Genomic DNA, 141,429 nt, shown 5'->3' with positions numbered 1-141,429 from the left:
ACTTAGAGTATTTTCATGTATTTTCTAAAGAAAGTTTACAGTCTATTTAAAGTGTATGGCCTGTGCCAGGAAAAGAAAAAAGGAGAGGGGGGTGCATGGCTAAATGGCTATATACTAAATAAATACTATAGAATATGCATCTAGGAGCTACATTTATGCCTTGCAGAGCTATGCCATCTTTCCAGTTCTATGTTATGGGAGCTGTAATCTCAAGCAGGCACAAAATAAGTGAGCCAAACTAATTTAAATGTGGACTACAGTACAATCATTATAGATTTCTTGACCTGAAACTAACCTTAATACTGTGCCACTGTGAAGGACATGATCTTGGCCCTCTATAAGCATCTAAACAAATACCATTTGATCACAGCTTTGCTTTAAAGTGGCAAGTTAAGAGACTTACCTGTTTCAGTAAAGGAATAATGTAAAGGAATGCAAGATAGTAGCAAGGAGACTGTTAGAATAACCTGCAGCGTAACAGGCAGTCAACATGAATGTCAACCCTCACTAAGACTGTCACGAAAATTCAGTTTTCAAACAGGACACCAGAATACGCACATACTATCTACTTGCATACTTCACCTCTAACTTCAGAAGGAAATATCCAGTTTGGCACTGGACACCAAAATAGGGTATTGGCCACTCATAAAATCCTGCTGACCCCAGCAGTATAACACATTATTAAGCCAGTTCCTCAGCCTAATGGAGTAATTTTTGTAAAGTTGCTTGTTAAAAATATTGGGACCATATTTCTCTAGTAATTGCATGAAGAAACTCTTACTGTTGTTTAGACTGTTTCCCCTAGTAAGGGGAAACTTATCAACACAGTCAATTTAGAGGAGCAACGAGATCAGAGTTTGTGGCACTTTTACATTTCTGCCTTATTAATCACTACAATACAGACAAAATATCCCTTCCTAGGATTGACAAGTCAAGATCTATTGGGTGAAGGGGGGGGGGAGAGCAAGCTGAGGTTGCTCTCCTGAATTTCTGCAGTAAAAGCCCTTTGAAGGATCTTGCTTTTGATAGAACATTCTAAAAAACTAAAAATAAAAGTAATTTTGCGGCCTCACTGCATATAAATGTATACACTGATATTGCTGGAAGATACATTTTTACTTAACCTCTGAATATGAGAGCCATGCCAGTAGGCAGACTTCTCAAATGTCTTCCATTTCATGGTACACTTTTATGGTGGGAAGTTATTGACATCAGAAAGGAAGAATAATGAAACTAAGGTCACGGAGTTATTTACACTGGCGGGTGGATCCCACAGCATTCCTGTATGATTCGATTGTTTTGATGACCCTCTTTTTGGGATTCTGTCACACATTACGTCTGATATTTGGATCTTGGTAAGTTGAAAGGGACACTGAGAGGTTGGTTTAGTTACTGTTACCACAAGGTTAAAAAAGCCTGTCCCTGTTCGAGCCTATGGTACAATTCCCAGTGACTTCAGGAAGCTTCCAAATTCCCTGCCCCAAGGTGCTAACAAGCCAGAAAGAAGAAGGAGCCATGTAGATACCAAGATGAGCAAGGAACACACAGAGAACACACAAGGAACACCTAGAGAAAAATGTAATTGAATTATTGATGGGGGGGAGGGAGGAGAAGGAATAGTCATGAGTATGAAAGTAACTTTAAAAGGCAAGCTTTATTTTTAATTTTGCTGTTGAAAAAGAATTTGGGAATTATTGTCTTGAAGTCTTTCATTTAGAATTGGGAACTGATGGTCCACTGCTGAATAAACCAACAAAAGAAATAGAGCACAAAAAGCTGTGTTTAGATCATAAGCAGAAATCTCATAAACGTCCCAGTCCTGAGATGAGCCTTTCCTCTGTTTTCAGATCATTCTGTAAAGCTGTTAACCTTCACAGATACTGTAGCCCAGTCTGGACAGCAGGAATTAAAAACACAGGTCACAGTGACTGGAAAAAAAGGACTAGTGACACATTAGCAACAAGGACATGTAAGTATGGCTGTGAATAACATGGGTCTGATCCTAGTGCAGAAGCTAAGGGCTTCATTACATTTAATTACTTCCGGCTTTAAATCAAAGCCTGCTTCAAAATGAGGGTGGCTGCTATTAAACTAAATTACTTTCCCCTCAAGCTCATATGGGAAAGTACAGTACCGAAGGAAGAGAGCTTCTAGTAAAAGCAGTATGGTAAAGGTGCTGCTGCCAATCTGGAGATGGTTTGTGACTGGGAGCAGCTCATAAATGAAGTTTTATATGGTATCTGTACTTAATACTTTATGAGAGAGAAACCTTTTTATTTGGCTTGGTTCCTTTCTGCCTGTTTCTTTTTGCTGCTCATTGTACCACTCTGAACTGCTATATAATGACCTTTCCTAAAGCAGAAGTTACACATCAGCACACTGATTCTTTTTCCTGAGGGTTTTTCCCCCTTGCAGCATGGATACAGGGAATGACAGTACAATGTACAGCAACACAAGACTTCCCAGAGATACGGTGTACTCTGAGATGTGGGCAGCTTGGATGACCATAAGTCTGAGCATAGATTTCAAACATAAACACATTAAAGTGGCAGAACAAACCCTCTCCCACAAAGGTCACAACACTTATATCCTGGACCTGCCTGGATGACAGGCCCAATTCGTACTGATTAAAAAAGCAGCAAGAAGCAAACACCAGCAACAGCTCTTGATAAAATAATCTGCTGTGGGATATACCATATTCCCAGTGAACAAGCTGAAATGAAAATGAGGGATGGTTACTCAAATCAAACCAAATATGAATTGAATGAGGGTCTACCCAAATCTTCTGACAGATTTTCTTAATCCCTGTTGTGTTTCTGGCTCTCACTTGTATTCAGCATCTGCTCTCTATCCTTGATCACCATCCGAATATTTGCGCTTCATGCACTTAATTTCATTCTATTTCATTTTACAGCCTGCATGGTTCAGTTGTTCATTCTTTGATTTGCCCTTACATTTACTCAGCTTCTCATCTTTTTTGGTTTTTTTTCCATCTCCTGCTTTATTGTCTCTTTCTCCCTCTTTTTTGCCTCAGCCTGTACAGCCCTAAATTTTCCTTCCCTATTTCCCTGTTGCCTTCCTGTCACCATTTGTTTTCTATCACCCTGCATTTCTGCTGGCTGATGTTGGAAATATTTCAGGAATTTCTAATTCACAGTGTCATGAGAACTGTTATCTTTGCATTTTCACTAGTGAAAGTGCTCTCGAATGGTGAGGACGATGATGGAGCAAGCCTGGGACAGAGAGGCTTCAGATGGACTCTTCCTTGAGCCCACTTGCCTCCGGAGTGGTATGCTCCAGTGTGGAATGTGTGAGAGGAAGCTGGGTCCATGGGGAGAGTGCGGGCTGGGGGCAGGGAATGTGTATTGAGAAAACTCAAATTCCACACAACAGAAATGACTACAGGAGAAACTGAGATGTAAGAGAGAAGCAGGATGAGGGAGCAGCTGGAGGGAGGAGGGAAACAGGAAAAAAAATACTCCCACCACCACCACACCCTAGCCTTCAAGTGTTTCTTCCATGCAGGTGCAGATGAGCAGCAGTACCAGCCCTTGGTAATAATCACTTGCTCTGAGCAGTAAAAAGCAGAAAGCCTCAGAGCTCAATCTATCCATTATTTCTTTCCCTGAGCAGGGTTAGGGGTCACCTTTAAAATAACAACTGCAAATGAAAGGCAATTACAGGGAATAAAAAATGATCAGTGACCAAAAGAGCCAGCCAACACATGGACTGCTGGTAGCTTGTCACTGTAGTATGACAATATGCCAACCCAAAGTCACCACAGAAAGAGAAAATAAATAAATGGGTAAAGTGACTGTATTCCAGTATCTAGAAATGTCTCAGGAAAAGACCATCAAAGGTTAAACCACCTACTTCGTTACTGCTTCTGCTGCTCCTGCTATTGTTATTTGTATTCTGGTATCACCAAGAGGCTTCAATCAAGACTGAGGATATCATGTTAGGCACAAGATAAATATGCACAGGAAGAGAAAGTTCCTGTTATAAAAACTTAAAGCTTAATGGATGAGCAAGAAGTTGAGGAAAAACAGAGATAAAGAGAAGTGAAATGACTCAAACTGAGTCACAGCAGGTCAGTCAGAGCTCTTACCCTATGTTTTATACTTGCAATAGGAAATTTTATGGGAAGAAACTGAAAATATTGTGTACAGTTATTGTTTGTTAGAATATGTTTATGTTTAGAAATGTAAGAATTTCAGAGGCTCTTACATCCACAGTGATGGAAGCCTCCTCTGTATATGCAGACAAAAGTTCATGTTTGCTGTTTGCTAGGTTGGTCCTTCACATGCTCACATACTGTCTTGCCATGCTAAATGTACATGATATTCATCATTACAGATCATGTGTAGAAGGTGATGAGATCAGGGTATGGTCATGTGTTTTAAAATCTTCAGAAACATTTTACTCAAGTGCCACAACCTGCTAATGTAAGATAGTACAGAGATGTCCCTAACTGCTAATTGCAGACTAGAGACATACCAGGGTGGTTGGATGGCCAAGCCCAAGGAGTGGTGGTGACTGGAGTTAAATTTAGTTGGAGGTCAGCCACAATTGGTGATCCTGAGGGCTCAGTACTGGGGCCAGTTATGTTTAATATCTATCAGTGATCTGGACAGGGGGCCAAGTGCACTCTCAGTAAGTTTGCAGATAACACCAAGTTGATTCAGTGTTGATTTGCTGGAGGGCAGGAAGCTCTGCAGAGGGGTCAGGACAGGCCGAATCGATGGGCCAAGGCCATTTGCGTGAGGTTCAGCAAGGCTGGGTCCTGCACTTGGGTCACAACAACCCCACAAAATGCTCCAGGTTTGGGGAAGAGTGGCTGGAAAGCTGCTCAGTGGAAAAGGACCTGGGGATGACGATTGATGGAGCTGAACATGAGCCAGCTTGTGCCTGGGCAGCCAAGAAGGCCAATAGCATCTTGGCCTGTATCAGCAATAGTGTCGCCAGCAGAGGCCAGGGCAGTGATCATCCCCTGCACTGGGCACTGGTGAGACTGCAGCTAAAATCCTGCGTTCAGTTCTGGGTCCCTCACTACAAGAGGAATATTGAGGCGCTGGAGCGGGTCCAGAGCAGAGCAAATGAAGATGGTGAAGTATCTGGAGAACAAGTGTGATGAGGAACAACTAAGGGAACTGGAGGGGTTTAGTCTGGAAAACAGAAGGCTCAGGTGGGACTTTATTGCTCTCCACAACTACCTGAAAGGAGATTGTAGTGAGGTGGGGGTCAGTCACTTCTCCCAAGTAACAAGCAATGGGACAAGAGGAAATGGCCTCAAGTTGTGCCAGGGAAGGTTGAGACTGGATATTAGGAGAAATTTCTTCACCAAGAGGGCTGTCAAGCACTGGAACAAGCTGCCCAGGGAAGTGGTTGAGTCACTATCACTGGAGGCATTTAAAAGATGTGCAGACATGGCACTTACGGGCATGGTTTAGTGGTGGGCTTGTCAGTGCTGGGTTAACATTTGGACTCGATGATCTTAAAGCACTTTTCCAACCTAAACTATTCTCTGATTTTACAGAAGTGCTTATCACCACCATCTACATTTTTCAGAACTTTAAGAACTCCAGACCTTAAAAAAATTGCAGAATCATTCCAGTGCTAGTCCAGTAACTACAGCTACTCAACAGGACTTCAGGATGGATGCATTGTGGCTGGTAACATTTCAAGACACTCACAAGATAATTAACCATAAGGTTTGTTCACACTGGGTCCACAGGACACAGTGGTGCCCATGTTCGAGAGAGACAAACTTGGTTAGTAACACCTGAAAAATATAGGGGAAAAGATGCCTCAACCATTGAAGCAATCACTAGACCGATTAGAGCTTCAGGCAGAAGACCTGTGACTATGGCAGAGAACCCATTAGTCTTCGTCCTCATGATTTCCCCCAAAATTCTATTAACTAGTTAGAAGTGACTGAGAGTTACTGGAGCACTGATTGACTCCTGCCTTCAAAGCACAAACAAAAGTAGCATGTTTACCCAAAGCTGTTGAACAGTTAAAGATGGCCAATTGGAAATGAAACAAGAAGCCACAAAGCCCTGTTAGGGGGAATGAGAAGAGTTTTCTGAAACTGTGGCAGAAACAAGCAAGGGGAGGAATTTCCACTGAGTGTGCCTTTCAGAATGATGCATTCCTGAGCACCTATTCCAAAATTATTTGGGCCCAATCTATAAAGATCCAAACCCAGTAACACCTAGCAGCAATCAGCTGAGAAAACAATTAGGACAAGACAGAGTAGGTTAATCATTGCAGCCTATTTAAAGCACTGATAAAACAGAGGTGGTCCTTTATTCTCAGCAGTCTTCAGGCACGTCACCATAAAATCCCTTAAAGAGAATGATCAAATTCAAGGTACCTAATAAAACTCTTCTCAGGTTCTGTTCCAAATATTTTAACTTCATTTATAATCATTAAGCACTGGTAGCCTCAGGACACAAGAAAAGGAGGGGGAAAGTCAGGAAAGTAGTCAGATATGAATCAAAATATGCCTGACTGCAGAAATACTTTATCATTAGTTTCTAAGCTTTTGAAAAAATTAACCAACTTTGTTGAAAATACCAGAATGGAACTCCTATTTCAGATGGTGTTCAAAATACAGCAAAGCTAAAAGCAGATGTGGACACACCAGACAAATGGAAATTTACAGATTAGTATCTGTGGTTTATTGTGGATCACAAACTGAATACAAGTCAGCCTGTCACGCTGTTGCCAAAAGAAAAAACCTAAACACAACAGTGCATAACCAGCAGCAGAAGCAAGAAGACACTTCTACAAGGTCCAGTTACAGGCTGAAGATAATGAAGAGAAAATAACGAGGCTGATCAGTGATTCTGAAAGCATGATCGCAGAAAGATGCAACGAAGTAGAGGTATACAGCCCAGTGAAAACACTCCCAATGATGGGAGGTGGGAAGGTCAGGAATGGTAGCAACCTCTGAACATCCAAAAGGGTATACAAAAAGGACTGGAAGAGTCTGTCCTCCTGAAGTGAAATCCATGTTGAGCATTAGGAAAAATCCTTCTAATGTTCCTGTTGGGAATGACTGAGGTAGACTACATCACCCCTTTGGGCAAGGAGATAGATTGGATGTTTGTTCAGCACAATGATTTATGTTTTTCATTCCAATTGGTCATTTACCTGGTATGTGTTATATAGAACTCCCTTCTCTGAGCAGGGAAACAACACTTGGTTTCTGGTAATGCTCATATTCAAATCCCCCAGTTGCCAGACATTCAAATTAGAGAATGGGTTTGGAAAATAAAAAAGGGAAATTATCGACCTGCCTTGAATGGTAATCTAAAAACCAGCAAAGGACAGATTGCATTTGGGGGTGTCCTCAAATCACTTCCCACATTGAGAAATCACAGTCATAATTTTCTGTGTAACTGACATAGTTTTGCGATAGCAAAGCCATCTTCATTTTAGCTCAGGTATTATGTCTTTTCATGTTGTCTGGTGTAAAATTACTCCTCAATTTTCCTTTGGAGAAAAGAGAGGAAGGGCTCTCCCTACAAGGCTTTTGGGCAAAAGAATGAAAAAGAGGTTGACAAGAGTTTTAAACCTGATTATCCCTCCTGTTAGGGTCAAAACATTATCTTCCTTGTTCAACAAGTCAATCTGTTTGACTTCTGTAACAAAGATAGAGTCAGACCTGTGCATATTGTATTTCAGAAAAGTTATTTTTTAAAAAGACATCTGTTTGGAAGTGTTAAGGTTCTGCTGAAAAACCTCACACAGATGTGGGCAGCATGCCATATTCTGAACAACAATAGACTCTGCAAACATCCTCTCAAGACATCCTTAAATAAAATTCCCAAAGAAGAATGAAATCAAAGGGTTTTAAACCAAAATTTTGTTTTGCGAGGCTGCACACGGTACCATACCTGTCCAGCTGCATGGAAGACCGAGTCAGGTGCCACCTCCTGGCAGTGCCATGTCTTGCACTATTGCTTTTAGTTGTATTGGCATAGTTCCACACTCCACTATGCCATGTCTAGTGATCATACACATTAGATAAAGGAGAAGAAAAAGGGGGTGAAACACCACAGAACTCAAAGCATTACGTTTTTCTCATTTCTTCCTTTTTTTTTTTTTTTTTGCCATTACAGTACCCTGTATGTGCTGAAGATTTGCCAGGATTCTCCACCCAAACTTCAGGCTCTCAATTCTCCCATATATTTCAATACTCTCTTTGGGATTCTCATCCCATTGTTTCTTTCAGATTTCATTTTCTTCTCCCTTTTTCTCTTCAGATTTCTTTACTTTCCCCCTATTTTTCACAGTCCCTCTCACCACTGCAGGAAAGGAAAAAAAAAAAAAAAAAGGAATGAAATGAACTGCATTTTAACAATCAGAATAACAGTGAAACAATGCTCTTGAGATCCCATCTGTTGCCAACACATCTCCCAAGACAGCAAATGATGGGCATTCCTGGCTAAATAAAGAGAATTTCCCACACCCATTAAAGATCTACACAGCAAAGACTGTTGCTTAAGTATTTACTTTTTATGGCATACAAGAAAACTACCTGGAATTGTAAATACCAATGACATATTGTTCACATCTCTACCAAACATGTGGTCAGTGGCCATATGGATAACTTCTGGGTGTGAAATGTCCTTTCTCTTTTTTACAGTGCTGCAATATCCTTGTGCCAGAAGCTTTTTTAGAAGTTTAATTGCATAATTCTGCCTCCAGTGGGTAAAATTAAATTCTATTTACAAACAGAACCAACATCTCTTCCTACCCCAAACATCTACTAAAGCAAACTATAACTCAGTTCCTACACCCTACCCAATAAAGAATTGTGGAGCTTTTATTATTATTAATTCAAACATTCTTGGATCAAGACTTCACATTTCTTTACCTGAAACAGCAACATTTAGGCACACCATTTACATCCTCCATCTAATTCACAAAAAAGATCAATGATTTAGAATATGACTGCCTTGGATTTCTAGGATGGACTTATTAAAAATAGCAACATTGGCATAACATTTCTCAAAGTTATATAGTTTACTAAGGACTTAAATGGAAACACAGTGAAGCTACAGCAGAGCATGTCCAAAGCGCCATTTCTCATTAACTTGCTAATGAACTTCTCCATTAAAAAGGAAAAGTGACAGACTTTTTAAGAGATATTGTGCCAGTGCTTAAGAATTTTCAGGGGAGTTGCCTTGACATCCCTACTGTTTCAGCTTTAGGTCTGCACTCCAGAGAAATGCAGTTTCCATATGGTTAAGCAAATGTTTCTCACCAGCATATCTTCAAACCCAAGTTATTTTGTATCTCCTTTTTCATTAGAGTCATATCCCAGATGGTGCTTCACAACAATAGGTGTTACTGTGAAAATACTGAGGCTTCAGAAATGTAAAACCATGACAGAAAATCTGAGACAAAGATGGAAAGAAACTGGTGTAAATTACTATCACTTTATTTGCATCAGTGCTGAAGAGCTTTTTGAAAATAGGTGAAAATCCATGATCCAGAGAAACAAAATGAGGAAAAGACAAATATGGAAATGTGTAAGAATAGATAACAGGCCTCTATTAGTGGAACAGAGGGAAAAAGGGAGAAAAAGATTTCCAATGTTGGGGTTTTTTTGAAGCAGCTTGTGAGTTGAGTGGGGAGCTATTTGAGTTGTTCCAGGATGTGGGCAATATGGTTATGCTCTCTTGCATATAAACGAGAGAAGCTAGACAGTGCTGTTCTGCACAAGCTAGAATTTGAAAGAGAGGAAGCATGAAAAGACATATAGAAAGAAACTGCATTAGTAAAGGTGGGAAGACAAAACCAACTGCAGATGAGATTATGGCTAAAGCAAATCTGAGCACTAGCATATATGCTTGGTGTGGTAGAGGTATGATAGATGGTGAGAGGAGGAATTCATTCAGAGTTCAAACAGAAGGCCAAATTCCTAGCTATTGAAAGTAATCAGAATATCTGAGCAGAAGAGGAATGCATCTTTTATGGAATAATATTGAGGAAATTGCTCTACTTTTGAGAGATATTTAACTGAAGACATTAGTGAAAAGATATTTATTGAAGGCTCTGAACAGATTTACTGGTGAACCTGATTAGGACAAAACCAGTGTCACTAAAGCAATGACAATCTAAGGCACAGTTCATAGACAAGGGTCACATCTTTTATTATATGTAACTGATACACTCCACACAAATACAACACAGTCCATGTTTTGGAATAAGAATAAAGATAAGATGTCTGAGAGACAGAAGATAGTGGAAAAGACAGAGGCCTACGCAGTATAAAGGTATATATGTTAGCAGAGAGCATTATCATCGCCTACTGAAGAGAAAGTGGAGACTACTGTCTGGATGATGTACATAAAACCTTGAAAGAAGGAGGACAGATGAAACATTTCAGAAGGATGAATTTGAAAGCAGAATATATGAACTATCATTATCTTCCATACAAGAAAACCCTTAAATGGAAATTCTAGAAGATAAAAGGAAGACTGGTGCCAAACTATAATGTATCTTTCCAGCCTGAGTACAGATATCTCTGGAAGCTCAGGATTTGATCCTTATATCCAGAAAATGTTTTTTCCAACATTCTCTACACTATCACTGTCACACTATCAGAGATAGGTTATTGCTAATCTGATCATCTGCTGCTGTGATAAACTACTTTGGAGATACATCAGGAAGTAATATAAAACCCAGTTCCTGCTTACACACGATACGCTGGGTTTACTAATTCACTACTCAGCAAGTGTGCAGTTGTATTGCAAAAACTGCTTGTGTCTCTTCCATGTATTTAAATAACTATAGCCAGAAGTAAAAAGTCTGAGTTTCCTCAAGAAAAAGAGGAAACAGGAAAGGCATGTCAGGAGGAAATGGTCACACCTATTTAGCAATGCCTGACGGATAAAATGGTGTGAACACATTTGTAAATGGGCTAAAATGCCTGAAGGATTTCACATTGTGGTTACATTTATGCTTCCTTGTCCATTATGACAAACTAACAGTCTCACAGATTTCTAAAATACTGCCATAAAGAGGCAGGAAGCCCATATACAGCAGGTATAGCTTCATACTCCTTCACAGTCAGAATTTGTTAAATCACTTTTGTCTGTTCCATTTCTCATTCCATGTCCCATTTCACATATTCATCTTGTGGTCTGCTCCTTTACCTGGCCTTGACTGTGGAATGGATTTGTACCTTGCTATACGTGCAAATACTCAGTCCCTTATGCAAATCAAGGACAACGGATATTTTCCTTCTGTTTGTTGGGTGGGGAGAGCAGGAATAGATTCTATAAGCAATTCTGAAGGATTATAAATAGTGCCTGCTTCTGTTCTGTGTAACAGAACTCAAGTCAGCAAGAACCAGTTAGCCTTATGCCTTCCATCTTTCTTTTCACTGTGAGATAAACCCACAATCAATTTGCTACCTGAAAAAAGGACATAAAGAGCACAATTCTCTCCCAGATGATGAGGGATGAATTCATAGCCTTTACTCTTTAGCAACAGCCATTGTTAATACTACCTCAATTATGCTTGATGATGATGAAAATATAATTAACATAGAGATCCATTACTTTTTATTGATGTTAAGTGTATGTTGATTATAAATGGGACAGGATGTATTTACTTGAGCTTCATTCTTCGAGGAAGGTTGTGAAATCAGAGTCCAGTCCTGCACTGAGAATAAAACCTGCACCTTTTATAATTGTAATTGTATCCAGATGTTCCTCTGTAACATAGATGCAGGTGGTGAAAGCAGTAAACTGGTATGGAGCAGATGTGCTCTAAGCACAGGTGGGACATGCTCCCAGTGCTACAGTGAATTTTGCACTCACTGATGTAACAAAAGAAGAGTCCAGAAGATATAAAAGTGTTATAAAAAAAGTGATATAGAAATGTAAGAAAACTGTTTCAATTTTGGTGACACACCTTGCCACCCAGACTAGAAACTGCAACAATCCAAAGAGAGCAGGTAACTGACAAAAAGCTATGAGCAACAGAGCATGCTCTGGTACAGAAATCCTGGAGGGTGTAGAACTTCATACTTTGTGGGATGTGTGTAATGTGCATCAGCTGCAGAGACTGTTTCATGCCACCACATAAATAATCACTACTACCATGTTTTGACTGTATATTAATTACCTAACTGACGCTTGAGAATTATGCTCTTCTATACTGTTGTAGTGCGGTAGACAAGGGAAGATAGATTTGACTTTGTCAGCAAGCTGAGCCAACCAGCCTGATTCCTATTAACTTTTCAGACTGCATCTAAATAAATCTAACACGTCTTCACTGTCACGTAGAACACACTGTTCCTGAAATTTTACACAAATGCTGAACACCACCTGTACTTCTGTGTCATTATGTAACACATGCTCACAGAATATGTGCATCAGTTAGCCTCTATCTATGCCAGGTGTCAGACCAATTTATATCACTCTAAAAAAGGGTAATCCATGCCCCAAAAGTATGGACACTGAAAGAGAGACAATTGAATACTGAGAAAGGAGATGCACTGGGAAACTGGGCATAATCACCTCGACAGCATTCCTATGGACTACTCATTGGTATGTTTTCTATAGGCATACAAGCAAGGGAAAGTATTAAAGAGGGTGACAACGGGAAGGAACGAGACAGTGTGGTGTATGTTTGTGGAGTACCTGCCAAGTATACAAGGCAGCATCATAATATATTCAACAGATTATGTTGTAAGAGATCTAGATATTAGAGACAGAATTTGTCCTCTGGATAAAGAAAGCTTAGGCTGTGAGTGACTGCAAAAATGAAATCTGAGATCAAAAGTAGGAACTATTTGAGGGATGCCCTGACTTACCTGAAAGATGAGAAAGAAGCCCCACAGACACACTGAGTGTATTGGAATGATGCAAGACTATGGGTGTCAGAAACAGGGGGAAGAAAACATCATGTGGTAAACTAGCATGGTATACCTTGGCTTGCAAAATACCTTAAATAAACTGCAATAATTTGGTCACCAATGCACAGATTTATGTTGGGTTAGTTTTCATTATGTTCAAGTCATTATTTATACTAGATGTTCAGGGAAACAACCCAAAATAGGTGCTTTATAGACAGATAATAAAGAGCCTGGCTTCTATTCCAGGGAGCTTGCAGTCTAGACAAAAACATTTCTGCTATTCCTAATCATACCAAGCTGAATCTGGCTGCTCACATTTGGAACCCAGATGAGAATAAGATCTCTGAGGCATGCCCCATGACTACTTCCCCTCTGTGAGTTGAGTAATCAAGTTATAAAGCATACCATGATGAGCTTGGCAATTAAACATTCTCTAATTCACCTAAAGAGATTGCTGTGGTAACAAGTTCTATACCAGCTCTATTGTTTGTCCCATTTCTCCTACCCTTCTTCTTTATTTAGGAATAGTCATTCTTTATCTTCTCTTTAACCATACAAGGTGGTTATCCTGATAGCAGCAGACATACGTAGTCTAAGAATACTACTATATAAGGAAAATGCTATGGCTATGACAGGTCTGGATCACCCTTATGATGAGCAAAAGCAGATTTCATGGAATCAAAGTTCTTACACGTTTCCATAATAAGTCAACTTATCATGTTGAGAGAGAGGAATAAACATCATAGTCCAAAAGCACTGGTCGTAAAACTTCTCCTACCAGCAGAAGTCAGCCTCACAAGAAAGGTCTATGCCAATGTGAACAGTTTGGTTTATAATTTACAAAAGCCGCTATAGGGCAAAACTGACAGCAGTAGTAACTTAGCTGTTTCTTCTCTTTCATACTTTTAAAGGAAGGACAAATAAGAAAACAATTTGGAGTAAAAAAATCCAAACAAGGAAAAGGCAATAATTGCTCTGCTTTGAAAGCTGTGGATGGGCAGAACTATGGAGAGATAAGTATTATGAACAAAGGGACAAGAGCAAATGACCATTTCATGAAAGACTCCCACCTGTTCCAAGCATCAACAAATTCATCCTCCGAAAAAAATCAGTTCCTGAAGAAGGTAAGCACATTTTCTGCATGTATTATAGTCTGGATATGATAGGTCACACAACACTAAAGAAAACAGATACTCAAGATGTGGTTTACTCATGTAATAGCCGGCAAACTTGTCATAGGAGTGAGTAAGCAACAGCACAGCAGAGTTGCAAGAATGCAGGCACCACTGCTGCACCATAAAAATCAAGGGTGGCCAAATCTCAAATTATTCTGTTAACTTGAGCTGACTACAAAATTTGCAAAGTTACTGAAATTTTAGCCCAGAAAATCAGTTTCGAGTAGCATATGTACCTAGGTCCTAACCATGTGAAAAACTACAGCTAGTAACTAGTCTTGTTTTGGTATTTTCACCTAAAAGGCAGCCACAGAAGGCAGAAGTACACAAAAATCTTAGGATTAAAGTGGCTTAATAAAGATATAAAGAGTTCCAATACAGGTAGATTTCACTTGGAACAATTAATTGTTACAGTACAAAACATGAGACAGTTTGCAAGATATTTATTTTTAAACTTTATCACAAGTACCCTCCAAATCCTTTTTTTTTTTTCCCTAACTGAAGCAAAAACCAAGTGGTGTAGATCTGTTTTCCTACTCTCAATAGGATCTAAGCACTAAAAATAATTCACCTATTCCACTGATTTTTCGAGACTGAGCTTCAGCTCAGTGTGAATGTGAACATACACAATACGAGAGAAACTGATAGAACAATGATAACGTGACTTGATTCGCATGCTGGTGCCAAAAGAAAATTACAGCATTTCTTACCCTTATTACTGCATTGACATTGACTGCCTGCCTAAAATAAGCACTAAAAGTAGAACACATACATACATGCTGAGTCTGTTCTTTCTATACAGATAGAAAAAAAGTTATCTAAAGGATATGAGTCTTGCAGAAATTTTATGAGCTTGAGTACTGCCTCATTTCACATCTGTATTCCAGAATGATTTTGGTCAGGTTTACACCAAGGCTTCAGGTACTGCCTTCTATGGACAATGATACCTTTGCATCATTGCACCTGTTGTGAATTCTGCTTTTATTGATTGGGTTAAGGGATTGGTTTTAACACTCAGTTGGCTCCATGCCAACAATATCCAATGAAATCTTCGGGAAATGTAGGGAAGACACTAAGAAAGACTGTGGTGAAAGTGGAGAATACCTAAAGGGATGCTGTTTGGATGGATGCACTTCCTCCAGTTGTTCCACCTCTGGCTCTTAGTGTTGTCACCTCATCTTACTATTGATCTTTCACATGGGCTTTTTTTGGTTACAGCTGCTGTCCCACCCATAAAAGGTACATTAATAGATGGAAATGCCAAATCCCCACTTTCTTCTGACTGATGTGCATCTCGCAGAATATAAATAGCTGGAGTTTTAAGCTCTGTGTTCTGGATTATACATGGTTGAGGGAGTGAGGGGGAAACCACCCTAAAATTAATGTTTAGTTTTTATATATAGAAGAATCTAGGGAAACAATTAAATAGTCTTTGTCGTGGTGTGTAAGAGCTGATACCCATTGTGCCATATGCATTTACTACTGAGTAAAGGTCACAGTGTCAAGTAACACCACATTACCACATTCGTCAATATTGTAATTATGGCTGACATAGAGGGCAATATTTGTCAGTATATCTTTAAGCAATTTACACCAGCGATACGTTTGGTCAAAAGTGAATTAGCATCAGTTCTGAGGAGTCCTTAGAGTAACTTTTGAAATAATAACCTTTTCTCACAGGTAATTACTTTATTTCAAACTGAAATGTAATAAAGATTTAAGCTTCTGTCAGGAGAACCCAGATACTAAAGTAGTCAGATGATTAATAATCAAATTCTATCCTTACTACAACATACATGGGGTTTCAATTTAAAGAAGTGAATGTTTTCAAATTAACCCTATTATGCCATTTGGTGCTTGTACCATTTGATGCAACTATGATTTTCATAAAAGAAAAGATCATGATGATACTAAGACTCTCAATGCTATTGTGCCTTAGAGAGATGTCAGTGGACATCAAACTGGCTTTCTAGTCAGTCAGAAATGCCTCTTCTCGCCTTACCAAAAGACTGGGCCTTCCCCAGGGATCTTTTCCTGGTAGTGCCCCCAAAGATGTTAGCTGCTCATCTTCCCCTCCCTCATGTCCTTTTGTGGGGCATGAACTGCAGATTATCGGTCTCCCCTCCTACCATCAGCTGCCCTTTTGTGAGCAGCACATTATCCCACCCTGAGCTTTTGGTAGGAATAGTGATACACAGTGTCAGGAGAACTGGGGAAAGAGAGGACAGAATCCCCTTCCCACTTCCAATTGTCTGAGCATGGCAGCCATGAGAGGTTGGGCAGAGATAGCAGAGACACAATGAGGTTTCACTTTGCTGAGCAGGACCAAACAGGTGCTGGACAATGCATGGCACCTGGCTGGGTACAAGTATCACAGAATCAGCACTTAGGAACTATTTTTTCTTTGGTTCCTACTGGTCCATTTCAGCCATTATTTCTGTGCTAACAGCCAAAAGACAGTGCTAAAAATGTGCTGCTCAAGGAAACAATTTACAGGAAGGTAGCACTCTCATGGAACACAAAGCTAAGTAGAAGAGATGCCAAGTTGAAATGTTGTATTTCTAGTGTATTTACATTGCCATTGTCTGTGTTTTCAAGCAGTATAATGAAGTTTGTGCATTTTATGAGAGTAAGAATTCATCACAGTATCTCTCCCAAATTAGTAAATGTTTTTATTTACTTTGAAAATAAAAACAGTGGTGTACTTTATTCAGTAGTTTAAAGCATTTTATATCACAATGTTAAGGAAAGGAAGAGTTTTCTTGAAGAGCCCTGCTTGAAAGAGGCTCTCTCCTATGCTATGCAATTCTCAGAGCACAATAAACTCTTCAGCAATACCTTCTAAGCACTTTCTATTTCTTCCTCTCAGTATTTCCTGTACCAGTATTTCTTTTAACTGGGCCTTCTTCAGGAGCTCCCCTTTTACTGTGACAGAACTGATTGTACATTAGTTGGTTTCTTCCTAATAAATGCCACCTATCCTGATAGACAATCTCAGCTCCTCTTATCTCCCTGTATTTTACCACATGCAATACCAACTAACTCCCCTACTGTTCACTGGCAAAGCTGACAAGCCACTGCTTCGGGGCAGAGATCTACAATACCACTTTCCTCCAGAGAAAAAGAAAAAAAAAAAAGGTACAACAAAATCTCTTGCAAACACTTCACAAATAATCTCTCATTCACACCCGTCTTTTATTAAACCACAAAATCTAACATAGTCAAACTGATTTCTACACCACAGCCCTCGTTCTGGACAAGTCTCAAGTTGTCCTTTCCCCTTCCTTACCAATACTTTTGACAGAAAAGTAACAATTTCTCTGTAGCTTTAATCAGAAGTTGCTGATCTCCCCCCCTGCCCCCGTTTGTTGTTTTTTTTTTTTTTTTTGAAGTAAATAAAAGCAAGAGCTGTCACAGCTTTCTAATGCTGCTGTAATTCAAAATACTCTCCACCTATCATCCATCTCATGTCTTACAACACCAAGCACTAAATGTGGTGGTGGTTTTTCTCCTCGTTTGTTGTTTGTTATGTAGCTAAACACAGGATTTCATAAAAGATCCATTTTACTGATCTTTCCATCTAAATAGGGCATCTAAAAATCTATGTCAAAGGTAAACCCCAGTTCCAGAGTGCACATTAACCTTGTAGACACATGCTTACACACACATGTTAGGGTGCTTCTGTTAAACAAGATCCTTTCTTGGATGGGGGCTAAAATTTGTTAGGCATAACTGAACTGTAGCTCTAATACACTTTTTTTATCAAGAGGCCTCATTAATTACTATTATGCACAAAACCAGCACTACAGCTTTCATATGAAGAGTTTAGGAATATTCACTAAAACCAGAAACAGTGAATCCTAGAAATTTCTGTAGAGATTACATTTGCTGTACCACAAGTGATAAAGCTATTACCAACAGCCAAGTTTCCTTCCAACTTTTCATTTCTGAGTAATTTTTGCAATGAAGACAGAAGTGTAATAGACATGAAGGAATGTGGCAATCCATTTGTTTTATTTCTATGAAATTATTGCTGATTGCAGGTTTGGAGGATGTGTGGGTGAAGTTTGCTGATTTATTTCAGTTTGGTCAGGAATGCTTTTTTAAAACACCTTTAACCTTTTCCTTCCAAACAGTTAATTAGGGTCACTACTTTTGCACTGAAGCTTTGATTGTTAGAGGAAATACTTCTGCATACTTTTGCTCTGCTGTAAGAGAGGCAATATGTTGTGGGCCATATGCCAACAGATTTTAACCACAAACTTAGGGAAAGGAGGCAGATTAGATTGTGGTGGTCTTATAATCAGGGTTTCTCAGTGTTCTTTCCTTGCTGAGAGCAAGTATTCACCACTAAAGTGGTTCTGTGTCATACAGATGGTGTATCCATAGTAATAGGGCAAACTAAACCTGCTCAGCTGCATTCCTCTATGCTCTGATAAGCATTCTATAATAATTTTATCTCAGAACTTCTTTAAAGTGTCCAGCCAAATAATATGCTGTAAGATTTTTAGTGAGTTCTGAACTATTTTTCAGCTGTCTGCATGCAAGTATCATGCTCAATAAAGGGAGGTATTAAACAGAGACCTGAAAATTATTGATAATGAGGAAGAGCCTAACTTCTATTCAAACATTTACAAACACTGTTCCTTTTAAAAGCTGGTGGTCAAAGAACAAAGAGAAACAAAATCTATTTAGCCACAGCATCTATCTGCCTGACAATGCACATTTGCCTCCAGTAGCAAACTTCCTAGTTGTTTAGGCAATCTAGCTTTAACCACCTAAGACATAGATCAAATAGATCCTCCACCAACTCTCTAGGGAGACTACTCAACCATTTAATAAGTCTCCATGATACTCCCCTGGTTTAACTTGTTAAATACTTCCCTTTCTTAAAGTCTTCCATTTCTGTGAAACACCAATTGTGTGCTCTTATGCTGCATGTTCTTTTATTCCATCCCTCACTCCTTAGCAGCTTCTGGTGCCAGATTAGGATGAGCTGATGTGGTGACTCACCCAGTCAGCATCTGGGCCTGTCCGGATCTGAGTGCGTGAATGCCCTAGTCAAGAAAATGTATTAACACAGTGGGTGTTCCAGGTTGCTTTGAAGGAAGGGTGAGCCATGCACCCTGTAGATGGGAACGCAAGACCTTTCAAAATATGTAACAGGCTAGCCAGATGCACAGTCTGGGTGATACAACAGCTGGAAAGGGACACTCCTTTCCTATGTTGACATTGTGACACAAATACACCGTAAAATCTGACTGCTTCCATATTCTATCTTTACTTGAAACACAAACATGCAAGTGAAAATATAGTCTGCTGTCAGACTGCTGCAGTCGAGTGCAAAGCAAGTTTTTTCTTAGGCAATAAAATAAACAAAGGTAGAACATGAACCCACAAAACCACTGATGCATCTTTAGGTAGAGGGAATGTGATTTCCATTTTATACCCTAATGGCTGAAATTTCTAACAACCATGCTGCTTGTCTCAGTGTAGAGACTTAATTTTGTAATTTTTAATTGCTTAGAGGGTATGAAATGAATGCACAGAAGGAGCACCACCAGCAGCAGTACACTAAAGGCTTTAATATTTAAATAACTTCCTATATAAATGAAACTTTAAGGGTTTATACCCATGTTTCCTGAAGTCATGTCAGTGCAGTGCTGAGCCCGTGCTGAAAATCTCCTGATCAAGCCTGAAACTGCTTTGTAGAACAGGAATCCACACAGAGTGCTTTTTCTCAGATCTCATCATCTCTTCAGTGGCTCTGTTGTGTAGAAAATGGAACTCTTTACTAAGGAATGAGTCTCAGGAACTTACACAAGGAGCCTCTTTCTCCTTACGAAGAATGAGTAAATGATGGGCACGCACATGAGACAGCTTTTGCTTAACATGCCCATAACAAATGCAGAACTTAAAAAAAGGCAGCTTACGGCAGGGGAGGCAGGGAGGGAAATGCAGAGCTAGCAAGATGAATAAATCAGCTTCCCACCTGAAAAAAAACCATCAGGACACAATTTAAGTTGCTATGTGAAAAGTAGCCCTGTAATGCTGGCACATGAAAAAGGATGGTTGGAGAGCTTTGTCCTGCAAATTAAGTTTTCTACCCAATTCTTAATCTTAAGGGTTACCTCAGGAGAGGAAGCAAAAAGCAATGGCAGCTTCTTACCCCACTTAAGGGAACCTGAAGTATGAACTTCTGACAGTCACTTACTTCTCTGTCTCTAATTACACCCATTCAGACACCCCCATTTGATGATACAAATATAGATATAACTCTAAGAATTAATAAGCTGCCTCAAACTAACAAATATTGTAGCTAATTAGGTTCTGTCTCCTCAAAAGGCACTACCATCATTAGTGCGCTTAGCCTGGGTTCAAGTATATGGAACTCAACTGAGTGCACTGGATCCCACTCTCAAAGGGATCCCCAGAGATGAGCTTTCCACAGGATCAGACACACTGCCTCACATTTGACTATCTCCATCCCATCCCTGTTTACTTTTCTTGGAAGTCACCTTCGCATGGATTCTCTTCAGGAAAGGAGGCATGATGGAGAAACACCTCATCGAGAATTAAAGTGGTATTGCTGTTTGGCTTTTAAAAAGGGTAGAGGATAAATCTACATACTGAACATCTATATACCTGAACAGCTACAGATTAGCAAACCTTTCTTCCATACTGAGCAAGTGGTTTGAATCTGTAAGAACAGAAAGGTATGCACAGATAAAAAATGATAGGAAGAACAAGCTTCTTATAAATAGAAATCACAGGAAGAACTTTTCACAAGACATTAGAAAAAGACCCCTCAGGACTTTCAGCTGTCATGCAAAAAGAGAAAACATCTTTTTCTTTAAAAGAGAGAAAGCAAAAGTAGATATTAAATGGTCATTTTGCACCACAAGTTGCAGCAGAAGTTGGATCCAAACAGCTGAGACCAGTAGCTTTTCAAATACTGCAGAAAATGGAAAGAATGGTGAGAAGGAGCAGAATTCAGGATAAATAAAATTAAAAATAACCATGAAGAGCTAAAAAAGTGCTGGTGACATGACACTGAATGAACAAATAAATAACAGAAATTCAGTGTTGATAAGTGCAATGAAATGCGGGAAAACAAACAAAAAAGTAATTATAGATGTTAATCAAGAGGATCTATATTAGCTATTACTGCTCAGTTAAGACATCTCTTAGTCACTGTTTTTCAAAACCTGGTCATACCAATTCAATGCTCAATAATAACTAAAGAAAATGGATTGGTAGTAGTCATCAGGAACAAAAGCAGGAACAGAAAAGATCACCGTACCTTACAAAGCATTGCATGTGCAGCCCAATTGGACAATTTGAGGAAAAGGCCAGCTATCTGTTAATCAGTTACACAGATTATGGGAGAAATGTGCATTCATTTATTCTTATGAAGGTAACAGAATATGACAGAGAAAAAAAAAATGTCTGAAATGATGGAAATTACCATGTTGGCAAAATAACTTTTGACTGTTTTTCCTTTTAAGCACAACACTGTAATTTGTGGGAAAGAGTCCCAGAAAAGTTTTCTATAGCACTTTTACCCCAAATGAGACCTGTTGCGTGAATGTGTAGGTTTATTAAACCATTCAGAGGAAGAAGTAACTGCAAGGAGAATAATTTGTTAGGAGTAATAGATTCATTCTATTGTGTTCCAAACCAGGATGATTCTAATCACCATTTCAGTGTAAAAATGAAAAACAATTTCTCTAGCCTTTCTGGTCTTCTTGCTTTACTAAACTGTGGTAGAGACATCTGAAAGTGTCAGTAGGATGTGTTTTTCTGCAGTCATTGCTTTTTTGTATCCCCTACACCTAAAGCAAAGATATAAATATATTTTCAGCTTCTAACTCCTTCCATCCCTTCCACAGATCATTTTTCCTTTGCCAAAGCTTTGCTGTGGACAAATGGTGCTTTCCCAGCCTCCTCAGAACATCAGTTTAAGTGAGTGTATTTTGCTATCAGTGTTTAGCATATTGATTAACTTGTTTTTAGATAAAAGCTGTGAAGAAGAAGATGTTTCTTTCTTCTGTTCCTCAGCAGGGATCTCAGCAGTTTCTCATCACCTCCAGACTACATGCTGAATAGAGGTGTGGGGCCAAGCTGCCTTCAAACATCAACAGCTGTGCTTGGTGTAGCCAGCAACCCAAGCACATGTCATCTCAGCACTGCTCTCCAGGTGTGTTATTTATGTTTAGTGGGATAAACATCAGAAAAGAAAAGCTTAGAGGAGAGGTTTTACGCAACACAGTAGGAAATACTATTCTATTAGATCACTGGTCTTCAGCTACCCTATAGAGTTGATACTAATACTTTATCTACACTACCAAAAAATATATAAAATGGACAAGGAGAAATGAGGTTCCATTTGCCATTCTCTAGTACACGTAGGTTTTCGAGGGCTCTTTTTAGAGAAATGTATTCATTTTACTCCTACCCTATTCTAAAGGCTCTTCAGAAAGAAACGGAAAATCGAGAATTCAGAATGATTCAAAGTATCATTCAGGAATAAAAATTTCTAGCTTCATTTATCATTTTGGTGATAGACATGGCCCTGCTTTACGATCTTTACCATGGTTACAGTTCTGGTAACCAGCTCCCCATGAGTTTTTGAAAGATTAGGTAACCCAATAGCCTCATGAATAGGGATTTGCAGCATTTGATTTTCTTCAGCATCAAATGCTTTCAACATTTTCAAGCATTTTTAACATAAAAGCTGAAAATAATTTTTCCTCTGTGGAAAAGACCTCTACCCTGCTATTCATATGAATCTCTGAAACAGTTTTGTAGCGTCATTTATTAGCCATGTACTTTTGAGGTCAAAGGGCACATAGGTATTCACACAGACACTGCTGGATTTCAAGATCACTCTGAAGCACTTTCCATACTGATCCAACAGTGATATGTCTGTCCTGCAGCAGCAACGCATGACTGCATTCTGTGGCAACTTGCCAAGACTGGCTCTCATCAAACTAGTCTGGCACATCGGCAGTGAAACCATGAGAAGACAGAGCATCAGCTTGGTGCCAGGTGGGAGCCCAGAGCCTTACGCAGGCTTTCTCAGGCTGGAGCTTCAGTTCATGCTATTGTCTATAACAAATTGTATTTTGTTGGGGGAAGACTGCAATGACAGGGGAGGATACACCAGAAAATGCATTATAGAAGCTGCTGCAGATCACTACATTGTGAAAGGAGGATTTCTCACAGTTAGCAAATGAAGCAGTGTTTCAGAACCCGACTCTCCAATTCTTCCGTGACACAGAGAGACAAAAATGCAAGTTCTAATTGGATTATAAATAAAGCAACAAAGCAAACCCAAGTTGCCTCTCTCAGTTCAAAGACTGGAGTTTGTTTCATAAGGGGATGCAAAACCAGAAGCACAAACTGTTATCCTTCAAAGCTAGGATGCAGCTGAGCAGCCCTTTCTGTCAAATTCAGGTGCCATGGGAACAAGCCATGAAGTATGTGATGCAGATCAGTATGTTCTAACACTTTCACTTCTTATGAAGTGATTTATTTGTTTTTTTTTTTTTAACATCATTGGAATAATGAAGAATAGTTGCAATCTCAGGGTTGACAACTTCTCTTCAGTGTCATGTTGCTTTTAAGTTGAAATCTTTAGAAGAAATGCAGGCATAGTCATGCCCTCAGCAAGCACATGAAAGAATATCACTAGAGAACCAGAAGTTCACTAGCTAAACACATGGTTCAGAAGCTGACCATTTGCTTGCAAGCATATGTAACATTTGTTTAAATTCCCATTCTATTGAGATGATTCACAAATAGCTTATTTGCCCTGGGTTTTTTCCCCATGTCCCAACAGCTCTGGTAATAAATAATTCTTTACAAAGAAAAAAAAAATAATCCCCATACTGTTACAGAAATCTGTTGAATCACAATAATCAGAGACAACTCATTTGAGAGGCATCATATTATTAAAATGGGACACGTTGCATTATAGTTGCTTAAAAATTATATGCCCATGAATAGCTGTTTTGGAAACTAGCCCACATTTTTCATCAGCTTTTTACATCTGACTCCATTCTGACACGACTCCATACCAACAGTCCAGAATGTGGTCAAGCAACATATGAACACACAAAATGTCATCCAGTATCATGACATCACAAATAAAAAAAAAGTTAAAACCAAATGTACTGCTTCTCTTTCTAGTAGCCTAATATTCATTTAATCCAAGTCAACCACTGAAACTTACTGATGTACAATTGTTTGCCTTTGCTATTTCATATTCATACAAAATTAAGAATTTTTTGGACTTCAGAGATGTAAGCTACTAGAGATTCTTCCTCATTTGCATCAAAGTACTAGCTACATGATGTAGCAGAAGTATCTATTACTACTGTAGTTTTTAACAAAAAAAGAAACACAGGTAAACTGCAGCTGGTGTATGCAATCCAACCTGCTACAGGCAAAACAACAGTGTTTACCTACCCTGAATTTGAATTTTGCTTGTATATCTGCACCTGCATGAATTCTATCCATATATATACTAAGTGCTTTTTATGAAACATATATTTTCCCTAATTCAACCCAGATCTGTCCACAGAAATATTTCATTACATTCATCAAAGGCTGTACCATGATCTTTGTACTATGAGCAGCTTTTATAGGCATCAGTACCTGTGGAAAGCATGTTTGTTGCCTTTGGATCTGCCAGTGTTCTGCTAAATCACAATAACCTTTAATCAAAAATATCAGGAGAGGGAAAAATGCCTGCAAATCAAATTATTGTTTTCCTTTGCAAATTACATGGCTTGTAAGTGGAATGTATGGATTATCTTCATGTATTTTGAATATACTAAGACTTAACATCAGTGAAACTCCTCCAGTAGGAGGAGTTGATGTTCTGAACAAACGTTTTGTATTTTCAGGTCAAGTTTTCAACCACGACTACTGAAACAAATGAGATTCTTCGGAAATGTGCATTATATATGTTCTGGAAAGTCAGGACCTTGCAAGATATTTTGAAATAGTCATTTAAGAACTGAAGCACAGAAAGCTGCAATCTCTTCTTTAAAGCCTGATTGTGACTTGTCCCACCTCATGTGAAATGGTAAAAGCACATAGAATAACTTGATATCCATTCTAGCCACTTGAAGCTTGGAAATGTTCTAAGGGACAGATATAAAGATCAGTTTAAGAATGGACTGAAAAACATACAAAAAATACCTCAAATGTATTTTGAAATTTGAAAAACTATTTTAATGTCAAAGCAAATAATTTTCATTTACTTTTAATCATTCATCTAAAATCTGTATTAAAAATATTCTGAAATCTGTTTTTATACTCCTATTTCTCTCTTTTTTCAGTTTAGAAAAAAAAGGAGAAGACAAGAAGACAAAATGTGGAACATGTTTTTGTCTGTTGGTATTGTTCTACAGAAGAGAAAGTACCTACATGCAATTCAGTGACAAACACAGAGAGAGGCATATGCACACACCTGTCCCAACAGTTATGCTTTATATGTACAGTTTTCTGAGGATGGAAAATGTCTAGTCAAAACACTTGTACTTTAAACTTTTGAGATATGTTGGCTGTGCAGATAATTTACCCATGTGATTAATGTATCTATTTGTCTGTAGACTGAACCATAACCTTGCCCCTAACTAGCTAAAAATCGAAGTTTCTGCCTGGGCTTATTTGATTTCATTAGCAATGCAATTACAGTATGGTATTGTTAAGAAAACAGTTTACAGTTTGGCTAGTGTCATACCCAGCTGCCTTGACTTGCCCGTACCATGTGAGGAGGTACTCATTTCCATCTGGTTTGCAAGGGTCAGCTTTCAGAACAGACTAATCCTAGACCCAAACAACCAAACCCTTTCTGCTACTTCATGCAATTTACCTTCTGAAACCTGAAACCACATGGTACCCACAGACAACTTTTAAGTTGCTTGAAAAATGTTTATTTCCAAAGTATCTCATACTGGTATCTCACTTCCTCATAGGATTAGAAAGTAAATGGCTCTATACAAGTCATAATCATGAGTATGTCACTGCCAAGAGAAATTACATATTGAGTATATATTAGAAAAAATAAATCTGAAGGACAGAGGCTTCTCTTTCACAATGCTAACAGAGTCTAGCATCAGACAGGTCTGGTTGTTGAGAAGAAACTGCAGAACCCAGCTCATGCATAACTGTCAAAGCCATTTGTTTTGTTAACTACCTGTCAATGTTGCAAAGTGATAATCTAGCTGAGGTACATAGATTCACAGCCTTCTTGAATAACCACTGTACTTCCCCACCCTGAACTTCTAAAGAAAGAGCTCAAAAGAAAAAGCCAAGTTCATTTTCATATGCCGAAACAGTCAGCAATTAACAACCCTTAGTTAAACAGAAAGGGTTTATTCCTGACCCATCAGTTCATCAATATATTTGAGCAACTACATAAATTGATGTGTCTGTCCATAATGCTAAGTCTGAAATACCACATTAAAACACCAGTTATGTTTTTAAATGGGATGAGGTGTCAAAGTATTTCACCATCCCCATTAGTATTTCCCAAAATGCTATTCAAAACCAGAAAGGTCTATCCTACATAGCAAAACAGCTAAGTTATTATCATAGAGAACACAACTGACAAATTCAGTGTTCTGCTGAACCTTTAATGAATTTTATCATTTTACGCAGTGTTGTAGCACATTTACTAAGTCAAACAGCAAAAGACTTCCCTTCTTTACTAGGTGCTGTGAAAGCAACAGCATAAATTTCCTGCATCTTCAAATTTGAGCCCAAAGGTAACAATGCCTTCCAGCATCCTAATGGCAGACCGCTGGAAAGTAGGATAATTTATAAGTGCTTTTCTTTGTAAGCAATCATCATTTCTTTGATGTGCTTGCTCAAGAATTAGCATAAATTATTCCCAAAGTACTTTTTTCGAGGTGTAGTAACTATTGGAACACTCCAGCTAGCATTGGAGAAGATCTTACAACCCTGTCACAGTAGATGTATTTCAAGCTGCAGCAGTAATATTGCTGTAAACTGTGGTGAGCAAGCCAGCAGTCCTGGAATGAAGCGATAACCCTTTATCACATGGAATGATACAGCTAGGAAGGACAGACAAGATTTCAATCTACTGATGTGCTATCTGACTGTTTCAGTGGTATTTTTCTGCAGAGTGCTAGTAGAACTAAACATCCCTTTTAGCTACAAGAAGGATGAATCAAAAAGATGCTATTTTACCAAATAGGTGTCTCTGAGGCAAATTTTTGAAGGTACAAAGTTTTCACTTCTCAATAACAAGTTTGTAATTTAGGCTCCTTATCTGTCAGATGCACTGCAATACTGGTGTTTCACCATGCTTTCTATTTGATGAACCCTTCTTCATCTCATTTTCCCCCCACATATCTTAAGCAACTTTTGTGCTCTAAAGAGGCCACTTTTGCACCATCTTAGCATAAATAGCATTCCTAATGATGTCCTTTAAGAAGCAGAACTCTAGACAATAATATTTCTTGCTGCTTTCAGAGAGGCAATGCAACTGTAGAAATGCAGTTTTAGGATTGAGAATGCTACTTCTTTAGTCAAAAGGTCTTGAAAGATATTTTATATCTGATCTCACAGACATGATGAACAGGATGAGAGTTCAAGGGTACAAAAAGTCACCCTGAGTGCTGTTACTTCAGTGCCAAGAGATACAGAAGTCAGCAGTCCTGTTCTGGCTGCAGCTGATTCAAGTGAAAAGGTTACTGGTCACAGCTGCTTCCTAGCACATCCAAGATCACTGCCCCACTACTTGCTTTGTAATCTAGTTTGATTAAAATGACTAGGTTAGCATAAACATTTTAAAAATATATGCATAACTTTTTCTCTCAGATATTCTAGAGAGCATTTACACACAAAGATATTGTGGCAGACCTCTAGGGAGTGAGAAGAGAAACAGAAGAGAGCCCCTTGTGCACTAACCTGTCCACCCTGCAAAGCTGCAATCTGAACAGAATGTGTGACTTTATTGTATCTTCACATTGTGGTTCCCTAGACAGTACTGAGCACTGTTTGCTTTGTCCATAGAAACAATGGCACATATAACTCCACATGAAAAAGCTATTTGCAGAAGTTACATGACAGTATTGTATTAATCAGACAGAGTTGGGGTAGCAATTAAATTGTGGAATCAACAGAAAAGCATAATGAGTGCATGCAATGTACACAACAAAGGAAGTGGATATGACAAACAAGCTAAGGGAAGGTCAAGATGTGATAGATACCAAAGGACACCGGAGGGATTATAATGGAGATTCTCCAGGGAGAACTGAGCTAGCATGAGACTGACAACAGCTGATAATTCCCTAGCAGAACCTTGTACAAGCCTCCAAAGCTGGTAGGTCCTCAGGAGAGATAGAATTCTTATAATCAGAGCATTCATCACAAGAAATATTTGGTCAATGCCACCAACATCTGAATGCCTGAGCTAGAGTGAAGATGTTGAGAGAGAAGGAATACTTGTAGAAAGCACAGTCTCTTATTTAAAGATATGGGAATAAAGAAATTGTAAAGCCTGAACAGGTAAATAAAGCTTAGGAAGAACTCAGGGAGCAGTTTTAATTTCTTTTCAGTGCAACAGTTCAACAAGCACTGAAGATCCGGTATCATTAGTATTGCATAAGTGATGTCATGCTTCCTCATGCCAAAAGATGACAGCATCTGATCTTGAAAGGGGCAACACTGTCTTTCTGCTAAAATATTGGTTTCTGCTTTTATAACTAGAAGTTTAGAGAGACCCTAGATTAAGTTCCTCTGTGTAGTCAATGCTGTGAAGCAAAACTTTAAAGGCCAAAAGACCTGCTGGGCAGTGTAGAACAGGCCTGCTGGAGGAACAGGGGAGAGGGCTCATATAGCGCAAGAGCATTTATGGGATCATCCTGGCCAGCACAACCTGCAGGAGCCCAGAATAAAAGATGCTCTGGAGGAAAGCTCTCTGCCCCTACTCTGCCTCCAGCTGAGGACAGAATGCATGAAGATGACTGCTTTGAGCCCTTTTTTGCTGTCCCCACTAGTTGTTTGCCTTGAAAAGTAACAAATACCCTTTCCCCATCCCCTTTTAAATAACGAACAAAATAAAGCAGCATAATCAAGTTAGAAATAAATTCTGACTTATTCTGTGACTCCAGCCATACAAATCCTCTGCAGGCTATTGAGTTACACAATAGCCTCAACCCACAAAAAATAACTTACAGGCATTACATCATCCAATCAGACCCAGGGGCAACAGCATTGTTACCTAACAACTTCAGGCAGCTGATTAATCACTTTTTGCAGGGTGCCTATTACACCACACCCTGCTTGTTCATAACACTGTTGTTGACAGCACAACACAGCTAGAGAAAAGCATACTACCCCCCACATACACACCCCATGTACACACACTAGTGCTGCTGCCAAAACTATGTATTTAATTTGTCAGTAACTCACCTAGAAGTACTTAAAAACCTCCAGTAAATAAATAAAATAAACAAGCACAGCAACATAATGGCACATCTGGGCTTGCTACGAGATGGTATAGTGGAATTTTAAATTTCTTCACATTATGTCACTTGTTTTGAGGAAACAGAGGGTTTTAGAAGGAGCAGTGAAGATTTTTATGAAGGGAGTCATTCACCCTCAACACTGCCACTTTGTGATGTAAGAATCACATGAGGGAAAAGGTTCTTAAAAAAAAATAATAATCTTTTTTTAACTCAATTTCCATCTCATTCTTGCTGCTCATCTTTAAGGTACGTTTCATCATTATACACATTACTGGTGCTGAGGAATTTAGAGTGATCTTTTCAGTTTGACACAGAACTGATAATGCGTGATTTCCTTATAACCTCTCCTTTCCATGTGCCTGCTGGAAATTGTTTTTCATTGTTCGTAAATCCAAGGGATGTTTACACTGGAATACAGGAAAAGCTAAAGGAGAATGCTAGTGTGTAAGCCATAGTGGTTTTTTTTGGCTTTTGCCGCAAAGTGATAAATGATTCTTGGTCCCCCATGGGTTAGAGGGCACCAAACTTCAAATAACTACAACATCCGATAACAAAGTTTTTCTCCATCATTTGCAATCAAAACACCAAGAACACAGCCCTCTGGACCTCTCATCCTTCATGTTCAATTGTAAATCCTGATTAAATAGCTTGCAGGTGTCAGGATTAGAGTATATTCATTGGGAGCCTAAACATAGCACCAGCTGGGTTCCTCATTTGCCAGTTGTAGTTGCTTCTTTGTTTTGAAACTCTTGACAGTACAACTAAAAATATTCCTTTGGGTAGAGACAGAGTTAAATAACATGCAGGATGAGTAAGAGAACAGCTGTAGATATTTTTCTGTGTTTAACATACCTGCCTTGTTGATTTATAGTAAGCCCTCCATATAATGTACATTCTGTGTAATCCAAAACATTTAACCTTTCGAGCTGGGGCTGTGATAAAGCTATCAAACACAGGAAAGGGTCTTGACAAGTCCTGTATTACCAGCCTTTTTCTCAAAGGAGAAGTGAAATACAGTTTCACCTCACTTTTAGTATACAATAACAAGCAGCATTATGCCTTATCAGTTGCTACCAACTAAACTGTATGCCAGACATCTACCTGAACATCTGTGTGGAAATGGAAAAGACCTAACTTCAGCAAGTTCTCAAAATCTTGCTCTAGTGAGTGTCCAGTTAGTTTGAGCATGGCTTCCCTGAAGGGAAATTCAGCTCTTTTAGAAACACAACCAAAATGCTTAAAGAACAGAGAGATGGTTTTCACTTTTAGTCCTTTGCACAAAAGCAAGCAGCATGTGCCAGCAAGCAAGACCATCAATTCAAACTCAAATCTCTTTTATTATGATTTTATAGTGCAAGGGTACTCCACTACTAGTACTGTCGTCTTAAGATGTAACGCCAAGGCTGCAACTCATTTCTATCCTTAAAGAATTTCTGTTGGTTTTGCTATTTTGGCCAAAGCCATCTTCAATTTAGAATTCAGTTCTGGCTACTTAAAAATCCCTAAAGTCTGCAAATAGTTACTAATTTTGACTTCCTGTCCCAAATTCTTGAGTAAAACAGTACTATATTGTAATCCCAAAGGCTGCTTCATTTGAGTGGACAGTGAACCAAGTCATACAGAATAGATGTAGAGACACATGTGTACAAAAGACACGACTACTTTCCCTATAAAAGAGCAGAGGGGAAAATCTCAAAAATTTAATAGCCTTTATTACATGGCACTGAAGCAAAGCAAAAAAGAAAAAATAAAAGGAGGGTTTCAGATAATCAGTCCAAGATAAGCTTAAACAAAATATTGACTACTTTACACATCTGTATTTATGAGGGGGGAGGAACATGAGTAGACATGGGCCAAATGGTCCCAAAGCAATTTGCACAGTAGTGAGGCACTCACCTCGCTCATGACTAATTGAACTCACTTTTCCCAACATCAGGTCTCAAGAGAAATTCAAAGAACACTATGGCATCTAATACTGAGATTTTAACAAGTCAGCTTGCAATGTTGCTAGAGTTTTAAAGGCAAGTTCTTCACAGTAAATAATATAATGAGAAAACATCAGTACTTAGGAGGATGCCACAGGGTTAATGCCAGGTTTTAAAAGACTTCAAAATGGATTTTACCCAGTTCACATGTCAGGAGGCACAGCACGGAATCAATTTACAGCAGGAGCCAAAGATCACAAATTTTAGGGGAGCCTGGGGACTGATTCCCCCAATCGGTGCCGTGGGGTGCACAGATGAAAGAGCAAGCTTGTTTTTTTTCTTTAATGGTGACAGCATATTCTGAAATTACGCACAGCAGGCAGGAGAAACCTGCATAGATTTCAAAAGATACTGCAGGTTTGTGTGCTGAAGCACACATTTAAGGTCCTATTTAATGTGCTAGCCTTTCACCTCTGGAGGCCTGGGCTCAGATTTATCTAAGGTAAGATGAAGGAGAATTTGGGACTTCTATCTTCTTAACCCTTATTGGGCTTTAGTCCACATCACAGAAGTACAAACATGTTATCAAACTTTGGCTCAAACTCTACTTTTACTATTCTGAAGTCAATCTGAAGTAACTGATCTAAACACTAATAACAGTTCTGGGTTTTCACTGATTGAAATTTGGCTTTCTGAATGAAAAAACGAATTCTGTTCTAGTTTATATCAATGGAAACCTAGACCTGTGAAACAACGTAGAGAAATTAAGTGTAAGACATGAGAGAAGACACCCAGCCAGACTGAAAAGCAGATTTTTTTTCAGGTCCAGAATATTTGCTCAGAGCCTGCTTGGAAGACACCATATTCTACATTTTTCTTGTCATGAACAAATGCTGTGTGAGTATATATTTAAAAAATTTGTGCATACATTTGGCTTTTACTAATACTGTTCTAGATAGAATTAGAGTTCAAGATGTGCCAGACAAATTCAAACACACTCAGATAATTCTTTTTCCTGAAAGTGTAGAGTATTAGAAAGAAAAAAGTGTCTCTCAAAAAAAAAAAAAAATCAACCAAACCAAACAATCACTAAAAAGCAGCTATTTGCATGGAGACTATTCTGGCAGGGTGGTAATTTAGCATCCATCAACTGAAGAAATTCATTCTTAAAATAGGGAAAGAGAGCTCAGAAGACCTATTTGAATTATCAAGATCTGTAATTTTCAGGGCTTCTATAGAATTGTTCCCATATAGTCATATTTCCAAGTGCTTTTCTTAATCTCACTTCAGAATTTCCAAGCATCAAAGTACTCACCACTTCTGCAGCCCAGCTCCTCTCACATCCAAGAATTTTATTTCCCATGCATTCATTCTCTTTCTCATTCTCTCTGACTCTTTCTACTCATGTGAATAAAATAATCTACAAGAAACCTTTCCTTTCTAGACCTACTAACTACAAATATAAGGTTATAAACAGCTCTGTGTACTGTTAGGCCAATTCTTACTACGTCTAATATCTATGTTTCAAAGATTTGCACTGTATAGGGTATATTACACAATACGTTTTTCTAGAAGAGCCATTTCTCTTGCAGCATGCTCTGAGGATAATGATCTCTAGCCTTATATGCAAGAGAAAGTTAGTCTGCATTCATAGGTCTCATATACAGGGTCTTCTCTCATCCTCTGTGCTGTCAGATAGGTCAATTAAAGCAGCCACACCTAGCCTTCAGGCTGACCAATCTCTATCCTCTATCAAGGCCAAATAGACCTTTATTGCACTCAGATACTTACTAGAGAAAGGTACAGTACTGAGTTTAGTTTCACCTGATGCAGGTGAAGCTATGTACAAAAACCCCTGGTCCTATATATAAATCCAGTCCTTACCAAACTTATCCTGAACCTTCATCACCCTCAGCAACGACAGTATGCCCATTATTTCCTGCTAGTATAGACAGCATCTGTTGTAAGCTAACAATTTTTCTGCTAGTGATCTTCCTAAGGACAGACATAACTTCTTGTAGGATATGACATTCCTGAAAAGACATACAGCTTTTTTTTTGTTAATTTTAAAACAAAAGGTCATCTTAGGCAGAAGTTTATCTTTCCATTTGCCTTGTTCCCTTTATTTTTACAATTAGCATAACCACCACAGTAACTCATATTCACTGGTGCATTTATATATGAAAATGCATTTTTCTCTCACTGCATCTGGTTGCAATTTCCTTCCAAAACAAAAACAAAAACAAACCACCAAATTCTGTCTATTAAAAAAATACCTCTTTGCACTTTACAGCTTTAAAATCTTCATTGTCTCCAGACAATAGCTCCAGAAAAAGTTATGCATGATTATTTTAAAAAATATCTAAATAGCTTTGCTTAAGCTGACTGGGGGAGGAATCTTAATTTCCTCTGCAACCATTACTTTTAAAGTCCCTCTAAAGTTTAAACAATGCATGTAGCATTAAGCCTAAAAATACCTCAACAACATTCTTTCCACCTCAGTTGCAGAACTTTTGTAGGAAAACATGATAATCAGCATTTCTGTTTACTCATCAGGAATGTTCCTCTTTTCCATGAGGGACCTTTGAGAAAATTCTGTTGATAATAAACTTACAAAGCCCTCATCAAGTTGAGAGACTGTTACTAGAGTCATTTTTATAACCACCAACCCAAAAGAACTTGCCGTATACATTCACCAGAATCTCCCTTCCTTCTACCCACCCTTTCCAAGTTCATTCAGTAATCAGGGGTATTAAGTAGCCTAACATACACAGCTGTTACAATATTGCTGGCTAGGAAGTCTAACATGAACATACAAGTTGGAAGTTTGGTAGTTGTTTCTGTTGCACGTGTTGAACAACGTTTTGTCTGTACTTCAAGTGACAAACTGGTTTCTGAAACAGGTTTAACATGGCAACATAAATGGCTATGAAAAGGGGCGCATCTGTAAGGTAAATGTCACTCACACATTTTCAGAGCTCACAGAAAAATATAAGAAAACAGAACAGTTAGACAACAGAAATTAATCAGTTGTGCCATATCATTTATACTAAGCAGGAAAGGTGCATTATACAATCCCATGCAAAGGAAAAAAATTAACTGTGCAAAATATTGCAATCTGACATAGTAGACAAGCTTCTAACACACAGAAACATGTAGAAACAAATACACTAGACTGAAGGACTGCACACAAAATTACAAACTACGACTTTGCACTGGAAGAGACAGTCATAAATATTATATTTTGCTAAAACTCATTTTATTTTAGAGAAATATTTTTGGGGGTTTTGGTGGTGGTATTTTTCTCTCTCTTTTTTTTTTTTTTTTTATAAAAAAGAAAAAAATATCTGTATTAGCTCACTTGAAATCCTAGAATTAGGTTAGAAGGGACCTTAAAGGTCATCCAGTTCCAAACCCCCTGCCATGGGCAGGGACACCTTCCAATAGACCAGTTTGCTCCAAGCCCCATCCAACCTGGTCTTGAGCACTGCCAGGGATGGGGCAGCCACAGCTTCTCTGGGCAGGCTGTGCCAGGGCCACCCTAATGGTGAAGAATGCCTTCATAGTACCTAACCTAAAACCACCCTTTGTCACTTTAAAGCCATCCCCTTTGTCCTATCACTTCATGCCTTTGTAAGAAGTCCCACTCTCCAGGTTCCTTGTAGGCCCTGTTTAGGTATTGAAAGCTGCCCTAAGGTCTCCCTGGAGCTTTCTCTTCTCCAGGCTAAACAACCCCAACTCTCTCAGCCTGTCTTCATAGGAGCGGGTGCTCCAGCTCTGTGGTCATCTTCATGGCCCTCCTCTGGACTCACTCCAACAGGTCCAAGCTATGTAACTCCACAGCAGTCTTCTTTTTTAATTATATGCACCAAAGCTTTCAAATCTGTTCTCTTTTGGAAGTGCTTCTCCCTCAGTATCAAGCTGGTTTACTAGGTGTAAATCCTGAAGTTTTTCCTAAATAGAACAGGTGAGCGAAGCGAAGAAAACAGTGCAAGCTTCCCAAGCTACACCTTACAAGATGACAACTTGAACCACACTGCACAGCAAACAGTCTGTTCAGAACATGCAGATAATAGAAGCTTTCTCTTTATATGTTTCTTATAGGTATAAACAACCAAATAACTTGAATGTCATCTCTTATGATCAGATACAACCTACACTCATTCATTCACCCTGAGCGATGAGAGACATTACTTTGTAGCCACAGTAAAAGAACCTAAAGTTTTTCTTCAATACAGTTCTATGCCAGTATTTGAAGAATAATATTCCCTCAAACAGCAGTCTTCATTCTGTTCTAATTCAATAACTGAGGGTAGAAACTATTTGAAAAATATGAGTAAATTTTAGGTTAATTAGAGCTTTAATTTTTTTTTTCTTATTGACGTAAATTTAGCATACCCTGAACAGCTCCTACTGAACTGCAGACAGCTATCATATTTAAGTTTTGTGTGTGAACGTGTAAACACAGAAATAAAAAGCATGCATGTCTTACATAAGAAGTTGATTAGACAAATAATTTGAAGATTTGAAGTTTAGATTTCATCATTAAAATACTGTCAATGCCATGAAAGTAATTTCAGGCAGCTTAAGTACAACGGACAGTCTTGTGTCCAGAGTTGCTGGAATTTTGTTTATCAAGAATTAGTTGGAATAAATCATGATCTATTCATAGAGGCTAGAACAACGGTGTTGCAAGACAAATTATGGAACAACCTTCAACGCTACTTAATTTTAAATGGGACTTGCTTGGTTTCTAGCAAGATATTATTATTTCTAAGAGAGATATTAGCCTGAAGCACGGCCACCACAAGCAAAGCATAAAGGCACTAATTTAACTTTAAACACTTGAATGTGGCTTTTGAGACTCCTAATCAATCTGTTGCTCCTATTTAAAAATACATTCCTTTTTTTCATGGATGATACACATCACCACCCATGATAGTGTGTTAGTTTTACCACATGCACATGTTAAATCTGCATAAGACACCTAGCAATATGCACCTTGCATTCTATGCCTCACAATTTGCATCTCGCTTTTGTACCCAACCCACAACAACGTTGTTTGTTGAAACTAAAGCACACTAGCAGGAATAGCATCATTTAAAAGATGCATCATAATAAATCAATAGATGAAATCAAGTGATGGCCTTAAAGTCATACTGCCAGTAATTGTTAGGGTATCGCTGATTTCTTAATATAGCTAAAGCAAGAAAACTGGAAATTGGGAATCAGCTGCTCATGATATATATTACTCAAAAGAGATCAAAAAGACTATTCAACAGGACTCTAAAAAAGCTACCAGAAATACCAATTTGTACATGTTAGAAAGTATTTGGCATGGTACTAACTCTACTTTAATCCTAACAAAACAACCACCTTGCATAAAGAGGAAGATTTTCAGCATATATTTCCATAGAGCACATGAATTCTTTAAACTTTGATTCATTAAGCAAAATAAATTTGAGATCAAGACACGGAGACTGAAATTAGTACAGCTATCTTGGTGACATACGTCAGTTTAGGGTTTTATCTTAAACGAGCAAATTATTCCTAACCAATACAGGTAATTATGTTCAGAATAATTATTTTCCAAATGAGTTGCTGCTGTATGTTCTACAAATTCTGCTACAGTACTCCTAAGTGTTTCCTAAAAGATGACGGAATTCCTGCAAATTCTTCCTAGTCATAAAAAACAACAATCCTATACAACCTCAGATATTTAAATCAGCAAGAACTAATTACGAAATGATGTTTCACAGAAATTTATGCCTGATCTACCATTAAGTATTTTCATCAAATATGATGGCTAATTTTACTCTAAGTAATAAAAAGCTCTTTCATATAGTGTAACTTAAAATGACCACATTTTTCAGCAAATGAAACGACATCCTGTCAATGAAATTTAAGCAACCTCAGGAGTACCATAGAGGTTTGACTAAATAGTGATTAGATGAAAAACTCGTTGGTTAAGTCTTACAAAGGATGTCCACACATTAGAGTTAAGTCTGCACTGAAGCGCTCATAAATATATACTCCTTTGGCATTCCTTTCCTTGTTTCTTTTTTTTTTTTTTTTGCCTTTTTAAAGTGAGTGTTTTTCATTTAGAGATTATATCACGAACAGATGTAGGATAATGTTAATAGTCCCTTCTGGAAACATTAATCACAAGGTTTTACTTATTATTTGGTGTCAGCATTTAAAAGTTAAAGCATTTCCAGAACTTTCACCATTGAAATATTCCTTTTGCTTAAAGCTAAATTACAAAACACTAATTTATTTTACAGTCCCAGCATCTTTTTAAAGGCATATATATGAAGGAAAATGGCACGAAATGCCCTGCTCTTATGGCAACAGTGCAGACTGACAGTAGTAAGACTGTTTCCACTTTAGAAAGTGGACTGAAAACCCAGCTCTAACAAGCGTTTTAAATGTTTGAGCAAATTTAAGTCCCCACAAAAGACATTTTTGGTTGTCAGCATGATGCTAACATGATGCTTTCAAAAGTGGATTTCTCATTCCCAGCTCACTTAGCAAACATTAACCAAAATCAAAAAAAAAGCAAGCTAGGGCCTTATTACCAAAGAGATCTCGACTCTCTGCCATACTTAATCCCACATGTAGAACACTCTGCAGGTGAAGCAGATTGCTACTACTTCAAAATACTTGTTAATGTATGTGCAGAAATGTCCTACAAACTACAGTCAAAACATCTAAGGAAGTAATCAAAACAAGTCCATATCCTTCTATTCCCACATAATGACCTCATTGGATACTTCAATATCCTGGAACTCAGGAACTCTGCATTATTCTTCCATGTCTAGATTTGCTATGTACCACCCTGCACAGGTTCAGCTAAGAGTTTACATGCACTGTCCTTAAAGCATCTATGAGCTGTAAAAACTCATTATCCACTCACATTTGACCAAGGTGAATGTTATTAAATACTTCACATGAGATTTACCTAAGGTTTTAAAGCAAGCAGGTAAGACTACTCATTTGTTTAAACAGTGCTATATTTGTTGGCATACAGAGGCCAAGAATCTTTTCTATAACAACATCCATCACTTCTTCCCTTTAAGAATATATAGGATGAACATCAAAGAAATTCCTGGAGATGCCTGTCTCTCTCCACTGGCTTTAGAACTGAACCATCTTCAACTAAGCACCATGTTTTTTGGAGTGCTCAAGTGATGTGAAATGAATCCTAAAGACAATTTAGCCATTCTTTACACCTTTAGTTCTGAAATTTCAGCTTAATCCTCCTCTGCCTAACCCCACTAACTAGTCCTTTAGGTCTCCTTTGGCACCTCTGGAGAACAATAGCAATGGGCTGAAGTAAAGATAGAACTGCTTTTGCTTCCACATTAGTAAAAGAGGTCAAATCATGCATTCTGTACAGAAAAGTGGCTTAAGCCTGCTCCCTGGCAAACTGATTCTCTACTTAGTTTCCACAGTATAATTTTCAAAAATGTCCATGTAAAAATGCAAGCACGTGCACCAAGGATTATTTTGACACATGGTATCCATCATTTGGATTTACTAATTTTCCAAAATAAACTGTTTTGTCAGTTTCCCTGTGCACGCAAATTTTTGAGTAAAAGCGATGTGTAATGTTACAAGACACATTCATGTGCTGACCTTTCACAAAACTGAAATTGTTAGTAAAGCTAGGGTGGTGGAAAGCACTCCATTTTCATTTTGGAAAGAAAGACTAAAACACCCAGATTTGAAAAGAGAAGCTGACCAGCACTAGCCTGTGGCCTAATTCTGCTGCCTCACATGAATGATAGGACTGTGGATGCAGCGTTAGTGAAAGTTACTTGCACAACAAAATGTTTATATGAGTAGATCCTTTCAGAAAATTTATCTGCATATGACATGTACAAACCAGGCCTATACAAATAACAGTAACTAGCTACAGCTTATTCCAGATCTAATTCCAGAGGCTCTATGTTCCTTTAGTTTGGCACAAGTATTTCTGCTGCACACACAAGTTTTGTGTACCCCTTCCTATTCTATAATCACAGCTTAACCCCTACTTTTACGCAATCAAGGTTCATCACCAATTTAATTCCATGTTTAGAAAGTACTCCTGAAAACACAGTTACAGACACAACAGTAACAAGGAGCAGCTTTTAACTAAGAATCTTTCACAGGGGTAAATGAAATCCTTACATAGTCCTTGTCTGGAGCTGCACTCATCCTTTCTTAGGAACTGTGTGCATAACCTAAGATGTATGCAGCCTTTACTATTGGAGGTCTTCACTAATCCCATACCTTACTGAAGCTTCCGATTCCAATTCTTTTGGAAGATGTAAATAAATATTCTCCTGACTCTCTCCCTCCTCCCACCCTTATAAAAATCTACATATTCAAAAAAAACAGATAATGAGGAAATGATAGAACTTTTCTTCCCCTTGAAGCTCCTGTCTTAAACAACATCAAGTAAAAGCACTTAGGTAAGGAGGAATAAGCAATTTATCTTCTTGCAAGTATCTGTATATAGCTGTAACAATCCTTAGACTGTATAATCTGCCTTAGTAGCAGAAGGAAGTTCATTCTGCAAGGACACAGAACTTCCCACCCACACGGCCCCAGAGCGTGCCTGTCAAGGACATCTGACTTTGTACCTATTGGATTACACGACTCAGTAATAGGGGTTAGTGTCTGCAGTTTGCAGTTTCTGGCAGGATCCCCAAAGTAATTTTCAATTAGAAGGTTAAATGCTGGTACTTGTCAAATATGAAGACATACAGTGTCGTAACAATATGAAATAGCTTCCTTACAATTAAATTAATTTCACCAGGTATTGAAGTAGGGGTTGCAAATACTACACCTTTGGGTAACTTGAAGAAATACCTAAATGAAGTACAATCATTTTCTGTCACTACAGTGTCTCAAGTGGAATATAAGCCGGGCCTTCAATCCTTTCAACTAAATGACTCGAATACATGTAGGTCCACCAAACTTTTGAATATTTTTGTCTCCACTAATAGCCTAGTTTTGTTATATTAGCAATGCTATTAAAACAGTGCTAATCGGTTCCTCCCCCCCCCCCCCAATATGTCAACTAACCATAAATGAAGAAATAGTGATGCTTCCAGATAATCACACAAAGAGTAAACTACTTCAACTAAAATGAGGCAGTACTGAATAAATTACACCCCCCTCAGGTTAAACTTCCTTTAGTCAAACTGCTCAATAGTATAATTATTTCTTTTTAACAGGTCCATAGAAAAAGGCTTGGGAGACAGAACACACCTGAAACAAGGAAAACACAATGAATGATGGATAACTTCTGGCAATTGAAGGCTCCATCTTACCCCCAGTGAACTCAAGAACAAGATTTTCATAATCTTCAAGACATATATACATATATATGACTGGGGCTCTAATATGGTTGAAGAGTGAGAATTATGAAAAGACATGAAAGTATATTTAGCCAGAATTTTGAAGCAGACCTGTGGCTAAGACCCTGCCTGGATTCAGAGGATGAACTAACAAGACTTTCATATTTCCCTGGTTCAAATACGCTTGCAAGCACTTAACTTCTGCATGTTTCAGTTTCCTCAGGTGTAAAGGGTCAATAATGATATTTTACCCTATTTTGAAAGGTACCTAGATATCTGTCTGTGAAAATATTTCATAGTTATTTTTAATTAATTTTCAAATCTGTTAAGTAAAATAATATTCTCAAATATTGCTGCTGTAACCTTAAGAGGTCAATGCAAAGAGCCTATGCCTGGATCACTGTCTGAAGTACTCCAGGATTTAGAAAAGTCTGTGTGATTAAAGCTTTGATTCAGCAAAGTCTTACAAAAGGACTCAAGGTAAGTGATGGGATTATCCTTGTATTTAAAATTAAGCATGTACACAACTTACATGTTTAATGTAGAAGTTCAGCTTGGCTGCAAGAAACATACTGCATACAGAAACAAAGCGAGGATAAATCTCAATTTTCCTGTGCAGATGTAGGCAATTCCCCTCCCTCTCTAGCCTTGTAACTTGTCTTCCATTCATCAGCTGGTGTGTTTATTTTTGCTGTATGTGATGTGACTAGCAGAACTTAGGCAATGAAAACTTTTTAATCAAGTGAAGATCTTTTGAAGAAAAAAGAGGACCTGCTCCACTTCTCAGAATGCAAGGTCAAGAGTTATATACACACATTTAGAGCCCAGTTTAATTTAGCTAAGTTTACAACTAAGAAAAGGAAACACTTCTTCATTCAACCTGTGAAACCCACTGCCACATAGAGTTACTGAAATAAATAATGTTTTGGCAGTAACAGAAACAGAACTAGGTAAGTGTACTACCATTATTAATCTAAATAATTATGCAGATTATAACTCCGTATTGGATCATACAACCTACATGAGTAAATCACAGAAAAGTTACTTCCATCTGATGCATGTCACTATTCTCACCCCTAGACAAAGCACCACAGAAAAGGTAGTTTTATTCACTCACCTATCACCAAAGTATCAAGGTTTTCAACCAGTAGATGTATGAACAGTCCTGTGTGTCAGTAACTAGAACACAGAATCAGAAATTAATCTCTATCAGGACTTGTCTGTCCAGACTCACATTGTAAGATAGGCGCACAGTAAAGTAACAATAACTTGGTGTGAAACACATACACTGCTATGGAGTAAAGTTAGAAGAAATTTTTGAAGGATTAACCAAGCTCACCTCCATTTTATTAATTTCCGTGAAGGGCATTATCTTATACTTATTGTAGAACAGAGACACAAGACTGAAAACAGTCTTACCACTGCTAAACATTTCCCTAGAGACATGGCCTTCTCAAAACCTCTGAGCTCTTTCTTTATACTCCTGGGAAATGCCCCGGGGAACCATGGGATATGTGTTCTCACCTTTAAAGTGCTAGCAGCATGTATTAGAGGTGGAAATGAGAAAAATAATTATTCCTGCACTCCAAAGAATGTATAGGGAAAAGGGGGAGAAGAGAGAAACTACGTATTTGTTCCTGGTTTAATTTTCCTTGTTTATTTCCTCTCTTTGTTTCTTTGTAGAGGCAGAATAGGCTAATTTCTTTTTGATTTCTAGGGTTGGTTAAAGAAAGTCAGTTTTCATGGGGCTTAGAAGACAAACAAGTCATGGGAGAAGGAAGGAATGAAGCATACATCAGCAGAGGAGGTGATACCTGAAACTTACATGAGACAGGGCAGTGAAGCTGCCCGCATGGTTTCATTGGTGCAGGGCACAGCTGCAGACCAAACATCACACTCTCTTTAAAATGATGAAAGGAAACAAGTGAAAACTACAAACAGCCTTTTCCATTCGGCCTCTCTCACTTCTCATGTATGCCCAAAGCTATTTCCCCCCACCCCACCCACCCCATTTTTTTCCAAGCAAACCCAAAAATGCCAGCCAGGTTTCCTTCTCCCCATCAGGGAAACAGTGGAACCTGCTTTGTCCATGGCCCCTGTTACACAGCCACAGTACCTCTGCTCCTTCAGCCTCAAGGTTCCTTTCAGGAGGATGACCCGTGTGCTGACCCCTGTGCTAACCCTGTGCAGATGCTTCAGCACTCTCCTAGGGAGGGCACTCTACATTGCTGCAGTTTGGCAACCAGAGGTGGATTATAGTGTCAGTCAAACAGAAAGTTATCTGCATTCCTCACAGACTACCAGGAGGTTATGTGAAAGCCAGGTTGTAGCTGTAGTGATATATGTACCTCAAGCATCTGTCATTTCATGGTTGTGGAATGTGTGCTCTTACACACCACTAACTGCCATGAGTTAACTTCCCCTCTCTCCTCTACCTGGAACTGCATCATGAAGTTTCTCTTAGGCAGAACCAGAGTGTTGACAAAGGCAGTTAACACAGCGTGTATTTTCGACTGTGGTTTCCCTTTCATTTGTACCTCACTTTTATACCCTCCTGTCCTTAAGCATATGAAGTACACCTGTAGCTGACAAGCTAAAGATAAAGCTGTGTGTCCTTACATAGGTCTGTAAGACCACTGCAAAATATGGCAGAACATTACCATGTTAGGAGAAAAAGCTGGGGAAAGAAAGAAGCAAGTAAACACGAGAAAATGAGGGAAAGTGGAAAAAATATGAACTGTTACAATCTATAGGCATCAGGAGTTTGGGTCTGATAAGAGCGGAAGAGAGAGAAGAAGAGAAAGAGAAGCTGAAGCCTAGAAAAGGAGGAATAGTTTAGTAACAATATCTGACAGGACCAAAACCAAGATGGTTAAAAATCAAAAGGCTCAAGTAAGGACATCTTTTGGGCTTAGTAAGGTAACTCTTCCAGAATGCTATAGGTTAGATTTAGAGCTTTTGGATTAAAACAGTTTTCTTGGAGTTAAATGCAGAATCAGCTTCTTAGCTCAGAAGAAAATTTCCATTCAGGAAATTCATAATCACAGCTTTCAGTACCAATCAAGACAAGAAGATGGAATTGTTTTCGTTCTCTTTTTTTAACTGCACAGGAAGCCAGTAGGAGGAAGGGCTGACTACTCCACACAGGTATAAATTGTGGGGTGCATCAGCCCTAGCAGCACTATGGCCACACTTTATTCTAAGCAACCAATAAGGAAGCCATAGTTAATGATGAGGTCACATTCAAAACTGCTAAATTCTGTACGGCTTTTCCATATCATAAGAGTACATCACTAGAAAAGGATTTTTATGAATTACTCTGCAACTGCAAGCTGTTCTAAATAATCTAGAAACAACTAGAAATAACCAAGAATAATCTAGAAATAATCATGTTTCATACAGATGGCACAGCTTTCTCATTAAGATACAATCCACTTACATTCATTTAAAAATAACTTTTAGCCAGCTTTATCAAACTCTCACTCTATTTTCATGTGTATAGATTCCACTCACCTATTCTGTCAGGTTCAGATAGTTTAGTTCAATATCCAGTCTAACCTGATTCCTTCTGGGAAGCCTAAACAACTGTATATTTGGCTCTATGGGTTTATATAGTCAACAGCTCTGCTACTTACTTTTAATCCTCCTATTGCAATGTCCATTTTCTAGAGAATTGAAATTCAGTAAGTTTTCCATTACCAAAGATAAGATACTATTATGCCCAACAGAGGATGAAATATGGCCTTAGAGAAATCAACAATGTCAGATGTCTTGAAAAAGAAATGGTAGAATTACAGGAGAGAGAGCAAGAGGGAGCGCATGCAGCTAAAGTGATCAATGGTTTGCAGTGTTCAACTTACAAGGAGAGACCAGAAAGAACTATGATCTATCAATCTGGAGAGAAGATCAAGGGGAAATGCAATCAGGATTCCCAAAATGATGGAGTGTGAAAAATTAATGTAGAAATTTTATTTGCAAAAATTCTGAAATTTTCAGGCTCTTGTGAGGCACTGAATGAACATGCAAACCAGCTGAAGTACTTCTATACACAGAACAGGAAGTATAATTCCTGGCCTAGCTGCCACAGTAGATGGTAAGAACATAATGTACCAGCACGTTCAGAAAGGGATTATGCAAATTCATGGACAATAGGTCCAAAAGCGGATAATACACAATGATTATTGGTGGGATATACACACTGATATCCCAATATAACAACTGCAGATGCTGGGCAGTCTGAAGAGAATGGACCACAGTAAGTGGCCAGGTCCATGTGCACACCCTAAGTGCCTCTTGTTGCAACAGTTGGAGCCACACAGCTCCTCTGATCCTCTAAGGTATTTCTTATCTTCTCTAGATGACCTTAAGAAATCAGTTACTTTATTTAACCATTCACTAAGGAAATGTTACCTGACTTGTATACCAAAACCTTCAAGAGAGCTGCACACAGGTCAGATTTTTTTGTGATGCTAGAGAAGAGCTGTGTGGAAATGCCAGAATGCATTAACCTGCCTTGTATACAGTTTAGGAATGCGTAAATAGAAGAATGGTATTTCTATATTTAATTTGGAAGATCTGATCAACAGTGTTACTCATGCTTATCCAGAATACAATGCAGTGGTATATATACAAAGACTTTTCCACTATTCAGTAATTGTCCTAGCTGCAGAAGTCATATAGAAGTCTCGCATGGAAAACCATTACTGTGTCAAACCAGAATGCAAACTTTGAGATTTCTTTTTTCAGACATAACATTGGGAAAACCATCACCATCCTTTCTGCGAGCAGCAAGCATAGCAAGTTTCCTGAGGAAAAGTGCTTCTTTCAAGAAAAGTTCTCCTAGAACCAGAAGGAGCATAGAAATACATCTGAAGCAATGCATCTTAAATTTTTCAGGCTGTATTACAAGCACAGCTGCATAAATGTTAGCATATGAAAAAAAGAATTTTGGCCAATTAGCATGCAAAACACCACGCAAAAGCCCCTTTGGCGTCAATTTTTTGTTTCAATCAGAAAAACTCAAATTTCAATTGCAACTGTTCTGGGGTATTTTATGGTAATCCACTTGTGAAAAGTTTGAATCTACTTCACTTTCATTGAAAAAGATGTTTCTAAAATGGAACATCTGGCTAAAAGAAGAGGAGGAGTTTTAGCATTGCTGGGCTTCAAAAATCTTACATGTATGAACCTATGGTGACACACATATCAAAAGGGAAAAAAATTAAGGGGAAAAACTGTCATGAGCTTAATCCTGCCAGAAGGACAATTGTTTTTCTTCTGAAATAGAAGTTTTACAGCAACTTTTAGAGGATTTTCAAAAGTAAAACTTATCTCATTTAACCAGAGAACATAAAACACCGATTGATGTCTATCTAAATTTCCACACAGTGTATTTATTTTCATACACTGCTTCATTCTATTGCTATGAATGGGAAATACTAATGAAAGATTTTTCTTTGAACACCATGCCATTCTGATTAGACCCCAAATATGTTGACAATTTTATCAACAAGATTTTGGCTATGTATAACCTAAGGGAGTCCTTTTAATAAGAAGAAAGCTATTCTGGTTTCACAATACCTTCATTCCTTGGGTGCTCACAGGTGGAAGCAGATAAGAAGGGACTTTAGCACAGGTAATTTTGAGCAAGTTATAAGCACTAGTTAAACTGGGGATGTGAAATATTTTGCTCATTGGGAAGTTAAAGTGCATGGTCCATCCAAACATGTTCAGTGGAATAAGCACACCTTTGTACTATTAATTGGTGAAAATTTAATGTTATAAAAAATACACTATAAAACAGCATGTGAAAATCTGGAAATCTATGAAATTTAGAATAAATGTTGGCACTGTGGAGAAACTTCTAGCTCTGGACAATGATTTGCTAGTCTTTCAGAGGGATAATGACAGATGACTTTTAGTGCAGCTTTAATGCCTTCATTCCCAAAAAAGTAAGGATTTGTTAAATTTTGTGGCCTTCAAGAAAGGGTAGATACCCCCACATCATGAAGGAATCAAAAGTAAAATCTCATGGAATTTCGGTACACTCCTTAAAACATTGTCATCCAAGCTCTAACCAAAGGGGGGTAACAGGATCAAGCAAAAAAAAATCATGAAGTTCCTCCATAAGACTTTAGGGTCATGCCATCAGCTTAACTCACAGAAAAGCATACTTCTAATAAACTGATACATCTTCATAATAAAACTAGTTAGTTCTTCTTATTCCATCCCACTGCGCTTGTTCCAGAACCTGGCTCTAGTGTTAGACACCTAAACTGCAGCTCAAATTTCCTCAAGGCCAGTTTATATCAATTTTTTTGTGTTTAATTGTTATCTTTTAAATAGCACTGCTTTTCTGGTATTTTCTCACATGGATATATTTATAAGTCACATCTCAGATTTCATTTGCTAGGCTAAATAAACCATTGCCAATTTAGTTTCTTCTCACAGATAAGCTTATCATTCCCATGATCCTGGTAACTTCTGCAGCTTGAGTTCTCTTTCTTTTTTCAACAAGGAAATTGGAGTAGTACATGGTATTCATATACAGCTTTATCACGCCTTGTCAGGCCCAAATACTTCTTTATTTCAACTGGGAAGATTTGGTCAATCTCAAATTCCATTTGCCCTTTTGTATCTAGAACATATTGCTGGCTACTGTGATCACCAAATATACTCAGGTCTTTCCCATACTGTTTCCAAACAATGAGCTTCCAGTTTATATCAGAAATTGTCATTAATCCCAAAGTGCGTAACTTTGCACTTTATTCCATTAACTTTCATTCTGTAACTGTTCCTATTATTCCAAACCCAGAGGTCATCCATTTCTTCCTGTAAGATATTCCTTCACTTTCTGCATTAGCAATGGGTCCCAACTGTATATCATCATCAAATTCCCTGTCTTGTTATGCTAAAGACATTAATAAAAGTATAAAACATATCCAATGACTAATCACCAAGTAACTTCATTTGCCACCTTCCTTCCCACCCACGACTCCCCCTCTCGACAGAACCCACTCTCTCCTTCAGGCAGTTCTTACCCACAGTGCCCATACAAATCCCAGCCTCCTACAGTCTAACACCAGGACTCACCTGCTGCTCTTTAGCAAATGTTTTGCTGCAAAACATCTAGTACCCGTACGCTTTTTGTAGGCAACCTATTGTTTTAAATACCTGTTAGACCAGGTATCTATGATCTAATCTAGGGAACGACCAGTCATTATTTTTCACAGTAAAAGAATAAAGGAGAAGTACCATGTAAAATGACATAAACCAGAAGAATTTGTTATCATAGGATATGTGGAAGTCAAAAATGAGAATGTCTTATGAAAGGGATTTGATCGGTTCATGGAAGATAAATACGTCTATGTCTATTAAACATCATAACCCAGCACAAGATATTCTTAAGCTGACAGTTTCCAGAATTCAGAGGGTCTATACCTGACTTTTTAAGAAACAGCCACTGTTGGTACTTCATTAAATGCATGTTTGGTCTGACACTGTGATTTTTGTTCTAAAACATGATTGGGCAGAACATCTAATACAGCTAGTTCATTTAATGATCTTCAACTGTACCATTCATGTCACTGACTAGAATTCAGGCCCCTTCATCAATACACAGAGAATATCCCTTAGAAATTAACGGAACATACTCCCATACTCTATTCATCCTCCCACACAGAATTCCAGAAGACTCTACTATCCTATTTTATCATGCTTTCAACAATTTACTCAGTTCTCTGCTGAAGTGAACTTGGTCCCGTATCTTTCTTTCACAGCACAGAAAGTATTTCTTCCCTTTAACTTTTACGTTATTTGAAATTCTGTAATAACAAAATAGAAATAACTAGTCATGTATTGAAAACTATGAGATAAATTTCACAGGAAACCTTAGCACTTAGACATACTCAAATGAAGTACTTCATGTCCAATACAAACTCTATCTGACAGTATACCTGTAAGATCCAACACACTCTAGGGAGTTCAAACTCAGCCAAAAATCTGTTTCCTGATGAAGCATAAGACAAAGTCACAGCCCCAGAAGGAGGCTGTGGGTGGAAGAGAGATGGGGGCTGAATCATTCTTCTCCCAAAATCAAGGAATTGTTTTGCCTTCTTCTTTGCTGAGGTCATTTTGTGTCTGCACAGATAATAATAAATAAATACATTGTAATCACTGTGGATTTATGAGGCAACTGAAGTTATTTGGGCTTTTGCAGAAAGCAAGGCTGGGAAAATAAGCTGGCAATTTTTTTGATGTGTCACATGCCCAACTAAAACAAGCTTAATTACGATTTCCCTTATTCATCTAAACTTAAAAAAAAAACCAAAAAAAAACGAACTAACCACAGCTGGCATTAAACCCATAGTGCGTGGGCAGCTGTATAATGTATCCACTTGGCAGATCATTCACAGGCTGGTCACAAAACTGACAAAGCAAATCCTACCCCAACTGATTCTTACACACCCCTGGCAATCAGTTCTCTTTCTGCTTATTTTTCTGTCTTAAATTAGTGTTCCAAATCCTATACCGCTAGCTACAACCTGCTAATTTGTGTCATAGTTATGAACACAATACAATCATTACAGGGTTTCTCCAGATGAGCCACCACAAAAATAAACCCCACGTTTTATTTTGCTTTGTCTTTCCTGAAAGAAGAATTTTTTGATGTGGCATCTAAATTTGGATATCCATTGACTAGTGTAGCAAGCTGTCTCTACCTCTAATATCCCAGCTCCCTCTATAAATGTTAAACATTTTGGAGCTTGTATAGGAAAATGCCAAGGTTCAAAATACTAGAAATAATACCATGATACTTCCTGAAGTGGACCTTGTAAAGTCAATTCACCCTGGCACAGCACCTTATGCATACATGCTATACAAGCAATACATACAAATGGCTTCACACCATTTTATTGACAGTTTTTTGCCCTTCCATCTGTACATTTATTTAAGTAGACTTACTTAAATTAAAAAGATACAGTATGCTGCTTTTCCATTTTTAAGTTCTCAAAGGTTCTGTAGATCTCAGCCTTGTAGCTAAGCCTTACAGGGAAAACAGACAAAGAAAGGAGACATAAAGAACCCCAGCCACTTCAGTTATGAATGCACAGCTTTTAAACAGTCAATGAATTGAATTTGACCTGCTTCAACACAAACCACTGAAACCAGCCAGATCTTTCACGTACACTGCAAATAAAGTTTTGGCTGTCTTAACAGGAAAAACTCAACAAATGAAGTGAATGGGATAAAAACCTTTGTAACAGTATTGACAGAATTAGAGGACTCCACATTCAAAGTTGACAAAAAGATATTCTTAAGAAAAAAATAAATTCTTAAATCTTCCCTAGGGATGGTGGCACATCTCTAAGGATATCCATGAAAAAGCCCCCAAATCAATCTCTATTCACTTGTTGAACATGGCACTTTGTTGCTAATGTTACAATCAGAGATGCCAGTTTACTTAACAGAAAGTACTTTAAGTTATCTTAGTAACATGACTCAATATTAACTATCACAACTACTGCTTGAAGTCCACATCATGAAGAGGAGTCAGGACATGGACCTGAGTGCCTAAAGACCAAACAAGGCCAGGACCCCTTCTTCTAAGTATTGCCAAAGCCTGTGTACACTGAAGCAGTTTAAGACAACAGCACAGACACAGGGAGGGGCTGGCACATACAAACAAGCAGAATGAGCAACATCAGACCTCTCACAGTCATACTAGTTCTATATTTATGTATTTAATTTTAATGAGTAAGACAGTATGTCACTACCAGGACATACTATCTTACCAGGAGCCTAGCTAGCTGTAGTGAAAATGAGCTGTCTTTAATTTCCCATTCTTGCTAAGCAGAAAACCCTGAGCACTACAGATGTATATCTGCCACCTATGAGATTTTGCAAGGTTTTAAGAGGCAGGAACAATGTATTGCACAACATGGGTTATGCTGTGAAGTTTCAGCTTCCCTGAAGTCCACAGCAAAATTCCCATTGACTCAAGCAGAGCCAGGACTTCCTATCAGTTCCCAAGAGGTCAGCTGTGCTGAGAACTGTGAGCCGTGTGCATTGCAAAGAGCGAGTATCACCAACTCTTCAGCTTGCACTCACTCTTCTTGTGATAGTTTTTACATGTGGGGATTTTAGCTTTGCATGCTTTACAGATCAAGAAGCCACCACAGCATTCCAGTTTTGGTTTATTTATTTCATGAAATAACGAGACATGCTTAGATTCCATTTTCCAACCAAAAGTGCTGCAGGGATGGAAATTAGATAAAACCTCATAATTCATCTGGTCTCCCACCCCCACCACCTAGCTTTCTTTGTAATTAGCCATTTGTTGCAGCTCAGTTACTAAAACTTTTCCCTGCTCCAAACAAGCTTCAAACCTTATTTCTTTCAGCTTCAGTTACACATTATCAACAGAGCTTAAACTGTCTTTGCCTTACTGATGCATGTAAGGAATCTGAAGACAAATTTAGATTTGGATGAATTGCTGTCCCCATAGAGACAGTAGTTTACCAAAGAAAGACACTGCAGTTCTTTGGCAGTACGGCTCCTGACAGCTACCACCATCAGACCCTCTGGCCTCCAGGGAGAGTAAGCAAAGCAGAGGAGACTAAGATAATCTGCATAAATGGATAGAGCTTGAGCTGTAGGAATTTTTGTATGTTTGGCTCGCACAGGTTCTTGGGAACTTTTCTTCAGATTTTTCCATGTACGTGTATTTCTACCCCCCGAATTTCACTTTGAGTTTCAGGTTTGAACAAGAATGTTGAAAGTTAAAATTGAAATTCACTTGAAATCATCAGGTTTCATTTGCGAAACCATAAGTGGGCTTCAAGTCATTTGGAAGGTGCAAATTAAGGAATTTAAGTGAAACTTCGAACCGACAGGTTTATATTTAGATGCAGAGCAAAACATGAAAGCAGGAAAGTGTTGCGTGGTTCTGTAAGAAACACTTCATGCAACAGTTCTCCTGGGCTTACACTTGGTGCATGTGGAGAAATGTTCTCTCTGCACTCTCCTACGATGTTGCAATACTCTAATATGCCAGATTATTTTTTCTTTAAGCCTTTCCTTAATCTCTCTCCTCCTTACTCTTTCTGGAGCAGAACCAGCACCGAAACCTTTGGGCAATGAACTTTTATAATAATTCCACAGAAATCTCCTCTCTTTAGGACCTAAGGGTTTCCCTGCTCATGGTTATGCACCATCTGTCATTACCTACAAAGACTAAAATGCCAAGGATGGCCTTCAGCTGTCAGCTCTGCCCATCTGAACAGGGTGTTACAGGATGTCTCATTCAACATTTGCAGTCACAGGAGAGGGAAGATTCTTTTGTTCAGAGGAGGGAATAGCCTCCACAGCTGCAGAACACAGGAGGCCCAAGGAACTTCCTAAGGCCAGCAGCTGTGGAAGCAAATTTTGGCTGGATTGGTCCATTATTGTTGATGAACATAAGGCCTGAAAATCAGTATCAGGAAAGAGTGCACATGCAGAAAGACTCATGGTTTTATTTTTCATATTTAGCTAAGCAACTGTATAATACTTAAAAATCTTGCTTTAATGCTGTGCTTAATATTGCCAGTGTTAATAAAAATTTGCACCAGGTCTTTCAGTGAAGTCATATTTAAAGGAAAGCTCAGACCTGCCACCACCTTCCTTTTCAAATAAACCAGTCCACCAGCTCAGTAACCATGAGTTGAAGAAGCTGCCACACGCACAAAGTTAAATTAAGTCAGACATCTCTTCTTTCATACAGTAGTATATATGAAGTTGGGAATATTCAATTTTTACTCTTACTGTGAGTTAAGCACCAACTACTTAACATCCTATATTCCCAGCAATATAGCTGCATGCCCCATCTCATTGTAAAAGTGCATCCTTCAGAAGCTTCCTGGGTGACCTACATGAAGACAATGAAACCTAACGCTGTGTTCAGCACTGCATATTTTTAGAAAGTCTGGCTTTGTCATTATGCACAACCTGAAGATGGGAAGATTTCCTGTCACTCTGCAGCCAAATTGCTTAAGCCTTCTTGTAAACACTGGGCTAACTCACATTATTTTTGCACCTTGCTTTCAAGTCTCATAACATGGAAGCAACTCTTGGCTAACTTCACACAGATGTGTGTTTAGCTCATGACCCTCTGATATTCTCAGATGTAAATTCAGAACATTATTAGTAATACACATAACCCCAGCAAGGGCTAGGAAGATACAATCTTTCCATTTCCTTCCAGTTTCAGTCTGAATTGAAGTGACAAAGACTGCCCCTCCAAATCTAATGTTCTGCAAAGCAGTGGCAGTTTCAGCATTCTCTACTTCGCACCTTGCAAACCAAGCCGAAGCCTTAGAAACTGAGACTTGTTCAACAGCTGAACAAGAGGCAGAAACAGATCCATTCAGCAAGGAGAGCCAAAGGAGTCAGAGAAAGCCAAAGCCACCAGTTTCCTCCTGCTGGCTATGCAAGTAAGAAAGGAGCTCAAAACAATGGAGGCAGCAGAACAGCATTATACACTGAGATAATTTGGTTTAGTTCCCAAATGGCTGCAAACAGATGCCTCTAAGTAAAATCTCCACATCACTACTGCGTCATCACCCTGGAGCTATGTACCCCATACTCAGTTCGGCAAACTGCTTCTCCTTGTCTGCTTCATCCACTCAGGCTGAGACCCAGACAGCAATGGGCCTATGTGGGGGGCCCAAAGACCCCCAGTGTTTTGGACCCATTCATAGAACTGGTAATTATTCCTTTGGCAGTGCTCGCCTGCCAGAGAGCATCTCCCAGCCCACCCCTGTGGGTTTATGAGAAAAGTGCAGCTGAGAAAAAGACTGACATAGAATGGGTCAACTGACAAGCAGTGAAAAAAATCAAAGACCACCTGATAAGCACAGGAACAGAGGACAGCAAGGCAGGAAAGGACACTGGAGGACACTAAAATGGACAGATCACGGGAAAGGACAGAGAATTTGGGCAATAAGAACATAAGGGGAACACTATGACATGGTGGCTCCCAACGTATGGCTTGAAGGCAAGAGACTGTAATGTTGCTTTGACACAGGAAATGAAAATATTCCGAGGACAACATGGAAAACAAAATATGGTGTTGCCTGCAGCTTGACACTTGCTCCATGTGACTGATAAGCCAGCACAAGTTGAGGAGCTCAGCTCTGTCTCCCTTAGCTAGAGGTTAAAGTTACTCCACCTGATTCCCCTCCAAATTATTATTAATACCTTTTTTCGTGGCTCCATCTCTGGTTAAAAGAATTTGGCTTTGGAGCTGGTCAGCTCTAGCTGGCTACACGTGTGGAATACACTGCAGCCAGGATAAAATTGTCACAGCCCATTTCCCTGCAGACAGGTGAATATCACACAAAATGTCCCCAGCACTGCCTGTGGCTGAGCAGGTCTCTAATCCTTAGTGCTGCTCATTTTGGTAATCTTGCCAATGAGATGGTGACAGGCACATGGAGAGATGGTCAATGCTACTTTCTGGGCTGATCCTGTTTCCAAGGGTATGATCTTAAGTTCCAAAATTGCAAATCTGCCACGCTTCACAAGTTCCCAATATATCACAAAAAATTAGACTCCTGCTGGAGATCAAATGAAGGAAAAGACCCTCCTGTGAGAATCAGAGGATTATAAAATTTGTTCATTTCTAACCAGATAAAGCCTGGATTGGTTATTCTCTGCTCCCCATTTCACATACATTGCGATTTTGAAATATTTCTGTTTATTTTATAATATGCAGCAAAATGAATGCTCCTTACATGCAGAAATAAACATCCCTTTTCCTCCCTTCCATACACACACACACACACACAAATTCTAGTAAGAAACTTCCTTCCACATCCTTCCTTTGTGGTTGTGAATTCTTCTGGAGCTGACACAATGCCCAACAGAGCCAACAGAACACTTGCCATTGCTTTCAGTCAGAATATGATTGTGCCCCTTTCCTGTAGCAAGCAGAGAGTTAATTGAACAGAGTTGAAGATGTATTGTAGGAGACAGGAGTAAATCAAATTATACGAAAACATTCCCACGGTTTTGATTTACTTCACAGAAAGAAGCAAAATATTAGACATCTTATATTACTTCATGGTTGCCTGGAGGGCAAATGTGAGGTAAAGGTTCAGAAAATTCTAAATATGTAGCAATAAGCCCCTTCTACTAAGTTCTGTATACGTTCTGCATTACTGAGAATACAATATTATTCTAAGATGCTGAATAGCAGCCTCTAATCCTGTTTCAGAGGGCAATAGATTCCACTGGTTTAAATGGACTATTCCTTTGCAAAACTGTAACTGGAAAACTAGCTGTAATTGTAAACAGGACTCTCGAAGCGGTAAATTGGGCAAGATTGTAATGTTGCTGACATCTACTGAGAGAAAAGTGAAACTGCACATCTTAGAAAAGGGATGAGGAGAGACTTCTGCCTTATTTGGTTTTATTCCATTTCAGTTTCTGAGCTCATTTTATGCACGCTTGCATATTTATTACTTACCTTGTATCAATATTCCACTGCTTCATTTAAGGTCCGCGAGTCAACAAAGACGTTAAAGGGAACGTTTAGAAGGAAATATAAGGGACATTCAGGAGATGGCCATATCCCTTAAATAAACACCGAAGATTTATTCTTAGACTTGAAGAAGCCTGAATGCCCAGATTGACACACAGTATGAGGAGGCACACCTAGCTCATACTGACTGCACATAAAACCCTTAAATTTTGGCATCTGAAGCCAAAATCTACACAGTACAAAACACTGGATTTAGGAAACCATACTGCACAAGTGATATTGAAAATGTATATATCGTTTGTTTCCTATAGGAAATGGATAATTCAGCTAAACTATGGCAGGAACAAAAACATCACCACTAAGAGAATGGTACTCAAAATAACAATTCAGAGAGACTTTCTCATCTGAGTATTTGTTGTTATGATGGCATATGGCAGTTAGACCATTCAGGCAATCCCAAGAAAATTTTTTGCTGGTATCTCATGCATTATAAAATGTGTTCTTTCCCCATGCTGAAGAGAGAAGAATTCACAGCCATCCTTACAGCTGCAGAACAATAACCATTACTACAAATCTCATGTCTACAGATTTCATTCTAGAAAGTTAACAGGAAAGGTCTGTGTCTCTCAGCTTGGGTAAGAGCAAAACTAATAGGCAGGGGAAAGAAACAATATATAAAATTGTAAGAGTTGGAATAAGTCAGGGTGACAATAATTGTGAGTGGATTTGTGTTTCACCACTTCTGAGCAACTTTCTCATCACTGAAGTTACACTGAATTTATAGAATTATAAATAAAAATTAATTTGGCCAATAAATACTTGTAACATAGCGCAGCACTATCAATAAAGCAGCTTTATGTAATAAGAGAATGTTTTTGTAATAAGAGAAGCATCCAAAGTCAAAATTAAATATCACATTACCAGAGTTGACCTGTGATGAAGTTGTTATGAAATGCCTCTCTTACCTTGACAGGGACAGGATTTCAGGGTCTGTATGAGGTTTTCACATTTGTTTCTGCAGATTCTGAAATGGATATAAACATGAGATCTTTGGCTCATGTTTCTAATGTATAAAATATCCCCAGTAGTAATTCTTGGTCACACAGGGCAATACCCCAGCTTTTTTAAGTGAGTAGGTCCAATAGATAAAACTGATACACATGCAGCTCCCACTAACTTCAGCTTTGAGTATCACACATAGGTTAAGAACTGCAGTGCAGCGCTGATAAACCTCTCCTAGCTGTTCTCTAACTGAGAATAACTCATCTCCATTTATGGTGTAGTTATCACCCTTATAGTTTTCTTGGTACCTAAAGCTTGGCTTCTACATGCATTCTGACATGCCATAACCTTGGGAGGACTATACAACTCAGCACTTCTCACGCCAGGGTCCTTCAGGATTCATGCAGTCATCACTTCTGTCTGATCCAGCGTACATTCTTTTTGCTCATACTGGCCTCCTCAGAAAAAGTAGTTGCAGCCTTGCCTTTCATTCTGGAGTAGGAAAAGGTGGATAATACAGCTTGTCCACCACAGCAATCCTTCAAAGAGCAACTAGAACCTAATCTTTCCCTTCCATGTGTCAGATAGGTTAGAAACCCAGGCCATGTTCTCCCTCTTTCCATGCCTTCCTAAACTGGATAACAGCTTCCCCAGAGGAGATAAGCTTGCACCAGCACAGAATAGTTTGCAGGCCTGTGGTTAATTAATTCTTCAGAGACATACAAGAAAGACTTGAAGAAAATAGGTGATCTGCAGTAAAGAGATTTAATTACAGCTGAATTCTACAATCACCTAATCACTGAAGGTCGTGATTTCAGAGAAACGACAGTCACCTAACTTCTGAAAAGAAATTCCTAGGAACCTGTTGTCCTGTCAGACTGCAAATCCAAAGTGCCTGTAGGTACTTCCCTACTGGCTCTCTTTTTGCTTTCTGGTCTGATCTTTATCTTTCAGAGGGGGCTTCTCATGTGCTGTATAAGCAGCCTTGGCACTTAACTGTTGGCTGTACCTTCCACTCTGTACTCAACTGAAAACTGCACAGCACAGTGCTTGACACTGTAACATCTTAAGTCTCAGAAAATCTCTTCATGAAATGCAATTTGTATACTCATACTGATGCACTTTCAATAGGCATTTAGGAGGGTTAAGTATCCAGGCAAACTAAAATCCCACAGCCTGGTACTTGGATGGAGTTTTAACACAGCATTGTATTTAAAAATACACAGATCAGAAATAAACATGAGGGAGCAGATATAGCTGAACAACTGTTCCTGAACAGAAATAATTTCCTTATTTTATTATAAATCTATTTCTGATTACCTAAAAAGAATGTTGAAACATTTGGCTTTCTAGAAATAACTTGGTTCCAAAGATGACTCTCTGAAAAGGCTCATTCTGGCTTGCACTCACTGAAAACCAAAGCACTCAAATTAATATCAACATTTTGGCAATTTAATAACAGAGACTGCCAAAAGAATGTTGTCTATCAAATGTACACAGAAGAAAGATGTTAGAATATTAAGAACAGATGTCACAGATATCTTCGAAAATACTCATGCTCCCTAAGTACTCTGCAATGCAAGATGTACAAAAGCTCATGAAAGATGAAATTAATGCATTCTGCCCAAATGCTTCCAAATGCTGTATATGTATGTAAACTTACTTATATGTCCATTTGAAGATGTTAAAAATGAGGACTGTGTCATTATTATTCTAGTGAAAAAGTTTACAAAAATCTCCTGTTAGAAAAAATTCTAAAGTTGATGAAAGTAATCTTTATATAAAAATAGCTTAGCACCTAAAATTAAAAGATTACTTGGAAAACCTAAATACCTTGAAAGTTTATTTGAGCAGGCACAGAACATGCTTTCATCCTCTGCTCCAGTTATTTTCAGTACTGACAATTCCAAACAGTAAAAATTAAGCCAGCTTCCAAACAGAAATCACAGGGATGGACTGATTTACTTATTTATTTAGTTGCGAATATAGGAAGCACTGCATTCTTTTTAACTACAAAATTAAAGATTTTACCTCTAGAGCTGATGTTTCCAGATCTCAGGCATAGGAAATCATCTTACACAAATGAAGCCAAAACTTTTACATACGACAGATTCGGGTGATGGAGTGTTAAAACAAAAACCAAACCACTCCTAAAACAACCCTATGGAGTTCTATCAAATATGCCACCAACTTGCATTCATTTGAGCAAGCAGAGCCAAACAACACTGGTGTTTAAGTCTAAACGCGGGTGCACACTAAACTAAAATTATTATTTTCTGAGGTAAAAGTCTATTTGATTTCAAATTACTGTGCTGAGCTCAGAAACGACATACATAACAGTTATGTTGTGGATGACGTAAAAGCCATGTAATAGTGTCATAAAACAATACAATCATAACTGTAGCAACAACACTGTCATTTTTCTGTTCTCTAAAGTTTTTAAAACAGTGCTCATCTCTTTTACCATGTAATGCTGGCAGGATAATAGCAACACAAGACTGACAACCACAACAGTAATAGTTTCTTGGCTGAGGGAGGCCTGTGGCGCCCTCACAGCTTCACAGGACTGTCTATGGTGCTACAACCCTGCCATGGAGGCCCAGTCTCCTCCAGCAGCACACCGTGGAAAACATTGTTCCCATAAGCACCTGCATGTGTGAGGGCTGCACTGAAAAGGGATAAATTTAAGCCTGTTCCTGTGAAGTACACATTTACCGGCTTTGCTGAACCAGGCCCTAAACCACAACTTCCCTCTTTTTAAAATCATCCCCTTACAATTAACAGATGTGAAGGCAAACTTGGTGTACACAGCCAGCTTAATTTTTTCCCTTTGAATAACCTGGTTATATCCAGTTTCTGCAGCAATCGTGTTTACATTGGTGGGTTTTTTTCATTTCCCTCTTTTAATAATGCAAAGCAGACGCGGTGCGTCTGATTTACCTCAGGAGGCGGGGGAGAGGAAGGGTGCTGCCGGCTCCTCCGCGGAATGCACTGAGGGGAGTGGAAGGGGCGCTGCGGTCGGAGTTATTTATTTTGTTAATATCTTCGGACCCCAAGGGCCCCATTCTCGTCCTCCCTGGCTGCTCTCCAGGCTGAGGCTGTCAGCCAGGGAGAGGATAATATCTTCAGGCTATGGCCCATTTAAAGTTTTTCCTCAGCTCTCACTGAGCTTTTCCTGCAGCTCAGGGGAGGCCACACCATCCTGGCTTGCCACGGCCACCAGGTCCCAGGCCCAGCTGCTCCCAGGGCCTGTCCTCCTGTGCCTGCAGAGCGCAGGAGTCCTCCCTGAGCCAGCTGGCGCAGCTCCTGCTGCCCGAGCAGCCCGAGGCCCAGGTGCACCTCAGCACCGCTCTGATCTCCTCACCCCAGATCTTTCTGCCCCCTCACAAACAAAATCCCTGGGTCAGCCCTTGATGCCAGGCCCTGGCCCCTGGCTTGCGAGATATCTGTCAGGGAGCCCTGCCTGCTCTCTGCATTTCCCTTCTTCTTAAGATCCATAAGGAGGTCCAATATTTAATTAAAGTGTCATGAAATAACTAGATAGTTAATTACCTGATTATGTCAGATAGCCTAGCTTGGCTGAACATATAAATCCATGGAAAAATGTTTAACGTTGTGTTGAGCTGTTACCCAGAAACTGCAAATAGGCCAGCTATATGGCAATAGGCGTAATGTCAGGCAGGGCTGGATAAACCTGTATTTTTCAGTAGAAGTATCAAAAGGCATTTGAAAACCCGCTTAAACACTACTCAGAATTTATCTTGGTTGATCACTCTCCTGACATAAGGGAACAAACACTACCTAGCACAACATCATTCATTAACAGGGCTTCATCAGTCCAGGCAGAGCTCGATGCTAATGAGGCTATACTGCATCCAGTGCCTTGACAAGTCAGCCAGCTTTCAGGGGTGCTGTCTGGTGTCATGTCCATGCCTCTAATGGTGTTACACCAGGAAAGCACTAGCTAATTATATAAAACACTAGTTACAATTTTCAAACCCTAAAGCAAGTTACAAACAAGGCCATTCTTTTTTTGTGAGGGGAAAAAAAAAAAAAAAAAAAAGTATTTCTGGTTTCTCTCTACCTTAACATTCCTATGGCAGCCTTGAACTATTGGCACAATGACAAAAACACCCCCACAAAATGCCTTGTATGACACAGCTCAGCTTTGTGGCAGGGAACGGGGTGATCATGGGGGGACATCAACTCTCCAGCCAGCAGCACAAATTGGCACTTTACGGAGGTCATCGCTCAATCAGACAGCAAGCCTGGTTTTAAACACCTAGTCTGGACCACAAACAAAACACTTCTGGGCAGGTGAAACAAACGGCTGCGCCAGTTCAGACTGACCCCAGGAGTTTCCATTTGTTCCAGCTGACCTTGGAAAACACCTTTCCCCTGGCAGGCGGTGTGCTGGATTATTACCTGTTCTTATGCAGCTGGCATAAAATCATCAAGGCAGCGTAACCAGCACACTGGCTGCTCTACCTAAATAGACAACAGGAATAAGTTGTGTACCCATATAGTATCCTGGCTGAATTACTACTGTTGGGTGTTATACAGTACCAGTATTACTAACAGTAAAACCATAACCTGGGAAAACATTTCCTGCTGCAGTGGTAGGCTGTGGAGAGTTTGCCCTTCAGTAAGTCTCCTGGTTCTCCACTAGCTAGATGCGGCCAGGTGGTCCTTGATCAAAGGCCATGTACAATGTATTAAATGCAATCTGATCCAGGGCAGCCTGCAATATATAGCACTCCTACAAACATCCTCTTATATTACTACCATCCTAACTGCAGTGTCCAGGCAACAAAGTACGGATTTCATACCAAATTCCATGATAAAGTGTAATCTGACTCTCCTGGCTCCTCTACTCCCACCAGTAAAGCTACTTAGACATCAGCTTAGCAGGGAACATGGAAGTATTCAGTATAGGCAAGGTTTAAGGATGAGCGTCATGCTCCCCCATCCTGGCACATGGCTGGAAAAGGCATTTTAGGCTTTCATCCTGAACTCTGTATCATTGATTCCTAAGGCCTCTAACCATTTCGCAGCTATCCTTTCATACACACAAACACTCAAAACACACCGAGTTCTCTGGAGCACTTACCTCCTAAGCTGTGGCAGAGAATTATAGACCACATACACAGGTTAGACAGATGTGACACAGGCTGAAACACAAACTGCTGCTCCCCCACAGGTCTATGAAACTTTATCTCTCATCTCCCTGTTTTTAAAAGGTCAAATATGTGCAGTTCAGGTGACAGTCTCCCATAGATCCTCAATTCACCAGTAAAGCACAGTCTGATTTCTCTAGCACAAAGCATGAGGCAGAGCCCCTTCTCTGTGGTAAAAGGGTATGATACCTTGTGAAACAGGCATAATAAGTGAAATCTGAAGTGGTGCTTTTCCGATTCTCTTTACACTAAAAACCAAACACAACTGATAACCCTGAGCAACTACTTCAAAGACAGAGAACAGAGCTCCTCTAAACAACTGGCTAATAAAGTAGCAAATTGTGGCTTTACGATCTGGTGAAATATTTACTTGATTATAATTGTTTTCTACATCTTGCTTTCTTTTTAAACTTTCTCTGCATGTAATGTAGGTATGCAGCATGTGAGTACAGAGTCAGCTTATAATGCATGTACTTCAAGGCTTGTTATCTTTGGATCTCTATAAAACTTCATAATCATGTGAATAAAAATACCTAAAGAGAGCAATGACTTTAGATTTTAAATGTATACATCAAGTGTCTCAACAGCCATTCAGTACAAACCTATAAAGTTCACTTCCTCTCTACTGCACAGCAGTTTGAGTTAAGGGAGGAGTCAAGACATCCAACTCAAGCTCTTTTGCCTTTACGCAAAGCATAAAAAGCATGCATAAAGAGAATTTACATCTGCTACAAATAATTTGAAGTTAATTTTATTACTACTTTCTATCAGCATTTTTCATTCTTGGGAAAAAGTAATCAATGTTGGAACTGGGCACAGCTGATAATGCAGTTACCCAAGCTGCTCCATCCTTTCAGCAAGCTTAGAAAAAAAAAAAAAAACTGAAGGAGGAAACCAGAATTGTCAATGTATTTCAGATTCAAGATCTCAATTTCCATTAAATTTAATGGGATTTAAGGCAGCCTAGGGTAGCCAAACCAGATCCCCAGGTTTTAATCACAAATAGAACTGAAAATCATGGCTGCCCTGCAAGAGAGGGGTATGCTGCAGTTACAGCATGGGCCAGAACAGCAGCAGCACATCTTGATCACCCATTTACCTGGTTAGCACAAAGCTGTTCTTCACAGTCAGTACTTCGCCCAGTGGAGTTTTAAGCACCTGCAGATGAGAACCTAACACTTTCTCATGGAGGATCATTCAACAGATAATTCCTGTTACAAGAGCTTTTGCTTAATTGCCCCAACCTATATTTTCCTCTTAGCTTTATCCACTCAGGATTCCGCAAATCCATCTGTAAGTAACAAACCTCTAAATAATTTGTCTTCCTCCTCTGTGTTCCTATAACAATGAATAGATTATACTGTCTGAACTATAACACTACAAATTTCCGGTGCATAGTTTTAGCAATGAAGAATTAGGTATTATAATAAATACCAGGTTAAAACTAGGGGAAATTAATTACCAAGCTATAGATCAATGAGCAAGAGGTGAAACTGCTGAAGAGATGCTCTTATTAGATTATCAGACTTAAGGCTGATTTATAGCTTCCTTATCCATCATTTTTATAGTACATAAAAAGGGTTACAAAGCACAAATTGCCTTTTTTTAATTAACATTGAAGTTTTAGATAGGCTCAGATCAGGGTAACCAGGCTTGTTACCACCCCCCTGCTCCCCTAAGAAACATGAAAGCAGAAAATAAATTTTATTGATTTGGGAAGGCTATGACAGCGTGAATAGTTCAATACACTTGTCAGCCTGCAGCTTCCTAATATGCTTACCTATGATTTGCCCAGAAATGACAACAAGTTGGGGAGCAGCCCTGCTGAAAAGACCCTGAGGGTGTTGGTAAAGAGCAAGCTGCAGGAGCCAGAGGTGTACCTGTTCAGGCTGAAGAAGGGGACACTTCAAGAGGATCGAACAGTAGCCCTCCAGCACCTAGAAGGAGGCCATCAGAAGACAGAGCTAGGCTAAAACAAGAGAGGTTCAGAGTGGGTTTAAAGAAGAACTCCCCACCACCGCAGGCCAGAAGACAGTAATACACAAGAACATGTCACCCTGAAAGACTATACAGTCTCCATCCTTGGAGGTTTTCAATAACAGATTGGATTAAAGCCCTGAACAACCTCATCTGGCCTTATAGCTGACTCCATTTTGCGTGAGGTCCCTTCTAACCTGAACTGCCATATGAACCCAAGCCTGATTCAGGACACAACAGCTTCCACATCTAGCATAATAGGGACTTGCCAAATTGTACTCAAACACAATTCAGCCTCTTCCCCCTCTGAAAGGGATGATGACCTCTAGGTCAGGCTAAAACATCAGTTCCCTAAAACTTTCTTAACCTGTTGGTATGGCATAACTCAGCCAGTGGCTCAACAGCATTAGCAGCCAGCTTACATTAGTACTCCTGCTAGTGACAGCCAAGGTAAGAAACTGTAGGAAGATGTGCTGATGTTGAGAACCTGGGCTGTGGGAAACGCAAGTTAAACTGAAAGTGGCAGTGAAGATTTCTAAATCTTGAATACTCTTCAGAAGAAACCTTCAGCTTGTCCAGGGCCCTTGGCAACAGAGACACAAATTGTCTCAAAATAATAAAAATAAAAAATATAATTTTTAAAAAGCACTGATGTAGTAGCTTTAATACGTGTCAGTAATTCCTCAGCCTCAGAGACATGATTCATTTCGTCTGAAATAAGTGATTTTGCATTTGTATCCCACGCAAGAGGTTTTTCTAAGGAATGTAAAAGTTGGACAAAAACTGAGCATACTTTTACTAGCCATTCCCTCACCACAGTTGTAATATCAGGATCAGATCTGGATTGCAAACAGTGTTTCATTTAGTCTTGTAACTTCATTGCTACCTCTTTTAAACACTTCAGTACATATGAATACCACTGTCTGTAAGGAATACCATGTTCTTAGCACTACCTTGTTGCCATAAGTAAAAGGAAATAAGGAAAGAATCTTTAAAAATATTGAGAATAACTTTTAAAATTATTATCTTTTCTTTTCAGTACAATTTAAGTGGTTACCAGAGCTGGAATGAATTACAGTACATTGCCAGGATTTTCAGAAAAGGCCCTTCCACCCCAGGAAAAGTTCAGTTGCATTCTGCTTTAATGGCTTTTGGCAAGCTTGCACTATTGTTTTTGTACAAACAGAAGTAAATTTGATACAAATAAAAAATGGAACTTTATGTGAATGTAGCAAACAACAAATTCCTTAATCTTCAAAAGAAATTCTATCCCTGAATAATTAACTATGATATATTTATAAAACTAGAATAATTGAAAACAGAATTCTAAGTTGATTCATGTGGACTGCGCTGAAATATTTATTATTGCAAGTCCAGAAGATCTGTCTGGGTTTTGTCACTGGAAATGTCTAAACTCAGTGTCCAGATGTTTATTTAAGTTGCTCCCACATAGTTCTAATGTCAATTACCAGGGGTTATCAGAGAGCATCACTGTGTATCTTCCTTGACTAATATTCTCATTTCTTCTCCATCTTTGATGTTTTGTTTCATTAAAATTCCTGGCCCACAGCCACAGAAATCTGCCATGCAGGCAAAAAACCGGTCTGCAGACATGACACATGATGATGCCCATTGTCTGTGCAAGGATAATATTTATCATCAGCTATCATTTAAGCAGTAATATAATCAGTACAGAGCAGCTCAGAGAAATACATGTGAAACCAGGGAATAAGAACTTCTAACCAATGTAAAATAACTTGGGTTAGTAAAAAAAAGTATTTCTGCATTGAATGAAGATTTTTGTGAATCTGTATGTGGGATTTTTTTTCCCCTTCAGGAAAAAGCAGGGGGAACGCCACTGACAAAGTAATTTCACACGTAATTACAAATGGAATTGATGGATCTGTAACTCTGGAAACCACAATTACATCAAGACTTTTATAGTAACCAGGAGACAACACAGGCCACTTGTAACAGTGACTTGAACAGAAAGAGCTTATCACACAGTCTCTGAAGATTTCCTACATTCAAATGAAAATTATTGGCTAACACAGCTTATTTTATATATAAACGCATATATGTGTATGCATGTATACATATATATGTATATAGACACACATACATACAAAATTTGGTTGCCCAAAACCAGTTGGTTCATTTAATTTGTAGGAAAATTCTACAAGATTATCTAGGCAAGATTTAAAGATCTGCAAGAAAACAGAAGAAATTCAATGCTAATTCAGTATAAATGGACGTAGAGATAGAAGAGGGTTCTTCTATCTGAAGGGGGCCTACAAGGATACTGGAGAGGGAATCTTCATTAGGGACTGCAGTGATAAGACAAGGGGTAATGGGTTTAAACTTTAACAGGGGAAGTTCAGGTTAGCTATATGGAAGAAGTTATTTATTGTGAGGGTGATGAGGCACTGGAATGGGTTGCCCAAAGAAGTGGTAAATGCTCCATCCCTGTCAGTGTTCAGGGGCAGGTTGCACAGAGCCTTGGGCAACATGGTCTAGTGCAAGGTGTCCCTGCCCATGGCAGGGGGGTGGAACTGGATGATCTTAAGGTCCTTTCCAACCCAAATCATTCTGTAGTTCTAAGAGGGCTGGACAAATAGTGGCTGATGCTACCTCACATTAGCACATGGGTACTAACGGCAGGTTCTTCCCTTGGTGAGGAATGTCATCCATTTTAGTTCTGATCAACCAGTAAGATACAGACACCTGACGACTTCAATGGAAAATGGTCTACATGACTTGGAAACGTAAATCTCAATGATCATGTAATTTAACTTCTCTCCCTACACTGTCAGTTTGAGAAGGTGTACCCACCTACCAGACAAAGCCATAATAGCTGAACCTTCGGCCTTGCTGAGAGTCATTCCCCTTCACCGAGATCTTCAACATATGGTCTTTGCGCTTTCAGATTCAGCTGTGGTTCTGTGTGTGCCATAAAAAGTCCCATAGCTTCTTACAGAATAACAAGTTTTGCCATAGAATTTGCACTCATTGCAACACAGGTTGCATGCAACCTGCATGCACTGGGAGGGCAGTGCCACTACTACCTTCATTTCAGAGATGGATGCAGATCACATGCTGTTATAATCACAGCTACATTACTGCCACCATTGTTTGACTAATCTGAGTATATGTTACTAGCATCAAATAACAACCGAGAAAACTTTTTTCCAGGGGGAAAAACAAAACCAAAAATAACCATGACACATCACCTAAACAAACAATGAAACCAAACAACAGAAGACATGGACAGAAATTTTGCAATTGAAATTTCTATTCAGAAGTGTACAAAGAGTATCTCCTCTCAAGTGCTTAGCTTCAGGGACTCAGCAAAACCTTGGACTGCAACTACTTGCCACATTATATCACTGCCTTGATCTAACAAGCAACTACATTAATTCCAGCTGTGTGGATAGAGGCAGGAAATATGAATATGTTCATTAAACATTATGGCCCCACTTATCTCCCTCATGACTTCAGTGGAGATGTGCCAATTCATGCATGATGCTATTATGATCCCCAATATCAAGCCTGAAAGAAAAGCAATGAGGGTGTCACTTCTTACAAATTTCCCTGTCAAGAAATCTCCCCTACTTGCTGCTGGAGGACAGATCCACTCCTATGTGGATGATTAAAAGTTAAATACTTTGTTCAATGATTCTAGCAAGTTGAAAAATCAATTTGCTTCCCACACACATTTCACTGTGCTCGTTTGCGTCTTCTCCTCACATTCAGTAATTGGTCCAAAACTGTTATTCACAAATTGCCTTGCACGCAGAGATTAAACAAAACACAGAGCCAATATCCAAGTTCAACAGAGCGCTTGCTCAGAAGTGTTCCTAGAGGAATCAAACTCAGAGTTCAGTGCATGCTTTCATGCTTCACCAAATCAAGGGCCAATTTAATAAAATGTTAATAACCAAATTATCAGAACAGTTGCTTTAAACAAGAGATGACTAAAGGCCTCCAAAACTTTGCATACATATGGAGAAATAATTACAGTATTTACAAAGGAGTCAAATGGAGTCAAGCACTATTATCCCACAGAAAGTCCATGTGAGTGCAAACCATTTGGACCAGTCAGCTAACATTTGCCTGCCACGTCAGCAGTGACACAGCACTGCAGAAGTATGAGAATAAAACACAACCATTGGCTTACTGAAGGGGAAGAAAACCAGCACAACAAACCAAATTTTATTTTCACACAGCTGTCTTTTCTACTTCCCTTCTCCTCCCAAAACCTGGGAGTTCACAACCTAAAAACAAACATAGGAAACCAGGAAATCTCAGTGGTGATCTCCACACATACCACCCAGCCTAACAGCAGTGGACTGGCAACAATAGATGACCACATACACAGGAAAAAAACAGTTCAGTTAGCACCTCCCTGGAACAAGACCACACCATGCAAGACCTGAAAGGGTTGTCCTTACAAGACACTTCAGAGAAATTACACTTCTTACTCTGAAAAAGAAACAAGGCTGGCAAAGCAGAATAAAGACATCTTTTCCTACAGCAGATGGGGCATAGCTTCTTCCAACAGAGAAGTCTAATTCCCTGTCACTTTAATGCCACTCTTGATATAAAGGCCAAGAATTTGCTGCAGTTCCCCCAGCTTAAGGGTACTCCTTACAGGCAGTAACCTGCTAAAGGCAGATGACCAAAAATGTTCTGAATAGGGTCCTGGTACTGATCATTTTCACTGGCAAACCCCAGCAGGGCACACAACTCGGATTACAGCCCGCCTCCTGGATCCAGGGAACTAGCTCTACAGCAGTGCTGCACAAAACCAGCTAGCCGGCCAGGCTCCCACCTACAATTTAGGCTATTCAGGTCCTACCTCCTCCTAAGATTGCGAAAGGCTGCCAGCTTGTGGTGTGTCTGCGACACAAGAATCATCTCCGAGTTCCATGCAGAAACCCCCAAACTACTGCCTGGGGCTGCTCATGGAGCACAAGCAGCTTTTGCCATGGCTTCAAGCTCAAGTTTCAATTGCTCAGTCTGTAGCATCTGGATATTCTTTTCCCTAGCTCCTGATACTACGTCCCTGTGGCAGGTTCAGAAATTCCACAGCACAGAGCCATGGCTTTCAAATTCTCTCAATTTGCAGACCCCATTTCCTCCACCCAGGAGCCTGCAGCTTACTGTCAATGACTTCTATTTTGATTGCATGGCCCTTAGATGCAGCCCACAAGCCACCAAACTACAAACAGAACTGCTGACCCATCAGCTAGGTTTAACTGAAAACTACAAAAAGTAGTTTTTATGCATCTTTTCTACCCTTTGTCCACACAAAATAATTAAGTACAGCAGCATTTAGGTCTTTCTCTTTTCAAATGCTTTTTCCCAAATACTTAAATCCTCTAGATCATGTTATTATCATCACAGGTAGCAAACCAGATTGCATGTTCTGTCCCTCAGGAAGTGTTACAGCTGTAAACAGATACTCTATTACAGTGCTTTTCTTCTGCGCAGTTTGGGGATTAGGTACTCCTAACAATACAAAAATCAAGGGACTACAGCTGCTGCTGCAGATACCTGCATCACATGCTATAGCGCTCAGACTTGCAGCTCTCCAGTTATGACCTGTCTCTGTGTCATCTTTCAGAACTGTATGACCACCCAGATTTAGGTTTTACAGACCTGTTCTCATCTATTTGCTTTCCCAAATTTTCTTTCCCTATATAGCAATCATTTCCTAAATCCATCTCCAGTGTTTTCCTTGTGAAGCACTAAAGCAAAAAGTTCCAGTTTCCCCCCAAATGTGACTTCCAACTTAACACAGTCAAAACATTATTCACAAAAGGAAATTCAGAAATGTATTAATTCTTTGTTTTCTATTGGGTTAACAGCCCCACTCGCAGAAAAGACAGCGAGCTCCTCAATTCTCAGCATACTTCTTGAAATGTTCTGGAAAGGGACAACAGTGAAATACACAACAGCAACACCACAGAGGATCAGCAACTTACCTTGGTACGACTAAACCATTCCATGATTCATCCTCTTGTTCTCTAACCCTTTACAAACTTCTGGATTGCACATCCTCCTTAACATGGAGGACTTGTACTTGTACTCTTACTTGTACCCAACTCTGCTTTCTTATCACTCACAAAACCTTAATTCAAAGTACATACCTGTGCTCAGAACCCAGGACCAACAATCCCCATGAAAGCTACAAGTTTTGAAGTAATACAAACCCTTTGGCAATAACTTAAAATCCATACCTTAAGCTTGGTTTTGTATTCACACAGCACTCTCTTCCACAAAAGCTCTTGCAGCACCATACTGAACAGCTGCTACTTGTAGAACAAATATATAATGCACTTCACTTGGTATCAGTGATTCTGCCCCACCTCCCCTTAAGGGTGAAGTTTGCCCATTTAGTGGATCCACTCTGGCAAAGTTCCAACATGTTGAATGCTACCAAAATACAGATCAAGAAAACTGCCCCTGCTTCACAAGGCTTAGAGAGCAGAAGTAAGCCTTAAAAGCACAAGGAAAGAGCATGATCTTAGTTAGCATGAAATAGCAGAAGCCTGTGTTGAGCTAGATTTCAGTGATTTAGAAAACAAATTCTTAACTCTATAACTTCATGTAAATTCCTTCAGCACAGAAAAGCCAGCATAGAGAAAACACACACAATAACTTTAAAAGGAGAGACTGCACAGTCAGGACAGGGACAAGAGTGATGATGTTAGTACGAGGGAGAGATGCAAACAGGCCTGGAAGTGGTTACTTGTGCTTCATGCAACACCGAAGGGAAAGCCAATTCTGGTCTTCTGGACTAGAACAACAGACCAAAATAATGGGAAGACTGATGATGAGACCCAGCTGGACAAGCAGGTGATAGCATGAACAATGATTATTTCAGAGATGAACCACAGCCACAGGAGAAGAGCCATCCACTGGCCTATGGAGTCAGACCCACACACTGAAGGATGTCTTTCTGCTGAGGGCTGAAAAACATACAGCTGAGGATCAGATAGGTCATCAGCACAGGTGCTGAGGGATGAATAACGACTGAGTATGTGCCAAAAATAGTGCTGACAAAGACAAGTGATGGTGAGAAGCTGGGAGGATGGAGCAGGAAAAAGCAGTAAGAAGCAAAAAAGGAAGATATAAGGCCTGGAAGTGGTAAATCTTGCACAGTCTGAAAACAAAATATGAAATAAGAAAGCCTCAGCAGGAGGGCAGCTGTGGCAAAAACATGAAGACATTCAGGTCTCTGTGAGATAGTGAAGTGGCTGAGAACATACCCAGGTGCACAGCTGGCATTTAGATGGAGTTACAGAAACCAAGAGAAGATAGCAATAGTAGGAGGATGCATGACACTTGGCAGAAGTTAAATGCAGACACAAGCAGTGATATGTCATATGAAAGGGAATGGGTGGCTCAGGGATGCAGAGTATGAATTTGCCCTAGTGACAGGAGGCAAGTCTTATGAGGAAAAGTAAAGAGCAAACAGCTGATGAGAAGGCAATAAACAATAAGAAACCTGTGACAGGGAAGAGTACAGCAGTACTCCTATACAAGACTATAGGGGGGATCACAGATAAGCAACTGATGTGCTAGTAAAAAACCACCACATATTGGCTTAGCAGCAGTTCCACCTGTCAAACTGCTTTGCCAGGGTATGGACTATGCCACAGGAACTGCCTGGGAGAGGCTGTGGAGCATCTGTGAGAGAGTTAATGCCTGCTAGTAAAGTGCTATGTGCACTAAAGAAGTTGCAGAGACTTTAAACCACCATTTCTAGACGATGTTGTGCAGCGTTTTGAAGGACTCACATGCGGAGCTCCCTTAGTTTCCAGAGACACCATTCCTGCAGGAATACGTACATATCCAGGGAGAGCCTTGTGCACAGAGCCACCCTGCAGACACAGCTATTGCTGTGTCTTGGAAAACAGGTGTTGCCAGGCTATACACGGCATCTCTGATGTTTGTGGTTTAGAACTGAACTCATACCAGGCTTGCAAAATCCTAGTCAACAGTGGAGTATTGTTGTGAAATACTTCCCAGATGCGTTCCTTAGCTTTCAAAATTCACATTAAAAGGCAGAAAATGTTATTGTAAGGAAGAATATTTTTTTTTATCTTCAAAGAAAGCTAAAACTTCAACACATACAGAACATCTTCTTGAAGAACACCAGAGGACGGATCTCTTAATTTACAGATTTGGACTATGAAAAAAATAGTATTTCAAAATACTATAATATATTTCAAATATATTATAGTATTTTGAAATATAATATATTTCAAAATACTATAATAGCAGTGTGCAAAAACACGGAAACCCACCAAGACCTTCAATAAAAAGGCCACTCTTTAGAGTAACCTGATGTCTTGATGTGCTTTGCAGTAACAATCAAAAATGAAACAGCAGAGTTCCTTAAAGCCCAAACAGAATTTGAGTTATAAAATAATTTTAAATTCTTACCTATTTATAACATAAGGACAGAAAAACAAGCTCTCATGTGGTAAGAAGCTAACTTACAGCCTATCACTCATTTACTGTAGATGTATGGGCATATATTTTCACCATACGGTAAAAACAAGATAATCTTCAATAGATAGAAGAAGTATCTCATATTTATACAAGACAAGAGCTTTCCTCTGTGCGAGCAGTTCACAGGCACCCTAGTTTACTTTATGGACATATGTGCCAATGCCCTATGCAACTGCATTTCTGCACAGAAGGAACTTTCTTTTGCAGGTGACTCATCACAGCCTGCAAAAGTACATTAAGGAGTTCACTTTGCTGTAGTTGAAAACTATGGGGCACTCCACAAGGATTAACTGCCCCAAGTGCTCAAAAAACGGTCCCCAAATAACACCAGGGTTACCACTTAATAACACTTACATTTATGAGGTTTATACTGAAACCTGCCCATTGCTGTAATGTTAACATTTTAAGAAAACAACTACCAGATAAAGCATTCTCAATATCCAGGTTTGGGTTTTAAGAAGTACTGCATAAAGATAAATTACATGGCTCATCCACAGACATCCCTGCTTGAATTCAGTCCTCTGCTGAAGAATAATCTTCATCTCTTCCATCTCTGTACTGCAGAACCCCCTCTGGTTCAAACCTGAGCATTTTTATATTCAATCTCTCTGCAAGCTTCTGTGCTGCAAGCTTGGCTTGCATTTCCTAGGAAAGAAAGGAAAAAGGACACAAGTTGGAAAAAGTGTTGTTATTTTTATCCTGCTCATGAAAAAAAAAATAGTATACTGAAGTATAAACTTGACATAATGATATCAGTAATTGCAGAGTGGGCTTACTTCAACATAACTAGCAAAGAAATTTTAGCTCTCTCTTCACACTTAAACATGACTGTGCTATTAATATTTGAGGATGCAAGAGTTTAAATTCCTCATGTGGCAGTCCTCACCTGTGATACACTACTGTGGGCTTTAACAAAACAGAATCAGTCCGTGTAAGAGAGCAGCTGTGCACAGTAACCATGTAGCAACAGCAGTGCTCCACATTCAGCAACCTCAGCAAAAACATTTCCTTTTTGCAAATAAATTACCTCTCTTAAAGTGTCAGAATGGTTAAATTAGCAAGTGCTTTTAAAACAATAAGGAGCAACAAAAACTTTTACAATAGCATCTAATTTACACGTCAGCTCGGCACTACCCGGAAAGTCAATTTCAAAATCCATTAAAACAGATTTTGAAGCATCTCAGAACTCTGATTCTTCCAGCACACCATAAATACAGTCAAATACAGATACTTGCATATTTTAAGAATAACAAATACTGCTAGGCCTTCATTAATGCAGGGGCCAAGAACTCTTTAAAAACTAATTTCTAGTCAGAAGTGGAGCAAGTGCAATGAGTTTAGCATATCAACACATGAAGAATAACATTAGATTTTGCTTAATGAAGGAATAACAGTTTCAGAAGGAATTACTACATTAACTGTATCATTAAAAGAATCAAATACAAAAAAAAGTACCTTTTCTCAAAGTCTGACCATCTCAATTTCATCATCAAATTTATCAGAATGAAAAGATCCCTTTATGCTTTCTTTTTCAAAAGTGATCCCAATTGTATAATTACTTTTCAGACCAAATTGTGAATTCATACCTCATAAGCTGCTTTTTGCTGTATCTGAATTGCTATGGATTCCTCTACGGATAGTAGCTTAGTAGGAGAATGGTGAAGTGGTGGCAGCCGAGCTGCTGTGATCTCATTCAAATGCTTCTTATCTCTAAGTCGTCTTTCTTCAGCGGTAATTGGAGAGCCACATGCCTCAGGTGACTGACTGGATGCGGAACCACGCAATGATCCATTTTGCTCTCCTGATAATCTGGAAGAGGTGAAACAAAAAAGTTATGCTGCAAATTTGGGTCACAAGTTTGAATAACTTCAGTTCAAAGACTTGCTATTTTGAACTTGTAAGAGTTGAAAAAAAACCTGAAAGTGTTACAACACCACAAACAATAAGCAGCGCTCAGCAAAACTGAAAAGGTTTCTCTGTGGAGAGACAATATCACAGATCACTCCTCATAATGAATAAAAAAGGTACAGCAGTTAATTAGCAAGCATGAGATGGCAATGTTTTGGGAGTCACATGAAGTATAAAGCACTACCAGTACAATGTGAATTGCGATTTCTCTAGAGGTGCAGGAAAAGCCAAAGGCTACCTGCTATTCAAATTCTATGAGTTGTAGAACTGACCCACAAGAAAGCTTTGACAATGATTTGTTTTGTAGCTTAAGCTATGAAACTCTGTGAAGATTCATGACAACTGTTTCAACAGGCTATAGTGAGACCACTGCTCAATATTCTGTGGCACTTAACGGAGCCAACATATTAACTTTGCACGTCAAATAACTTTAAATCTCTTTGATCACCACAAGAAAATTAACACATTAAAATTAACTCGTTCTGTGCCATTTCCAATTTCATACAAGTCAAGTATGTCACAAAAGGTTTTTCTGTTCTGTAATACTTACACATTTGTTTTAAATTTGCTTTTCTTTATGACTGGGTTCTTGGCTCTAGACTCTAGAACTTCAATATAATGTGGAGTCTTGGGGTGCAGGCTTCCAAAGATATACCCCGTATGTTTAGCCACATTCTGCTCTTTTTCCAATACTTTTTCACCATCATCCCCACCTACGATTGTAACTTTTTGAAAGGCATCAACCAACTCATCTTTACTGTTGTCCAAAGCACCTGCACTTTCTGTGGCATCCTCAGATTTGCTCTGCGATGCCTGCTCATCATTTTCCAGATGACTGCTTGTGTCTGACTTGGAGACAACTTCACAAAGCAGATACTGATCTTTTGTAACAGTCTTTACTTCTTTATTTTTCCTCTGAGTCCTTTGATTTTCCAGTGCTGTATTTGTGGCATCGTGTGCAATACATTCTGCCTCCTGCCTTTGGGAAGAAATCTCAGAAACTTCTTTAGAGTTTTTATTAAAGACTGTGGAATCTTCATGGTTTAGTCTGTCCTCCTTTAGGATAACTTGCTGTTTGTTTGCATTAATCTCATCCTGCTTCACCTGAAACTCCAGCCTAACTGCAGATAACAGCTCAGCTGTCCTTGCTACTTCTTCTTCCTGTGAAATGGCAAGCTTCAGCTTTTCCACAAAGTCGGAGACCTTCTTACCCTTGTCTGGAAGCCTTGCAATGAATTTCCTAAGACAAAAAAAATAACAATAATTTCACAGGATAGAAACACTCCTATTGCAATCTGAGATACGGAACTGCTTCATCAGAATAATATTAGAAAATGGCAGGTTTTTCACTCAAACGTAAGTTTCTTATTTATGTGCTACAGTTCTGAAAAGCTGCGAGATGCAAAGCACCTGCAGGCTCTGTGCTGGGATAAAGCGACCTTTACGGGTTTTTCTGCTCGAAGACGTAACTGCTGCTCTCAAGAGTGCAAAAGCCGGAAGCCCTCGAGGGTACATGGAGCTTCATGAGCGCCGAAAGGGCTTAAACCAGGGAGCGGGAGGCCTGGCCCGCTCCTCGGCGCCTCTCCTTACCGGTCGGCCAGCAGCCGCTCCTGCCGCCTCAGCATGTCCCGCAGCTCGGGCAGGCTCCGGCCGCGCAGGCCGCCGCTGCCGCCCGCCGCCGCCATGGGGCCCTAAGCCGCCTGTCACCGGGGCACCCGCCCGGTCCCGGAGCCCCCGGCGCCGCTTCCGCAGCAACTCGGACGCCGCCATCTTACCGGAAGCGACGGCAAGCGGCAGGGCCGGACTTGGCCGGAACGCGAAGGCCGACGGCGCTGCGGGGCTCGCGAAAGGCGGGGGCTCGCTGTGTGTCCGCTCCCGGCGGAGGGCGGGCTGAGGCGGCAGCGCCGCGCTCGCAGAGCTCCGGGTTGCCGTGGGCGTTGCTCGGCGTTAACCCTGTGTTGCAAGGTCTGTGCTGCAGGGAGCCGGCGGTGTTCCAGAAGCATAGTGCACGTTATCCTGGGAGCGAGAAGCTGCGCAGAGGCTGGCTGCCGGCATGAGCCCGCCCCACGCAGGGTGCTCAAACACGGCAAAAGCGTCAGTGTGTCTTACGTTAATTACTTTGCATGTGCACTGGCAAAAGCCAGGCCACTTCCGTGTGTTTGGGTGGTTTTCAGCAGAGCATCAATTCCTGCTTAGGAATCGAGGTTTACTTTTTCGCGTGGCATTTAACATGTTTATGTGTGACAGAGACTGAACACAGACATTTAGACTGCAGTATAATGTTGGCCTGCTTACGCCAAACTTTCCCTCCTGATACAAGTGCCATGATCTTTAGTAAGTCTACTCCATCTAGCAGTAATAAGGTCATTAGCTGAATGGTAGTTCCCAGGCGGCAGATGTCAGCCCTTTTAAGTTGATCCCAGTGGAGGTTTCTTGATCCAAGTAATTGCAGAGGCACATTTCTCAGAGCTGTTAGAACAGTTGTTTTATGAACAGGGCCTACCCTGGAGGGGCTGGAGGAGGAAGCGTTTTAAAATGTCTGCCTGCCCTGTGTTTGCTCAGCTGCACGGGGAAGGGGAAGGCTGAGGCCAGGGGAAATGAGATTAATCAAGTCGGCAGCTACCCATGGAAACAAATACCACAGCCAGTGTGAGAAGAGCCAAGCTCAGGGACTGGTTGAAGAGACCGCTTGGCTGTGTGTGCCGCACAACCTGGATCATCTGAGCGAGATCCCTTGGGGAGCTTTCCCTGGGAGCTCAGGGAAGGGGAAATCGCTGAGATTTTCTCACCAGATCATCCACTAAAGGGCACAGGTTCCCTGTGTTGCGGCCTCTGTCATGCAGGCTTAAGCTATGCCATCTGTGTAACATTCCTGCATCTTGCAAGAAGGAACACTTTATCCTGCTTTTTAGCCTCTTTCTCCTGTGCAGATTGGAAAAAGTGGGAAGGCTGGCTGTGGAAACAGAGTACTGCTTCCGACTGCATGGAAGTGAATCCAGAAGGAACTATCTCATTCGACCACTGCGCTGCGCTTACATGAGGATGATTCATCTCAGTCCATCTGCTGTTGTTATATGGACAAAAAAGTAATGCTTGGTATTTACAGTGGATTTCAGCTTGTGTGCTGAACTGCATAAACACAGTAAAATACAGCAAAAGGAAAAAAAGTCCTAATAACATGACTGCTGGGAATCACAATTGATCATTCTGTGGCCTTGCAGTGGAATGCCATTCACCAAGTCTGTGTTTACCCAAGGTCACTGTGAAGGAGTATTATTCATCTTTATAGTTCCCGAGCATTAAGTGTTGGAATACCATAGTTCATTTACAAGTAACACACAGTTCCAGAGTGATGAACAAATAGCTGAAATTTGGAAGGTGCCAGAACAAGTACATTCTTGCTTATGGAGACATGGGCAGCATCCAGATACAATGCAATCTAGATAGCATCTGTCCAGACAAGAATGTGAAGAAGGAAAAGTAGATTTAAGCTTCCTTAGTCAAGAAGCAGAAGTATGGAGCATCTGTGGGACTGAGGAAAGTTATATACTTAAGGATTGCTTACCCTGGAGTAAATACAGGTAGGAAAATCTCACTATCCACACTCTGAACATGAGTAAGCACTACTCAGCAGTACCTACTGCAAGTTTAGTCTTAGGACTTTACTCTTGCTTCTCTTAAGAGACTGACAGACTGGCATTATTTGCAGTGAATGGTTTTATTTTCCTCAGAGCATTCTTGGCCTTTTGATTTGAGGCTAGATTTTGTATCATTTTCTTAAATATTTTGATTATTATTCACATGAGCAAAGTATATAGCAGAACAGGGTTTAAATAATTTCTTACATAATGGGCTTTCCTGTATTTCTCACTTAGGACATTCTCGCAAGAGCTATGATGAGGTACAATTTTCAGTCAGTCTGTTTTCAGTCACTAGACATTTAAATATAACTTATTCTGCAGTAGCATGGCTGCAATTACTATGCAATTTAGTATTACTTCTACAGGAAAATTGTTAGAATGACAATGAAGATCAGATATACTAACAAAAAAGAATAAACTACATGGAAAACACAACACAAAGTGTGACCCAGGGGTATTCATCTTTGTGTATGCTATAGCTAAAAAGAAAGGCATTCAAATAACTGAGGAACTTACTCTAGCTTAGATTTTTTCAATAGGTTACACCAGTTACAAGAAACATTGCAACAGACATTTGTGCCCCAACTTTTAGTGTTCCTGTTTTATCAATGTCAGTTGCAACTAAACTGATGCATTCTAGTTGTATGACATTTTGGGGGAGATGGCCATGAAATACAACTGGCTGAATTCTTTCAGGTGGAAAGATCTGCCAGCAACATCTGAGTCTGCACAAAATTGGATTAAAAGTAAAACTAACACTCTTGCTTCTTTTCTGGTAAAGGCATCATTTCCATCCTCCATTTGTCCTTTATTCAACTTTATAAATATATAAATGTTACTTTTTTCACTAGGAAAAGGGGCAAAAGAGGCTTTGGACTATAGGTCTCTAGAGGAAAAAAGCCATACGTTTACAGCTTTTTTGCTCCTATGTGGAAATATTGAAGGGCAAGAGAGGAATCATGCCACACTTACAAAATAAACCACTCCAAAAGAAAATTTAAAAAATGGTATGAATGTTTGGAATGTAAATGAATCATTTTAATTTCCTTTAAAAAAGCACCCACCTTTTTAGTCAGCGTGATTTGTAATAGTTATTGTAGTTAATATAAGGGAAATAACTCCTCCCTTAACCTTATTTCTCTAAAAAAGCCCCAGACACTTTAAAAGCAATCCCATATATGCTTATACCTATCACCATACTGTTTTATGTATGGGAAGCAACTGTCAGGTTGTTGTAGCATGCCTAGACACCCCACACACCTTCACAGAATATTGTAACCTCATAGATGTTCGCTTGTACATATTTTCTCTTTAATCTGCCAGGTCCCTTTTTCTTTTGAAAACGTTCACATACCTTCAGCTGTAGAGGTCTCCTGTCACCTTGTTTTCCTGTGTTTCTTCTGTGTTCTATGATTGAGGTAGGGCTGGAAGGGCCTTATCTCATTAGGTCACTTAAGAACATTCCTTCTTTTACACATGCAAATAGCCCCAGGTTCTGAACAGGAATGAAATAACATGTAAGTGGCGTGAAACTCTCAGCTTGTACAACTCCATTCTGTGAGCAGGGATTTCCTATAGAGTTACAGACTTAGCAATGAGAACTTCTTACCTATTTGCTTATCCATCCATGTCTTCAGATGTCAAAAGAAGGATTTAAAAACTCTTGCAAAAGCATTAGTACCCAACTCCTAGGATCCTGTATTGTAGGCTCAGCACTGATCTCAACAAGATTTTGAGGTCCTCTTGGCAAGTTATATGGAATACGTGTACACAGGGAAGCACTGTTCAAGTAAAAAACCTCATATTCTTCAGCTGAGCATTGCAAACCAGTAACACTCTGATTGTTATGTTTGCAGCATGACCTCTTCTTATTTAGTTGACATGTAGATTGTTTCATTGTGACAGTCTTAAAGATAAATATTATCAGTGAGTGGATATAGGCTGTAAAAAAATATAAAAAGGGGCCATAGTCATAACAGACTCATCGTGCTGAAGCCTGGAGAGCATCAGCCCAGATGTGTTCTGATGTTATCTGCGGGATCTGAAGTTGTAGGGTTTTTTTGCAAGGGATGTGCTGCCCAGTTCTTGTTTATCCTGTGCAACTCAATAGTTCTTTATTTTATGAAAGAGTTCATCTGCTTTGATTACTTGGCTTTGAGAAGAGTCTTTAATAAGGGAGTGTCTTTCTGTTCTCACGAGTCCATCTGCCAAAGGAAACACTGACAAAAACATCAAGGCTCCAGGGGAACTGCTGTTCTATTCATACATGTTTTGAACAAACAAGATGGTGTAAGAGTTTGCAAGGTCTTAAGGCAAGTTTATTTCTAAATGAGTGTTGACACAACAGAATAGAAAGTTTAAATACAATATTTATTGCAATTTATCCTTTTCATGTCCTACGTACAAGATGTATTAAAAGCATACAATGGAACGGCATTATTTATATGGCATATATGAAACTGTATCCCAAATACTTTCCAGAGTATCTGAAATAAATCACAAAAGAATACTTACCATGGTACAAATGTAGTCATACAATTTACATATTTAATGCACTTTCTGGGACCTATTTATATGGCTTTTATTGATGTTTATAGAAATTAGTTTCTAGCATTATAATACTAATTAACCCAATCTCATTGACAAAATTTATACTGAAGTGTTACAGTCTTTTCAGTCAGGTTTGTTATTATCTATGCTAATTTACATTGCTGCTGATTTGAGTGGAAAGCTCTGCATGGTCAAGAAACACAATTATATAAATACTGTTCCACTCCTGTTCTTCAAAGTTACCAAATTTAAACCAGAAGCCCAATCAAATGGTGGTCATCCAGCTCATCGCATGTCAAAATGCTCTTACAATATAGCATAGTCTTCAGTCCTTGTTTGGTTTAGAAAAATAGTAGGACATTCCATCAAACAGTCAAGACAGAATTTACACAGACAAGTTTTACAGGAAAAACTTAATGCCCTGCTGCAGTCTTGGGAAAGGCTTGAGCAGATTATAATTTTGCAAGTCTGAGAGTTAAAATAGCTTGCAGTAGTTTCAGAGGAGATCCTCAGGAGTACAATAAAAGTAGAATGAACTTCCTTTTGAAGTCTGTCAACACAGCATTTTGATACTTCATCCTGCCCTCTCCTGTTCACTGAGCACCTCAGTCATCATGTTCTGTTTTCTGAACTCTAGCCAAACCCAGAGGGATAAAGGATTTATACTTATTTAAGCTTGTCAGTTAATGTCTTTCACAACAACGTGCATTTCCTTTTATCTATAAATACCACCTTCATCCATTCATATAAAGTTTGAAGATAAATTTCACAAACTATTGTTTATAATTAAACTCCTGAAATGTAGAGGGACTATTTGGGCACTGTTCTGGTTTCAGCTGTGACAGTTAATTTTCTTCCTAGTAGCTGGTGCAGTGCTGTGTATTAACTTTAGTCTGAGCACAATGCTGATAACACACCAGTGGTTTAGTTGTTGCTTAGTAGTGCCTACTCTCATCAAGGACTTTTCATTCTCATGCTCTGCCAGTGAGGAGCGGCACAGGAGCCGGGAGGAAGCAGAGACAGGACACCTGACCCAAACTAGCCAAAGGGATATTCCATACCACAGCACGTCATGCCCAGTATATAAACTGGGGAAAGTTACCCGGAAGGCCCAAATCACTGCCTGGGTCAGACCAGGTATCAGTCAGTGGGTGGTGAGCATTTGTATTGTGCATCACTTGTGTTTTCTGAGCTTTCATTTCTTTGTTCTTGTTTTTTCCTATTATTATTACTATTGTTGGCATTCTTTCTATTATCACTATATTTTACTTTATTTTAGTTATTTAACTGTTCTTATCTCCGTGGGTTTTACATTCCTTTGATTCTTGTCCCCATCCAGCCCGCGGCGGGGAGTAAGTGAGTGGCTGTGTGGTGCTGAGTTACCAGCTGGGGTTAAAGCACGACAGGCACAAAAAAATGCTAGAAGGCATAATGTGATGAACTGAAGTTGCATCCCTAACGGGGACATTAACATGGCCAGCTGGGATGATACTGCAGCTTGTCTTCCAAAGGATACTGCCCAAGTATTTGCTGTTATCAGCCACTAGAGGGAGATATGATTTCACAAGTCCAAAGCTTAACCCTGGAGCTTGAGTCATTACCTATCCTCTTCGGGGTTCATCAACATACATTTCCAATTTAAATGTGTTCTGTTTTAGAGTTTCACTTCATTATCTTAGTTGCTCATAACCATAATTCATTTAATGATTGATCAAACTAACTGTTATTTGGGAACTTTTTTCAGCAAACTCAGTCTCCCAAATTCAGTCAAGGACCAAAACTTCAACCAAAAACACCCTATGCACTCTTAAGGCTACAGTTTCTCCATGTGTCAGCTGTTTCCAAGTCTTTGGTATTCAGGTACAAGACAATTCCTCTGCTTTGCATAATGAGAGGGTGCTTTGTCTGAGGACTGTTTTTATAAGGAGCAGACTGTTCTTGGGGACCTACTCTTCCAGTGGTTTCCCACTTGAGAGATTTTGCACCTCTTCTCTGGGAGAAGCCATTTAAGCAAAGGTGTGGTATTAGGCCTGTTTACTGATGTGATAGCTGGAAGGGTTTCTTTGCCCTTTTGGTATCTATGAGATCTTCTGCACTCCCTCAGCAACTCAGTAAACAGAATTTCCTTTTAGAGCTACTAAAACTAACAATGTATTTTTTTAATTATTATTTTTAAAGGAAGCACTGAACAGCTGTTGACATGTGTGACCTCCCTATCAGCGAAGGTACAGGCTTCCTTCACACAGTAAAGAATTCACGTTTATGTTAATGGCTGTCATTGCAATTATTTCTTGAATTTTGTGCATAAACCAATCCATGGTACTGTGTTTCACTGCTTAGAAAGAATGGCCATTTTAAGTTCTCAGGAGTAGACGAGGTCACGACGGAAAAAAATGCTTATGTGCAAACAGGATCATCTAGCACAAAAGCTGGGGAAGTCTGAGCTTCCCATTTTACTATGCATATGCTTTGATTGTATCAAGCAATTCATGTTCATGCAAGATTCCTGTACCACATCAAAATATCCTTCAATCCATCCTCCTATACAGGCTTCTTTATTTAGTAAACAGCTAGAGAATAAGCACAGTTATCTAACAAATCTAGAAACCCATGTAATAATGCAGGAATAAGATTTGGATTATGAGGTCAATATTATTGTTTTAAATACAACTCTACTAAGTATACTTAATTTGAACAGACAGTACTGAACTTAGGAACTTGCATTAGACTGGAGATAAAAGCAATCGCTTTGTAAAGCCCTGTGGCAAGGTGAGTACCTCCTGCGATTGACATTCTATGCAAGAATTATATTAATCATACGAAATGAAAGTTGTTTTCAATATCAGATACTGTAATAATAAAAAAAATGCCCTTCATTCATGATAATAGAACTACAAGAAAATCTTCATAATTCATTTTAGTTCACCAAGACTGGAAGATCAAACCAAGATGTAAAAAAATGCCCTGTGTGTATGTTTAAATAAGGTTCAGTACCAGATGCAGTCATTCCTGCTGGTACTTTGAAGTCAAAAATAAGATTTTAAGTGCTTTGGGGAAAAAAAAATAAAGAGTACTGAAAAATCCTGATTCAGGATTGCTGTTGATGTAGGAATGGCAGGGACTGCTGCAGGCTGCTGTCGGCAAAATTCTGCTTCATTTCATTTCCTCTGTTGGAAAAGTAAATAAAAAAATGTGACAGGGATTTTCCTACACAATTACTATTGAATGTATCACCAATAGTCACGCTATCCCATGACCAAGGAAGTGCAAACCAGTGCCTCAGTCCAACAAAGCAAAATCCATTATAATCTGCTCTATCACTTACTGTTCTGAGCAAGAAACATGATATTCATCTGCAGGCTTCGAGGGAATTGCTTTAAACAGCCCAGTTGCATCTGTGCCTCCAAGCAAAAGAGTACTGGTTATGAGTGGACTTCGAGGTGAAGAGAGCCCTCAACTACAGCAGGTCTCTGACAGGCGTGAACAGCCCTCACACTTTGTACACAAAGGAAGAGCTCTCAGACTAACGCCCTCTACCAGCATAGAAGATACTGCTTCTAGTAGCATTGAAAATAAAATATATTAGAGCTTCATTACACAAACAACTACAACACAGTTGAAGAAAAAAAAACCTGTACAGCTATACAACTCCTTCCTTACAGGCATTTGAAATGACACATTGCACTAGCCAGCTTCTGAAGAAGCAATATTGACTGCTGTTTCACTCATTCCATTTCCTTCATATCCACCACAGTTAATGTCGGTAGTAACTTCAGACAGGAAGTTACTAAAAAGCTGCTTTCAGGATAATTTAGCAAGACTCCGTGCTGCTGTTCTTCTCTATGACTTGATAAAAAATTATCTAATCAAGCTGCAAAGGCGCAAGGTATTTGCTTGTATTTAGAAAGCAATGAAAGGCTTGAATGCTCAAGATGTACTGTTCTTTGTGCTAAATTCCAGCACTCTCTTGAATGGGGTGTATGTCCTCACCGGCCTTGCACTTTCAGGAGATCTTCCATTCTCAGTACTTGCACTGTTAAGGAGACAACAAAAAGCTTACAGAGTTAATGTCAGAGCATCAGACAGCTAGGCTGGAAATGCCATGGCAATGAACTTGTGCCTCATTATTGATATTGAAAGGCTAAAATTAAACTACTCAGAGTATTTGGTATGTTCTATACTTCTTTTCTCTATTGCCACAAAGAACATTTGATAAAAAACAGATACTGGGAGGTTTACTGGCAGACATCTGCTGCAGCTCACATTGCAATGTCCAGCAATACAGTTACTAGGACTAAAGATCCTGTAACAATAAAGACAGCAACATTACATTTAAGAACACAATTAATTTGGAAGAGTAATTCCATAAAATCTGAACTGTAGAGAGATAAATTTCTACGTAAATCTCAAAACCAGGAAAAATATCAGATAAGTGGGGGCGGCAGTTGCATACAGAGGGGCCCCAGAGAGGACAACAAAGATAGCTTTCTGTTGGCACCCTCAGTGAAAAACACTGGTTTTGACGTTTCAAAATTCATGCCATTAAAACATGCTCTAGGCTGAACACTGAAATGAGAGTCTTTATTAATTGGGAAGGAAATTTTAGTTTGTATTGCAGCTTGCTGATTTCCTTTGCTGATTTACATTGCTCAAACTAAATGATTTAGTTTGCAGGGCAGTTAAGATGAACAAGTTTACCTGTTGGTAGTAAAAGTAATGTGCAATGGTCCTTCTTACCTGACTACTTTGGTTTCTGTTTTTCCCCTTCCACAGAAGTAAGATTCAAGTGCAAGTCCATAGCCTTGCTCCCAGGGCTTAATGCAACCGTGTTGCAGTGTTCAGGGCAGAGAAAGGGGAAGAGGAGAAGCCAAGGCTCTACAGAGACACTGACCACCACAGATCAGAGACAACCACCCCAGCAGAGAAGGGGTAAAGTTGCCACACTCTTTACTTGGCAGTCGTCCACCCAGGGCTAGTAGATCTCTAAGAAATTGCTGCAGCCCTAAACTTTTACTGTTGGTGTTACCTGCCCTTTAAAATGATCCTGGATGCATCTCCCAGAACACAAATAATAAAGCATGCATAAAGCCAGCATTAACCAGCCTCAGGGTAGAATTGTCCACTGTTTTTTGCTGCACTGCCAGATGACACAATTCATCAATATTTCCAATATTTAATAAAGTCTTATCTCTTGACTTCTTTTACTCCCTTCTTAAATCACATTACTGTAAATAAGTACTCCCCAAACGTTTGCATAAGTCACTGAAGTACACTGCACCTTGTAGATGTAATCTTTTAAACTTAGGAAAATTCTGTAAAACTCCATAATCCACTCTAACAGTTTAGCACAATGGTTTACTAATACAGCACCAATAAGGCAGATTATGAAGAACTTTCCTATGAACAAGCAGAAAAATGAAATACCTGTATGGGAGATCACATCCTACACCAGTATCTCTGGTTTCTATATTGGTCTTTGGTTGGTTTTCCATTAAGTAGTCCAGTTTATCTTGTAATTCTTTATTCTGGAAAACAGTAATTTTCATTTCATAAGTTTATTTATATTGTGTTAATTAAGCAAGGAAATAAAACTGCACATTGGCTTAATCCACATGAAATAATGTAAAAATATTTTTTGAGAAAGAGGAAAAAAAATATAAATCAAACCAGCAGTTTTATTCAGAAGCTTCTGTCTTGAGTAATTGTTATAACAACTGTTATAAAACTGTATGTTAAGAAACTTAGCATTAATATTGAGACTGTATTACACACATTCTTCATGTTACTGGTGTTGTAAGTTTGATTTCCATACTGAAGAACAACATATGTAGTAAATATGCATCCAGATAACATCAGATGACATTAGTTCAAATTTTATTTGGTTTCATAAAACTATCATAATAATATAAATGTAAAAGTTACCTCACATTCTAAGAAAGAGATTTTTTCTAAAAGCTGTACTATGAATAATTCCTTTTCTTTCACTTTCTTCCTTAGCATTTCAATCTATGAAGAAAAATAAAACAAAGACATTTAGTCTAATGGGGGTGGGAAGAAGATGAACAAGACATAGATATGGTAGGAAGAAAACATTTTTATTGTTCAGCAACAACTGAATACCTATACATATTTACAAACTAGTCAGTGGGTTAGCTATCATCACATACAAGTAGGATCATTTATATAAAGATGATACAGTATATAACATGGCTTTTAAGAATTTGTATTTTTTTTGAAGGAGAATGGAAACACAAATGCTGTCATATAACAAAGCACACTAGGGAAAACTCCATCTTTCATTCAAAGGCCTTTGCTTTAGTCATTTCTAACTACACCCGAAAATATGTGGCACATTTGCTAGCTTCCTGAAGGTCTTATTTGTTCATTTATTCCCTGGCATACCAGGCTGCTTGAGAAAAAGTGCATTTTCATTTCAGACCTAGGGAATGGAAGGTTATTTACAAATGTTCGTGAAAAGTAAATAAAGTTAGCTGCACCAGAAGCATTCCATCTCAGTACCGTTCTGTATGGAACAAAAGACAATCTTCCTTATGTTCTGGGATTTCTCCTGATCAGAGAAATGTACAACAAGAATTTTTGCATTAAATCTTTCCCTGCTACCAGCACAAGCAGGGAAAGGCACATACTCAGAGAAACTGGTATTTCCTTCTGGTCCCTTACTGTTGACCCAAAGCTGTTCTGATTTTGAGGGAATGGCTTCCTAAAAGTCCTAAAGCCACAGATTTCCTTTTCTGTTCCTCTGAACCCTTTGCTTAAAGAAAGATTTGCTGTATGAGGTTCATACTGTTATCAGCAATAGAATAAGAGACCTGCTGATGGGCACAGAGGTCAGTTCGTTTCAGCTGACCACATTTAGGAGACAATAGCATCTTGTGGAAACAAACTGAATTTTCCCCTTGGCCCAAAGGCAAAGTCACTTGATACTCTCTCTCAAGCCCTGCTGACTACACCCACCAAAACAGCAGCTCATAAAAGGAGCAAACCAAAATAATAGCTAAATCACAACTTCGTTACTGCTTCCTTGGAGGCAGTTCAGGTTATTACTGATTGACAGCTGTAGACACACACCACTTTACAAGCACAGCAGACAAGGTGCTTCCTGTATTTGTACTGAGTCTACTCCAGACGCAGAAAGCAGCGTTAAAAGTATTTCTAAGCAGAATCATTAGAAGTGCATTGAAAGATCAGTTTGAGGGAGAAATGGGATTCTGCATCATGTGTGTGTGCAGGTAGGAACTGGGAGAAGATGGATTTCTCATGGTGTTCTGTGCTTATACAGGTCCTGTCCTACAGCAACAGCAATGAAAACTGAAAGCAATGGGTACTTTTTTGCTCTCACTGCTAAATGGTGTCAGGTCAGTAATTTTTCCAATTAAATTTCAATCCAGCTTTCCTGAACAAACCATTCCAGGTCAGACTACATAAAAATCAAAACCCTATTTTCCCCGTATTAAGTGTATGGGAATATATCTCTCAACTGACATACTGCAAGATTGTTAGCTAAACCCCTTTCCCTGCTATGTGCCAGTCCAACAACTTCTGCTCTACCAAACAGTGCATTATCTAAGGCAATCATCTCTACAATTCACTGAAGTAAATTAAAGATATAGAAAGTTTCTGATCTTAAGCCTGAAAGCAAAATCGGAAGTAAAGCTCCTAAATGGATGGTCTACATCACAAATGGAATGCCAGAGTCTGTCATGCGCTGCTTTTAGTCGTCTTCACTACTGTATATATAAAAAAGTGCATCCTTCAAAACTATGTTAGATGAGGAAAGAAAGATGCTCACATTGACAGTACAGCAGTAGAAAAGTTTGTATCCTGCATATTCCTTTGCATTTTGGGGCAGTATGCCAATAGTGGAAAAATCATAAGAAAACTATAAAAACACCTATGTGCAATAAAAAATAAGTACTTTATATAAAGCTTCATATGAAGTGAGCTTTACTTTGCCAGGTTATTGGTAGGCTGTGGCCTTCACTGGTACAATTTTAAGGAAAAAAAGTAAAAAGTATTTGTTAGTAAAAAGTCTAGTGGACTTTTACTGAAGTGAATTAATTTTGTAGAACAGCCAAACTGAAATCAAGGAAGTCCCAGAATACATGAGTTTTTTCTGGCAGTCATTATGTTACATTGTTGTGCAAGAAAGATCATTTCTAAATCCTTCAGTCAAATTTTCCATGCATTTTCACCAGTCACTTTTTTAATTCTATTTAAAATCTATCTTAAAATCAATATTGTGAAAGCGAATGAACAATTCAAAACCAACAAACTTTTCGGCATGTCTAGAAACAATGATTAGTAAAAATATTCACATCCTGCTAAAAAAGAATGATCAAAATACTCAAAGGTACAGTAAGCAAAACATCAGTAGTACCATCACCCTCCCAAAACTGTAGTGGTAGATGTTATAAAACATTTCAAACAAAACAGACAAAACTATGAGAAAAATGAAGTAAAACAATTGCATGAATTAAACCAGAGAAAAAAAGAGTTATAGAACTAACTCAGCTCTAATTTAGTTTCCATGATCTTCAGTTATCACCTCTCATTTGACACAATGACCACTTATTACTTGGCAAAGCTAAAATACAGTGTTTTCAGCGGAACAGATACAGAATATGAGTGCTGTCATCATCCATCTTTCTCAAAATCAGGTCTGTCTTTCTTTTTCTTCTTTCAAGTGCATGTAAAAACTCTCCATGTCATCTAAAGCTATTATCATTTCAGTTTTCAAATGACAGAAACCACAAAGCTTGTAGCACCTTCAGAAAATCTTCAAACATATTTTGATCTTCATATTTAATTACAGCTTTGTTTAATGTTATGAATAAATTAAGTCATTGATTCAACAGCTCCAGTCTCACCAATAAGTTCTGCTTCAGAAAAGATAAACTGTTCTTCTAGGACTTTCAAGTGGGTCTTCTCTTAATGCTCTGCTCTACTATCCATACAAGGAAATAATTTTAACACCAGTAACCAGTACAACACAAAGACGACTGAAGCAAACAAAGCACAGCTATGTGATCAAGGGTGGTTTTGCCCTGACAGATATCTGTTCTTGTTATTGAAGATAATGTACCTCATCATCTGCCTAATACGGTTTTTACATCAAACACAAAAGAAATCTGTTACCAAATAAGCGATCAAATTATCAGTTATCCAAAAGCAAGACCAAACTCTTGTGTTCTGTAGCCATTTACCTTAAGTTATATTCACTCTATGATACAAAGGCTTTAAGACATGAAATAAATTGTGTCAGTAACCATGTTTACCAGTATTATGTACAAATAGATTTAGTGCAAATTAAACTTACATTTTTTATTCTTCACATTGGCTACAGAGACACAAACTCCCTAAGAATGTTTTTAAGTTAACTGCAATATTCTGAAGACAAAAATGAGCATGGACACCTTAAAATCTAACAGAATATAAAGAGGAAGACTTTGACAAACAGCTTCCCTCCCTTCCCAAACACAAACCCTAACTCCTTTTTTCCCCTCATTGAGAACCCTCCAAGGACATGCAGACTGACCACACACAACAGTGCTCCCTGCCTTTTTTTAACATGTTCACACAGTACCTGTCAGAACCCATCACATCAATCTGCTTTGTCCCTCTGAAGAATTATGCCTGAATTGTAAAACCTTCCTTCTCTTCTACAGTGCGGAGAAGAGACAATGTGGCACTGTATCATCACACACACGAAGTCTTAGTCTAGCAGTAAACCAGAATGGAATGATTAGATGATGCAGATTACAGATATAAGGTTGTGAATGGATTAACTTACATGAAACTTTTCAGTGGATCTTTAGAACATTGTGAACTCAAAGACATAGCCACACAGACCAAACATATTCCAGGGGAATTTCATCAGTTGCTAAAATGAGAGGCTGATTTGGCACCAGGAAAAAATCCCTGCAGTCCCTGCTCCCCAGATGCAGCAGAGCTACCTTGTGAGGCCCTTGCAGAAGGAAAGCAGGGCCAGACTGTAGCAGGGCACCTGTATTACTTCATACAGAATGCTGCACCCCCAGACACATGGCCAACTAGTTATCTCAGCAGCTACTGCAGTCCAAGGTCTGAATCAACTTCCAAAGTTAAGACACACCTTTAAACCTACCCACATGCCTGACAGATGACACATCCCACCAGAGTAGTTTACTACAAAAAAAGTTTATTTACTGAATATGGACTTGAGTACACATCATCTTATGCCATTAGCACCAGGAGTGAGCAAACCTGATGTGATTAACCCTTGAGGGGATATGGCACAGGAAAACAGGACCAACTTTAGGGGCTTATGTATTCATATATTACTATATTAAATATACTAAATAAAATACAACCTTAAATCAATACATTTATGTATGTCACATTGCAAAAGTAAAAGTGATGCTTTCATTTACGAGAGGAATATAACAAGAACACTGGGTCATAATGCTGATATTGGGTAAAAGCACTTCAAGAATAAAATCCATGCCATGCTACTTAACGTCATTTTTGTTTTTGCATAAGAAAGTTATGGCAAACTAAAATAAGATGATAACACTTACAGCACCATAAACCTGTACTGGACAAACCCAAGTCTTGAGAGTGTCTTTGTTTCAAGGAGTTGTATAAAGCAAGAGAACAACTAGCAGTTGACAGAGCAATAGGTTTTGCCTTTTGGTTGAATATAAGGTAAGGAGAAGGAAAGGAGAAGTAAGATAGGTCAAACACAACCCTGAACTGAGGGCCCATGTGGTGGCCATAATAGTCTAGGGTCAGAAACAAATGCCTGTAAATCAAAGACTCTCAATTCCCATAGACTGACTCTTGAACCTCAGTCACTTCTGGACTGACTCCAAGACGTAACTATCACCAAGATGTTCCTATGTTTTCTTTGCCCAATAACCAAGGTCTATAATCCACCTCAACCTGTACCTTTAGACTTCAGCATTTCACCTCACTGCCAGCTCAGCAACTTGCTCCCAAATCTGGCTTTTGCAGAACTACCCTCTCAGGTTCTCCATTTCAAAACAATAGAAACGTGAATTGCTAACAGTAGAAATGTGAATATAGCAACCCTAGACCACACCATCACCCTTTTACCTATCACTTGATTATCTCTTATCTCTCCCACCCCACCGTATTCATTATTCCTGCTTTCACTTCTCCCAAACTTGGGAAATGCTTGATTATTCCAAACCTGGGAAGGGAAGAGCTACAAGGCCCAAGCTACAGTTCATAATTTATCTGGTCTGTCAGTGACTGAGGGGCATCTGTGCTCTTAGGCCACCCCAGGGGCTGGGGAGCATTCCCCCAGTGCTGTAACAACTAGGAGATAAGAACTGTGGCTCCGTCACCCAGTACGTGCATGCTGCTCAGGGTCTCTGTGCCTGGTGACAGGCCAGCGCAGCAGGGTGCGTGTGAGCTCAGCCCTTCAGCCACCCCATTTCAATCCCTGCTGTCAGACGCAGGAAGGACACCTGATCTCTCCCCATCATGGCAGGATCCATGAAGTTCCCTGCAGACTGTGTTGGGTGTGTAGCTTGTATTTCACATACCCACTGCAATTTCCAATGACCTGAATCAGCACATAAAGCCTCACAGGCAATGTTATCATCCTGAATTTATCCACTGGCTCAGGATTAATATGACCACAGCACTCCTTTTCAAGCTTCCTCCTCCTTGATTCAGTCCTATTGCTGTTACCACCTCCATGCTTTTGCTTCCTTATGAAATCTTTTTCAGAGGTCATTTCTCTGAAACTCCCTTGAGTTCCAGATTGTTACTTTATCTTGGAGCAGCTCCCAGAAAATTAAATTAATCTTGCTCATCCTATCAAAGAAAATCTGTTTCTTTCTCACTACTGCACCTTATAGTCTCCAATACCTCTCCTCAAATACCAGAAAAAATCGTCATGATACTTGAATGGACTTTCTAGGAAGTGCTGCACTTCTGAATTTCTCTTGTTCCACCAATCAACTAAAGTTTGCTTCAATAAGATGGAAAGCTAGATGTAAGAGTCAACAGCATTAAATTGGTCTCACAGATAGAACACCTAAGAAGAACAGTCAAAAGGAGAACTGCAAAACTTAGAAGAGTCTCTAGAGAAATGTTGGAGATGTGAGTAGTGGTATTAGAAGGGAAGTCAACAGAATTACAAAGCTATTCAAGCAGAAGGAAAAAACATTTTAGGAGAAAATTCCAGTTGTGTCCAATTGTAGAGCCTTTATATAAAATATATGAAATAGCAAACTTTATTCTGTGTACTTAGACACAGTTCTGGAGGCTTGAAATATAGAGTGATCTATTGGATTGGAACAGATTCAGCTGTTAGATAATCTCAGTCAACAATTGCCACTTGATATTACCATCCATTAGTTCAAAAGATTTGTCAGAACATGACAGTGTCAATATATTTAAGAGTTACATATTATTTAAGTATCCTGCATTTTCCTTATTCGTCTACCATTCATGGATTGGACACCTGTAACACTGGTGCAGACATTAACAAACTGGTCATAAATATGACTAAACAGAGGACAAACACATAATATGTGACACAAAACAAGACAGGCAAGACATTGCAACATCAGCCTGAACTCTCAGAGATAATTGCTGTACAAGGAGAACTGGATTTTTCTCAGTCCAGTATTTCACTGGACCTTAAGCAGGAATTCTCAGGGGCAAGACAAGAGTGCTGAGATTTTTTTCAGGGAACATAATACAGTGAATAGGAATGAGCACCTTCGCCTTTTAAGCTTCCTTAAATCACTTGAGCCCCTCAGTACCTTTTTTTATTTTAAAACTCATATTTAAAGAAAAAGTAACAACTGATTGATTTAAGTTAATGCACCAGCATAGAGACCTTCCTAAACTAACGAGCTGGATGAACCCATTACATCAGTCTCTGATGTACATCTATTGCTAAAGCAGGCCCACAGGGCCTAGATGCCCTAATGAATTATAAACATTGGCGCATTGTCTAACAGTTCAACCCACTTTATTAAGAGCTACCTTAGTAATGTGCAAGTTTTCTAATTAATGACTTGGCCAGGCAATTCTCAGCTGAAACAGCTGATGCTATGCATGTATAAACACTCTCACCAAACACCAGCAGTGATTCTACTTCTGCCAAAAGATAAGCAACATACTGCATTGCTCAAGTCCACTGAGGCGTGCCAAACACTTGAACAGGGGGGTGGTGAGTTATTTATGTTCTGCCATTTATCTTCTTCCTCCCAGCTCCGAGGATGGGTTTCTCTTTCTGCATTTGCTGTTGTGTGTTTTGTTGTTGATTTGGGTTTTACTGTAGGTACTATGCAAAGCAGATTTTGATTAATAAAAAAATGGCATCTGTCTGTGGCTGGTAATTCCATCTTCTCATCCCTTATGCTTCTCTGTGGCTTCTTTTACTTTACCTAAAATTGAAACTTCACTTCCATATTAAAACTGGAATATTTTGCTGTGTATCTGGAGTTGGAGTATCTTGCTGCAGAAGCTTTCAGCTGGTTATTAAGTCTTCGGTGGGAAAATTTCTTCTTTATTCCCCACTTGCATAATACAAAGTATCTTCAGTATCTGGGATATCATTTGCTCATTAGCACTTTGTCCTTCGTACAAGTATCTTCTACAACAGAACAGGATACAACTTCTCCCTGGGGTTTGGTCACCATTTATTATCCAACGAATCTCAGACTAAAGGTGGAGAACAGCTCATGGGCCATGACCTAGAGACAGTTCAATTCAGTAGTTAGGGGAATTTCATGTGACATCTGAGTTTTGTAGATAATTTCTTGGCATGGAATCAAATATCCTTTTCTCTTCTCAGTACCCTTTACAGCAGCTCCTTGTATCTGTGTCAACCCACTCACCTTGCTTACAAAATGTAAATGCTTATTTCCTTCCCTCTCCTGCTTCTCAACAATGAAACAATATTACATATAAAATAAGCTTATTGTGCCATGAAATGGTAATCTATTTCAATGTCAATTGCACAGATCTCAAAATCAAAGCTCTCTGAAATCTCTCTTTGAAATTGAGATAAAGCCAGAAAAAACATCTGTTGCAGATTTAAAATGAATGTTTTGTATTTCATTTGAAGACTTCTAGCTTTACATTACACTAAACTCTCTCCCACCTCCTAGAATGGCACACACAGGATAAACTGACTGACCATATCAAATAGATAGCATAAAAGACAAGCTTCCAGCACTCTCACAAAAAGCAAAAGCAATTTCATCCCTGCAAGAAACAATGTGGTAACAGCGTCTCTTGCCCTCCTATTGCACCTCTGTGCCTGCCTCTGCCTGCCCAGTTCTGTCTCTGCATTGGAAACTCTGTAGTGGAAGGGCCCAAAATTAGCACAGTTCCACCTTTCACACCATGAGTCTTCCTGCAGATTTTTCCTGTGATCGAACTAGCTTTTCCCTGGATTGTCTCTGAAAGTCCCCCTCTGTCCAGCTGTATTTTAAGAGGGCTACAAAGACAAGAGCTGAAAAAAACCCCATACCTACTAATGTTCACCGATTTCACCACTGAGCTCTGGGTGACCCACTCTGGCCATCTGTCTGAATCTTTTGAGAAGGCTTTTTTGAAAGCCTGCTATGTACAAATAGTATGAGAAACGGGCTGGGTTTCCACACATCTGCCAAACAAAGTCCTGCATTTTATATCAAGTGTACTGCACTAAGCTGAGAACAAACAGATTTACTTAACAAACAGGTTCAAAGCAGGGATAAATCTGTCAGCCTTAAATCATCTGCAACCTCTAACAAGAACATGAGGCTTTAAGACAATGTAGGATAATTTTCTGCTCAGCTGGTGCTCTAATGGGCTGTGATCTTGGCTCTCACACCAGAGAATCCCTATGAGGCTGTGAATCCCTGATCCCTGTGCGTGGGATCTAACATGCAGAGATGTTGAAAGTTACCGAGTCCAGCAAACTTCCATTTAATTTCTTCCATTTATTTTTTTCTGAAAGTTATTTTCCATGCTCCTATTTAATTTATGTCTGGTCTGACTAGGTCAGGTTGGCAAATGCTTTATTAACGCCTGAGATGGAAGGACTTCTTTTCAGATAAAAAAAAACCAGAAGCAAATTATTTCTTCACTAAGGAGTATAAGCACATGGAATTGTGATAGTTCTTCTTCGCCTGGGCTCAGTTCCCTAGGTCACACATCTACTGCATTCAGTACCAACAAGATGGGTCCTCAAAAAGGGAGGCTTTAATACTCTTCCTCCATGGCCTCCTACGTTTGGTGCTTCTCTGCCAGCATCCCCTTTCATGCATGCCTAGATTAGAACTGACCACAGCCTCCTAACGCATTTGCCATCAGACAGCACTGGAGGTGTTAGAGCTGCCTACTGCATCGCAAAACTCCACTATAAAGTTTCTCTTTCACTTCCTCCTTACTGCTTGCTGCTCTTTTGCAGAATGCCCTGCATCTGTCACTTGCCAACAATCCATCATCTTTCTCTAAAAAGGCCTGAAGAGCAACCTATTTTGTGATTTTTCAGCCAGCATATTCATCTCAGCACTTGTTCAATTTTGACAGTTCTCTGTATGAGTTTGAAGCAGCAAATCTTTTTATTCAGCACCCCACTGAAATAATTCATCATTTCTGTAGCTGCACTTTCTATTGGAGATGATAACAGCATAAACCTGTTGTGGATTACACTGAAAAAATAAACCCCTCATACTTGAAGTCTCTGTCCAAATATACCAAGCTTAATACTAAATAAAGCTCATTCTGTAGTCAAGCATGCCTAGGCTTAGCCATCCTTCTCACTTAGTTCATACAGTAGCTTTGTTTCATCATCTAGCACAATACTTCTCATAATTTTGATGACTTTCTTTCCACTTCTCTTCTGAGTTTCCCATGTTAGCCTCTTATCAGTCTCTTCTCATCAACAGAGGCACTAAGTGTTTCAGAAAGCAGGCTATCTAGCTGCTTTGATAATTCTTTCTCAATTATATGATTTAAATGCAAGTTATTGATCATTATAATGCCCTCACAAACCCTAAAATGGAATGTTATTTTACAGACAGCAGCCATGAAAGTATTCAGTAATGAGTAACATGGTAGGTTTTCATGACACTTTTTTAGATATTCCTATGGGTTACATTCCACATTTAGTTAAATTTAAGTAGGGGGGGTTTGTGCTCATGTATACCCTGATGAACATATTTTCTGGGAGTTAAACAGTAGCACAATTACACAGTCTTTCCTATTTACTCTTGTAATGATGTACATCTTTAATGTACAACATCTTTAGTGATGTTGCTTATTAGTTTAGATTTCTCAGCTTCTATGGCATAGTTAGCAAGTGTTGCTTAAAGTAAGCCTAAAAATAGTTTTTTAATGTTTACTCAGAGAAGAGCACAAAATCATGAAAAATACCACATGTGTGGATAGCTCAGGGCACAAACATCTGCAGTGCTTTCAATCTTCCCCCATGGTAGACAGTTACCCTCCTCTGTACTATTAAAGCTGCTATTTTTAGACCTTTAATGAAAAGAGTCCAGTTTATAATAGTGCCTGCCAACTGTATCATATGTATTTCCTCAAACACAGTACAAACACAACCCATGGACAGCACAAAAAACATTAAGTGCCTAATGTATTTAGTACCATCTGACGTGACCAAACTTATGTTACAGGAATCTTTAGTTAGATTCAGTAACTTCAGTTACATCACACAGATGTAGCTACAGGTGTTCATGCAGTTATCAAGGAAATGGAATTAAAAGAAAAGCTAACACACACAAGGACTAAAGGAGAGAACACAAAAGTGCTGGCTACATGGCAGTCAAGGATTTGTACAGATATTTAATTGATTTTGAGAAGAAGGTAGTTTAACATCAAGCTAGGTAATACTGAGACAGCTAAATAACCATTTGGTCACCTAACATTCTACTTGTTAAACAGGGTAACAAAAAGATCTGGAAGGGCCTTCTGTGTATGTGAAGGCACCAGCAGAGATAGGTTAAAAGGAATCAGCAAGCTATTACTTGTATAAATCTTGGGCCAGTTACTATTATTTCATATTACCAGAATCATTTGGGTTGCCACATGTATCGCAAAGTGGCAAGTCCTTTAGAACTTTTGGTTAGAACAAAAAAAACCTGGTAATATGACGGTTGCCTTACAGATATACAAAACACATTAAATAATTGTTCCCATAATCCATTAAATCGATGGATTGGATTATTAGAATGGAAATGTTTTTCTGAATAGAATACCATGGTATAAAGTGTTAGCTCAGTTTTTGACCACCTGCTGTGATGTTTGAAAATCGTGAAAATGGCAAGCTGAACTAGAAACAAAACCTCAAGACTTTATACTAGTTATACTGATGACAGAAGAAATTTAATGCAAAGAGATACTTTTGCATGCCTCTGTGTAAAAGACCCTTAGTATCACACATCGGGTCGTGCAGCAGGACTACATCAGAATCTTATAAAACAAAAGAGATGTAGGCATTTAGGTATTTATATATAAATTCCACCTTGATAAAAATGGAAAAGCACCATGTCTAATCAGAAATTCTATTGTAGCACATTGTGAATGCAGAAAGAATGCCTTAGGTTAGAATGATTTCCAAACATTTGATTTTGTGAATGTGTGATGTCAAATACAAATAAAAGATATTTCATGAGTGCCTCTCCTCTGTGCAAGGCTTGTGTAATAGTGCTGTCAGTCTGCTTTGTAAAGCTCCAGTTTAAACTTAATTTACCTATTTCCCATGTCATTCTTTCATCCACTTGGAGAAACACAGATCCTTGCAATCACAGCCTTCTGACTGCTGAACAAGTTATTGGCATGTAGGCAGTGTGTAACTTAAAGCCACTTTCCAGCAGAAAGCCACTTAAAAGTTTTACAGGAATTTTTATCAGCCTTAGCTGATAACGATGCCCCAGACTAGGGTGAAAAAGATGAGCGGTGAAAAACTGTTTGCCTGGCTATTCCTGTGAGGAACCACATTGAAAAAAGAAAAATAGTTAAAAAATAAAGGCAGTTTTTGCCTTCCATGTCTGTACAGGAAGGAAACCCTTAATGAGCAGTCTGCACTGTTTCTGCAGTTACGTTCTGCATGCTTCAAATTAAGTTGCAAGTTGTATGTGTATTTCCTGGACTGCCATAAGGAGTTCCAGAATTAGCGTCAGCCTAAAAATCACAGTGTATAAACCATACTCACTAGATTAAACTGCTTTCACCTAGTCTTTCTGCTTCACTAGCTCATCTTTCATTGTGTTTGCAACTAAGGTGGCATAAGGAAATTGCACACAGAACAGAGCTCTCTTTGGATTATGTAAAACAGTGTTCCCTCAAAAGGCTTAAAATTGTTTTACTAGATCTCACCTCCTCAACCATGTGCTTGACTTTCTTCTGTTGACAGTGGACCATATCATCCAGATGTTTGATTCTCTCTCTTAGGCTAGCTGCTACCTCCTCCAAATGCTGTGACCTAGCAAAACATGGAAGAATTAAGCATATGAGTGGGAATCTATGCAATAAAAGCAAAACAAGAACAAGCTCCACAATCCCACTATAAATCCGGAAGACTAGGTCAAGGAGTAGGCAAGTCATATTCGCTGACAGATGTCAGTTTGTCCAAGGTACATTTTAATGGTAGTCTTTTAGTCAAAGTGGCTGTCTCCACCCAAGTTAACCCACCTTTGTGTCGCATACTGGCTTGCTTACTCAGAGCCTGAAGTGCTGACACTTAAACAATGTGATAAAGCTCACCTCCTTAAGATGTCTGTTTTTCCTTGAAGTGAAAAGCATTTACATAACTAGATCTTTATCACAGAATCACAGAATGGTTGGAGTTGGAAAGGACCTTAAGATCATCTAGTTCCAACCCCCTGCTATGGACAGGGACACCTCGCGCTAGACCATGTTGTGCAATGCTCTGCCCAGCCTGACAGGGATGAAGCACTCACCACTATTTGGACACCCTGTTCCAGTGCCTCACCACCCTCACAGTAAAGAACTTCTTCCTTATATCTAACCTGAACTTCCCCTGTTTAAGTTTAAACCCATTTCCACTTGTCCTACCACTACAAATCACCAAAAACCACATTTATCTTGAGTTATTATCACCTGAAATCTTTTCGGAAATGCATACTAAGTAAAAGCCAGGAAGCACATCTGCTGGCATCCTTTTCAAAGCTCTGCCACTACAGTTGAGGATTTGGCATAGTTGTCAACAGCAGCAGAATATACTGGAGTTAGTATTAATAACTATATATAATAACTGGAGTTAGTATTCTGGAGTTAATACTGGAGTAATATTAACTCATCAAAAGCAGGAAGTGTGGTGAATGTTTTAAGTTTGCATGAATGACTCTTTAGATAGATTCTGCATTTCTTCAAATCTGTTTAAGAACAAAACTGAAGACCCGCAGAACTCTTGCCACAAGCTGGTTTCACAGCTTACCAGAAAAGGAGTTTTAGAATACACAAAGACACAGGAGGGAAGCGTTTCAGTAAGTTTTGGGCATGATGGCCATGAGAGCCTCCACTTTTATCTGAATGTACAATTCTTGCAATTCTTCGAAGAAAGCAATTGCTTGCTTACAAAGTAAACTTTTGTACTCTTAGATTCAGCACTGGACAGAATTTGAGAAGTGGAGGAGGGGAATCAAAACCAAAAAGGCTCTTTTCATCTTGGTCTGTGCACAGCAGAAGAAACTGTTGAAGCTGCAATTAGAACAACCATACAAAGGCAAAGCAGCAGATGGCAAACTGCATGACAAGGTTTCAGTGAATGACTGTGAAAGCTGTTTCCCCCCAGAAAGTCTCTGTTAGCAGTGAAGTACTCTACAGAACTATAACTGCAGCACTTTGACAAGGACTCAAAAAAAGCAAGGCAGTGCTGCAGGTTTTTCAGTCCTGTACGTTAAGGTCCCACAAAACCACAATTTACATTTTGATTGCAACTGTAACACATATTTGGTCTCTCATTGAAAGATTCAAAATTTTAAGCACTGATGGCAATGGAGCCATGTAAAAAAGGTCCTTCCTCAGGTGGAGCTCAAGTGTCTGGTCAGGTACAGATGCATAAAGAGAACTTAAGAACTTCAGCATCTGAACCCACATTCACTGCTTGCATTGCATAAATTGAAACTCTGTGCACCCCTGAACTTCACAAACTCTTGTCTGAACACTGCCTTTACTCTTTATACTGCAGCATAACTTTTCATGCTGAGTGGCCAGGGCAGGATCCACTGAAGCGAGAAGAGTATCTGTTATGCAGAGGTAAAGGAAGAAAGCAATTATCTTTCATCTCCATATTATACGTTGCATGCAATATCTGCTCACTTTAAATTATTATTATAACAAGCTGATGTGAAAAGCTGTTATTACCCTTAAACCAGATAAGCTGGTTATAGATCAATACAACTAGGCAGTGAGATGCTGTCAGCAAGGACCTCCTTTTATGTTATGCTTCCTAAAGAACAGTGGGATGCCAAAACCTTAAAACTTTACTTCTTGGTGCCACAGAAATAGAAGTTGTTATCAAGAACAATCATTCAGTCTCTACTTACGATTCATCTTTACCTACTTCAGTAGTGTCATATAAACTTTTAAATGGCAGATGCAATTTTCACTCAAACGGCAGTTATGCTATTTCAGTGCTGGATAGATTTCCCTTGAAACTTTGCCTTTGGCTTTGCTTGAACTTTTCTTTTGCCTGGTAATGATGCTCTGTCAGCCTCAAATAAATAGTAATGGATGCTTATGCCATCTGTGGGCAGAAACAGCACATCCAGATGCCACCACACTACTAGATCTTTCTTCTAAGCTTCATGCTTTTGAGAACAACCATTCACAGAGAACTCACTGCCAGTAATATTGACCTTACATTACCCAAATAACTTTGTAGCTTATTTCTGCACTGTGATGCTACATGACAGATCTCTTCCACACCTTCACTTTGTTCATGTGCATACGTTAATGTGCACCACATGTATAGGCCAGCTCCTTCAAGCCTTAAATATATTTCCTGCTTTCCCTCTTTTATGCATGTTTGCAAACAATTTTTAAGAAAGATGTATCAAAGTGGGGGGTTTGTTGAAAAAATTAATCCTCTTGATATTTTATGTGTAAATAAGCTTACATTCAGCTGGACAATCCCTACAAGACTGCAATTTTAGATAGATAAAATAAAATTCATGTGTCTTCAAAAAACAAACCAACCACCCCCTAAAGTTTCTTAGCAATACTACAGGTTCCACAGACAAGACATATCACACCTTTCAGTGTCGGAGTTGTTTTCGGCTTTTGCTCCAGATATCTGCATTTCATTCAGTTCAAGTTGCTTTTGCAGCTGGTGACGTTCCTAAACAAGAAATGTTATCCTTCAGTTATCCGTGTGTCGAAACATAAAGGCTTCATAAAGCATATTTCATTGCAATTCAAAAGATCATTTGTGAAATTAAAATAGAAACTGATTAAACAAAATTCATGAAGGCGCACAGGACGCATAAGAATAAAATCCAATTCCCAGCTATGCATGGAAATAAGATCAGAGTTTTCAATTTCCTTTTTGAAGATGTACAGTTGTACTTGAAACTGAGGATTTTGAATAAAAAGATGAGTCATCACAATCTTAAACTACATAAATGTAAAATCTTCCAAGTTATCCCTTCAAAAAATCTCTCAATCCAAGGCTGAGGTAAAAGAAAATGCTCTGTTTTCTTCCCCAGAATATTCTTGTTTAATTTACAGGTGTCCACCAGCACAGCGCCTGTGAAAAACCTATGAGGCTTTGGGGACTGAGTCAACACAAACTAACAGAGGAGTCTGCTGTCCACTTTAATGGGAATTTAAGAGGCATTTGGTTTTATTCTGCAAGTATTGGCCAGATAAGAGCAAATTAAATAACCAACATGTAGAAACTCATCTGTACTTAAGAACTATACTGCAATCTTTTATTCACTGCAAAATACAAATTGTAGGGAGAAGCCCAGATTAAATTAATGGAGCTGCTAAAGGGCATATTAAGCTGAACGACTTCTCAGTATAATCACTAGTTCTGCTAATAGATTTGCAAGCATTAGATAAAAGAGGCTCAATACAAATGCACATTAGACTACTCAGTCAAGCCAACAAGACAGGCTCGTAAAAATCTATTTCTTGGTAACAGATATTTACTATACTTAAGTTTAAGCTATTGGAAAAAACACTTCATGTGTAAGAACAGAAGATCATCATCCCTTCACTTACTAGAATGCTCTCTGCTTCTGTATTTTAGATAGCAAAGCACAGATCTTTAAAGATTATGAGATGCCTGCTATTAAATGAAATGAGAAATGCCAAAGTACATCCGAGAGCACTGAAGTCTTTTGGAAGGGCTACTCTTATGCTGTCTAGGGTGACACTATTCAGTCTGAGGACTAAACAGTTACATTCATTCTCAGTTAGGGGAATGATACCAGAAAACTAAGAGGAAATGCTTTTAGGCTTAACAATACATTAAAATAATAGTAATTTGATGACTAGTCTGAGTTTTGCCCTGGAGTGTATCCCATGAAAGAGAAGAAGGGAAATAAGGAAATACAATGAAGCAATGCAAAAAGGACTACAACTAGTTTTACAAAAGTGTCACGCTTGACAGTGTCACAAGTGGTAAGTGTCTCAGAGCTTTAAAATTAAATTGTCAAAAACTTGCTCTCAATTACGGTTTGGTAGGGAATATTTAGCCAGGGAAAGGAATAATTAAATGCTTTTTAATACCAGCAGGAAAGGAAGAACCTAAGTTTTGGAGTAAAAGGCAGTAAAAATGATTTTTTTAATTCTTTCCTCAAATTATTCTGAGCTATAACCTAAATAAGATATCAGCATGGAAGATTAAATGGCTGTTAGATACCCACAAAAAAACCCTCAAGACATTTTCGTCTGAAGGTTTCAGTTTAGCGTTTCATCCCCAAGTGGAGAAATTCGGAGATACAATTCCAATCAGGACTATAAATAGCTAAATAGAAGTATCTATTGCTAACCAAGTACATTTTAATCAATCATTGAATCATAACTGTTTGGGTTGGAAGGGACCTTAAATATCAGATCAAGATTTGGTACTGGAAACCTGCTCTAAGGTCTGCCTGTAGCCCCTCTCTTCTCCAGGCTGAACAAGCCCAATTCTCTCAGCTTGTGTTCATAGGAAAGGTGCTCCAGCCCTTTGATTATCTTTGTGGTCTCCTCTGGACTCGCTCAAGCAGGTTCACATCCCTCTTGTGTTGGGGACCCCAAAGCTGAAGACAGTACCCTAGGTGGGGTCTCATGAGAGTGGAGTAGAGGGATAGAATCCTCTCCCTCAACCTGGTCATGCTCCTTTGGATGCAGCCCAGAACATGGTTGGTTTCTGGGCTTCAAGCACACACAGCTGGGTCATGTTGAGCTTCTCATCAACCAACAACCCCAATTTATGCTCTCAGTCAGTTCCTCATCTATCCCCATGCAAAACTCTGTGCACCCCGTGAACCTACAAACAGCAATTTTAAGAGACTTTGGATCATTAGACTTAGGAGACCTTGCACACTGAAGGAAGACTGAATGGTCTTTTAAAACTCTCTTTTTAAAATAATGGTTAATTTAATAAATAAATGTTGGCACTTTAGGTAGCCCTGACTATAAAGACCACTACAAAGATAGAAGAACCACTTAATCTTAGTGTCTTTGTGGTAGACCAGGTCCATTTACTTATATGGATACAATAATTAAGATAGATGCAAACAGCAATGGTATGTCACTGATCAGGGTACTGAGCAGTGGAAATGGAAAAGGGAAAGGGAAAAAAGAAACTCATTTCCTCCATGCACTTCTATATTTCATATAAAGTCAGTACCCAACTAACTCTCATACCTCTTCCATGCGTTCAATCAGCCGGTCCAGCTCACCGATTCTCTGGTCTTTTTCTTGTATGCTTGTTTCTGTAATCTGCATCTTCTTATTTGCCTCTTCAATAGCCTTCAGAAGCCGATTTGTTTCTTCCTTCAAATAAGAACGTTTACAGTCACATTAACATCCCACGGAGCCAGGATAATAGCTTTCAAGCAGAGCTCAAAGCTTTTCACTTTATCTGCCCAGAAGTCTGGAAGAGTTGTGACCTTAAAGGTGAAATGTATAGAACAAAAGATCTGGGGTATTTTGAAGTGCATTTTAAAACATCATTATGAAAATCTGAGGAAAACTTTTACCCATTTCTTAGATATTTGTTTTCCCTTCTGAGAATGCCATGAGTAACAACATAAGAAAAATATGCTGTTGCAGAAGATAGGATTTTAGACACCAAGGTTTGCTACGTTCAGCTTTGTACTTTCCTTATATATAAAACAATATCAGGAGACTGGGGAATCTACCTTCAGTTTCCATCATTATCTACTTTATCTGCTAGAAGAATGCAGTGACTAACTGCTCATAGAAAGGTTTTACTTGGGAGTGGAGGGAAAACAGGGAACAGGAAGAATTCTTCCTCCAGTAGTATCCAGTTAAGTTGTTCCCTCTCTTCTTAAACTATAACTAAAATTGGACATTATGTTTTCCTTTCCCCTTTTTTAAAGAGAATCAAAAGTCAAAACCCGCAACTTACTCCATATCAAATTTTGAAATCTACATTATCATCACTGTTACTGTGTTTGAACACATTGTTTTCTTAGTCCTTCAATCACAAAAGCTTGGAAAGCTTAGTAACCTTGGCATGACTAGTTCACAGAGAAGTGAACAGTGTGAAGGAACACACGTCAGCTCTGGAGTATTAAGTAATTTAGAAACACCCAAGCTAAGCACTGCTCTTACAGACTGATTGTACATACTAGGAGGATTTCTTTCTCAGCTTTATGTTTCTGCTCCTCTTCTCGCATTTTTTCCTCATACTGACTGTACAGTTTTCTTGTCATCTCTCTCATGACTTCAGCATTGGCTTCCTGCGACGATTCCACCTATGAGAGAGGAAAGTTGACCTGTCAGTCAGTACAGCACTGCTGGTAGCAGGAGGAGTGAAGTTCACATGATGTGAGAGTAGCACTTTGAACTTCAGCTCCACCTTGTTATAAATTTGACGCTGCTGAAGCAGATTTTCATTTGCATCAAGACCATTTACAATACTCTGCCAATATATAAGTAATTGGAGTTTGTAGAAGTTACCATTTCATCAAGTTTCACATTGTCTGAATTTAACTAGTTATTGCTCATCCAAGACCTGACTCTTTACTAAGCCCTTCTGTGACAGACCCAAATCACTTGTTTCCCATTGAAGAGATATTTGTCTCCCCTCATTTTAAAGAAGCATAGATTAGAGACGGTCTAGACTCAACTATTGTTTCTAAATGATCATGAGCCTCAAAGAAATAATTACTTCAAGCTGGACCTAAGCATGTCTTGTTAACTAGAAGACACGGCTGTATGGTCCCTCCTCTCCCTTGCTTTTCCACATACTGCTCTTTCTGTAGGCACAAAAACTGGGGTGCCCATGAAGAAAAGCAGATTAGAGAACAATCAGACTTAATATTCTCAGGGTGTGGAAGGGTTAATTTCTAACCACATAACCAGAAACTTTACTATTGCTACAGGGAAGAGGGCAGGAATGGTAATTCAGAGACAGGATTTCCCCCTTCTGTTGGCTCAAAACACTGACTGAACCACACCCTCGGTCATTAAACACCAGATAGGATAGTCATAGCTTAAACCCATCTACTCTGTAAGCATCAATAAAATAGTCCAGGACTTAGTTCTTTTATTACAGATGCTATAAATCAGACAAGGTTTTACTGAAACACTGAGGGTCCTACAAAAATGTCAGGAAGAGGAGGAATACACTGTCATGTGAGAGAAGAATAAAGTGCTCCTCACTGATCACTACAGTTCACACAACCACAAAATACCTGGTTCTGATGATTAGGGTTTTGGTATCGCTGGGGGCTTTTTCAGGGTGTGGGTTTGGATCTGTGAGTTTGCTTGCTTGTTCCTGGGGTTTTTGTTTGTTTTTCCGCTTCAAGGACTGAAAGATTTATTAAACCCCTGTGTTTATCTTGCATGGGGGGGAACAAGCTGTCTTACTACCCTGTTTGACAACAGTGCATTTCATTCTGAAAAGAGTCTGAGCTCTGAAGAACATTACTTGTACTGCAGTTGTCTCCTTTGGCACCTCACCTAGACCAGCACTGGGGCAAGGGCAGCAACCTGTACTTTGCGAGAGGGAGTGAGTGGAGTTAGCTCTCAGTACAACAAGAAACCTTCCACATTTCAAGAAGCCTGAAATAATCATATAATTCAGAAAAAGCCAACAATGAAAACCCAGAGTCTTTAAGATATGCTGGAGTATGATCTTTGGCACTGTCTCTCCATCATTCCTTTGCTTACAGCTTGAGCAATGAGGAGGGTAAAAACAAGCATAAAAAGGTAGGCGCATCAGGGCATCTGTTATGGGACTCTTAAGCAGCGTCTCCAGCCTCAGGTATTTTTATGATTGTATGAATAAGCCAAAGATCCTTAATAAGCTACACGGGTGTGTTCTCCTACCCAGAAAAGAATCACAGCATATGGTAGTTACTGCTTTTCAACTGCTATCCCCCCAGATTTCAAACCCTCCTCTTACATTCACCCCTGGAATTAAATCCCAGATGTCTTGGCAATTTTGTGTTTAACTTTCAAAGACAGCAATGAAGTATTTTATCCACTAACTTCATACTAAAACTGCAACTTTGAGGGCAAAATTTAAAGTTTTCCCTCATTAAAGCAGGGTATGTGTTATGCAGACCTTGACATGCTCAAAGAGAAACAAGTCTTTATGTATTCAGTTGAACTTGGACTTAACCTGTGGTTCTCTGCCCTTAGGAGCAGAAATACCTTCTTCTCTTTTAACCATTCATCACTAAGCATGAATGCAGGTCACTAGAGAGCCAAAAGGAAACATCTTCATTTCAAAAATTAAACATTAATAAACCAGCAGTCACCTTAATTTCAGTGACAAATCCTGATACAGTCTATATCCAAATTAGTCTACATTGAGCAATTTTAGAAGAGGCAAAGGTTTCCGGAAGGTTTTTTGCTTGCTTGGTTATTGTTGCTTTTGGCTTTGATTTTGTTTTTGTTTTGTTGTTTTGGATGGGGTTTTTTTAATGACATTAAAGGAATACATTTGGCAGATGAGTGGAGAACACGGTCAAGATTTCTGCACGTAAAACTTTTCAGTTTGCATTTTATTCCCTTGCATTTCTCTGAAAGGAATAGCTGAATTCTCTTTCCAAGACACTGGCTGTTACAGCATATATCTGTGGACCACACGCTCATAAGACTTAACAGATTACCTATTAAAAATTGTGCAATACCAAAGAAATTCATCATGAAGAAATTCTTATAGCACCATATAGAGTTATAATATTCCTTTTCTTACAGCAATGGACACTAATAACTATTCTATGGTTTAAATTTTCATGTGCCAACATCCCTGAATGTCAATCCTATGTTATGGAAAGACTGACGGCTGCCAGCTGAGATTCTTTGTTATTAAACCAGTATTGATTTACAGCAATATGTCAGCTCTAGGGAATGATGAAGGCATGAAGAATGAAGAACACTTTACAAATGTGACATAGGAATTAATTTAACATACTCCTAATGCCCTTACTGGGCAATATTCTTAGGGGAGTTTATATAACACACCTTTAATTTCAGTAACTGGTTTTCAATTTGTGCTGTTTCCAGTTGCTTTTGCTTCTCTCTCAGCTTTTCCATAGATTGCTCATGCGTATATTTTAAATTCCTTATTTGTTCCCTTATATCAGTGTTCTCCAATGTAACGTCAACTAGAGTTTTCTAGAGGAAAGAGGCAAACCACATATTAAAAATCACAGATAACTTGGTGAACTAATAAGTCAAGCGATTATGGAACAGACAGAACATTTAGTTTCCTGATGTATCAATGCAGTGGGAACAATTTTGCATGTTTTAATGTTTAAAATTATAGCTCTAGTTGTATTTTGTTTACCAGGAGATATTTCCATGAGGAACATGCTTAGTGAAATCAAGTCCTGGAACGCTATAAAGAAAACTAACGAAGGAACATGGATATATTTCAGCATGAATGCTACTTCCAACAGTCTTCCTTTCTTCTCTCTAAGGGCCATGTTATACATGTTAAATACACTAGACTGAGGAAAAACTGTGACATACAAGAAAGCAGGAACATTAAGTTTTTCAACTCATAGATGTAAGTCTTTAACACAGAAAATCCATTCCCACCTTCACCCTCCCGCTACATTTCACAGGTACGTAAATTCCCACAAGTGTTTAGCATCCAAACAGGCCACTTCCATTTCTGTTAACCAGTGAAGGCAGAGATCAGTCAGGAGATGAACCGTTTTGCACAACATGAAACAAATCACATTTTCACCTTAGATATTTCATAGAGACATGCCTAATGATATTAGTCTGCTGCAGATCAGCATCTCTTTATTGTACACTATTTTTGATAGGTTTTTAAAAACACAGGTGTTGGAATTTGGTCTTTGCTTCCTAAATTAGCTGCCTTAGGTAGCCAAGACAGTACTTTATGGGCTTGTTTAGTGTTAGAATCTGTATCTGTCATCCATGTTTTATGTATGCTTTTAAATCCATGTCAGAAAAGGCGGACGTCAGCTGTGAAACAGCTATTAAAATGTACCTGCAAGTCTATTGATGCTGATGTCAAGGAGCTGTTCATTTCACTAAAGCTATCTAAGGCTGCAGCCTGCACTCGCACATGATTCTCTAAGGATTCCTGATGAGCATTTGTCACCTGAGCAGGAAAAGAAAAAATAAATAAAAATTATATAGAATAATGATCAAGTTTACCTATTCTTTCAAAGGGAGCTACGTAAGAGAAAGACCCCATGGTTAATTTTCACAGTACTAGGATACTAGGATGCTTAAAATATACAGGCCTCAAATCATATTCTTGTACCTCAGAAACAAACAAACAGAACTTAGAATCCAAATACTCTTAACAGGAATAAGGCACGAGTATCTATGTTTATTACTAGTCTGTAATTGCTGTAAAAGCTGTTCTTTTTAAGAAGGACAAGAGGATATTTAGCAGATGGCTACTCAGAAAGCTTATGTACATGGAGTGGGCAGATTTTGAGAAGTCACAGAGTGAAAAGCAGAATAACGCAAGAAATGAGGAAATCTAGACAGGTTTTGGTGAACCGTAGAATAGCCTTAATTAAGAAGGAACTGAGTAATCAGGTCTGCAAAGAAGCAACATTAAGAAGACTTAAGGATGAAACAATAGGAAGCAGGTAGGAAAAGTCAGCAGAGAGCTTTGTTGTGTGAAAATGTCATCTTCTGTTGTGTACAAACACACACATGCTTAAAAACTGGAGGGGGTTTGGGGATGATAGGCACAGGCTGTCATCATTTAAGAGACCAAAGCCCAAGCTGTGTAAGTAATTATGAAAAATCCAATAAAGAGAAAGAAATTGTTACTAATGGAGACCAGCCCACCTCACATTCTTAGATGGACCAGATCTGTTTCTTGATAAAAAAATAAGAACGCTGGGGACTGATATGGAGAACAATGAGTGTTTAGTAACCAAGTCATACACAGATTAGGTCAGCATAAGCCAAGCAGTTACAGTTAACCCTATATAAACATGTGCTTATGTAAAAACAAACAAACAAAAGCAGAAATGCTTTGGATGGATTAAGAAGGCTACAAGATAAGAACTGAGGTGAAGAAGCATACCGCCCAGGGCAGTATATTGGAAGTACAAATTACAAACGAATTTTATGAACAAAAAGTGGTCCTGGAAATTGATGGGAAGAAAGCATAGTGATTCAAAGCTGAAGCAGAGTATATAAATTATTTTAAACAGAATCCACAAGTAGAATGAATGACGGCAGTCATGTTAACCCAAAGCCAATAAAAAACCCCAACCATCCATTATTAGGTAGAACTACACTTGTGTTTTATTGCAGGCAGTGTAAAGTATTAAAAAAGGGGGAAGAGTGTCTCATAATGTGCTATTTATGTCAGAAGGAGTACTTCATGAACTGCTAATTTGCTGCAGATTCTGTCAGAGCTGATCAGAAACCCTTAATTAAGAGAGATGTCCAGACTCATGCAGGATTTCTACTGGTCTGACAGAAAGATCTGGAAGTGCCAGATATCACCACTGTGATATTCATCACTAACTGTTCAGTAAGGATCAGCAGCAAAGATGACAAAACTTCATCTGTATCAGCATCTGCCTGTGTGCATGCTGGGTGGGAGACTCACCTTGTTGGCATCATTAAGACTATTTGACACAGTCTACAGCAACTAAATTTTCTCCCCCTCCTCCTCTCAAGTCACGGTGATTTTTTTGTTGTTGGGTTTTTGGGCTGTTTTTGGTTTTTTGAGACTAGTTGCCATAGAGTTTAACAGCAAGTTCTGATCTCTATACACAATAGAGCATGCAGAGAACTGGCAGTCTCCAAATGAGGATAGCAGAAGGTCACAAGTCAGGGTCCCAGTCCCCTGAAGTCAGAATACCTTTAATAGCCAAAGCTCTATCTGAACCAGGGCTGTGAAAATCAATGTTGAATATCAAATCCACAGCAAGTTTTCAGGGAGATTTTTTTGGACCAAAGAACTCAGCAGTTTTATATGAAGGATACTTATTTCTACAGACTGCAGCAGCTTTTATTGCTAAAGCAGCATGTCAGAAGAAAGAGAGGTCATCAAATAACTATTACAAGGTTCAATTAAGAACCAAAAGGCAAGTAATTTTTAGAACTGCTAAGCACTTTAATATTAAAAAACACTGCTGCTTCTTTCACTATAGTGTTTAAACAATAAAGTCAGTAAACCAGAGCAAAGTCTGTTGAAATGACAACAAATTGCACTTTACTCCTAATTATGTAAGTTATTTATTCAATTCACCTGGCAGCTTCACGGTACAAACATCTCCACTAATTACCAATACACACAGACAATGCTATTAAGATCACGCTTTTATTTCCAAGAAGCAGGCGATTAGTAATTCCATGTATGAAAACATTCCTGTCCTACCTTACCTTCCTGGAGGGGAAAATAAATAGATAAAAATTTAGATGTCACATAAAACAATGAACTAGAATGGCTTGAGAAATTATTTCTGTTCTGTTGAAGAAAAAAAACCAAACAAACAAAACCCACAAAATCTTTTTAGGTAACACTGGGACAGTTATTCTCATATGCCTTACCTCCAAATGAATGTGTACTTACTTTCAGTTCATTTGTAAGTTGCTGTATTTTTCGTTTCATTTCATCATATTCACCATACATTTTCTTTCTTACTTTTTCCAGAGTTGCTCTAACCTGGTATCAGAAAAAAATCGAATACCTTTATCAAACTTATTGATGATACTATTTATACTAAGACGTGACTTTTTGGTTTTGATATGTTCTTCACTGCTACTTTCAGTAATTTCCATTATTAATTTACCTTTTAATCAACAGCAATTTACTCTAAAGAACAAGACACAAACTTAACTCTCAAGACTTGTCTATGTAGGGGTGATACAAATAAATGTCTCTGAGTAATTCTAGGCTTCTCTGTGCACACTCAAATGCTTGTAGATTAATAATTCAAATAACAAATTATCCATAATTCACTCTAACCTGATTACTAAACAAATTAAAATTAATTTGAGCATATAATGTTTTCATTCTAAAAAAAAAGAAACATCCACACATGGATTTAATACACCTTCATACTTTTCAAAGTGGTTAATTAGTTTTCCCTAAGTATCCTTTGAAGATAAACCCTTTAAGACTTCTAGGCTTGTACCTAGCTAAACAATATATTAGCATAAATTTATCAATGCAATTTCAAATCTGAAGAACAGAGTAATCAATTTGATTTTATTTAAGAACCAAGGATGTAAATTATACCTTGCCTTCCAAAAAAGAATAGAAGGGGGGAGGGAGGAAAAGCATGCTGGAAGACAGCTTGGGCTTACATGCCATTGCAATCATGCACACAACCAACCTTCTCAAGAGCACACATTGTAAACACTAGTTAAATGTTTGCCTACAGTTTGCGTTCCAGCTATATAATTCTAACTCCTCTTCCCCCCACTCCCTATCAAACACAGACTGATTGCAGATAATCTAGGGCAGCAAGGTTACCTCCTCGCTGCACAAGCTTGGGGAAAGTGCAAGGGGAGAACAGTAGGGCTTTATAGAAGAGGGGATGTTTCTAGCAGCTCTGCAGTATACCCACTCTCTCCCAGAAAGAGGGGCATTGGTCACAAAATCTATGCAGGAGGTAAGCCCAAGCCTACCCCAAGCTATGTGGTCCATTTAGGATAAGAAACATGAAAGGTAGCTGATTTCTGCACTTCACCTCTGAAAAAGTCCCTTCCCCTGTCCCTCCCCGCACATTCACACACCCCACTCCCCTTCTTGCAAGGTGCATATTTGACTCAGCTACAGAGGAAACTGTCAGCAGTTCTGATGTGGCCCATCATTTCTGGTTTAAGTCTTCACATATGTGGCATAAGCTGAGGACTTTGTTTAAGACTACTTTTAAACATGCAACTTATCTGGCAGACCAAAGTTCAATTAGTGTAGCTGAACACAGCTGCCAGAAAAGAGCAAGAGCTAGTTCATCTCTTCCCATGTTTTTCCCACTTTTTCCTGTAAGAATCAGTACCCTGAACACACACACACACACACACATAAGCACACACAGAGCAATAGGGTAGCCCGGGGAGCCAGACCTCATGCAAATTCACCCATCCCTGACACCACCCCAGCAGGGCAGGCGAACAACCAGGCAGGCAACCAGCAGCCGACGCAGCTCACATGCCATGCCTGCACTGCAGTGGTGACATACCCTAACTGTGAATGCAGGAACTTGAGCATGGTGAATGGTAGGAGCAAAGAACTGTGAGTAGCAACGGAGGGAAGCAAGTGCTGATAGCTAGAGATCAGGCAGATGTAAGAGCACACATAATTATAGTCTCTTACACTGCTGGTTTGACTCAGTGTTGCTCCCTTTTATATCAACTCAGTTTGCACTTGCATCAGTGTAACACATAGACCAATAACTTCCTGAGTGGTGAAGGTGGATGGAAAGAGAAGGTCAGATTATTTGCCCTACACTAATTAGGGGGTTATTTCCAAAGCCTGAGAGCCAAGTGCTGATGGTCAAAGAGATGCTGAGTTTCAAGCACAGAAACCAGCCGTGTCAGAAATGCTTTTTTCTTTTTCCAGGAGAGCTTCTGCCAATTATGATAAGTGAGCATGCACAGAGAAAGTAGTACAAAGTCATTCTTATTAGGCTGACTATTTTAAGGCTGCCCCAAAATATACCCAAGTGATTTTATTGTGTCACCTAATTTAGGAGCCTTTTCAAAACTGGGGGATTCGGGAACAGGGGGGAAGCAGAAGAAGAGAGGAGAGAGTTTACCCTTTAAGGTGTCTGCCTGCATAGTTTCTTCTGTATGACATTTGAAATTCTGAAGGCTTCAGGACAGGAACCTCAATACCTGTTTGGCAGTCTGCACACCCAGCTGAGGCCCAGTCAGCAAGCACTAACAAGTATCAGTTGACACAGAGACCTTGAGTCTGGACTGCACAGTTCCCAGGTATAGAGCACACTTTTTTCCAACTCAAACACTAAGAAGGCAAGTCTTCAGCTCAGAGTAGGTTCCCAATTCAGATTCGGGTGTTGGGCTAGACATCAGTCAACCCATATACATTCACAGCTCTACAGGAATATATGGAAAGGATATTTGACAAATTTTGAAGCTGAAAGCATAACTCACTTCTTTAATGTAATTCATCTCCTCTTTCAGCTGATCAGCTGACCAGCCATAAACCACCATTTCTCTCTTATGGTTGTTGTCAGTTCGGTGCACGACACCATACACCATCCCATGAGAGAGCTTCCCTGGAGACATGCCATTAGGTACGTGGTAGAGCTCCTTAAAAACAGGAAAAAATAAGAAAGTTATTTTCAAGTCAGTACTAGAATAAAAAAATAACAAACCAAAATACAGTATCGCAGGGCCACAGGAGACAGTCAACTCTAATGAAAGCACAGCAGTACCTAACACTAGTTCTCAAATGTTTTGGGGCCAGACAGTCAACCTTCATGGTTTTAGGAAGATGAATGATCAATTTATACTTGATACAGATGATAGAAATGTCTAATTTCCACTGGCTTTAATGGAAGTGATATAGGTATAGCTAGAGACAACGGGCTGGATTTGTGCAGGGAGAGGTAAAGGCACGTGAGAGAAAAAGTTACCCTGGTTTACTTTAATTCACCAATACATGTTCTGCATTCTTTTAGCTCTCACAGTTCCCTTTAAACTCTTGCAACCACAGAATTGCCCCTCGCTCCCCAAACTCCCTCCTGCAGGAAATATAAAAATTCACAAGTTCAATCAAAATTATAGAAAGCTCTCAGAAGAAACTAAATTAAAACATTTTAAGCAAGATCCCTTAAATGGAGCTCAGAAAGTACTTGTTTATACTGGAGATAAATAAAGTAGAATTTCAGTTTGCATTTAAAGCTAACTAAGAACCTCCAAAGCAATCAAACATTCATTTCAAAGCTGCATTGCTCTTATAGAAGTTGTCAAACTAAGATTGCAAGAGCCAAAACAAAGCTATGAAAGAGCATTTATGTGGGTGTTTCAGTGTTGTTAACTATTGTAGGAGGATAAAAGTTTGAAATCAGGTCTTGATAGGTAAATAGAAAGGCTATTTTAAAGTGCCTACATTTGTTATTCTAATGATCTCCAGAATTATTGTAAGACAATAATTTTGTGTCTTTCTTTAAGGCACTCTTTGCAACAGATTCCTCTTACTCATCTCATCAATGTACTTAGTAACAAAAATACTCATGCTAAGAGTAGGAATCATTTCCTTGGCATGTAAATAAATATCTGAAAGGTCAGATGGAACCATCACCTCCATTCCAATCAACCCAGAGACACATCCTTCTGTAGCAATCATCTGAAACAAGTCAGTCTCCAGAACTAATTTCTTCTCTTGATTACAAAGAGTTAAAAAACATAGCTTAGATGAAGACTTCCACATTATGATTTTTTAAAAAGGGAAAAAAAGATTTTTACCTAACTTTGAATATTTGCAAAGCAGGAACCTAAAATTAGGAATTATTTCTGAATAGAAAGTTAGAAAGACACAGTCTTGGAAACACAGTTGTTACTGCCTAGCTTTGCACCTTGTTTTTGAAAGGCCAGTGCCGGAGACAAATCAGTCTTACACTGGATATAGGAGGACATGGCTAAATTTCGGAGTATTTACTACACAGATCTTATGGCATAATCTGTTTGGGTTTGTTTTGTTGTTCAGTAATGATACTGTAGGAAAACCAACAAACTTTGAGATTCTTTACTAAGTTAAGAGTCTAAGCAGTGTCTAATACTGTCTTTGACACTGAGCAGAGGCTGAAAGAGATGAAGTTCAGCATCGTACATCCATCTGCAGCTGCATCATAGAGAGTCTCCAGTCCTTCACCATGACTGACAGTGGGGATAGCATCTTCAGTCTAAAGCAGTCTAAAGCAGTACCACTTTCAGCTTTTAGCAGTCAAACTAACACAACTGTGGTGGCAATGTAATAAATTCTTCTTTGGGTAAGGGAAAAATGAACAGGAAAATCTACTTGCATTAAGAAAAATAGGTAAAGACAGACATTTGGTTTATACTGCCCTCCCACATGGCATTGAGATTTTCTCAACACTGTAAATCCTACAGTCCTTTCCTTCACCATATCATTACTGGCATTCCTGCTGAAGGGCTGGGAGGGAGACAATCACAGAGCAGATGCCTGATGAAGAATGTTTCAGGCAAAGAACAACAAGGCTATAAAGCAATCATTTAAAAAGAAAGCCTTAAAACCACTTCATGGAAAAACATTGGGCAACCAGCTTTCGTTACACGATATCATTTTTGCACTTGGAAAACATTATATGCAAAGCTTCACATCCTGATAATCAGAAGTGTCATATTATGTATTATTGGGGGTTTTGTTTTGTGGTTTGGATGCATACAAACAAAAAGCCCACACCTGTTTTTTTGAGAATAGAGAGAACACAGAAACTAGATGGGGACATGACTCAAGATTTTCTGTGTTTGTTTGCTTCCAGGGTTGTATGTTTTCTTTGATAGTGTCATCGCAGCTCCTCCCTTGCATCTGTATAAAGGGATTACATACAAGTTTCCATCTTCCTGATAACCAAAAGAATAATCGCTTTGATTGCTTAGAGATTACTAAGGCGCCAGACACTGAATTCATAAATCCATACCCTTTACCCATGATCATTCCTTTTTTATGAGATGAACAGCTGAATACCAGCAACTATTAAGATCCTTTGTGCCTCCAAAACATTAGCAGAATTGTTTAAAATGCTATTTGCTATTCTGCAAGCTCCTTATTTTTAGAGTATTATTAACACATTCCTAAGGAATGTGCTAATTTGAAGGATCCCCCCAAGGAAACACCTACAAATTCAGACCAATGGGTTTGCAGGTGGAGAATCACCCATGACACTTACATATTTCACAGAAAACAGACAAATTTACATCATAATAGGCAGTACATGCAGGATTAAGTATGCACAAAGCCAGAGTGGGTACATGTCTCTTGCAATAATCCTGTACTTCCCAGTTGTCTATACTGCACAAGCCTCCCAAGATGCTTTTGTCACTTCTCTTTCAGAAGAATAAAAGAACCTCCATCATCTGTTCAGTGTCCCAGTTCTACTACGTGCCATTTAAAATACAAGATATTGCTCTTACCCCCCACCCTTATTTCTCCTTCTTATCACAACCCCCAGGCAAGCACCTGTTAAAATTTCAATGCAGTTCTTGCTTGATTTAAGGCTGTGCAAACCAACAGCTATACAAATATTTGTTCTGATTTCTTTAGCCTTTTTCCTTGCTGCTGTATTTCAGCTATGCTCACCTTCTACACCCCTGTTTCTCTGGTTAGTAACTCTTAATTTCTACTTAATGACCACTTGTTTCAGGGTTCAGCATATGCCCTGACAAAATAGGGCTAACCTGATACAGCCTCCTCTTAGAGGAAGGGTCACAATCAGAAAACTTTGCTTAGTGCAGGTTTGAGAAGTGGATAGGTTGCTTTGCTTGTTGACTTGTTTTTAATATACCTTTGACTCCAAAGGAGGCCTTGCTGAAAGGCTGTTTCTCAAACTGCTCCACAGAACTGCATTGGTAAGTACCCTTTGAGTATCCTTTCTGCAGTTTGTCTCCTGTCTTAAGCTACTTCCACCCACCTTTGCTTATTTTCCTCCCTTCAGTGCCTTGTCCTCTGCTCTTCCTCTGTCACATCTTTTCATTTTGACAAATCTTGCATTTTCCACATCTCCAGGGACTACAGAATGTTTCTAAGCCAGGTATTTTTCATTGCTTTCCTCATGTGCCATGCATATCCACTCTCAGGACTTAGGTATTTTTCTGAGAAGGTCCTTGCCTGTCTCCACCCTGATCTGCAGCAAGGCATCTCAGTGATGATAAGAGAATAAGTAATTATGTGCAAGTATTTAGGAGCAAGTAAATGCTGTAAATCTAACCAGTGCTTGAAGATGGAAGGTTTCATTAGATTAGTTAGCCATTCCTGTTTAAGGTCAAAGTATCAGCTAGCTCCAGTGAACAGGGAAGTCCTCTCTCCCCACCTGCCTATGCACTTCCCACACTGGAACAAACACAGTTGTTGCCTCAAATTGTGCTAAAAATCCTTCTGATGGGAGCTGCTGATCTGAAAAGGCGAACTTAGCTTAGGCAATTTGTGTCTGTTTCTTTGTACCTACAGTCAGCTATATGACAGACCAAGGTAATAGCAAGAACACATCATGTTGGCGCACATGAATACAGCAGCTTCCAGGAACATGTTTTGTCTATGTTGCAGCAACAGTCATGTTGCATTTGGTATGATCATATGGCATGTACTAAAGAAACACAGACTGTGTTTACTTAATATTTAAAACAGAAGCCTACACCCCAAGGTTGCAAAAGTGTTGATAATTGCCATGTATCCTGTTTATGTCTGTGTCCAAGGAAGTAGCCCAAGTAGCATGAAACATGTGAAGCAAAGACACTATCAACACGAACACTAAATATGAGTTGTTAGCTGCTTTTTGTATAGCCAGTTATTTTATTGGCATTATGTAAATAACACCAGGAGATTCTTTGCTTCCCAGGGTTTCTTCATCAGTTTTTGAAATGTAAGTCAGATGCCACCACACTTTACACTTTCTCCCTGCCCCAAAATTGGAAGCAGATCTACAGAAAAGGTCCTTTTACCTCAAAATAAAACTAACATAATGACCAGCACAATTCTGGGTTTAGTACTCATATGGCCTTAAAATTTTGTTAAATTGTGCTCTTCTATATACTACAAAATCTAACAACTCTTCTCGTAACAGAAACGTATCAGCTAAGCAAGGCTTTATCTTTTCTTCAGTCGCCACATTCCAGAGGTTTCTGAAATATCCAGTTACCTTTTACTTGTTCACTAGTTGTATACAAGGAAAAAGAACATCCACATTCTTAGTTAGCTTACATATTTTCTGTTCAGTAAAATGACAAATTTATGTTATTGAGCTCACCAAGGAAAGTTGCAGTGCTCTGACAAAAAGCAGCTGTGTAGACCTCTGCAGCCCATGAAACTCATGTTACATTTAGGGATGTTTCATATATAAATAGTATTAAAATAGGGAATGTATGCCAAGACATAGACATGAGTGTTCTTGGATTCATGATGCTAAATTAGAAGCATCATTTAACACATTCCCAAAAAATAGAAGTGACAGGCGTTACATGAAAGCCGTATCTAGTCAATGAAATCTGTACACAGATTAGCAATACTTGTACACTAAGAAAGTAAGATCAAAAAAATACAGCAGTAACCACAGAAGTCAGTGGAATTCTTTCTGTAGCTTTCATGTAGTCCTGTTTTAATGAATGTGTCGCTTACCTAGTACACATCAAAAATCAAGCAATCAGTGCTGCAGAGGCTGAAAAACCCATTAGCCACCTCTAGCAGGTGAGCCACATTTGTTATGACACAACTTCTGCTGTGCTGATGGGAGTGAGCTGGCAGCAGCAGATCAGCAGAGAAAATCGGCACTGTCCTAAATTCAATATGCACAACTGATCCAGGTCTCACAGAAGTTTCTGCTCGATTCTCTCCATCACATACGGGAGCAAATTCCCCTTCTGGCTTCTTTACAGCCTACTTTTTTGCTGGGAAAAAAAAAAATAAATAGAAGTCTGCTATGCTTCTGTATTCCTGCTTAGCAAGCAAAAAGAGTTTCACCTCTTGGTTGTGATGCTTTAAAAGCATAAGAAAATTAAAGAGTTTGAGGATATATACAGCAAAAGTATCAATTAGAGTTTAGGACTACACACTGTTTCAAACTCTGTTTGAAAGCTACAAAGACAGGAAAGTGACACAAATTTTTAGGGTGTTATCTCATTTTAATTCTCATGTTCATGTGTCCTAATAGAAACTAAAAATCTGTGTATACATGTCTCCATATTCCACCCTCGAATGCCTAGCTGCAGCTTGCAGTGACACTTCCAAATTTAGCCATGCCAGTGAAGAAAGGGGCTGATGGATAAAAATAAGCCCAATCCCAAACAGGGACAATACAATTGTCTAGTAACCCTTCATTATGCAAGACAAGGCAGGCTTCAGACATATAGATTTTACATACAATCCAGCATGCACAATATTCCTTTGTACTTCTTGGTGAAGAAAACAGCCTCACACTACTGTCATCCATTGTCTATGATTAACAGAAGTAATGGAACAAAATCAGGATTGTTTCAGATTCTCCCTATGTAAGTGCTAGCAATTCAGAAATATTTAGCAGTAGGTTTTTAGCTTGTAAAAAGCAAACAAACCAGTCAACCAGCCTCTACTTGTGACTTCAGTTCTCATATGCTTCTTTCAAGGTATCATGCCTAAATATGAATACAAAAATCCAATTTGAGCACAAGCTCAGACCCCCTTCTATTTTTGAGATCAACTTCTGCATACCATCTGCCAGCCCTTCACAAAAGATGGGGAGAGGCCATCCTAGTACAATAATGCCTGCAGCAATTTTGTTACAACAAAACTGCCCAGCTCCATCACTGTGTTTTAATCTCGCATACTGATTCATTTTTATTTCATGGATGTATAGCAATAAAAAGTCCATCTGGAAACTTAATTCACTGACAATAGATATAATGAAATACAGCATACATTTGCTGCTAAACTCAGACTACAATGAATAAGGCTAAGCTAACAGCTACTAACACAACCAACGAAGTGGTGATATCTGATCTGATCTCAAGCTCCAAAAAAAGTTACTGGGAGGATCAACACTAGCAAGAGCTTCTATGCAGTTCACTAGCTGATTTTGCAACTGAAACATCTCTTAATAGTACTGAGCCCCAGAAGGATACAGAAAAGTAACAAATAGTAAATTATCACTATGTCACATTAGGGCAGCTCAAAATCACCTCCTCCTAATGAAAGATTTGAAAGAAGAGATTACAAGCAAATGTCATGCCGTAGTATATTTATAGTTTTCTGGCATTCCCTCTAACACAGCAAGGTCCCTGCTCTCTTCCCTCACCAGCAGCAGGCAGAGGCAGGAGAGGCTGTCTCGCTCTGGCACTTGTCCTGCCCAAACAAGAGAGAGCCTGGCAGTCAGGATCAGACTGCCTGATCTGCCTGAGTACTCCACCAAATACTGTACAAACCCAAGAACTACCCTGCAGTTCATTTCTGTAAATCACACTAACATATTTTAAATACATGTTCCATTTAACATGTTCCCATTTTCCCCATACTCAGCACTTAAAGCCCCCCAGCACAGAGCTCCAGATTCCAACAAGAAACCTGCTGTTAAATTTGGTTCTTGGTGAAGCTGTATTTTTTGACCTTAGATTATAAAGTGCAAGGCAGAAAACTGAGCAGCTCCCTAATTTCTCTGTTATCCCTATTTCCAAAAAGGGGGCACAGTTCTCATAGGACTGTGCAAGGATTATCTAACATTTGTAAAACCTGTTATTCTCAAAGTGCTTTGAACAACTTCATTAACACTAAGTCAGTTGAAGACAGGCAGATCAGCAGAGACACTGGATCACTGCTTGTAGGAGATGCTTTATTTTTCTAATTTAAATTTTGCAGTAAAAGCATCACAGACTTGTCAAGAGTCCTGTGTGCACTGTACGTTATTGTGTAACCCATTCAAATACATAAAGCAGTACATTACATAGACAAAACCCTTCAGGTAACACATTACTGTCTTGTTTTAGAGACATGAGGAAAAAAGGGTTCATGATGTGATTTTTTTGTACCTGCTTCTATGCACTATGACTATTTGTAGGGCTGCTTTTTAAATTACACAAAGACCATGAGACACAAGTCAATAGCACAATTATTCTGTTCCTTAATTGCTATGAAATTGACTAATCAGATCCCACCTAGCTCTGAAGATGGCACGTATGCTTTCTAGAGGTCCTTAAACGCTGCAAAAGTACTGAACTTTGGAAAACTACTCAAAACATACAATAACTATCATTAATAACATACCATTTTCTTCGTCTCAACTAAAAAGGACCCATCTCTCAAAAGTCAGTGGTCAATATATCAGAATGTAAGATGAGCCAGATAACTTATTTAATATCTTAACATCCTCTGATATAAACCCCACTTGTCTTTATTTCTATTATGGCGGAAATACAGGTCTCATCAAATACAAGGTCCCACAGGAAAAAAAAGTAGTCACGTAAGAAAGTCACTACAAACTGTCCAAGCCCTAATCATTCAGACTTCTTTCTTATTATTACACTACTCAGCACAGTAAAATGAGTAAGCCACCAGTCAATATCCATCCTCCTCAAAAACAAACTGACATTACTCTCAAGGCAATGGACCCATATGCTTAGGCCAGTCTCAGAGCTTCTGCAGATCCAAACTGACAGGAGACTGACAGTAGGCAGTGAGGGAAGCTACTCAATGTCCTATAAATAAACACCTCTGTATAAAATGAATTATTGCTATGTAATGGTGGCTCAAACCTAGTTTGCATTGAAGCCTCTTTCATCCACTCTGTAACACTTCTAGATCCTCAAGGACTGATTACTTTGCCAGAGCAGATCTTGCGGATTAACTGCAGTCTGCAAGTAAGTGCCACACAGCAGCTCGCTTGCTTCTCTCCCCTCCCCGTGGGATGGAGGGGAGAGTCCGAAAAAGGAAAAACCCATGGGTTGAAATAAGAACAGTTTTAATAATTTAAATGAAGTAAAATATAATAATAAAAAAATAACAATAATAATAGGGAAAAGAGAGAGAAAGACAGAAATAAAATTCAGGAAGCACAAGTGATGCAGAATACAATGCTCACCACCCGCTGACTGACACCTAGCCCAACCCAAGCAGTGATTGGTAGCTCCTGGCCAACACCCCCAGATTTATATACTGAGTGGGATGTTTAATAGTATGGAATATCCCTTTGGCTAGTTCAGGTCAGCTGTCTTGGTTGTGCTCTCTCCCAACTTCTTGTGCATCTGTTCACTGGCAGAGCATGGAAAACTGAAAAGTCCTTGATTTAGGGTAAGCATTACCTAGCAACAACTAGCATCAGTGTGTTATAAGCATTGTTCGCAGACTAAAGCCAAAACACAGCACTGCGCCAGCTACTAGGATGAAAATTAACTCTGTCCCAGCCGCAACAAGGGAAGTAGTGTATGAAAAGCTGAGTGTATACAAGATTTCTGAGAAGGAATCTTTATCTTGACCATTTTTCTTTGCATTTACTTTTATCATTTTAAAATGCTTGTCTTTGTGAGCCATTTTACAGTTACATTTGCTTCTGAATACCACCAAGAAATTATTTTAAATAAAACCTATTGCTGTTTTGCTTCCTAATGCCATATTGCTACTCAGACACTGGCTCTGGCAAACTTAGCCAACTTCTTGTTTAATTTTGGTTTACCAAAGTGTAAATGTGGTGAAGTTGTGGAGACTGTCCAGCTTCCCTTTCTAGTCTCTCTCCATCCTTAGGACAAATTAAACATCATCTATAGTTCTGAAACAGCTCTTAAAGAACTAGTTCTACACCAAAGCAGCTGTAAGATTTTTTTGTGTGTGTACACACTTCTGAACCACTCTATGCACATGACCTTCAAATCACTTTCACTTCAGAACAATCTTGAATTCTTTATTTTGTATTTCTTATTAGTATACGTTCTGGGTTCAGCAGTAGCAGTCATTTTTCTCCTTCTTAGTAGCTGATGCAGTGCTGTGGTTTTGATTCTCAGCCTAAGAACAACACTGATAACACCAATGTTTTTAGTTGTCGCTCACTAATGTTTACTCTGACCAAGGACTTTCTGAGTCTCACTCTCTGCCAGGGAGGAGGGGAAGCTGGGAGGAAGCAGAGACAGGACACCTGACCCAAACTAGCCAAAGAGGTATTCCATACCACAGCACATCATGCCCCGTATGTATATAAACTGGGGGCGGTCACCCGGAAGGGCGAGATCACTGCTCAGGTCAGGCTGGGTATCGGTTGGTGGGTGGTGAGCGGTTGTATTCTCTCCGCTTGTTATTTCCCTGATCGTCATAGTTATTGGTGGCAGCAGTAGTGGTTTGTGTTATACCTTAGTTACTGGACTGCTCTTATCTCAACGTGTGGGAGTTACATTCTTTTGATTCTCCTTCCCACCCCTCCAGGAATGGGGGGAGGAAGGGGGGATGTGAGTGAGCAGCTGCGTGGTTCTGGGTTACCGGCTGGGCTTAAGCCATGACAGTACATCACCCATTACCAAAATTAGCTGACACAGCAAAACATCTGGGTTTGAGCTCCCTACACATTAAAGCTCAAATCTAGCACACTTTTAAGCCTACCTGAAATACAAAATCCCCTTCAGGTGAGGATCAAGATCCTGTTTAAAGCAATACCTGTTCTTGATAGCAGTTTCCTACTCTTTAATATATAAATATTAAATAATCAAGTCTTAAAAGTACCTTAGTCACAAATCACCTACAATCTCTATGCTGTTCCTCTACTACTGTCCCACTTCACATACAATTTTGCTGTCCTCAACTGCAAGGCTCAGGCTTAAAGTTCACAGCTGACTTGCTCAGCTTCCACATGTTCTGTGGTCTCCCGAGATCTGGGCTTTGGGCTCCCGAAACAACTAAATTAGCTTCTGTGGATGGCAACATTTAGTCCTTGTTTATACAGAATTTAACTTTGATTCTCAAAACTTACGTTTTTCACTCTTTCAGGTTCCTTTGCTCCCTGTTCAGGCTGTGAGCCTTCATCAGGAGGTACAGTCAAGCGTAACCTACAGACATTCATCTGAAAGAAAAAGAAAGGTTTGCTTTTAGATTTATGTGTTACAAGAAGTTATTTTAATAACTTATATTACAGAATGAACTGTACCAACATTCAAGTTTTAATTTAGCATTTTTTACCTGCTGCCTCATAGCTGACAAAAGATTCTTTTTTTTTTAAAGTTGGAGGGGGTTTTAGCTGGCAAGAAATAATTCAAGGGCATCCCCATAATTACATACCTGAAATAGCAAAAATCCATTTCAATCAACAACATGTTCTTATGTACTCATAAATGACATTGAGAGCTGAGATAACAGAACAATGAACATGATTTTCTAGTTTCTCAGTTCTGTTTGCAGATTTAGCATACTTTTAATCTTCAAAGGGGATTATTTAAAAACATAATGTGTATTCTGGACTGAATGCTTCTTTTCTGTTCAATATGTATTCAAGTATTTGATCTGAGGATACCTTAGCACTGCAATTCCAGTGAGTGTGAATAGGAATATTATTGAAATCTGATACATACAAGCTGTTTGTAAAAATTAAGCTTCAAAACACTTCAGAGAAAATTTAAGAGGTATTGTTTCCTATCTGATTTCAAAAAAGCCATTCTCTCACTGAGGCAATAGGCCAGTGGGGTTCATACCTGTCTACACCCAGTTGCAGTTTGCCTTGCTTTTGTCTGAGTTCTTTGGTGTAATGATATTCTTCAAACAACACATTCCATACAAGAAACTTGGTTAAAACTTTCAGTCTTTGTCCTGTATTTTCATGGAAAATGACTGCAAGTACTAAGCAGAGCACAGAAAATAATGGAATGCGAAATCTGTCTATTAAAATCTGAAGCTGTTTGTTGATAACAAACTCTTAAGGCTCTTTCTCAAGATGTCTAAAATATCTCTTTCATGCTTACTGTGGGCCATCACCACTGTTCTTCCAGAATCTCATCAGATCTAGGTCTCTCTCTTTTCTCATAACTACTGACTTCAGTCATGTGTAATGTGTACCTTCTCTCTGAAATACACCTTTCAATTGCACTTCTCCAGGCTCACAGCTTGTGTCTTGGTCACCACAGCACTTCCTTTCGCCTTGAAAATGACAAGCACGTCTGCTCACAGGCATTTGGAGCACAGCAGCAAAGTACTTTTCACAGACCCCAAATTTTACCATTTTATAATTCGCTTCTTCCAACTGTCTCACATATCAATTAAGCTAACTTGACTTAACTTTCAAGGCTCTTTACAACACAACCTGCTCAGAGCACCACTACTCAGCATCACAAGGATTCCTGTTTTCCCTGTTTCCAAACAATGTACCTTTTTTAACTTTACCAACAAGCTTTAACTTTTTCTTCTTCCCAAGCAAAAGCAGTTGGAAGAACTACCTGCAGCAACTTCACTATTTTAATTCCACCCTTTCTTTAAATCTGTTGAAACAACAAATCAACAGTGTTTAGACTACTGGTATGCTGCCAACTGGATTTAAAAAATACTACTTTATATTGCTTTACACCTTCCTCTTGGTTTGGTATTTCAGGTCTGCAAGGCCTTCTACCAATAAGGAACAGTGTCCTGAAACACAGATACGGTTCCTGTAAAATATGTTAGCTGCGTCCATATTATAAAGATGATCAAGGTGAAATATAATCTACTCTTTCGACACTTTTTTGGAGGCTACTTTTTGTGCAGTGGGCTCCTCACCATTAATTCATCATTCACCCATCTGCTAGCAAATCTAGAACAAGAAGCCACAGCAAAAGTGACATAAACCCCCCAATACTCAGTATAAAAAAAGTTATGCTTTCACATTTGCTAAAGAATTCTCAAACAACGTGTTTTAAAATGAATTCTTGCACATTGGATTTTGACACTGATTGTCTGCTGTGTTCTTCTGAGAATGCCAGACTCTCCCCATAAACTGCAGAAGCTGCAGGTGCTTCCTGCTTACGAGTTAGTTATCAAGATGTATTACTTAGAAACTTCTCAACTTCAGAGCTTATTGATTCGTAAGGTAATTAATGCCACCTTTTCTCACCTATTTATTTTCCATTTCCCTATGCTCTTTCTTCCCATTAGCTTAGCAAGGCTCTTTCCTCTTAAAATACGGCTGTTTACCACAAGAAGGGAAGCAGAATCTGGCATTCCTCCATGTAGGCAAACAAAGAAAGACCAGGCCCATAAATAGGAAACAGAACTGAATTTGTGCTGTGCTGTGCAGGAAGTGACAGATGAGGCCAACTTTTTCTTACAGCAATTTCAAATGAAGGAAAACTGGATTAAAAGGATTGAAAGGGTTGTTAGAAGAAAACATTAAAAATACCTCAAATGAATAGGAAGAGATAATGCCTGGCAACATGAAGTTAGGAGAAATGGAATTGTGTAGGATTCCCCAAAGCTGGCAAATGGCTCGCCTGTTAGTCAATATGCGACTAATTATAGTCAACATACTTACAGATAAACACAGTACAGTGATTGTAAATAAGTTATTATCCCTGTACCTGTACACCAGTTAGTGAATCATGACTGCCTGTCATATTACAGCAATTGATGTGTTAAAGGGTTACTATAAAGGAAATCACAGAAGCCCAATGCAGATGGCAGTCAAATCACAACTATGTTGGAAACACAATTTAATAGTGGTAATTTGTTGAGACTAAAACCCCTGTATGATCAAAGGGTTGTTACCATTTAAACTGTTTTTCTTGGTCTTTTCTCTTCACACTGCCTTCTCCATTACCCCCAAAATCACTTCCTTCCCCCCCTCCCCTTCATTTCCACACTATCTTACTTTTAAAGCAACTCAAATCAGTATCATATTTTTGGCAGTATTTCTGATAAAAGATAAGTTCTAATGCTTTACTTCACAGCCTGTTGCATGCAAACACCAAACACAGGGTGTTTGGTAATCATCTAATGATTCCAGCCTTGAAGCCATGCCCAGTGAGGCTTGTACAGAAGTGGTGAAGTACCACCCAATTCCTCACTAGGACAAACTTATACAGGCTGTACTTTTGCAATTGCTTATAACAATAGGACTTCCTCAGCATCCCTTGGGAAACAGCAGCAAACATACAAAGTAGCCATTCACTCCAGGTCCTCCTGAGCCACAGAAGATGTACTCTACCTAAGGACAGAACTACAGAGCAAGCTGTTAAAATTCAAGAACACTATAGAGATTGGAAGGGAAAAATAACAGGCACTGCCTTTTTCTCTAACCTCCAGAAGCAATTATGAATACTGTACCTATGCTGTTCTGCTATGCAGCGCTTCCTGGAGAAACAATGCACTCTACCATTTGTCAGCAAGTTTACTTGACCAAATGAATGAGCAGGCTCACATGGAAATTGCAGCAAACCCTCCTCCAACAGCAAATCACTGCTGCAGTGATGCCTTAAAATGGAAATGGTGACAGGAAGGGCCTCGACTTAGTGCTGAACAGCAGCAGAATAATGGGCAACTGAAGATGGAGTAATGTCGAGAAACAGATCGGGTTATTTGGAGAGAAAACAGGGAGGAGAATGAAAGAGGACTCCCCAAGCAGAGAAAAAGCCATGATACAATTTCCTTCAAATGCTGACTGACAGTAAGAACGAATGAGGAAAACCAGGGACAGATATGTCTTCTACCCCATTTTTATGCCACTGACATTGTAACTTTGTGAGAATAACTTCGGAAAGAAATACTGGGTAGAAGAAGAACTGGGCATCAGATTTTCTAGCCTTTAGTTTGATTTGCAGCATCTGTAGCTATGGCAAGCCAACAACATAAGTAATCTTAATTGTGCCAACATTTTGTGTTCATTTCTGGCTTTTTGGCACCAACAACCCAGGAACAGTATTTCCAAAGCTTGTCTGACATCATTTGTGAGATGAATACGCAGACAGGAAAACAAAGGCTGAGAGGTTCAGCCCAGCACTCCACAAGAAAGCTAAAGTTTGCTGAGTGCAATGTAAATTAACGCATGAAGACATGCTCTTTTACCAAATTTCTAAGGGGCTAGTGGGACAACATAGATGAGAGCTACTGCAGTATGGCAGTTAAGAAAAAAGCCAATCTAGGTTAGTTAAAAATGTTAAGAATTCATGGCCCAGATCCACAATCCACATGCACGTTTACCATCCTACTCAAATCACTAGCGTGCAACTTAAAACAAATAGAGATGACAGATTCAGTCTGAGTAATGTCCTTCAGCCTCTTCTTCCCATTCTAAAAACTAAAGCACCCAGAAAGCCATTGATCATAGTTAACTATATACTGAAGTAATTAACAAGCTACCATTAAAATAATGAGCAGTGTTTTTATGGAATAACCAAAGTTACTAGTACAACAATAGAAAAGTACAGTCTGTTCTACTAACCATTCTCATTCTAAGATATTTTACAGTACCCCCACAGGGAAGACACCAAAAGATACTGAGCTAGATATTAAGCTAGATCAATATTTATCTAGCTTCAACATCACTTTAGAGTAAACACCACCCAAATCTAACACTGGTGATCTTTCTAATGTCCAATACTAAAATGGTTTGAAATAGCATGTTTGTTGAGTAACTATCAGCTAACATACCAGCTCAATGGCCAAAAATCATTCACTCTGCCTAAGACCCAACATTAGCTTTAGACCTTAAAGGTGAAAGCAGAAAAGGAGTAGATGTTTAGTCTCAGTCAGTCCTAAAAAGCAAAGAGGAAAGTACTTTCTTTGGTCATTTATCTGTTGATTAGCCTGCTCCATTTATGAAATCTCTGCTGCGAGATTCCCCACACAATTAAACGTCACCTTTCTTGTGACCACAGGCACACAGGAATGTGACACACATCTTTCATTTATTCAGCAGTTACTCTGTCTTCCTCCGCTCTTTTGAAAACTCATGGTAAGGGAATCACATTTCACTAAAAAAAGCAACAGCAGCTTTCCAGTGGGTTTTATTTGCAGTTTAGGTTTTGCCAGTTTCCTTAAGAGAATGTATCAAATACAGTTCATTTTACACTGTCCCTGAGAAATACATCATGGGGATGAAAGTAAGAAAATTATCACTTTAACACAACTTCTCTTAGCTTTAACTTCTTTAAGAAATACTAAAACAGGAAAACTCCAAGGAAACATGGAAGAGATGTAGGAACATAACTGTGATTACCAAGTCATCTTAATTTTTCCACATACATGAGTAATATCGCTGTTATGAAGGCAAAGGATTTTTTTCTGCGGAAGAGCCTGACCCTCATGTTATCCTGTAAAACATGGCAACATGGCATTCCTCATTGTTTCAATTACGAACTTGTATTTTTGGAGCATCAAAACAATCACTACATAATTCAAGAAGCATCATGATCACACGATTGTATTCCTTTGTAAGAACAGCCTTATAAGTTATTGTGATTTATTTCTTCACACTTGGAAAGTGCATGTACAATGACAGTAGTGTGGTTACAGCAGCAAAACAGAGCTCTTTAAAACAGGGTGGCTGTAGAGACATTCCTGTCGTATCTGCCAGAGTTTTAACAACTTTTTAGAAGGATTTCTCAACAGATTAATACAGCATTATTAGCCATCTCATTTACAAAAATTACAAAAGATACATCAGTAAACCGTATTTCTGTATTTGAGGAGCCGATTATAAAAAGAAATTACTACTGCCACCTAAATCATTACGGTGAGCTTCCTCATGATAGCTAGAGCCTGGATAGGCAAGTTCTCAGTTGTAAATATCAACGCTCATTTCGGGGGGGGGGGGGCGGGGGGGGAGAAGGAAGAGCGGAGGGGAAGTCCTCTCCAGCACAAGCACACCTTCCTCGCAGGTTTCCCGAAGAACAGCCAGGGACTAGCACTAACAAAAGCCTTGTAGGACACCCCAAAAGCTCTTAATTTCCCAGCACCTACTACGAAAGCGCGAAAAGGTGCTCTCGCACACCGCAAGCTGCACCTGAGAATGCCGAAAATAAGCAAGGGAAAACTCTAAGGGGAGGAAGAAGAGGAGAGTGCGTATCAAACCGGCCCCACACGGTTCGCAGGACCTCCCGCCACCCTCCGCGCTGCCCCTCGCACCTTCCGCCGGGCGCGGCCGCCGTCGCCGGGCGGCCTCCGGGGGGTGGTGGCTGTGACCGTGAGCCCCGAGCTGTAGCGCAGCATCCCCGCGGCAGGCACTGACTGCGGCTCCCGCGGCGCCGCTCCGCCCCGGCGCACATGGCCGCGGGCGGCCGCAGGGGCCGGGCTGCGCGGCGGGGGCGGGCCAAGAGTGGGGCTCCGCTCCGCGCAACCCGCGCACCACGGAGGTGCCCGATTTCCCCTCGGGGGCAGCCGGGCGAAGCCACTGAGGGAGGCGGCCCCACGAGAAAGGTGTCCTTGGGATGCTGAGGTCCCAACAGGGTGGCATCCCCTCTGCTCCCGGGAGTTTTGAGTGTTGGGTGTGCCGCGTGGGGAGGAGGGCTCTGAGAGGAGACCAGATCAGCGCATCACTCAGCTCTTCCCGAACAGTGGAAAACAGGGGCTAGGGCTCGGAGGAGCCACCGAAGTCCACTCAGTACCGTTCTCTGGTACCCACCTCTTGAGTGCTCTAACCAGAGTGCTATGGGGAAGCTGGACGCTGTCCTTCCCACAGCTGCAATTCATAAGCCATTCAGGCCCTTCAGTTTGTTAGCAGTGCCCCAGGAACAGGTAACAGATCGATCAGGAAGCACTCAGATCCGAGACAGCCTGAGCACTGATGCAGCTCAGTGCATGGGTGAATGTAAGCCTTAGTGCCAAAGGTCCAACAAGGAGGTGAGTCTGGTGCACTAGAGTCAATTGGCCCTAAGCCAGATTGCAGGTGTGGACTTCAGCATTTCAGATGCTCAGCTCTTCCAGGATCTGGGCTAAGGGAATGCCATAACCCTACACCACTGAACACAGGCCTAGGCACCAGTATCTTCATCTGCAGCCTTGTGCATCTGTCATTAGCAGTACATTCCTCAGCAATCAAAGGGGTTACAACCAAAGGAGATGCTTTTGTTTGAAAGAAATTGCAGAACAAATACCTATAACAGCATTTTACCTTGAAATAATTAAGACCATGAGAAAACACAGTTATGGCTGTGCAATGTCCTTGCCCATTACAATGTTAATGATCATACTGGATCCTGTTTTGCAGAATGACGAAGAGAGGGAAGTAATTTGCATTAAAAAATGGAAACTGCACTGAACTACCAGTGCCTCACCCATCATGTACAATGTGCCTGTTCTCTTCTGTGTCTCAGTTCCTTGTCCCCAGGGCAAGATACTGAGCTACCAACACTGACCAGGATCTGAGGAAGAGAGGAAGAAAGCATTGCCCAGGCCAAGAGGAACGAATGAAGAGTCTGCATTTAGTATTCAGCATCTTTTCTGTTGTTTCCCCAGCTACTAATCTCTCCTTCACCTGAGGAAGGTAATGTAGCTCGAGGACAATAAATTAGAATAACTACTTGTATTTGGATTTCGCTCAATTCAAGATTTACTGCATGTTACTTTTTTTTTGTGCCAAGGTGTCTTGTGCCTACAAACAATTGCATTTCCGTATGAATAATCCACTGTCTTAACTCCTGCTTGTAATGCTTGTTTCAGAGTAGGTTTACAGGTAGAAAGTAGGTTTATCTTCAACAACAGGAACATGTTCCTTCACAAGTATGTTACCTATCCACTATGCTGTCCTTTAATAGTAGTCATTACTTGTTCCTGCTCATTCTGATGAGCAGAAATTTCTCAATTGAAATTCCGCTATGCAGCTAGCTGGTGGCCTTTGTGGTTTCAGCTGGGAAAGAGTTCATACACCCATGAGACTCTCCTGGTTAGTGAAAAGTTGTGCCTTCTGGACTTCATTGCCCTGTGGGAAAAGGTATGGACATAGGGCTGTTTAGTCACTGCAAGGCACAAACAGGAGAGCTGCTTTTCTAAGAACAGGTACAAAAACTAAACTTGTGCCACAATCTGGGGAAGGACCTCCCTTCCCATGCACTACAGCATGAGAAAGTAAGGCACAATAATCGGATCTCTGGGAGAACAAACAGATTTGTGATCTTCAGCTTGGACAACAAACAATGGTGGGGAGCATAAAAGATCATGACCAATATGCAGAAGTGAATGGGGAATGGCTATTCATTATTTCCTTCCCTCAGGAACAATGGATTTGAAGTAAACCAGGCACCACATATTCAGATTATGAAGAGTGTTAAGAACTCTCAAAAAGCAGCTGGGTAAACTCATGGAAGGCAAGCTATGAGGGCTATAAAACATGAAGATGTATCTACAGCTACTGACTTAGGAGGTCCTTGAATTGTGTGGGTTTGCTTTCTTGATAGCTCTCCTGTGACAGGACCTCTGACCACTGTCTTTTCCACCTCAACATGACCCCCCACCAATAGCGGTAAAGGTGAGAAGCTTCTAGCAGGTTACAGTTCTCTGCTCTGAAAGTAGCGATCATGCCCAGCATCTGTCCTTGCCTAGGGCAAGCTCTGAGCTTATTTTTCTCTTGCCCCTATTGAGACTTAAGCCAAGAAGTGACAATCCAAAGAATCACTCCCTCTTTCACTCCCTGAGAGATCAGGGAGAAATGTCTGCTTGGTTTCAACTTGTTGCTCTTTGCCAGGACCTCTGAAACTCCCTGGTATCTCATACAGGCTGATGTAGATCTACCACAGTTTACAGCTCTTTTCCCCTGCAATGGTCACAGTACACTGTTGTGAGCATTTCATGCTGTCTTTTCGATATAGCACTATCTTACAGAAACAGGATGGAGGAATGGAAAGTAAATGACTACTTGAGAGTTAAATTTGACTAAAACAACAGCATTCATTCTACTCACTTTACAGCTGGACAGACTAAAAAAAATATATACACAGTCATACAGACCACTTACGGATACTATACAATGTAGTGGCAGAACATAATTTGACCAGGATGCTGAACTTTCAAGTTCAAAAACTGCTACTGCTTTGTGAATCCAATGATCCAAAGACACAGCAGGTTAATAACAAGATGACACTACAGTATGAGTATCTAGAGCAATAGTTGTTATGAAACAGCTAATATAATTACATAGAAACTGCAAGAAATTTTAAGCGTAGCTACCTTCTTAATTTTTTTGCAGACTACCTTGTTCCCCACCACCAGCATTACTGAAATGCTTTCTTCCTGGGAGACCCGAAGATCATTATGCTGTGAGAAAAGTGAAACAGGATGTCACAGATCAACAGGCCTTTATGTGAAAAGCCCTTGGCCACAAGATGGACAACAGTATAGAGCACATGGAGTAGGAAGCTGGTCTGCCCTCAAAGGATAGCAGATCATAAAAGAATTCCTGCAGGAGTGGGTAACCTGGTCTTACCTTAACAAATTGTCTAAATAGGGGCACGATAAAAGACTGATTTTTCTTCATCAAGATCTCATCTGCATTTCCATGCCAACTGCTGACAGAGTCCACAGGAAGAAGAAAAGTTCCAATAGCACTTGATTAACTGGAATATTAATCCTGAGGGATTTGGGAATAATTGCAGAGTTACGAATCGAACCCCCACCTGTGGTCAACAAGGTTATAAAGTCCCATTTGTATTCCTTCAAAAACGAGGTGTTATAATTAACTTCTAATAGCCTCACTTTCCAGGGGGATTAAAATCTATTCTGTCTTCATCATCCCTACAGCATGAAAAATGTATATAATAGAGATTATCAAATGGACAGAGGCATGTAAGAGATTTCAGAACCAGACTCAGTAAGAACTGTGGGCTTGATCACCTATTTTTTCCTGAGAGCTGGGTTGTTTATTTTTTCCTGCTGTCTTTCAACCTTGTATTCTACAGACACACACTTAGCCCAGCATCATATAATTCTGAAGCTCTCTTTTCGACATTACAGCTAGCATGAAAATTTTAGCCTACTAATGGTCATGAAAGAGCTTGTTAAGAGACACATATTAGAGGCTGAGCTCCCAAATTCATGTCACTTCTTAAGCTGATCAATAAACTGTTTCCTGTCACTTAACGCTCTTGATACATAGAATCACAGAATGATTTGGGCTGGAAAGGACCTTAAGATCATACAGTTCCAAACCCCCTGCCATGGGCAGGGACACCTCACACTAGACCATATCACCCAAGGCTCTGTCCAACCTGTCCCTTAACACTGCCAGGGATGGAGCATTTATCACGTCTTTGGGCAACTTGTTTCAGTGCCTCACCACCCTCACAGTAAAGAACTTCTTCCTTATATCTAACCTGAACTTCCCATGTTCAAGTTTAAAACCATTACCCCTTGTCTTGTCACTACAGTCCCTAATGAAGAGTCCCTCTCCAGCCTCCTTTAGGCCACCTTCAGATACTGGAAGGCTGCTATGAGGTCTCCATGCAGCTTCTCTTTTCCAGGCTGAACAGTTCCCAACTTTCTTAACCTGTCTTCATAAAGGTGGCGCTCCAGTCCCCAGATCACCTTGTGGCTCTTCTCGGGACCTGCTCCAGCAGCTCTGCGTCCTTCTTATGCTGAGGATACCAGAACTGCACACAGTGTTCCAAGTGGGGTTTCGTATGAGCAGAGTAGAGGGGACATGGCTAATACAGGACTACTACATGAACTCAGAGCCTCCCTCGCTGATCTCACATACACAAATCTATAATTAGGAAGTCCCACACCAGGAATTTGAAATGCAGAATATACATCTTATTTTGCAAAGCCCTCAGTACCCATTTTTTGTGATTATTTCAGTTATGGTTGAATTGAATAAAAACAGATTCCTGGAGTTACCTGCAGTAACAGCTTGATTCCGTCTTTTAGTGATAATGTAGAGTCACAGACTATAATTGAAATAAATGTTTCTTTAAGTGTTTTCTGCTTTTAACTGTTGTCCTAGCTTCCTACTTAAAGTCCATCTTCCTTTTGAGTTTCTCAAAATACTTTAAACATATGCCAATAAAGTCACAAAATGCTAGATAGCTCAATAAGTAGCACAGTTTAATGTGTACCCTCATTTCCTCTGGAAGAGACAGAAAGACAAAAGAGAATGGATTAGTCACTCAAAGCTGTATCTGGGCAAGATCATAGAGCAGGTCCATTGAAGCCACTAGTATCAGGATTCTGCCATGTACCTTTATGCATATATATGTATGTCAGTGTATTTCACACTGTTAGTGTACCTAGCAGTTAGAAAAATGAGGATTTCACCTGGTAGCTATGATTTGCAGACTTAGACTGTTAGAAAGCAATAATGAAATAAAAATTACTGCCAAGATTTAAAGAAGGCTGCAAAGCACTATGAGGGCTTTTTTTGGGGGGGGAAATATATATATATATATACATATATATATTTAGCTTCACTTGGGAGGGCTTTTGATTGAGCACGCCCATAAGTCATAATAATTACACTGCTAGACAATCACAGAATCATAGAATAGTTAGGGTTGGAAAGGACCTTAAGATCAAGTTCCAACCCCCCCTGCTATGGGCAGGGACGCCTGACACTAAACCATGCTACCCAAGGCTCTGTCCAGCCTGGCCTTGAATACTGCCGGGGATGGAGCACATATATATAGTCATGGCTTTTATTTTATTAGATAAAAAATAAAAGCTTGGACTTTACTAAAATCAACTCGGAAATATATTGAGACAATATAGGACAGTTTAATTTATCAAGAACATGGCCACATATGAATGAAAAAATAGCACTATAATTTTTCAATCACAAAATCCTAGGGATTTAAGTAGCATCACTTCAGATTTTGCTGAAGCATATAGGGCATCACTCCAGTTCTGATTCAGCAGAAAAAAGTACCACACCTTGATTCATCTTCACCATTTCCTCTTTCATGTAGGTCTCCAATTCAGTTAACAACTGGGTCACAGCCCTTAGCAGTCTGGCCTGAGACACACGTGCAATGCTAGAAGCCTGTCAGTCACTCTTCAGCAGTAGGTTTTGGTTTAGTCAGTCCACACAAGCAGGACAGTTCAGCATAAATGTCATGTAAAAGTAATGCAGCACAGGAGCAGCAGCATTGTTCACACTGGGGTGTGACCTGGCCAGGTCATGTAATTGAACTGGTTAAGGTAGGTAGGAGAGTGGAAAACAGGCACGCCCCACCATTAGCACCACAGTTATATTGTTAGCGAACTGCATTTAAAATCATATTCCCCTCCCTAGAGATAATATCAAAGGATAGATCTCTTCCAGAAGACTGATTGCAGTATTGTCGGTGTGGCAGGAAATTAGAAAATTTTAGAGGCAGAAATAAATTGCAAGCTCTTCTGTAAGTGTAAGGAATGGACGTATTTCAGGGAGTGTGAGCACTAACGACAGGAAATCCATGTATTTGATGGACTTCTTTCAGCTTAAGGAGGGGAAGATGAGACACATTTCACCTTTATTTCTCCATTGAAAAGGAAATACAAAAGAGAAAGAAGGGAAAAAACTACAGAAAAAATGTATGGAAAAAACTATATTCTGCTTCAGCTCTATTTTATGATGGAAGTCCAGGATAGCAAACACTGGACTTCAGCCCTGCCTCACGGCAAAGGATGATGGAACATTTTTCTAACCAACAAAGCAACCAGGCATTTGCCTAGAACATCTGCACAGATGCTACAGTTCTTGGTTGTCTGGCTTTCCCCGTGGTCTAGATCTGTTCAGGGCCTACACGTTCACCATCTCAGAATGATACACGTGGGAATTCAGCAGTTAATGACTCTCCAGCCCACTGCCTTTTTGCAAAAATAGCTGGGCAGGCACAGGGAGCTGTGCATGAAAGTTGTGAAGTACAAGTGGAAGGTCAGGTTCTATCACTTCTCTTCCTCTTACATACTAAAAAAAAGTTTATCAGAAGTCCTATAAAAAGAAAATTAGGTAGACAGGAAGGTATTTTAACCATAAAATACCAGGTCATATTTGGTTCTGATTTCAGGGGACTTTCATCAGGAAAACTTCCATTCCTCCAGCTCCAAAAAACATTCTAGTGGACCTATCTCAGTATGACGAAATTTTCTTATCCTGTCACCGAGAATTGTCTCATTTCCTCTGTGCATAAGTCATTACCATAATAGAAGAAGAAATAAAGTTGTAATCAACACAGAAAAATTAGGAGGGAGTGTAGGGAGGACTAACTAGTTAAGGGTACTTACCAATAGCTCAACCCCAATGACTAAATATTATTTAGGGAAATGCCCCTCTAACAATAGGCCCAGACCTAGGAAGGAAATAGATTCACACACCTAACCACTTACGTGTTTGGTCACACACTGTATCTGTGAATCTGGATGGCCCCTCCCAGATTTCCAGTGTGTGATCCTTCAGGTAGCTTCAGCCCAGGAGGAGGAGTATGTTTTTCCTTCACCGGCATATAGTGCATCATCCAGTTAGCAAGAATGATGCCGAGAGTAGCACGTCTCCAAGTCCCAATCACAGAGCAAAAGATTCGAACTATTCCAGGAGAGCACTTTTGAGAAATATTGCAGACTGAAATAGACCAAGCTGGTATCAGTGGCTTGGACCAGGAAATCCTTGGAGCAGGATTTTCTGATATTCTCTCTGCTCAATAGTAATGTGAAATCTAAATAAACCTGTGGCTTTTGAGTGACAAAGGCTGGTCTACAAAAGAAAACGAACAACAATTTGCAATATCACTTATAATTCAGAAATTAAAGTTTCTACTATGAAAGTAAACTGTTTTGGCGGTTGAACCATTCCCATCAGGTTTCTCTCTCCAGTGAATATCACAAGAAGCAGTGAGTTCTTGTTCAAAAGACCTTTGAAATTACTTGAAAGACTCATTCACCTGCATTAGGTTTTGATTAATTCTGTAAATTTATTCCAATCAAGAGATTTGGATGGCAGAAGTCTCCATGAAATTCTTCTGCTTTCTCTGTATTTTAAAATGTGCCTAAAATTTACTCTGCCTAGCACAGCTACTTGAATCCATGGGAAACACAGGGAAAAAACATACACAGAAAGCCATGCACAGTATGATAAAGTCTTGTAGGCTCTGGAGAAGGCCAGTTCTTTTTCACATTAACTCCATTTTATCTTACTCTTTCAGTTGCCTGGCCCTGTGTCTAGTGCTATTGTCATGCCTTTGCATAAAGATTTCAAACCATGCTGTTGATGAAGATTTTAGTTGCCCAAATTATTTTTGATAATATATTTTGTAGATACAGATTTCTAAAAGGTACCATTAACAATAATTCGAAAATTAAATTCCCCTGAATGATCAACTGCTTTTTTTGTAACTTCACTGTGCAGCATTTTACTGCACTTCTGGCCTACCCACAGTATTTCTTTGAGAAGTACATTAATAAAACACCATTCCCACCTCTGGAAATCTTTGAAAGGAGTTACCTAAAAGCTTGAAAAGCTACCAGAGTGGCTGGACTGAGTTACACATGAGATTCTATATGGCCTCCTTGAGTTGGCCTAATAGGGCACATATCATACAGGTTGTATGGGCAGAATCTCATCTTCACCTGGCAGGAAGAAAGAGAAATGGTCTATCTCAAGAGATCTATTTAAATTCGTCCCTGTTGTAGGTTTCTTTTCTGCATAAGTATTTCAGAACGGAAAGTGAGCACTATAGGGCTCTATATATTCCAAGATGAATCTTCTGTAAGGGGTGTTCTTTTCCAACTAGCTTTGTCTAAGTGTAGTTAGCAAAGCTTTTTTAAAATGCATACATACACAGTCACATGCATGACAGTTGATTAACAAAGTCTTTTAACTAGTACAACTTAAACTTGCTGATTTTACAGCTGCAGTGTTCTTCTAATCTAAGAAGAGAAAGCAGATATAAGAAGGGTGTGGATAGTAAGGAATGCTTAAAACAGACCTGTCTGGAACACCTCCCTGCTGCAGAACAAGAGCAGAAAGACACAAAAAAAATAATCACTAAAAGACAATTGCCCTACTTCTGCTCTCGTTTTTACTAGCATCTGTCTGATTATAACTGAGAAGTAAATGGAGATGCTCTGGATATTAATGTAGGTTAATGGAATTAAAGTAGTACAAAGGAAATATTGCCTTTTATAATTAACCTGGAGATCCATTGCTGCTGCAGGTCACTGAACAAAAAAGTTACTAGCGTTATAGGAAGAGATACATACAGATGTGTACACAGGACCAGGTCTGGGTCAGACAAAACAGTGAGCTAGTTAGCGTGAATTCAGCCAGAGCTATCAATCAGGTTTACCCCATGGCTAGCAATGAACAGAGACTGACAGTAGTCCCCTGTGACACAACTGATTCTAGACATGGGGGAAGGAAAGGAGGGGATTTGCCTTCCTGTGGGGCCCTGGGAATTGACCACTGTTGAAAACAGGATGTTAGACCATCACTCTGCTGCTGGAAATTTCTATATTCCTACCTTTTAGAGAAATATTTACCAAATGATTAATATACTAGCACAAGGCCCAATCCTCCTCTCTCTAAAATAAATAGCAAAATTCTCAGTAATTTCTGCAGACATTGAACAGAGGCTAAATATATTAATACATCAATAGCATGCACTGGATACATTGAAAATGCCTGATGGTTGTTTATTTTCTAGCTTGTTTTATTTGAGTAAACCATTTGGGGGAGAAACAAACACTCCAAAAATCTTCAGTCTGCTGTCCTATGACACTGTAAAGTACACCAAAATATTCTGAAAGCAGACAGGGTAGCAAGCTCTTATGGAGGAGTTTTGGTGCATTTCCCACTTCTCATATGACTGGAGTTACGGAGTCTATCAATTTTGAGGTTCTCCTGTTTTAACATATGCATTTAGTATTTTGATGAATTTACAAGAGAGAGAAAATACTTAGACAAAAAGATCCCACAGAATTAAGCATTGGACAAAAGTCACTGAGGTGCCCTCCAGAATTGTATTTCTGCTGAGCATTTCTGTCCCAGTCCTTAGGTAGACAATGCTGAAGCAGATTTCTCCATGAAATAGTTTTCCTTTCCTTGGTTTATGCAAGGTGCAGTGGCCAATGTGGGCATAAATTGCAATGAAAGATCAGTATAACTAGAACACTTTCAGTTGGCCAAATTTTCCTGTTTAAAGGTATGCCTTTTCTGCATAAATCTGCTGTAACCATAAACAGGATCTAACCCTCAAATTTGGAAACATTTCAGTATAAATGTGAGTTGCTGACAGCAATTGAAGGATCTAGCAAAATAAACATTGAAACATTTGGATATTTGGCTGAAGATTAGAGCCTGATGTGAACCTGACATTAACTTCCACATTTCACACAGATTTTTGCAGTGCACGACAACCACTCACACATTCAGATGACCACCAGCATTAAGAATACCCAAAACAAGGTGGGTTTTTTTTGCATGTTTGCTACTGGCTCTCATCCACAGATTTCTTGAGTGCGTATTATCAACCAAATAGCTTCAAGATTGTTTGCAATCTGTTTCTGTATTGCCAAAATAGCACTGCTGGCATCGTTCAAATGTCTTTTATTTGTTTCTACAGATCCTATACAATTTCTTCAGTTTTTAACCTTCTGTGGCCATGTTAGATGGGGCTTTGAGCAACCTGGTCAGTCTGGTGGAAGGTGTTCCTGCCTGTGGCAAGGGGATTGGAACTAGATGATCCCTTTCAACCCCAACCATTCTATAATCCTATGATGTTGTTTATTAAATTTTCTATTAATACCTCAGGTGTCTGGCACAATTTCCACAGATCCCATCAAACCTGCTGGAAAATTTTCAGCCTGTGGTTAGTGTGTTCTTTGTCTGACAATGCTGGAAATAGCTGCAGTATAGAGGTCAGATTCCTTGGCTACATTTCAGTTAACATGCTTGGGCACCAGCAACCACTTTGCAACAGCAACACAAAGGTTGTAATTCACTGATCATCTTATGTAGATATAGCTTGAATTCCACTGTTCCTGGAACCACATGTGATCTAGATACTTACAGTTGCTTTGGCTGAATTTTTAGTTGCTTTT

General features: G+C 39.3%; 1 protein-coding gene and 1 long non-coding RNA gene across 3 annotated transcripts; both read right to left on the bottom strand.

Moving 5' to 3' along the window:
• Nucleotides 1-19,643: 19,643 nt before the first annotated feature.
• LOC136018786 (uncharacterized) lies at nt 19,644-42,273 on the bottom strand. 2 transcript variants are annotated; one of them, XR_010614577.1, is made up of 3 exons: nt 42,185-42,273; nt 41,963-42,024; nt 19,644-19,825 (listed from the first exon to the last, which is right to left on the bottom strand). It is a non-coding gene; the product is annotated as an uncharacterized LOC136018786 (long non-coding RNA). The 2 variants fall into 2 exon arrangements; XR_010614576.1 differs by lacking the exon at nt 19,644-19,825 and adding an exon at nt 19,992-20,050.
• A 29,334-nt stretch (nt 42,274-71,607) lies between these two features.
• On the bottom strand, nt 71,608-130,742 carry MYZAP (myocardial zonula adherens protein). The gene is made up of 15 exons (XM_065688368.1): nt 130,555-130,742; nt 124,445-124,534; nt 113,943-114,101; nt 111,394-111,486; nt 108,829-108,942; nt 107,829-107,981; nt 104,981-105,106; nt 104,031-104,159; nt 101,423-101,508; nt 98,523-98,628; nt 86,070-86,153; nt 85,572-85,672; nt 74,507-75,196; nt 73,635-73,857; nt 71,608-72,693 (listed from the first exon to the last, which is right to left on the bottom strand). Exons 1-15 carry the CDS (start codon nt 130,636-130,638, stop codon nt 72,562-72,564), a joined length of 2,370 nt encoding a protein of 789 aa, XP_065544440.1. The 5' UTR covers nt 130,639-130,742; the 3' UTR covers nt 71,608-72,561.
• Nucleotides 130,743-141,429: the final 10,687 nt, after the last annotated feature.

This window comes from Lathamus discolor, chromosome 8 (assembly GCF_037157495.1).
Source record: "Lathamus discolor isolate bLatDis1 chromosome 8, bLatDis1.hap1, whole genome shotgun sequence".
NCBI classification, from domain to species: domain Eukaryota; kingdom Metazoa; phylum Chordata; class Aves; order Psittaciformes; family Psittacidae; genus Lathamus; species Lathamus discolor.
Note: the sequence above shows the minus strand (reverse complement) of the source record. Positions and strands in the feature narration are given on the sequence as shown.

What these genes read in the sequence shown, in the direction of transcription:
- MYZAP (XM_065688368.1), bottom strand. Translation starts at nt 130,638, where the DNA reads ATGCTGCGCTACAGCTCGGGGCTCACGGTCACAGCCACCACCCCCCGG. An exon ending in AACTTACAAATGAACTGAAA is followed by an intron (nt 108,943 to 111,393) that starts GTAAGTACACAT and finishes TTTCCTGCTCAG; the next exon opens with GTGACAAATGCTCATCAGGA. An exon ending in TGATTGAACGCATGGAAGAG is followed by an intron (nt 101,509 to 104,030) that starts GTATGAGAGTTA and finishes TTTCTTGTTTAG; the next exon opens with GAACGTCACCAGCTGCAAAA.